Source organism: Lethenteron reissneri, chromosome 11, assembly GCF_015708825.2.
Source record: "Lethenteron reissneri isolate LAM-NWPU_2019-01 chromosome 11, ASM1570882v1, whole genome shotgun sequence".
Lineage (NCBI taxonomy): Eukaryota > Metazoa > Chordata > Hyperoartia > Petromyzontiformes > Petromyzontidae > Lethenteron > Lethenteron reissneri.
Genome location: NC_083789.1, coordinates 10,027,246 through 10,132,859, shown reverse-complemented (window position 1 = coordinate 10,132,859; position 105,614 = coordinate 10,027,246). Strand labels below are relative to the sequence as shown.

The window sequence follows — 105,614 nt, the reverse complement described above, 5'->3', positions numbered from 1 at the left end:
TGACGGAGGTCGGCAGTCACGCCGCTGCATGCGCGCACGTTTGATTTGCCGTGCGGTTGTGTGACGACGAAAAAGGCATTTTGGGGATTGGGGGAAGCCCTTCTTTTATCAGCGTCCTGCATCGTGTGGCATCGACGTTAACGGCTTGACACCCCTCCTGCTCGCTTAACGAATGGCTGCGTTGGCAGCGGGGTGTGCAGACAGGTGTGGAATGCAACTCGACACTTTCAGCGTTAGTGCTGCACTCGCAGCAAAGGTGAAAAAGCAGAACAAAAATAAAATGTAGAAAGGCGTTGGTGGAGGTGTGAACGCCATGATCAGCTTTGGCCGTGCTGACTTGACCAGGCAAGCTAAGATGGGATGATGTTTTGGGAATGGCTACTCTTTAAAAAGGGCCATTGCTTGAAGTGTTAGTCTACTTTTCTTTTCTCGTTCAATTTATCCCTTCTACAGTAATTGATCGCAATGTTCTTTTTCCCCAATCCCATGGCAACTGCATCCTTGTCCATGCAGATTTGATTCTTAAGCACACTCCTTCTCAACCGACAGCGGGCGGTGCATTTGAGCCCCCTGTTGGTGACCGTGCGTTGTCGGTTGTCTCTGGTTTGTGATAAACCCTCGTGAAATATTACAGGACACACTGTGCGATGGGCATATTCAATTCCCACTTTGACGGCCGCTCCCGTCCATAGCAGGGTTGGGGAACCCGTGACTTCATTTTTATCCGACTCAAAAGATATTTATCAGAATTTGCATCTTGGTCGTCAGTTAATTTCGGAACTGACGCGACACCGACACACTGTTGGTGATCGCAGAGCGGGTTGCGGGCCTCGTATTGGTGCATTTCGGTGAAGGTGGGGCCTCGCTATTTCTCAAGTTGCCACAGGTAAAACGCGAACGTACATTAACGCACGTGGTTTGCGTGTGTTTGCCTGCCAAAGGGAATTTTGAAGTCCTGTTCGGCACCCTCGATAAGGAAACGGTTTCCCTCCCCACCCCTACTCTGTACAAGATTTGGTTGCAGTGTGGCAGGCCCCATGGCAATGCCATCGCTGTAACGGCAGACGTCATTGTGGTTATTAACTCAATTCCGTGTTCCTGCATGTTGGAAGCTCCTACATCTGGCATTTCTAGGATATGTTCTAAATGAGTAAGTAGACTTTTAACTTAACACCACTGGCTGAAAATTTCGATGCCCATTGTATTCTTCCTCTTGTTGTTTCCGCGTGATCGTTGTCTTTCAGATACTTAGAATCACTTGCCACAATCATCGTGCCCAACATTACAAAACGTAGCCAAGGAAAGTCTGTATTATGCTGTAAAATACCAAAGTCCGTTGAGTTTGTTGGCAGACTTTGCGGTCAGTCCAGCGGTCGGAAGCGGTGTATTAAATGCCAAGGTTGTGACCTTTCACATTTTTATAATGAACATTTACTTATTCTTTCAAATGGGAATTCTAACCGTCGCTACCTTTGTTACCCAAGTGCCCTTCACAAAAAGTGTGGATCTCTCTTTCCTTCCCCTGGTGGCTCTTGCCAAAAGTTAGGTGGAATTCTCGTGCCGTTATTCGACGAAGAAATAATTTTTAATTCGAAATAAATGTTTTCTCTTGAAAATTAATTGTTAAAGTACATGCGTTGCAATCAAAATGATTCCTTTCTAACACCAGCTTCCACTAAAATACGTCTTTCATGCGAGAAAATATTATTTTAAGGGATTATGTGACCTTTGCATCAAAAAGCTTTACTGGAATTCGACATTTTCTTTTCACTTACGATATCTTTTTTTTGCAACTGGTCACATAGTCGTGGTTATTCGCATTCACATTTTGTTTAGGAAACCTCGCTGCTAATGAGACCCCAATGGTCTTAAACCAGTACCGAGAGTGCTCGATTAAACAAACGCTGCTGGTTAATGTTGGTCTGGAAAGCCGCTGGCCGAGTTCTGTCCATATCTGTTCATATCTGCTACCCACAATGCCCCTCGCCACAATGCAGATATTGAGTTGGCATAAAAACGTGAACAATTCGACTGACAAACGGTTCACGTAATTGTAGAAATCAATTAACTTTAAGAGTAAATGCGCATTGAAACTTTATCGGATTACACATTGGGTATGTAGGTAGCCGGCCACGGAACTCGCGTTGCCCCCAGAATGTCGCTAAATTCCGTCTCGTACCGTACTCACGCAACGGCAAGTTTCGCGAGCTTAGCGCCCGTTTCCATTGCGCTCTTGCGTCCGGGCGGGCACCGCTCACCTGCGCATACACGCACACGCGCCTGCAGTGGAAACAGCTTATGACAATCCGACTATTTCTAGGTGGCCTGTGTTTGTACAGAAAGCTCGCCACAAAGTCTGCCACGTGGTCGCGTAGCTACCCTTGATCCCCAACCCCCCACCGCCGCCAGCCGGGTACGCGTGCGTCGTCCTTGTCGTTTACTTGTTCGAGACACCCGCGCACACCGAGTTGGAACGCTTAAACCGTGAGAGCAACGAGATGAGATTTGTCTTTTTTTACGAAACGGGAATCTATCCACGAGCGAGAGAAATCCTAGTGCGTCAAGTGCCTGAAAAGTTTGCTGAGGGACCAGCTGGGCTCACTCGGTGTGGGTGCTGTGTGCCTAATTATGGGTGTGTGTCCCCGCCCCCCCCCCCCCCTCCGGAGCCAGTGGCCTGAAAATTGATTATCGGTACCACCGGGGGAGTCAGGGGGGGGGGGGCCGCGTATGCCACCAATGATTGTTGTTGACGCATGTTATCGCTGGTTCAGAAATACATATGGATAGCAAGGTCGGGTCGCGCTTGCGTCTCATGAGAAAATGTCACAAAAGGATACCACGGCGTGCTCAGCAGAGAGAATACTGCACAGACGTCACGGCGCGCAACGGGTGTGCTCACAAACGGGCGAGAGGCAACAACTCCCATCTTGCCTCTTGCATGCATGTCATGTGACCACTACATTGCGTCTACAGTTCCATGCAGGGGCATGCGCGTGAGCAGCGGGGGGTGCGCGTTGCGATGTTCGATTCGCGTCCAGGCGGCAAACGCTTTCTCCCGTTGCGATTGTGTGTGGGGGTTTCCTCGTGGCTTTCAGAAAGTGGCCGGTTTTGAGCATATCGTTTTGGAACGCAAGAAGCGAACGCGATTATGAACTGTCTGACATGTGAGAACAAATGGGAAGTGTGTCTGAAATGGAAGGTTTTTTTGCTGATGGTGGACACTGCCCATCCATGGTGGACAGTACTGTACTGGCAGCATTTGCCACCCCAGGTGGTACAGAACAAAAACCTCCTTTCGTGACCCTTCTACATTTGTCCGTGGAATACTTTCTCCTACCCAGCACGTGCTCCCAACAGCAGCAGAAGCGTCACCCTGTGTTGTCTCGTCGCGGGCCCCATTCCCTGCCGTCTGTTGTCTTTGCTGTCTGCTGCTGTTGTTCACCACCGCCTGTCCCGTCTTGCCTGTCCTCCTCCACCCTGGATCATGAATGCTGCTTTTTCCCCATTTGCCTTAAGAGAAGCACCTACTTCCCACACACACACACGGGGCACTTTTTTTGGCGGTCGTCGATTTTGTAAGAATATCGTAACGGCGCGCGAACTGGGTTGGCACAGGGAGATTTTTGTTTTGTTATTCTGACCGGAGAGTTTCGTTTGTCTCGGCGGAAATCGTTGAAAAGCGTTCTGGCAACGGCCCCGATTGCTGCTTGGGTTGGTGAAGAGAGGGATAAAAACACAAGTGAACTTTGTTTTGCAAGAATAATGGTACTAATACAGTTATGCAATTATATTTAGGAAATAATAAAGTTGAACCATCGTTAGTGATTACAGATTTTTAACAAATGTACGTGAAGTTCTCAGAATCCCCGTAGCCGGACGATGTTGTTGCCGACAGATCGACGTTACTGAACTCGAAACTTCTCCCGAGACTTAATCCTCGATTCGCGTGCCATTTCTTATAATAACAATAATAATGATGATCTCACAATCGCTACGTTTATATGGCGGTTGCTTAAATGCCTCTGCAATCCAAAGCACCTTATATCACATTTCATCTCAACCATTCGATGGGTACCCCCCCCGCCCCCGTGCCAGCTATCCATGTGCGGCACAAGGAGACGGAGCACCAACCGACAAGCGGGTACTCGTCACACTTCCACAATTAGGTTTACAAAACACAAATGTTTAAAAAGTTTAAATGTCCCTTTGCCAGCCTGTGAATCGCGCCCACGTGATTTTGACACATTCACTCGTCGGCGCACAAAACGACCTCGCGGGTTTCCTCCACCGGGACTGCCCATGTCAACTTGCAGCTGAACGCCCAGGATGGGTGATGCAAAGTTCCCTCTTCGGGATGTGCTGGTGGTTGGTTGGTGGTTGTGGTTGTTGATGAGTACGGCCCTGTCCGTCTGCCTGTCGTGTCTGTTGCGTGCGTCTTGTCGGCACGCAGGGCAGCGGTCGCGTTTGTGCGCGATGTTGAGGTCTGCCGTGTTGGTTGGTGACTGCGTAAAAGGGGGTCTGGCTTCGGTTCGAGGGTTCAATCCGCCAGTTTTTGTATGACTTGGTGCTTTTATAAAGGACTTTGTTAAACCTGTGGTTCGTACGTTGCTCTGTGCTTTTTACTGAACACACTGTTTTCGTGTTTTTGTTCTTCTCCTTTGTTTTGTTTATCCACCCCATGTTTTTTGGGATGGGAGTTTCAGGTTTTGTGAATTAAAAACGGTATCCAACGCTGACCCAACCCGGCTTGCGATGTCGTGAGTTTCTGTAGCGCGAGTGTTAGAAACAACAACAACAACAAATAGCGTGAGTTGCATGGCACGATGTGTGTGCCTCGGTGGGGTTCATCATGGCTGGGGTCACTGCACTGAGCTGCCAGCCCTGCTTATTGAGAGCCCAGGGTTCGAATCCAGGTGTCGGGCTGTACTGGTGAAGATTAGAAAAAAAAACACGCAAGTGAGGTGCTCCGATTAGGTGCGGGGTTGGTGGGAGGGGCTGTTCACAATATCTGGACCACAAAAAACTTAAGCTATCACCCCACTAATGAGGTCGTGGGTTTTGAATCCGGGTTGGAGTTACCTGCGATGAAACTGTATCCTCATATGTAAGCAGTTGATTGTCAGCCCGGTGACCACTGATTGAGCAAAATCGACACGTTACTTGGCATTGTTACTTTAATTCGGCATGTTCCCAGCTGTCAAGGTGAATGCTGCTGTACTCGGCTGCCATGCAAATGAACCGCGTCTGAACAGCGGGCCGCGCGAGAATGTTTCACACCTACCTCGTGCAGTTACGACGAGGCTCACGAGGAAGATGACGTTGTCAACGTGAAGTCTGTTCTACCGTTGACGCGTGGTCGCGACGTGGATTGGATACAACGCGATGAATGTGTCGGGAGAACACTTTAAACAAAAAACACGAATGTGAATTGTATATAACGCGATTGAGTGAACAGAATTAAGTCGCGCGAGTCGGACTAAGCGGTCGCACGGCTGCTTCGGCGTGGCATCACAACAAGGCAGTGGGATGCTGCTGGATGCTTCGAGATGCTACCCACGCGCCTCAGTCTTTGTTCAGCCTGCGTACACATCTCGCGAGTTATCATGGACTGTGTTTTTACCCGATACAACTATAACGCGATTTTCCCATAACGCAGTGTGCTTCAACAACGCGACTAGCGCGTTTATAGGAGAACCAAACGTTGTACAGCATGATTTAATTGTACTTAAATTAATCATTCCCCCTTTCAATGGAACCAAGTTCGCGTTTCATTTATAACGCGTCGAACGGCGATGACCGAGGAGCATCAACCATCACGTGAGCTCCGCTCATCCTCGCAGAGGCTTTTAGGCTGGACAGCGAACAAAGACGGCCCCACCGCATTGCGCGCTTTCAGGTGCGCCTCTGCGGCCGTCTGGAATGCTCTCCGATATTAGGAAGCCACTCAAGCCATGCACTTTTAAATAGTCTGGATTGAAAACTCATTTATTTAGAACAGCTTTTTGTGTTTAGTTTGTTCTCCTTCCACCGCACCTCCAGTTAGCACGGTTGGCTACGCACGGTGCGAAATAAGTTCAACATGCATACAAATTACAAACCATTTCGATTTAAAGCTTTCGTGACTGCAGGAATTCATCTTCTTGGTTCTTTCGGTAAAGTCACGTAGAAGGGAAGTAAAATAATAAAAATAAAACATAATAAAATAAAATAATTCTCTTTTTTAATCGGAAACAGGGTAATGCTTGAATGGGTGACTCAGCCGTGCATGGCTGCTATGTTCGGCATTTGAGAGGCTGCATAGGGCAGTGAAGCAGAATCTCATTGTCCTCCTTTGCTCCAGGGCCAACGACACACGGACCTTAACTGGCATGGATGGACCTACGGCCAAATAACCCCCACGTGCCGCACAGCGTGGAGGGAGGCCCTCATCCAGCAGTGGATATGACAAAAAAGGGGGGGCTGCACGTGTACGGTAAAGGAGTGATTTTTTTTTCTCTTCTGATTTATATCTGAGGAAGTTGGTTACAGGGAGGTAATAGGGAAATGGGATGACAGTGGTGGAATTGACGGTTCGTTTAAGTAGAGAATATGTCAGATAAGGGGAAGACGCCTTTTGAACTTGGATATGACTTGTAAAATAAATAATGTACCGAAGCTCTGTATAAATGGGCGCTTCAGCAGTAACTACTTAAACCGGTTTCGACTGGTATGGCAAGCGGAGACTGGGTATGCTCGTTAAATAGTTAATAAAATGGACCGCGCTACATCAACACAACTCATCACGGAGGCGTCAAAAGTGTTCCCCCCCCCCCGCACTGGCTCGGCTCTGGATGTGCCAATGGAGAACGGATAATTTGAGCACACTGATGACGAAACATCATCAGCACTCTAAAGCCTTTCGGGGAGGGTCCTGTTACAAGTGGGGGTGTTTGACAAATTAGTTTGGTGTTTTAAAGAGCACGTAAGGACATCCCTCGATATTAGGAACAGATATGTTCATGAAAAGCCTCCAAAACGAAATCCCGCATCATCACGATCCGTGGGCGTGGGTAGATAGCCCGTGGATGTCCACTGCACAGTTTCACAATTGTTTCCACTCTCTTCTGGCTCGTGCCAATATGATCAAGTAGTGCCGCATCTTAATGGAACCAATCATGACGTCAAGCCATTTTTTCCGAACGTATTCCCTCGATAATCGAAAAATAAAGTTCCTTTAAAATGTTGTTTCTTCCAAGCACAAGTATGTACACGATTTGCCGTATACGGAGGGATGAACGGTGGTTTTACTTAATGCGGGAGGTTGAAACCAGAGACCCGGACAAAGCGCACCGCGCATACGAGGAGATAAACACTCAAAATGTGCACGACACAGGCCTCACGCACCCACTTGCTGGACTGCCATATCCCAGCACCACCTCGTCGCTTTAGCGCTCCACTCGCTCTCCCGCCGAGACAGTCCTGAACATCTGTGTGAAAAAAAAAAATTCGTAGCTCATCGGATTCCTCCTGCAGTCCGCACTCTCCACATTAGCTCAACCTCGCCTGTACACAACACTCGCTAACACTGACGGCGCTGACGGAGATACCCAACGACTATCATCCGTAGCCAGAGGTCGCAAACGGGTTTTGATTCCTTACCCGTACCCGGCCGCACCAGGGTCGCAAATGGGTACCCGTACCCGTACTCGGCCCGGTATAGGTAGCCGTATCCTACCCGTACCCTACCCGAAATCAGTGACAAACAGTTACTCACCAGTGACTCACGGCCTACCCGTACCCGTACCCGGCCGGGTACGGGTAGCCGGGTATCGGGTAGGGTACGGGTATCAGGTACCCGATTGCGACCTCTGTCCGTAGCGCAATATCCAGCGGAGACGTTTAGCAACGACGGCGACGAGACGAATCCACTCCCAGAACCGGCAGCCTCGAGCTCCCCGCTCTCGGCTCCTTTTATGCTCCCAGCGCCGCCCTGGCTCCGCCCTGACCGCGCCTCCCTTCTCGAACCTGCCAGCAGGTTCCAGGGACCCTCCAGATGGGGTCCTCCGTGACCCTTGCCCGAGTTCCTCCTCTGCCAACACACACCGTGCTCACCCTCACTGGTGTGTGTACAATTCTATGGGTCTTTCGGTAAAGCCACGTAGAGAGACAAATAATACAAATATCTCGACGTTTCAATCGCAACAAAAGCAATCGTCTTCAGGTGAGAGAGAGAGAGAACGCTGCCGAGACGAGGTTTTATTTTTATTATTTTTATATCTACGTGGCTTTACCGAAAGACCCATAGAATATGTATTCATGCAGTCACGAAAGCTTTAAGTCAAGGTGTTTGTGCTCTGTCTGTCCACCACAGTTGCCGCTTCTGTCCACCAGCCGGCGCTATGACACTACATGTTTACCGCTGTCGAGGTGCCATACCCTGGCTTGCCAGGAGACGGCGGTACAGCAACTTAGGACTCCACCTGTTCAATCTGGATCGGATGGAGCCGGGGTCGGCATGCGGACTCGCTTGAGGGCTGCTTCGTGACGTGACTTCATCAAGGACCGACGTCGCATAGCCACCACCACGACCACAGTGCATTGCGCCTCTTGAAATGTTGAGTTCATTTTCCGAATTCGAAATGGCCGTTTCCGTTAGTTTGTTTGCTGACCCCCGTGGTAGAGTGTTACCCAATGGCACGCGTGCATGCTCCAGTTTTCTTCCCACGCGCGTGTAAGCAATCGCTTTTAATTGGCTGATAACGCCTCAACATACGTAGAGGACCGCAGAGCTTGGAGAATTGTCGGTATCGCCGGCTCCGAACCACCGCGTGGCTGCTGCTGCCGCTGCTGAATTCCTCACTTCTCGTCCGTGGTCCCTACTCCTGGCGCCTCTGGGTCATCCTCACCCTCTGGGTACCTGCACTCACGCACGTGGCGTGCGCGAGTGTAAAGCCACGGGGAAAAAACTCAAGCAAAGTTGCCAAAAGAAAAAGGCAAAATGCCCCCCCCCCGCACGCATTCCTCTCGCTCGGACGTTGAGATGGAAGGGAGTGCGAGGCGCGGGGCTGTGGGGACTGCACCCTGGGGGTTAGAGGAGGGGGGGGGGGTCTGATGGGGTTGCACCATCGAGCTTTGGGGGGGAGGGGCGGGGGGGTTCCTGGTGGCCAGTGACGTCCCCGGAGCTTGGTTCGGTTGAAAGGATTTGAGTAAACAGAGTCCCGGATAGACGGATCTGCAATGTGTGTGATCAGCGCGCGCGTGTGTGTGTGTGTTGTGTGTACGTGTTGAGTGTGTGTGTGTTGAGTGTGTGTTGTGTGTACGTGTTGAGTGTGTTGTGTGTGTGTACGTGTTGAGTGTGTTGTGTGTGTGTACGTGTTGAGTGTGTTGTGTGTGTTGTGTGTGTGTACGTGTTGAGTGTGTGTGTGTTGAGTGTGTGTTGTGTGTACGTGTTGAGTGTGTGTGTGTTGTGTGTTGTGTGTACCGTGTTGAGTGTGTTGGTGTGTGTGACGTGTTGAGTGTGTTGTGTGTGTGTACGTGTTGAGGTGTTGTGTGTTGAGTGTGTGTTGTGTGTACGTGATTGAGTGTGTGGTGTGTGTACGTGTTGACGTGTGTTGTGTGTGTGTACGTGTTGAGTGTGTTGTGTGTGTGGTACGTGTTGAGTGTGTTGGTGTGTGTGTGGTGTGTACGTGTTGAGTTGGTTGTGGGTGTGTACGTGTTGAGTGTGTTGTGTGTGTGTCACGTGGTTGAGTGTGTGTGGGTTGAGTGTGGGTTAGTGTGTACGTGTTGCGTGGTGTTGTGTGTGTGTACGTGTTGAGTGTGTTGTGTGTGTGATCGTGGTGAAGTGTGTTGTGTGTGTGTGTGGTGTACGTGTGAGGTGTGTGTGTGTGTACGTGTTGAGTGTGTGTGTGTTGAGTGTGTGTTGTGTGTACGTGTTGAGTGTGTTGTGTGTGTGTACGTGTTGAGTGTGTTGTGTGTGTGTGTTGTGTGTACGTGTTGAGTGTGTTGTGTGTGTGTACGTGTTGAGTGTGTTGTGTGTGTGTACGTGTTGAGTGTGTTGTGTGTGTGTGTTGTGTGTACGTGTTGAGTGTGTTGTGTGTGTATGTGTGTACGTGTTGAGTATGTTGTGTGTACGTGTTGAGTGTGTTGTGTGTGTACGTGTGTACGTGTTGAGTGTGTTGTGTGTACGTGTCCGGCAAAACAACCCCCTACCTCCTCGCGGTGCCGGTTGGGCAACACTGTCGTGGACAGCGCTGTGGGGCGAGGGCCAATGCCGATTGGCCTCTCACCTTATGGCGTCTGCGACCACCACAGTGGCTAAACGGGGGCTCTGAATGGGTGCGAGGGGCCGGTAACCCCTCCACCCTCAATTCATTACCACTAAACTACGAATGAAACATAAATTTGTAACAAATAAGCTTGTGCCGGAGGCCCCGGGGGGACAGGCTTCTATGACGTCTCCTGGTCAAACCACAATTGGCGGAGCCAGGAGATTGAATCTTCACCCTAGGGGCTCCTCCAGAAACAACGAAAAACCACTACGGATGGCCACGTGGAATGTTCGAACGCTCACTGCGGAGGAGAGGCTGTCACTCCTTTGTCGGGAGCTGGACCGGTACCGCCTGGATCCTTGTGGCATTCAGGAGGTCCGGTGGACCGGTTCTGGCTCCTGCCACCATGAGGGGTGGACAGTCCTCCAGTCGGGGCAGAAGACTGCCAAACAACAGGGTGTGGCTCTTCTTCTGAGCAAAAGAATGAAGGGGGCGTGGGAGTGTGGCGGTGAGGTGTGGGAAGCTGTAAGCCCCAGGATACTTTGGGCTCGCCTGCCCATCAACCGGAGGCGAGGAGTGGTGGTCGTGGTTACTTATGCCCCCACCGAAGACGAACATACGTGGAGGGATGCAGGCAAAGCCGATGAGTCAGATGCCTTCTATGACCTCCTGTCACAGGTGCTGGCTAAAGTGGCTACTCGGGACAGAGTCATCTTGTTGGGTGACTTCAATTTCTGAGTTGGTCATGATGCTGGCACCTGGTTTGGAGTGATTGGAAGGCATGGGCCAGATCAGCTCAATAACAACGGTAGGAGGCTGCTAGAGTTTTGTGCAGCCCATGGGCTTGTAATTACCAACACGCTCTTCCGGCATCGGCGCATCCACACAACATCATGGATGCATGCCGGGTCCAAGCAAAAACATCTGCTGGACTACACAGTGACGGACCAGTGGATGCGAGCCCATGTCCTTGACACCAGGACCTACCGTAGAGCTGATCTGTCCTCTGACCATCGACTAGTCATCTGGAAGATGCGCCTGCAATTCTTCCACTCCGGGTGTACACCCAGGACCCCATTCCAACCAAAAGTGACCTGGTCTCAGTTAGCTGATGAAAGTTGCAAACGAGAATTTCATCATCGCTTGCAGCTGGGGTTGGCATCGTCCCCCACTCCTCCTGATGCCGAGGGTAAATGGGTGAGGTTTAGGATTGTGACTCATGTAGCTGCAATGGCTGCTTTGGGTACGCGGTCCAGACCTCCCCAGAAACCCTGGCTGACAGAGGAGGTGTTCAGGTTAGTTGAGAAAAAGCGACAGGCCCTCTCTCATCGGCTACAGCATCCCACGTCAGAGAATGAGGAGGTTTACCGCAGCCTTCGCTCGGAGGTTCGGAGAGCCGTAAGGCGCTGCAAGGATGGGTGGTGGTCGCGGGTTGCTGAGGAGATAGAGTCTGCCTCAGTGGCCCGCGATCACAAATCACTATTTAACTCCATCAAAAAAGTAACCTGCAGCGCCACACCTATTACCATCATTAGCGGACAAAACGGTGATCCAATCTCCGACCCCCAGGAACAGGTTTGCAGATTTGCTGAGCATTTATGTGAGGTCCTGGGGGAGGGGAAATCCCTCAGCCTGGAAAACAACGTGGGACAAAGTGGGGATGACCCTGCTGAGGTTGACGTGCCTCAAATATTGGAAGAGGAAGTCACCCCCTGTGAGTGGCTGGCTGAGGTGCCATCCGTTGAGGAAGTACTGAAGGCGATCCGGAGTCTGAGACCAGGAAAGGCACCGGGCAGAGATGATCTCCCAAGCGAAATGCTGAGGGAGGGTGGCGTTTGTGCACAGACTGCCCTATATGACATCATAACAACAGTCTGGACCACTGGACGGGTTCCGCAGGATTGGAAGGATGCCCTGGTGGTCCCCCTCTTTAAGAAGGGGGACCGCACAGACTGTAACAACTACAGGGGCATCTCACTCCTCAGTGTGCCGGGAAAGGTTCTGGCAAGGATTATTTAACATCGCCTTGCTAGGCACGCTGAGGAGAGGCTTGCGAAGCCCCAATGCGGTTTCAGGAAAGGGCGGTCCTGCACAGATGCCATATTTTCTGTCCGTCTGCTACAGCAGAGGTGTAGGGAATTCCAACAAGACCTACATCTCTGCTTTATTGACCTAGTCAAGGCCTATGATACCATCAGTAGGCCTGGGCTCTGGGTTGTTCTTCGTGCTTTCGGAGTCCCTGACCCTCTGCTCACGATCATTAAGGACCTCCATGATGGTGAGCGGGCTCGGGTAAAACTACGTGGCCGGGAGTCAGAGCCTTTCCCTGTACACCTTGGGGTGCGACAGGGATGTCCTCTGGCTCCCACATTATTTAACATTTATTTTGATCGCGTAGTTTGTGAAGCCTTCAATAGCTGTACCGGGGGAATTTCCATTTGGTACAGATATAATGGGAGGCTGATCGACGCCCGGGTGCGATCAAGGGATGGCTCCCTATTGGTCAACCACGTTATGTATGCCGATGATTTTGTAATAGCTGCTCATTCAGAAGAGGGGTTGGAGACGCTGCTGCTGAGACTGGAGAGTGCCACTAAGAGGTGGGGCCTTACCACCAGCCCCACCAAAACTAAGCACCTGCCTGGGTATTTTGTACCATCGGACACTCCACCCCGACAACTCCCAATCGGTGATGGGGCAGTAGTGGAGAGAGTGGAGAGTTTCCCATACCTGGGCAGTGTGCTTATGACCGGCTCCAGTTTAACAGCAGAGGTCTCACTCCGAATCAGTCGAGCGACAATATCTTTTCATCGGTTGCGTAACGCTGTGTGGAAGCTACCTGGTCTGTCGCTCCGCACGAAGCTTCAGGTCTTCTCGGCCACAGTCATTCCCTCCCTTCTCTACGCTTGCGAAACGTGGACCCCCCTAATGGAGCATCTTCGCCGGTTGGAAATATTTAGGCTGGCCTGCCTACGATCCATCCTGGATTTAACCAGGCTGGATTGTGTGAGGAGCTCACAAATCCTTGAAAGATCTGGGCAAAGTCCCATCGGTGAGCTCCTCCGGCAGGCAAGGCTGCGCTGACTGGGTCATGTAGCCCGCATGCCCAGCCACCGCATGCCTAAACAGCTTTTGTTCGGCCGGATCGAGGGGGCTAAATGGGCGCGGCACGGGCTAGAGAATAGATGGAGTGATGTGGTACAGGAGGACGTGGAGCTGAGTGGACTTGCCGATGACTGGTACCAGCGGTGTCAAGATCGGCCTCTGTTGAGGAGGTTCGTGAAGGACGCTACTGGACAGTTGGAGGCAGTCGCCCTACAACAACAACGGAGGGTGGAGGAGCGACGCTCACAACAACGAGCGGAGGGCCGGGTGACTAAAGCACAGCAAGTTGGCACAGTAGGGGGCACAGGTGGTGCATCAGCCAGTCATCTCAGTCATCTCGGTCAGTCGACCGGTGGCACCTGCTGGGTCTGCCCCGTGACCTCCTGCCAGCGGGCGTTCGACACTTCACGTGGCCTCAAGGTGCACATGGCCTGGCACAAGCGTCGTGGTGACGTCACCATCACTTAGTGGCGAATGGCGGTTGTTGTTGTGTGTGTGTATGTGGGGGGTGGTAGTGTAGGGGTTAGCGCGCTGCGCTGCGCTATGAACCTGGCGACCCGGGTTCGATTCCCGCTCACGGCCAACACCAGTGACGATTATTTGAACCGGTCCTGGGCCTCCCCTAGGTCGACTCAGCCTGAAATGAGTACCTGGTGCGGTGTGTAAGCCTCGCCACTGGGGAGACAAAGGCGGTCGGGCGTGGTTCTGGCCACACACCCCCTCGTGTACCTTTCCGGCCTTCATAGGTGCTCGCTAACAGCACTTGCCCCTACAGTCTGTTCAGGCTATACGGGGGGTCTTTCTGTGTGTGTGTATATGTGTGCAAATGTCATGAAAAAAAATGTTAAACAGGGGGGGACAATTGACACCGACAGCAAATGTTGCTGGTAAGCCACGCGTTGGCCCTTGGAATGTGTCACGTTCCTTTGTAGCGCCCGTGATAAGAGGGGGGGGGGGGGTGGGGGGTTGGGTGATGGGAGGCCACTCGTGTATATTGTGTGCAAATGTCATGAAAAAAAAAAGTTAAACAGGGGGGACAATTGACACCGACAGCAAATGTTGCTGGTAAGCCACGCGTTGGCCCTTGGAATGTGTCACGTTCCTTTGTAGCGCCCGTGATAAGAGGTGGGGGGAGATGTTGGGTGATGGGAGGCCACTCGCTTCACGGTTCGCTGCGTACGGTGCGAAAAAAGTCCAACGTACATGACCGACGACGATTTTAGTTTTTCCATCTGGTACGCGTGGGTCGAGAAGGCGTGGAGAGTCGTAACAGACGAGCCACAGCGACCCCCCCCCCCCATCTCTCACTCATCGCCCTTCGCCACGGGCGTGGATTGCTGCTCACTGACGATGGGCCACAGGAATGTTCCCGACGAGATGGTTTCGCATTGAATGCAAATGTGGAAGGAAATAGTCGCGGATCTGTGCATGCGTAAATTCGTGTGGGTGGGTGGGTGAGCGAGTGAATTCATGTCTGCGTCAAGAATGATCTGAACTGGTCCTGAGCATCTCCTTGGTCGACTGAGAACCCGGTGCGGTGTGTAAACATCGCCAACCACCGGGGAGTCAAAGGCGGTCGGGCGTGGTGCTGGCCACCCACCCCCTCGTGTTCCTTTCCGGCCTTCATAGGTGCTCGCTAACAGCACTTGCCCCTACAGTCTGTTGATGCTATATGGAGCGTGTCTGTGGGTTCAGGGAGTGGTGGTGCCGTGGTTAGCGCGCTGCGCTACGAATCCAGCGACCCGAGTGCCTGGTGCGGTGTGTGAACATCGCCACTGGGGAGACAAAGGCGGCCGGGCGTGGTGCTCGCCACCCAACCTCTCGCGTGCCGTGCCGACCTTCATAGGAGGTCGCTAACAGCACTTGCCCCAACATTCTGTCGAGGCTATTCTTGGGATCTTTGTTTTTCGTGTCCCGTCATCGTTAAGTCACTCGTTTCAGTCTAAATATCTGCCTCGGCGTTTGTGCTTTAACTTAATTTATCGTCGTCGTCAACCTCCCCACTGTTTTTTGTTTCATGAACCCACAATTGTGTCCGTGTGTGTGGTGTGTGCGTGGTGTGTGCTTGTGTGTGTGGTGTGTGTGGTGTGTGGTCTGTGTGTGTGGTGTGTGTGGTGTGTGCGTGTGTGGTGTGTGTGTGTGGTGTGTGTGTGTGGTGTGTGCGTGTGTGTGGTGTGTGCATGTGTGTGGGGTGTGTGGTGTGTTCGTGTGCGGTGTGTGTGTGGTGTGTGCGTGTGTGTGGTGTGTGTGTGTCCGTGTCCCTACTACACGATCATGACTTATGTTGGTGGCTCCAAAAGTAGCTCTCGATGCGTCTGTATCTTTGTGTCACTGTCTCCCTTCGTGTTTGTTATCATCATCAGCAGCAGCAATCATCAGCAGCATCATTTCTTCATTATGTCCCTAACATTGTCTGTGTGTGTCTGTCTATCCGTCTCTGTGTCTCTCTTCGTGTTTATCAGCAATTATGATCGCCAGCATCAGCAACAACATCATCATCATCACTTATATATGAGCCACGAACATTGCCTGCCTCACTGACACGTGCAGCTAACCTCCTCTGACGCCTCTTGCTCTCATATTATATTTTAAAGTTTTTTTTTAATTCGCGCTTATTTAGTTGACTGCCGTTAAACACTTAGTTTATTAGTTGTGCGATATTACCCCCTTCCTCTACGCGTTCTCTACAAATATTGATATCGTTGCGTCTGTGCACATTTATTTTTTTTGCTGTGCTCACGCACCACAGATCTCCCCTTGCCTTTTGCAAAATAGTCGGGGGAAACTGCCAGAACGCGATCGTCCGTGCAGCAAAGCAAATAAACTCCGCCTCCGCGTGCCTCACATCCGTGTCTTTGCTGCCTCTCTCGGTATTTGCCAACGTTACCATCACGTGCATCGTCATAGGCACTACCATCATGACGATGGTGACGATCACCGTCATCTATTTTTCATGCGGCATATTTTTATTTGCCTAGCAAATCGACCCGCGGCGCGCCGCTCCAGGTGTATTTGTGTTTGCGCGCAGCGAAGGTAAAACCGTGACGGCGACAATGAGGGCACAAAGACTCCCACCGCGCACTCGCTGGGTTCACTGCCCTCATTTCCATTGCCTAATAACAGCCTCATCCTCCTTTTCATCTTCATCATCCTCATCTCATTATTTCATCCTCATCATCCTCACCACAAAGGCGCAAAATCATCCCCCAAGCGGTCCTCTGTGTAGGAATACCTTATTGACCAATTCATGAGTGTTTATACATGCGGGAAGAAACCGGAGCGCCCGGAGAAAAACCTCACGCGTGCGAGGGGGCAACGCTGTATCCCCGTAAAGACGGAACAGGTGGAGTCTGTACCGCCTTCTCCTGGCGAGCCACCATCTCGACGTCCACGCCATCTGTGTGTGACCCACCAACCCTCGCGGACGCATTCACACACGGTGCCGGATGTACAGGCGTGCCACAGGCGTGGCTGTGTTGATGATCATGACGATGATTGTAGATTTGGTGATGATTGTTAAGTTGGTGGTGGTGATGCTGATTGTGAACATAATGACGATGACAACGAAGATGAGTATGGAACTGCTGCTGCTGCTGATTGTTTCGTTCAAACACGTTTAGAGTTAGTAACAATTTAAATTCTACCCACATACCAATTACAAATGTCAAGAAAAGAATGCATTCATGCGGTGAATAGTAACTCTTCATCGAATCCGCACGCCCTCTTCCCGGGGCCTTACAATAACCCGATACACTATGAGATCTCTTTTACCAGTGGCAAAATATAGTCGTAGGTTTTTACCCTTTTAAACTGGCACAAAACTGACACCCTTATTCAAGGAATCATATTCTTGGTTCTTTCGGTAAAGTCACGTAGAAGGGAAGTAATAAAATATTTTTTTATTATTTTATTACTTCCCTTCTACGTGACTTTACCGAAAGAACCAAGAAGATGAATCCCTGCAGTCACGAAAGCTTTAAATCAAGGAATCATGTTTGCAATAGCCACAACACAAGTAGTCAAAAAAGCAAACAAAAAGAAGCAACTCTGATAATGATAAGGACAGTGCATATTATTATCATTATCAGAGTTGCTTCTTTTTGTTTGCTTTTTTGACTACTTGTGTTGTGGTTATTGCAAACATGATGCCTTGAATAAAGGTGTCAGTTTTGTGCCAGTTTAAAAAGGTAAAAACCTACGACAATAACCCGATACATCACTCATCACATCGGCCATCATCACACGGCACTCGCATATCAGCTTACAACCGCTGAGCACAAACCCTCCTCTTGTGAAGCCTTACAAAGTCCACCCATGGTTCGATGCGACTATGGGAGAGGTGAGATGGTGAGGGGCTGGGGAGAAGGAGAGGGGGGGGGAAGGTGGATGCAGAGAGTGATCTTGTACCCTGATCTCAACGCCCCTCCCCTCGACCTCCCCCCCCCCTTCCTCCGCCCCGCGTCACCCAGCTCGAGCAGTGTTCGTGATGTGGGATGCGGGACATTTCACTAAACCCAAAGTGGGTGATGGGGCTGATACGACATCATTCCAGGCCCGCTGGGCAGTGGTCAGGGCCACTGTTTTGCGTATTCATTCGCCCGCTGGTCTGTCGTCTAAAATTACAAATAAAGCCTGCGGTTTGTCCTTTGGATGACCTCGTCCCCGCCATATGAACGCGGAGTGTTCACCACCGTCTCAGGGCTGGAGACAGGACACCGTCGCTCAGAAACCCCTGACCGTGATAATCAATGGGTCTAATTCAGAGTCCGTAATTTCAAGCTGATAATCCCATTATGATCCAATCACATGGAATATGGCCCAATCCCATCAGACCTCTAAAGCTCAGCAGGTTTGATCCAGTATAGTGCTTGGATAGGCGACCGCCATGCATGTGACATGTGTCGTAGCGTGCTGCTGTGTTGTGCTGTACTTTCATGCTCTTCTACTCCTGGCCAATACCAACTGACATTGAGCCGCAGTGGTGAAGTATGGTCAAAGAAGACCCCACGACCCGCGCGACGTGCGGATATTCTCATCCAGTAGTGGATTGAGAAAAAGAGGCTGTACATGTTGCATAGCATGGTCATAAAAGTAATTACACAAAACAATAAAATAATAATAACGTCACCATGGAACCTTAAACCTGTTTCGGAATTTTACTGTGGTCTCTTAATTTGTTCCATGCTTACCCACCTCTGGGACACCAATAAAAAAACAACTCTAAACAATGGAATTCACATTAAGTCTGACGTGTACTATTTTAAAGATGCGTCTCGTGTACGCATTGAGACACTGATACGAGCAGGGGAAATGTCAAAGTCCACTTACAACAAGTTAAATTGAAAGCCGTTTGGACATCCCGTCCAGTAAAAGTGTTAAAGTTTTTTTACGAGCGCAAAGAACGCCAGGACCGTCATTGCTGTGCCCAGTTTCTCCCGAGCGCCACAGCCACCCCTCCTGCTCCTCCTGCCCCTCTCTCCACCCAGGGACCCAGTCACCGTCACTGCCACTCTCACCCCCTGCTCCTCCACCCAGGGACCCAGGCACCGCCACTGCCTCTCTCACCCTCCTCCTCCTGCCCCTCTCTCCACCCAGGGACCCAGGCACCGCCACTGCCACTCTCACCCTCCTCCTCCTGCCCCTCTCTCTACCTAGGGACCCAGGCACCGTCACTGGCACTCTCACCCCCCTCCTGCCCCTCTCTCTACCCAGGGACCCAGGCACCGTCACTGCCACTCTCACCCCCCTCCTGCCCCTCTCTCTACCCAGGGACCCAGGCACCGTCACTGCCACTCTCACCCCCCTCCTGCCCGTCTCTCCACCCAGGGACCCAGGCACCGCCACTCCCAGGCGCCGATTCTCCGTGGCAGTCCCTGCGTCGCCGCCTGGAACGCGCCCATCGTGCACCCTGCTTGACAGTCACAGTGGCAGCAGTGGAGTTCAACCTCCGATGACTTTTCAGGAGCACTTTAAGCACTCTCCCACCCACCCCCACCCCACTGGACTTTCGATCGTCAAACACTGAGCTCAGCGCCTCCGCGCTGCACAATTCCTGTCATCTATGTATGTGCGTTGAACTTCTTTTGCACCGTACGGAGCCAAACGTGCGCGTTATAATATCATTATAATTAGTAGTAATACTATCCCCACCATAATTCACTCTCCTCGCCCCCCCCCCCCTCACCAATCCGGACTGACCATTGTGGTAAAGTATGGTCAGTCAACCTCCTTGACACAACAGGGCATGGTGAGGTCCGGTTCGCATGCCACCCGTTGGCATGTGGTTAGAACCAACGTGGGCCCAACGTTCTATGCCTAGCGGGGAGGCCCTCATCCAGCAGCGGATTGACGTCGCATCGCCGTGACACGCGGTGGGTGGGAATCGAATTCACGACCTCTGTCCGTCCGCCCGTCCGCCCCTTCTCAACGGCGAAGTAGCAAGAAGCAGTCACCCCAGCGGGGCCCTCTGGTCGTGGCCAGCAAGGCGGCCCTACTCACGACGGTCGTGGCCAGCAAGGCGGCCCTACTCACGACGGTCGTGGCCAGCAAGGCGGCCCTACCCACGACAGTCGTGGCCAGCAAGGCGGCCCTACTCACGACGGTCGTGGCCAGCAGTGCGGCCCTACTCACGACGGTCGTGGCCAGCAAGGCGGCCCTACTCACGACGGTCGTGGCCAGCAAGGCGGCCCTACTCACGACGGTGGCATCTCAGCCGCTGGCTGAACACGCTGCTGCTGCTGCTGTTGTCGCCACGCACGAGAATGGAACAACGGTGTAAGTGGCGTTGTCCTTGTAGAGCTGTGGTTATTCGCAACCTTTGTCGGCAACTGGAACCACCACCCCCCCCTCCCCCTTGTTGAATTTTGTTTCAACCGAGTTCGCTCATTACGCGTGGCGTTATTTGTTGACGCTCGCTGGTTGCTCTCGGCAAAACCGCGTTGTTTACGGCCAATGGGTTTGGAAGGGTATTTTAAATCGTTCTGGGCTACCAAATGGATTCAAAATGTTAGCGTAGTCGTTTCGCATCGGCAGATTCGTACGCGATTATTCACCGATGACTCTCACCGACGACATAATTTCACACATTTTGAGCCGACTCTCTGAGTGGCATTATTAGGTTGGATGTCTTTGTATTGACGGATTGAATGTCCTTCTCGCTCAGTCACCGATGCTGCGACATACTAGTCACCGATGCATTGACATACTTCAGCTCGTACATCGACATGCTAATCTCTCACAATACAATAGCTACTTCCACAGCCTCAGGGAGGCCATCTCTAGCCCGCCCTCTTATCCTGAGGCTGCAACCATCTCTATATAAGACCTCGTGTTTCAGTATCTTTCTCTCTCTCACCTGAAGACGAGTGCTTGTGTTGCGATCGAAACGTCGTGATCTATTAATTCTCTACCCACGTGACTTTACCGAAAGACCCAAAGAGGATGGATTCCTACAGTCACGAAAGCTTCAAATCAAGATTTATAAATCACATCACGTGACCCTCCCCCCCACCACCCCCCAGGGGGATTCCGCGTGCCACCCCGGTTGAAAGCCCCCCCCCCCCGCTTCAGTCGAGTGGCGCTGTCTCAGCATTGCAGCGAGGACATTCCAAGCGGCGTCCCTGGTTGGGCCCCTCGGTTCACATTCTTCCTCTCGTCATCACCACCCCCACCACCACCCCCACCACCCCCCCAGGTGATTTCAGGGCGGAGTCGAGTGGCCGCCAACATAGTTTCTAACCGTTCGGAGGAAGCTGAGCAGATCCGAGCACGCGGTTGCTTTGTTGTTACCGTACAAGGGAGAGACTCTGTGTGGTGGGCGGTGGGGGTGAGGGCGTGGGGGATTCACAGGTGTTATAGGCTTGCAGATGCAATGATTAGCGCAGCTGGACTTGCTCGTTCTGTTCCATCGCCTGGCGCGGAAGTTGACACCACGGGCAAGGTTAATTTCAGTTTTTCAGTTTTTTCATGTTTTCATTTGTTTGGTGTTGCCCTGTGAGCCATTCGGCTCTTGAATCGGGTGCAACCGCAACAAGCAAAAAACATGAACAAGAAAACACCTTAAAGTGACTATGTGCAAACAGAAAATCCAAGAAAAGACAGCAAAATATTCCAGAAAAAGCACCGTACACCAACGCTGTGTGCAAAAATCCCTGTGGGATGCAAGTCAAACAACAACAACCACAAGACAACTTAGATTAAGGCCATCGGTCTAACTCTGTACTACAACAAACAAACATGGCCACACCAAAAAACTTTTAGAAATCAACAAAAATAATGCCATAAAAGCAATGTAACAGTGATGTTAAATGTCCACCCCGCACCCCAACGCCTCTGCCCCATCCACTACCTGGTATCGTGTAGGCCCATGCCTGCGAGAGTGATGGTAGTACACCAATTCATTCATGACTAGAGTATTAAACATGTACCCTTCGCATGGCTAAGTGCATGGGCTTCCTGCTGGTACTATGGCGATTGCTCGGTTTGTACTGAAGTGAAACAGACCCCAAGTCCGAACATTGGCCCGGCGTATTGCATTAAAATACAAACTGGCCTGATAACTTGATTTGAAGCTTTCGTGACTGCAGGAATTACTCTTTGGTTCTTTCGGTAAAGTCACGTAGAAAGAAAATAAATTAAAGACACACAGGCAACATGTGTATCTCTCTCTGTGTGTCTCTCTGTGTGTGTCTCTGTGTTGTCTCTCTCTGTCTCTCTCTGTGTGTCTTTGCGTTGTCCCTCTCTGTGTGTCTCTGTGTTGTCTCTCTCTCTGTGTCTCTCTCTGTGTGTCTCTCTGTGTGTCTCTCTGTGTCTCTCTCTTTCTGTGTCTCTCTCTGTGTGTCTCTCTGTGTGTCTCTGTGTTGTCTCTCTCTCTGCTTGTGTGTCTGTCTGTATGTCTCCGTATCTGTGTTTTGTCTCTCTCTCAATTTAAGTTCTACCTGATGACGATTGCTTGTGTTGCAATCGAAACGTCGTATTCTATTATTTAATTCATTTTCTTTCTACTCGCCTGATAACGTCATCAGCCCGCTGGTGCACCGCTTCAGTGTTACATCCTCGTGTGTGAGCGCGATGGGTTTCGCCGGAATTCCTCCCACGCGAAGTCAAAATGCCTAAGAGTGGAATTGTCTCGAACACTCCCAACGTGAGAGGGCACTCCTGACAAAAAACAAGTTCCATAATACGGGTCATTTTTTTTCTTGGGTTAGATCGCGTAAATATATAAATGTGTCGTTTTTAAACCCGCCGTCATCCGACACGGCCAACAGGAAATGCGAATTCGTTACTAGCACACCGCTAACCGGTGTGTTGGAGAGCAAATCCACAGCATTTACAATCTGAGTACGACGTTTCGCTATACGTCGATGGGGGTTACATGCGAGCAGACAGTCACAGGTACTGCTATTTTCGTGCACACAAACCACCGGATGTACACGAACAAGGTGCATGCATAATGTCCGTCGATTACCATATGAATAGCCCTCCCGGTAATGGATACCCATTGTCATGTATTTGCCTTCATTGACCCCCCCCCCCCCCCACTTCTGGCCTTCGCATAAGAAGGGCTCACAAGTGACGTTATCACATCATTCCCTTTATTTAGGGAATGAAACATGAGGTTTTCTCCACAAATCTGGCTGCGGGTTGGTGGAACACGCAGAGATTTTGTGAAATTCCCAAAACCTCGCTTCGGGGAGGCGAGGGTTGGTGGCCAGCAGATGGCAGTGGAGCAAACGGGAGCCCGTCTGCTCTGGTTAAATCATTACAATTGTTCCGTGCTGGCTAAAAATAGGTGTTGAACCTTCAACACGAAGGGTCAAGCGGGGTCAATGAAACGTTCCTGGCGCGGCTGCACCGCTCGGCGGGTGCTGTGGACGTACTGGTCCCCGCCATAGGAACGTCGACATTGCACCGATGGCTCAGAGCTGAATAGGGCGGTGATACGTGTGAAATTGCACTGCCCAAGCGCCGTGTATACCATATAGTGATGGTAATAGTTTTAGTCAAGGAGAAGAAGGGGGTTTAGAAGTGCAGTACAACAATGGATTTTTGCTGCACTGGCCTGCGTAGGGTCCGAGAACTGACGAGATCGGGAATGTTCTGGAAACGGATTAAAAAATAATAATAAAATAATTTTCCCACCCAGGAAAGCCCCACTGCGTGACCGTGTGCGTGGGGAGCGGTGGCGCAGTGGTGAGCGCGCTCAGCTTGCAAAACCCAGCGACCCGGATTCCATTCCCGCTCACGGCCACCCACCAGGGACGCTTGTGAAGGCCGTGACGGCCTTCACAGGTGCTCGCGAACAGCACTTGCCCCAACAGTGTGTTAATGCTATACGGGGGATCTTTGTATTTGTCATGGTTCACGCACTGCGCTCCGAGCCCGGCCAACCGGGTGGGTGGCCAGCACTACGTCCGGTCGCCTTTGTCTTCCCACTGCTGTTTACACACCGCACCAGGTAGTCATTTATGGCTTAGTCGACCTAGGGGAGGCCCAGGACCGGTTCAGATAATCCGTCACTGGCGCTGGTGACCGTGAGCGGGCGAATCGAACTCGGGTTGAAGGGGGTTCACAGCGCGCACGGCCCCGCTAACCGCTGCGCCTCCACTCCCTAGACAGACAGGCAACACGCGCACACACAGACAAAGATCCCCCGTGTAGCCTTAACAGACTGTAGGGGAAAGAGCTGTTAGCGAGCACCTATAAAGGCCGGCACGGCACACGAGGGGGTGGGTGGCCAACACCACGCCCGGCCGCCTTTGTCTCCCCAGTGGCGATGTTTACACACCGCACAAAGTGCTCATTTGAGGTTGAGTCGACCTAGGGGAGGCCCAGGACCGGTTCAGATAATCCGTCGCTGGGGTTAACCATGAGCGGCGAATCGAACTCGGCTCGCCGGGTTTCGTAGCGCAACGTAGCGCTAACCGCTACACTACCGCTTCTCACACGCACACACACGCGCGCACACACACAAACACACGCGCACACACAAACACACACACACGCGCACACACACACACACACCCACACAAACACACACACACGCACGCACAAACACACACGCACAAACACACACGCACAGACACACAAGCACACACCCACACACGGGCACTAACACACACGCACACTGTATATGTAAAACCGCTCGAGTGACGCGCGAGGTTCGCCCCGATGACGACGCCGCCGGGGGGATCCCCTTAAAGGGTCGCTCCTCTGCGCAGCGCACACGCGAGCGTCTGCGGTGCTGTGCGCGCTCTCCAGCCGGAACAAGTCTCCCTCTTCTCTCTCTCATCTCTCTTCTCATCTCTTCTCTCTCTTCTCTCTTATCTCTCTCTCCGACTCTGTCTCGCCCGCCTCTCTCGCTGTGTCGCACGCAGCCTGCACCGTCGACTTTCCGCAAGGCTCGACGTCGCCGTGCCCCTCCGCTCGTGCCGAGTGGTTCACCGACGCGCAGCAGCGATCTCAGCGCACCCGTGCGTCTCGCTGCGGAACCGTAGACCCGCCCGCCTAGCTCTCATCAGCAGCAGCATCAGCAGCAGCATCATCAGCAACATCATCATCATCAGCAGCAGCATCATCATCAGCATCATCAGCATCATCATCAGCAGCACCATCAGCAGCATCATCATCAGCAGCAGCATCATCATCAGCAGCAGCAGCATCATCAGCAGCAGCAGCATCATCAGCAACATCATCATCAGCAGCAGCAGCATCATCATCAGCATCATCATCAGCAGCATCATCATCAGCAGCAGCAGCAGCATCATCATCATCAGCAGCAGCAGCAGCATCAGCAGCAGCATCATCAGCAGCATCAGCAGCAGCATCATCAGCATCGGCAGCAGCTCTACTGGTGTCAATATCGGCATCAGCACCTCGTAGCAGCGGAGTCATCGGGAGGTTGCACGCTTGAATTTGGAGCAGGTGACTGGGAGACGTGAACTACCAAACATATTTCACGCACGGTAGAGACGCATCATTGTCGGCAGCATTATCGACAGCAGCCACCGTCACATCAATTCTATCAAGTAGATGTCGTCTACTCAACACAGAAACTGACGTGTCATCATCAGGAGCAGCAGAATCACGTAGATTGCTATATTATCGTCATTATCATCAGCATCATCACCACCAGTTGCAGGATCGAGTACTGTCACTTGCATCATCGTCAGCATCCTCATCAGCAGCAGCAGCATCGAGTGCTGTATATTGCATCATCATCAGCAGCAACATCATCATCGTCAGCATCCTCATCAGCAGCAGCATCGAGTACTGTATATTGCATCATCATCAGCAGCAGCAGCATCATCATCATCAGCAGCGCGGCACGGACTCCAGTTCGCTCCGCTCGCCCCAGGTCGCAAGAAGCGCTGCCACCGCGGAATGGCTGTGCGGCCGGGATGGAGACGAGGTCTGTGAGCGCGCGCTCGGAGGCGGCGGAGGAGGAGGAGAAAGAGGCGAAAGAAGAAGTGGAGGAAGAGGTGGAGGTGGTGGAGGAGGAGGAGGAGGAAGAGGAGGAAATCACGAGGTCTAGGGGAGACCACGCCATGGGGGTCCGTCCAAGCGAAACCGGCGGATCCCCCGGGGTGGACTCCACCCACGGCGGCAGCGGCAGTCAGATGGAGGAGGGGGGAGGAGGAGACCTGAATCTCGAGTCGAACCCGACCCCTGACATTTGCGGTGGCGGCGGTGGCGGAGTGAGTGTCTTAGCGGACATCGCCGGAGCACGTGAGACCGGCAGGCGGCAGAGCGTCGACCGCGTGGCAGGGCAGCCACCGGCCATCGGCAGCGGCACCTCGGACGCGCGGAACACCCTCGGCCTGGATCGGTTGTGCACGACGGAGAATGGATCCGGGCAGGAGGCAACGGCGCCATCGGAAGAGGTGAGCATGATCACCAGCAGCAGCAGCAGCACCAGCAGCAGCAGCAGGATCAAAGTCCATCGCCACCAAGCTAGCCCCGGATCCGTCTCGCGGTGCAAGAAGAAGATCAAGGAGGATCGCCATCCGCAGACGGCCACCGCCACAAGCACGGACGAGGGGGGGGTCGCCTCCCGGGAGGAGATGAACGGTGGGTCGGGACCCCTCCCGGTGGTCACGGTGACCGAGCACGAGAGCGACCACCTTGAGCCGGACTCGAACGAGGCGGCGAGTTCGTCGGACGCGGCCGTCGGATTCGCGGCTGCGGCGGAGACGCGCGGATTGAGTCCCGCGGACGTGGCCGCGAGCCGGTCCCCGTCTCCGCAGCGCGTCCACTCGGCGTCCTCCTCCGACGGACTTGTGTCCTCGTCGTGCGAGGAGTCCGAGGGAGGAGGAGGAGGAGGTCAAGAGTGGCCGGGTGCTGAAGGACAGGGCCAGAGGAAGGCGGCCAATGGAGAGTCGAACAAGCGACCCACGGTGAGGAGGGATTTTGGTGTGCTTCGTGTGCGCGTGGACGAATTCTTATTTTGTGTCTGCTGGGATTCTTTGTACGAGGCCGTGCGTGGCCAAACGTGCTCATCGGAGATGCGACTCGGGCTCAGATGAGTAATGCGTTTCTGGTGCGCTGTGTGACCATCGCCACTGGGGAGACAAAGGCGGCCGGGCGTGGTGTTGGCCACCCAGCCACCTATTCGTGTGCCGCAGTGCCGGCCTTCATAGGTGCTCGCTAACAGCACTTGCTCCAAGCGTATGATGTTAAGGCTATACGGGGTATCTTTGTCTTCGTTGCTATTTCACGCGACGTGTTTGAACCGGTTCTACGTCTCCCCCTAGGTCAACTCAACCTTAAATACGTTACCTGGCGCGGTGTGTAAACATCGACGCTTGTGGGACAAATGCGGCCCGGTTTGGCGTCTGCCAGCCACCTCCTCGTGTGCCACAGTGCCGGCCCTCACAGGTGCTGCTGCTACTCGCGAACAGCACTTGCCCCTACAGCCGGTGTTAGGCTTTGCGGGGTGGGTCTGGGGGATCTTTGTCTTTATCTAAATTCCACGTGGCCGAGCCGCAGCCATTGCCTGTTGCTTCTGGAGAATCCAGCAACAACAGCGGCGCAGTCGGCTCGGTTAACCCGAATGAACGAAGTCACCACGCGGTTCTGCTGTGCCTACCGATACCACACAGACCAGCGTGGTGAAGTGTGCTTCAGATAACCCCCATCCAGCATTGGCATCCAGCAGTGGATTGACAACATACCTTGTTAGCTGGCCCTGGCCCGTGACCTTTTTTTTCGTGTGCCAGCGAGCCTTTGACGACATTTCCACGTGGCCCCAAAAAAGGGGCAACCTAGCCTGGCACGAGAGCTGTTGTGACGTCACCGGCACGCGTTGGCGAATGGCGGCTGTTGTTGTGTTTTGGGAGTAGTGGCGCAGTGGTTAGCGCACCGCGTTACGCGACAACGCCCAGTCCAAGTGCGCTGCCCAGCCACGGCTAACATCTCAGCGGCGGATGATGATGATAACTGAACCGGTCCGTGGCCTCCCCTAGGGCGACTCAGCCATAAATGAGTACAGTACCTGGTTACGGTGCGCAGATATCAGCAATGGGGAGACAAAGGCGGCCGGGGGTTGGTTCGCAAGGCGTGTTTCTCGCACGGCTGATCTATCGGCCATCGCTAACAGGACTTTCCCGAACAGTGTTTAAGCCTACACGGGGGATCTTTGTACACGTGTGTGCATGTATATGTGTGTGTGTGCATCTCCTTTGTTGGCACAGCGTCATTGATGGACATTCCACATTCATATGGCAGGGGATACGTCTTCCCTGCAGCGTCTATTGACCACCACATTGCGTCGTGGCCTTTGTATGTTGAACTTCTTTCGCACCGTACGTAGCCAACCTTGCTAATCGGAGGCGCGGGGAGAAGGACAACAAACCAACACACAAAAAGCAATTGGTCAAGAAGTGAGTTTTCAATCTATCACGGTGGTTCTTGACCTTCGGGGTCCACGCATCCCATGGGGGTGCGAGATGCCCTTTCAGAGAACCTAGGGGGGGGGCAGTGTGCAGACTTCAGTAAAGAACCACACTGATCTATGAGATGACAGCACAGCAAGTGGGTACGTGCAACCTTGATGAGCAATGTCCCCTCGAATGCACCGGTGGGTTTTCTCCGGGCATTTTGGTTTCACCCCCCACCCCCCGCCGCACACGTGGCTCCAATTACCAAATCTTCCCTTGTTAAATAAATAATATTATTAACATCATAATTATTATTATTTGAACGTCATTATCGGTCCACGATCCACCCACTGCTGGATGGAGGCCTCAAGATACACGTGGTACGGACCCCGCACTTTTAAGGGCCCCGCGCTAAACGCTTTCAAGCTATCAATTTCGGTTCAGTGAATCTGCACTTGCTCTATTACTACAGTACTATACCGCCTTCGACTTTTATGAGCGATTGGGTGTTTAAGGTTAGCGATTTGTGGTATTATCTGGCTGTATAGCAAATGCAAAAATACAATTACCCTACTATGCAAGTTACAAATTTGCGTTTTAATATTTACGTGGTTTTTTGTTGTTGGTATTTAGTGCCCCTTTATAACAAAATATGCTACAGGCCCCGCACTAGCTTAATCCGGCACTGGGTGGACGGACGTCCTTCTTGAGCGTCGTGTTTTTTCCCTCCCTTTGACCGGCACTCCGTGGCTAGTCTCGACCACCGTTGCAGCAGTTGCGTTCGTTGACAACTTCAACAATAATACTACTACTAATAATTGCAGTCACGTGCACGTCTGCACTTGAAACGACGCTATTGGCTTTTCTCTGCGTGGTATCACAGTCGGCTATATTTGCGGAATACACCACGCCGCCGTTGACCCTGGCCATTGACCGAGCAACCCAACGTTCCTACCAGCTCCCTCCGCAGGAGGAATGTGTTATTTTACATCGGAGGAATCCGATGAGCCGCGAAGCTCCGTTCTTCACAGAGGTTCAGTCGGGGGCGGGCAAGAACTTTCCAACAACAAACAGTGCGAAAATACGACAGCAGTGCAAAGTACAAGACAGTTAAAACAAATCACCCAAACACACACAGTAGAACCCCGCTTAACGACGGTGATTGGTTCCATGAATTGGGTCGTTAAGTGATTTGGTCGTTGAGCGAGTATCGGAGATGCACGTTAAAGGCTTTATTTGTTCCGATAGCATTATTACCCATAAAACGTACTTTATAATGTTTAAACAATGGATATTAATATATAAAGATCCTCACAACATTATAAACACATACTATTAACAGAAACGCGGTTAATTGATGCATTAATTAATATTTACTGTACCGACAACAGCCCAACGTTAACAGGGGAATGGTCGGTTGGCGAACACATTGGGCTCTATGGAGGTCCGTCGTTACTATACACTACACTGTACACTACTATACACTACACTATACACTGCACTAAAATACACTACACTATACACTACACTATACACTACACTACTATACACTACACTATACACTACACTATACACTACACTATACACTACACTACTATACACTACACTATACTATACACTATACACTACACTATACACTACACTACTATACACTACACTATACACTACACTATACACTACACTACTACACTACACTATACACTACACTATACACTACACTACTATACACTACACTACACTACTATACACTACACTATACACTATACACTACACTATACTATACACTATACACTACACTATACACTACACTACTATACACTACACTATACACTACACTATACACTACTACACTACACTATACACTACACTACTATACACTACACTACTATACACTACACTATACACTACACTACTATACACTACACTACTATACACTACACTACTATACACTACACTATACACTACACTACTATACACTACACTACTATACACTACACTATACACTACTATACACTACACTACTATACACTACACTATACACTACTATACACTACACTACTATACACTACACTACTATACACTACACTACTATACACTACACTATACACTACACTACTATACACTACACTACTATACACTACACTATACGCTACACTACTATACACTACACTACTATACACTACACTACTATACACTACACTACTATACACTACATTACTATACACTACACTACTATACACTACACTATACACTACACTACTATACACTATACACTACACTAGACTACACACTACACTACTATACACTACACTATACACTACACTACTATACACTAGACTACACACTACACTACTATACACTACACTATGCACTACACTACTATACACTACACTACTATACACTACACTGTACACTATACACTACACTACTATACACTACACTATGCACTATACTACTATACACTACACTATGCACTATACTTCTATACACTACACTACTATACACTACACTGCACACTACACTGCTATACACTACACTGTACACTACACTACTATACACTACACTATACACTACTATACACTACACTACTATACACTACACTACTATACACTACACTATACACTACTATACACTACACTATACACTATTATACACTGCACTACTATACACTACATTATACACTTGACTACTATACACTATACTACTATGCACTACAGTACTATATACTATACACTACACTATACACCACACTGCTATACACTACACTATATACTACACTACTATACACTACACTTTACACTACCCTACTATACACTACACTACTATACACTACACTACTATACACTACACTACTATACACTACACTGTACACTACACTACTACACACTACGCTGTACACTACACTACTATACACTACGCTGTACACTACACTACTACACACTACACTACTATACACTACACTATACTACTATACACTACACTATACACTACACTATACACTACACTACTACACACTACACTACTATACACTACACTATACACTACGCTATACACTACACTATACACTACACTACTACACACTACACTACTATACACTACACTATACACTACACTATACTACTATACACTACGCTATACACTACACATTGGGCTCTATGGAGGCCCGTCGTTAAGCGATTAGTCGGTAATAAGGGTGGTAATTAAGAGGAGTTCTACCATTCTTTGGGTTTTTCGGTAAAGTCACGTAGATAGGTTCAAAGAAAATAACAAAAAACATTTATTATATATGTTATGTTTTGTTATTTTTTGTTATTTTCCTTGAACCTATCTACGTGACATTACCGAAAGACCCAAAGAATATGAATTCCTGCAGTCACGAAAGCTTCAAGTCAGGGGTTCTATTGTACAAATAAAACTAAACCATCCCCACCCTACCAGACAAAGCCCATTCAACACCACCAACAACAACAGCCACAATAGGAAATTAATTTACAAAGAGCAGCAGCACCTCCAAAACTATAACAGCCCCGGGCTGACGATCAAACTTAGATTGGCCCTGCACCAACGCAAGATCGTTGTTCATCATATCACTTATGTTTTGTTTTGCTCATTGCTGCTACTGTTGTTGGGTTGGCAGTGGTGCCCAAAGCGAAATTAACAACAACACTCAACAACATATTCGTCGTTGTTAACTGCGCCCTTAAAAGGAAACACCCTCGACGATTGGTGACGTTTCGGGGGATGGATCTTCTGCACATACGTCGCCTTTAATTACCAAATGTACCTGCACGAGCTACAGGTGTAAGGGGATCTAAGTTAAAAGCTCCTTGGGTTACCGTTGTTAATCCACTGCTGGATGAGGGCCTCTAGTGGCCATGCAGGTCGTGGGCGGTTATTTGACCATACTTCACCATGCTGGTCAGTGTGGACTGTGAAACAGAGGGGCGTAGACGTCAAAGCACAAGTGCAATACACCAATGTGAGAAACGAAATCTTGATGTATCCTGGAGAAATCCGACGAGCTATGAAGCGCTTTTTCCACAGATGTTCCGGTAGGGGCAACGGGGTCAGAAACTTACAGCAACAAGCAATACAACACGATTGGTCTGCAAAGTATAGGAAATATCGAGAAACATTTAAATAGAAATAAAGTATAAAGTTCAAATAGCACAAGTACATCTATTCCCAAGCATAGGCACTGAACTGCCCTCTGCTGCCCACAACGTAGCCCCACAGCAGCAGCAGCAGCAGCCGCAGCCTATAGCACCTGTTATCCGTGGTGGTGGATGCCCCCATCCAATCACTACTCGAGGCTCAAAGTCCCTGCTTAGCTTCGGTGACCTTGCTCGCAGGAGCACCCCCCTGAAGCTGGTCTCAGGAAGGCCGGAGGACCCGGAAAAAAATCCACGCGACCACGGGGGAGAGAGACACCGCACACTCCAAATATACAGCAGCAGGCGTCAGGGGTCGGGATCGAAGCCACAACCTCCTGCGTACCAGGCGAGGTAGTTAACATCTCCTAGCCACCGTGATGATGATGAGCAAGAGAGACACCGCACACTCCAAATATACAGCAGCAGGCGTCAGGGGTCGGGATCGAAGCCACAACCTCCTGCATACTAGGCGATTAACAGCTCCTCGCCACCGTGATGATGATGAGCGAGAGAGACACGCAAAATCCAAATATACAGCAGGCGTCAGGGGTCAGGATCGAAGCCAAGGCCTCCTGTAGACCTGGCGAGGTAGTTAACATCTCCTAGCCACCGTGATGATGATGAGCGAGAGAGACACGCAAACTCCAAATATACAGCAGCAGGCGTCAGGGGTCGGGATCGAAGCCACAACCTCCTGCGTACCAGGCGATTAACAGCTCCTAGCCACCGTGATGATGATGAGCGAGAGAGACACGCAGACTCCAAATATACAGAAGCAGGCGTCAGGGGTCGGGATCGAAGCCACAACCTCCTGCGTACCAGGCGAGGTAGTTAACATCTCCTAGCCACCGTGATGATGATGAGCGAGAGAGACACGCATACTCCAAATATACAGCAGCAGGCGTCAGGGGTCGGGATCGAAGCCAAGGCCTCCTGTAGACCTGGCGAGGTAGTTAACATCTCCTGGCCACCGTGGCGAGATTGTTGTTCTTTTTGACGAAACATAGCGGGGGGACAAGTTTCACGACGAGATCGCCTCTGGCCGCACATGGGCGGGTGGATGAACGCCCTCGGAGCGAGCCCCATCGGAGAGGCGGCATCGCGGTGGTGGTCTTTTGTACGGATCTCAAGACAAATTCTAGAACATTCTCAGGTCAAACTATGCAAGAGCTCTGTCATGAGACCCTTTTTTTCTGCAAATGTCAAAGCATAGATTTTAATTGCTCAAACCGAGATATGAATACTTTGATACCTTTTGGCGTTCTCTGGTCCAACACTGGTGGTGAGACAAGGCCACAAAAAAGGATGTCTCCGGTGTAGGCCAATCAGTTTGAAAGACAATGCATATGATTAATTATACGAGCACGTTTTTTTTTGTTGCATGTTCACCACAAGTATGTGCGTTTAATGCAGACTGGATTCCTTGCAAAAGGTATCCATTCGGTGTATGAACAGCTGTTTTTTATTGCCAGTCTGCATCAGCAGTAGACCACGCTTTCCCACCTGATGACGGACGCTTGTGTTGTGCCCGAAACGTCAGCGATTGAATTTAGTTGTTTTAATTTATTTTATTAATTTTTTTACCTACGTGACTTTACCGAAAAAAACAAAGAGTAGGCTTCCACCTCTTCTTATCGCTGCATATGCGCAAAAAAGCGTCGCTCTTCATTGCAAGCCACTGGAAGCTCCTCCGGGTGGCCTTTCGTGCGACCGCTGGCTTGCACCCCATCATCATCATCGTGCTGCTGTCAATCCCCCCTCCTCACCACCACCACCAATGGCTTCAAATGCGTGGCGGTCCTCACGCTCATGATTTCTTATCGTCGAAAGTGCCCCCACCCCCACACACACACCCAGCCTCTTAAAATTCGTGAAGAATACCACGCTCAACTATTACACACACCCACGCAACAGCACCCCGTTGTGGCGAGTGGCGGGGGGGGACGAAAATAAAGTGGGGGGTGGGGGGGGGGTTGAGACGTTTGCGCTTGAGAGAAGTGATAGGGGGTGAGTGGCGTGGGTGGTGGTGGTGAGTAGAAGTGACGGGGGCGGGGGTAGGCTAAGCTGAGGGGGGGGGGGGTAAATCCGCACCCCCCCCCTCCACGGGTCCCGCTCTGCGGTTCCTCTTATCGGAACCCCCTTATCGGGGTCCCCCCCCTCCTCCACCCCCACTCGGATTTTTCCACTGGGCGCGCGCTTATCTGGAGTCGAAAGGCGAGAGAGCAGCACGCGCAGCGGAGGCCCGGGCTGATGCACAAACAGCAGCAGCAGCAGTCGCAGCAGGGAGTGTAGCAGCAGTAGCAGCAGTAGCAGCTGTTGTAGCAGCAGGGAGTGTAGCAGCAGTAGCAGCAGGGAGTGTAGCAGCAGAGAGTGTAGCAGCAGTAGCAGCTGTTGTAGCAGCAGGGAGTGTAGCAGCAGTAGCAGCAGGAAGTATAGCGGCTGTTGTAGCAGCAGGGAGTGTAGCAGCAGTCGCAGCAGGGAGTGTAGCAGCAGAGTGTAGCAGCAATAGCAGCTGTTGTAGCAGCAGGGAGTGTAGCAGGAGTAGCAGCAGGGAGTGCAGCAGGAGTAGCAGCAGGAAGCATAGCGGCTGTTGTAGCAGCAGCAGTAGCAGGGAGTGTAGCAGCTGTTGTAGCAGCAGCAGTAGCAGGGAGTGTAGCAGCTGTTGTAGCAGCAGCAGGGAGTGTAGCAGCTGTAGCAGCAGGGAGTGCAGCAGCATCAGAGAGTATATCAGCAGTTGTAGCAACAGGGAGTGTGGCAGCTGTCGTAGCAGGGGGTGTAGCAGCAGAAGCAGCAGTAGCAACAGGGAGCATAGCGGTTGTTGTAGCAGCAGTAGCAGCAGAGAGTATAGTAGCTGTAGTAGCAGCAGGGAGTGTTGCAGCAGTAGCAGCAGGGAGTGATGCAGTTGTTGTAGCAGCAGTAGCAGCAGGGAGTGATGCAGTTGTTGTAGCAGCAGTAGCAGCAGAGAGTATAGTAGCTGTAGTAGCAGCAGGGAGTGTTGCAGCAGTAGCAGCAGGGAGTGATGCAGTTGTTGTAGCAGCAGTAGCAGCAGGGAGTGATGCAGTTGTTGTAGCAGCAGTAGCAGCAGAGAGTATAGTAGCTGTAGTAGCAGCAGGGAGTGTTGCAGCAGTAGCAGCAGGGAGTGATGCAGTTGTTGTAGCAGCAGTAGCAGCAGGGAGTGATGCAGTTGTTGTAGCAGCAATAGCAGCAGGGAGTGTAGTGGCTGTTGCAGCATCAGTAGCTTCCCTGATAACAGCAACAATGATTGTTCTTAGTAGGAGCAGTGACAGCAGCAGTATCAGTATCAGTAGCAGCAAGCAGCAAGGGTACCTTAGCAGCCGTTGACTTTCACCATAGCAATAGCAGCAGTGCGTAACCACCTGCGCCACCGCTCCATCCTGATGGAGATGGATTGGGGATGATGACGATGAGCGATGGATGAGAGTGATAATGATGATGGAGGACGCAAATATTTGCCCAGTGTCGCATGCACCAGCGGTGGTCAATCACTTTAAAGAGAAAGTTTAAACCCAAACAAAGGCTCTAATGCGCGTCTGTTTGCTTTAACGGCCCTCCTGCGTGCGCCTGCATATAGGTGCGCTGTGTAAACATCGCCACGGGAGACAAAGGCGGCCGGGGGTGGTGTTGGCCACTTAACCTCTCGATGTCCCACCGTGCCGACCTTAATAGGCGTTCGCAAACAACACCTACGCCCTAAACTCGACGGTGAGCCCGTGGAGGTGTACATACCCTGACCCTAACCCTGGCCTGAACTTTGACCCTAACCCTGACCTGAACCCTGACCCTAAGCCTGAACTGAACTCTGACCCTAACCCTGGCCTGAACCCTGACCCTAACCTGAACCCTGACCCTAAGCCTGAACTGAACTCTGACCCTAACCCTGGCCTGAACTCTGACCCTAACCCTGACCTGAACCCTGACCCTAACCCTGGCCTGAACTCTGACCCTAACCCTGACCTGAACCCTGACCCTAGCCCTGGCCTGAACTCTGACCCTAACCCTGGCCTGAACCCTGACCCTAACCTGAACCCTGACCCTAAGCCTGAACTGAACTCTGACCCTAACCCTGGCCTGAACTCTGACCCTAACCCTGACCTGAACACTGACCCTAACCCTGGCCTGAACTCTGACCCTAACCCTGACCTGAACTCTGACCCTAACCCTGGCCTGAACCCTGACCCTGACCTGAACCCTGACCCTAAGCCTGACCTGCCGTTATGCTGAACTCAGCGGTAACCCCTTTAGACGTGGCAGTAACTGGGCTTGGCGGTTCAACACTAAACCAACTAAAACTATTTGTGTTTTTATTTGACCCGGTGAGGCCCAGTGAGCAGCACAGCTCTTTGTCAGACGCGACGTGGCCACAAACGCGAGCTCGACGAAGTGGCGGCTTATCACGTGGACATTGATAGCAGGCACGTACTCCGAAGGCACTTTGATTATAAATGTGGAGGACGAAAACCGGAGGACCCGGAGAAAAATCCACGCTACCACGGGGAGAGAGAGATAGGCATGTAAACTACAAATATACAGCAGCAGGCGTCAGGGTCAGGATCCGAACCCACAATCAGGCGAGGTAGTTAACATCTCCTCTCCACCGTGGTGATGATGATGAGAGAGAGAGACGCAGACTCCAAATATACATTAGCAGGCGCCTGGGTCAGGATCCGAACCCACAATCTCCTGCACACCAGGCGAGGTAGTTAACATCTCCTAGCCACCGTGATGATGATTAGAGAGAGAGAGAGACTCAAACTCCAATTATACAGCAGCAGCAGGAGTCAGGGTCGGGGTCCGAACCCACGACCTCCTGCACACCAGGCGAGGTAGTTAACATCTCCCATCAGCCACCGCGGCGTCGGATCGTAGCTGCAGTTGGCTGTGACGCTGTGCGAGCTGCCAGGGGAAACCCTCGGCCACGCGAGACGGAAACCGCCGCTTGAAAAACAGGAAACGCTGCCAGCGAGAGATGGCAGCGTCCTCCCCCTCCCACTCTTCCTCCCTCCTCCTCCTCGTGCCCCCTGGGCTCAGACTCTGGGGGTTCGAGTCCAGCACTGGGTACACGGGGAGGGGGGGGGGGCACGCTCACCCGGCCACCAACAACCCATTGGCGATTATCTGAACCAGTCCTGGGCATCCCCTCCTAGGTCGACTCAGCCTCGAATGAGTACCTTGTGTGGTTTGTGACATCGCCGCTGGGGAGACAAAGGCGGCCGGGCGTTGTGCTGTCCACCCACCCCCCTCGTGTGCTCGCTAACAGATCTTGCCTCAACAGCCTGCTTAGGCTATACGGGGGATCTTTGTCTTTGTATGTACATGTGCCATCCTAAAGTGCACCTAGCCTGGCACACGCATTGTGGTGACTATCACCACCGTACACTGTCTATGCATGTGTACAGCCAGTCTGTCAATCCACTGCTCGATGAGGTCTCTTCCCGCATGCCGTGCAATTCGCGGGGTTTGACTATACTTCACCACGCTGGTTATTAAATGGGTAGTTCTAGATTTGAAGCTTTCGTGACTGCAAGGATTCATACTCTTAGGTTTTTTCGGTAAAGTCACGTAGGTAAAAATGAATAAATAAGAAATTTTCTTTAAATAATAATAGAAATAAAATAAGAAATCACGACGTTTCGGAGGCAACACAAGCTTCCTTCATCAGGTGTAAAAAGGCACAGCAAATAACTGTAGTGGGAGTTATTTGTGATGGGACATTATTATATAGGGTAAGAGGAGGGGGGAGGAGCCAAGGAGGATGGGGACCCCCCACCCTGCACCCGTCCTCCTTGGCTCCTCCCCCCTCCTCTTACCCTATATAATAATGTCCCATCACAAATAACTCCCACTACAGTTATTTTGCTGTGCCTTTTTACACCTGATGAAGGAAGCTTGTGTTGCCTCCGAAACGTCGTGATTATTATTTTATTTATATTATTTCTATTATTTATTTATTTTTACCTACGTGACTTTACCGAAAAAACCTAAGAGTATTACATGGGTAGGTTGAAGAGGGGGGGGGGGGGAAACGCCGGACCAGTTCAGAGATGTCACTCACCACTGAAGTTGCCCGTAGCCGAAAGTTGAACTCTGCTAGCTGGGTTCATGGCCAAGTGTGCCAACCACTGCCCCACTGCATTACCCGGGCATGTTTTGGCTGTACGTACCAATGCACGTTTATGCGGTCTTCGTTTTGTGCATCTGATTTCTGTGTTCAAGCGTGTTTCCTGGTTCCCTGTATTTTCATACATGTAAGCAAAATGTATGCATGCAAAACACACTGTGCACGCTCGAGTAGGTACATGACACACAAAGCCACGTGCAGCTGCCATGCGTACAGATGTGGGCTTATGCATATACACGCAAATGTAGGCATGCTTTCTTTCCGACGTGTGACCGTCCGTACGCTTCCGCATGTATATATTCCCACGTATGCACATGTCCATCTGCACGTGCGCCTATGCATGGTTGAAACAAATGTAGGCAAAACTGCAGTCTGTCTCCAACGTAAGAATAATGAAAACATGAGTCCTATCAGCCTCCTGTTGTTGGAGTCTGGCACCGATTTCGACCTCGGCCTGGCTCTCATCAGCAGCAGGCAGCGTCGTCATCTTCACGTTTCGTTAAAACTCAATGCCAGCTGTTATTGGCATGGGCACTCCATATACATTGTGGGGTTCCCCACCCCAACTCAACGCAAACAAAGAGCAGTGCCGCACACGTAGACTCACAGGCGCGCGTCGCCGTTTTGCATCGTCGATGCAATCAATCAGAACTTTGTCTTTCCAAATATCATGGTTTTATTATATCGGCCTGTGTGTGTGTGGTATCCCTGTGTGTGTGAATAGGCCCACGTATATGGGGAGCCGTAGTGTAGTGGTGAGCGCGCTGCGCTGCGAACCTGGCGACCCGAGTTCGATTCCCGCTTACGGCCAACATTAATGATGATTTTCTAAACCGGTCCTGGGCCTCCCCTAGGTCGATTCAGTCGCAAATGAGTATCCGGTGCGGTGTGTAAACATCGCCACTAGGGAGACAAAAGCGGCTGGGCGTGGTGCTGGCCATCCACCCCCTCGTGTGCCGTTCTGGCCTACATAGCTGCTCCGCTAACAGCACTTGCCCCAACATTCTGTTAAGACTGTACGGGGGATCTTGCCTTGTACATGTATCCCGGTGTGTGCACTTGTATATGAATGTATCCCTGTGGGGAGCGGTGGCACGGCGGTTAGCATTCTGTACAAACTAATTTTTTTTAATTTACCAGGTAAGGCCCACTGAGCTATGGAGCTTTGTTCAGACGCGACCTGGTTATCACAAGTGAGAGCTCAACGAAAGTGACTTATCACGTGGCTATTTATATTAGCAGCCAAATACTCTAAACGCGTGTTTATCACGAACATGCGAACCCGGCGACCCGAGATCAATTCCCGCTTCACGACCAACACCAGTGACAGTCATCTGAACGGGTTCAGGGCTTCCCCTAACTCGACCCAGCCTCAAATGAGTATTTGGTACAGTAAGTAAACATCGCCACTAAAGAGAGACAAAGGCGGCCGGGCGTGGTGCTGGCCACCCACCCCCTCGTGTACCGTTCCGGCTTTGTCTTCGCACGAATCGCCATGCGCACGTGCCCTGTCGCCGTGTCCTAGAGTGGTCACAATGAAGGGGTCATCCTTTAATTTCCGCTGGCTTTTTTTTTGCGCAATCAATCACTAAGCGAGTCGTGACCAATTCCCACCACCCCTCCCCCCCACTCTCTCCCCTTCCACCCCAACCCCCCTCCTTCGACTCCCTTGGGAAACCCCAAGTCACGCAGTAGCCCCTGGAGAGGATCTAAAGGTCCCCCCCTCCCTTGCCATGTCAACAACCCCCCCCTCCTCTCTGTTGCTGAGCAGCGCGACCTTGACGCGCAGGAGTGGAGGGTGTTCGAAGCGCGCTGCGCGGATTATTGCTGCTGCTTCTACTGCTGCAAAGCGGGCGGCGTGATGGGGGGGGGGTTAAGATCGTGAGGGTAATCTTTTATTGAACTCGGATATGGGGGAGGGGAGCGGTGGCGCAATGGTTAGCGCATTGCGTTGCGCTCTGAGCTCGGCGACGCGAGTTCGATTCCCCCAGCCACGGCTCACGGCGTCGGTGGCGACTGATTGTTGTTGGATCGGTCCTGGCCAACCTCTTCGCCAACCCGGTAACCGACCAGCGTGGTGAAGTATGGTTAAACAGCCCTTACCCCCCATGACTAACAAGGACGTGGTCGAGAAGCACTCATCCAGCAGTGGATTAACAAAGACCGGTTTGGAACTGCTTGGGGTGTCACTCGCCACTGGTGATGTTGTTAGCACTGGGCGTTAGTCGAACTCAGGTTGGCGGGCTCTTTGCGCGTCGTTGATTCATGTTTGCAATGTCACAGAGTCGAGTGAATTGTCAGAATCAACGGCGATTGCAATCCGCAGCAGCTCCACGCGGTGTTTGGTGTCACCGGTGGTGGTGGTGGTGTGAAATATCATGGAACCTCAGCAGATCGACGTTAACCAACAACAGGGGGTTGTGTGCTCTCCGTGCGGCTATCGTCTGCACGTGTTATTGATCACACATGGTCATATCGATGCAGCTTCAATGTATTTTATCGACCCCCCCCCGTCCCCCACTGTGCGGGTGGGTCGATGATGGGTCGAGATTTAAACGTCTCACGCACGACCTCACCTCGCGCTGCTGATGCGTCACCACCAACAGTTAACAAATTAATTTAAATTAAATTTTCAAAAATACAACTCTCATCACGCAGTCTAAAGTATGACTCGAAGAGCGACTTAATTTTAAATTTAAATTTTGTATTTTTTTGAAAGGGTGAAGCAAATCTGTTCCGCTAATTCAGAAAAGGGAAATGTCGATTACACGGTGTGATCCATTTATAGATGCCCCACCGAAATGTCCGAGATGCGTTAAAGAGGCGGTCACGAAGGGGGCAACGGGGAGGGGTGGGACAGGCGTGACGATGACGTCGGCTCGGGAGGAGTTCCATCCAGCAGTGGATTGAACAAGACCGACGACGATGAATTCATTTTTTTTATGTATTTAAAAGCCTCGTAGGTAAAAAATAAAATTAAAATGAATAAAAGTAAAATAAAAAATCACGACGTTTCGGAGGCAACACAAGCTTCCGTCTTCAGGTGGAACCGTCACAGCACGATTGCTTGATACAGCAATTAATTTTAATTAAATTTTTTACTTACGTGACTTTACCGAAAACAACTAAGAGTATGAATCCTTGCAGTCACGAAAGCTTCAAATGTAGAATTTAAAAGCCTCCCCCCCACACCAAATGCATGTTGAACTTCTTTCGCACCGTACGTAGCCAACCGCGCTAATCGGGGGTGCAGGAGAAGGACGTCAAACTAAACACACCAAACAGCGGTTCTAAAGAAATGAGTTTTCAATGTTAGACGATTTAAAAGTTGCGTAGCATTACGTCTGTTCACGCTCTGCTCTGTTGTAAGACTACACCGTGGTGAGATGTTAACCCCCTCGCCTGGTATACAGGAGGTCGTGGGTTCGATTCCAACCCTGACGCCTGCTGCTGTATATTTAGAGTCTGCGTCTCTCTCTCTCTCATCATCATCACGCTGGCTAGGAGATGTTAACTACCTCGCCTGGTATGCAGGAGGTCGTGGGTTAGGACCCCGACCCTGACGCCTGCTGTATATTTGTAGTTTGCGTCTCTCTCTCTCATCATCATCACGGTGGCTAGGAGATGTTGACTATCTCGCCCGGTATGCAGGAGGTCGTGGGTTCGGATCCCGACCCCTGACGCCTGCTGTTGTATATTTGGAGTCTGCGGTGTCTCTCTTTCCCCTCCACGTTTCGAATCAACATCACGCGTTTAGAGTGTTTGGCTGCTATGAATGTCCACGTGACAAACTACATCCGTTGAGCTCTCATTTGTGGCCAGGTCGTTTCTGAAATAGAGCGACACATCTCAGCGGGCCTTACCTGGTCAAATAAAAAAAAATAGTTTAGCTTTCACAACACTCGGTCTGCTCTTGAGAAGTGGGAGAGGCTCATTAGAAATCAGTGGGGTATCTAAATATGGGTCATTGTGTATGTTTTCTCTTGTCGATGAGCCGCTTTACAACACCACTGCAGTCACATAAAACAAGCAGTGAGATTGGTTTGACGGTCCAGCACTCACTGATTCACTCTTGTCACTCACTAAATCGGCGGTCAGTCACCTACTTATCGCTCTTTTATCGCTACTACCATGGTTAGTACTGTCCCCTGTGTGTTCAACCACCACCACCATCGACACTGCAAGTCAAAACAACACACCCACTCAATAACTCAACAACCCGGTCACCTATTCACTCATACCCCATCATCCACTCACACACTCACCTATCTTCTAACCCACTCACTCAACAACAATAACCGCCATTCGCCACGAAGTGGCGGTGACGTCATCTCGGCGATTGTGCCAGGCTATATGTGCACATTATTGCCACGTGAAGTGTCAAACGTCCGCTGGCAGGTCACGGGATAAACCCAGGTGCCATGGGTTACCCACCCACTTACCCACCCACCCACTCACCCCCCACTCACCCCACTCACTCAATCGCCAACTCACTCACCCACTCACTCACCCACCCACTCACCCACTCACTCACCCCACTGACCCCACCCACTCACCCCACCAACTCACCCCCCCCCCCCACTCACCCCACCCATTCACCCACCCACTCACCCACCCACTCACCCCGCCACTCACTCAATCGCCAACTCACTCACCCACTCACCCCACACACTCACTCACCCACTCACTCACTCACCCACTCACTCACTCACCCACCCACTCACCCACCCACTCACCCCACCCACTCACTCAATCGCCAACTCACTCACTCACTCACCGACCCACTCACCCACCCACTCACCCACTCACCCACCCACTCACCCCACCAACTCACTAACCCACCCACCCACTCACTCACCCACCCACTCACCCCCCACTCACCACACTGACCCCACCCACTCACCCACCAACTCACTCACTCACCCACTCACTCACCCACCCACTCACCCACCCACTCACCCACTCACCCACCCACTCACCCACCCACTCACCCCCCACTCACCCACTCACTCACCCACCCACTCACCCACTCACCCCACTCACTCACCCACCCACTCACCCCCCCACTCACCACACTGACCCCACCCACCCACTCACCCACGCACTCACCCACCCACTCACCACACTGCAGGTCACAACATTCCTCTGCGTGCGTCTTCCCTCCCACTGCTCCACGTTGGAATTCCCTCCTGCCATCGTCTCTTTTCCCCACGTTCTTAGAATAATCGTGCTCACTTCAATAAACGTGCTATACTTTTGTCTGTTTTACTTTCAACGGTGCTGTTTGTTGCCGCCCGTTTAGCGTTGCAGGCTTGTGCTCAGCAACTGTTATTATGATAATATAAACAACGCAAAGTAAAATATAACCTGGGGCAGGACTCAAACTTGTAAAGAAAACCTTGAAAGGTGATAGTTCCCCGTGTGGATATAAATCAATCCACTGCTGGATGAAGGCCTCCCCAAGCCACTATCATCACCTTTCACGATCCTGCGATGCAATCATCTATTTGGATATCCACATAATTTTTTTAAAATTCTGCTCTGACAATGAACAAAACATATTGAGATATCGACTCTATTGGCTAAATCGTGGGACAGTGAAATGCTCTTCGTGTGTCGATAAAAAGGTCACGTTTTGGGATCTCAGAAGTAGATCTGTGATAGATGATTCCATGGTTCGTTCTCTAATACGGGGCGATGGGAAGCCAATCGTATACTTGCTTAAAACCAAATGAGGGTTATTTGAGGCTAGCCGTGTCCTTGACGAGGAGATCGCTAAGCAGCCAATGCTACTCCTTCACGTATCATCCGTCTCTTCACGTGCAAAAGAAAAGCCGCCTCGTTCACACCCCATCAGTGGCACAGCCTTCTGGAAACGCGCAGTTTCAGCGGCATTGATTCAGTACAAGAAAAACCCTGGACCGGTGTCGACATTCAGTGTTTAGTCAGGCTCGCTTGAATATATTCTGGTGAACTGCCAGATCTTTATTGGCAATGACTCTCTCTCTGTGTTAGATATGGGTCCTGGTTCGATGCCAAATTGGCTCGCGCGATGATACGTAACTCAAAACGATCGGAAGCGTTGTTGGCTTGGCTTGGGTGGAATATAAATAAACCCGAGACCAGCGGACAAATATACGTCTCCCTTCATTTACCAAGGCAGGTCAGGGTCACGAATGATTGGACGGTTTAATGTGATGTATAGTGGCTATGGTTAGGAGTTATGGTGAGGGGCTGCATTGTCTTTATGGTGCTGCTTGACCACGGCGCTGCGGCTCTTGAAGGAACTGCTGCTTCGTGACGTTATTCACGTTGCACTGCGGCTCTTGAAATGTTGAGTCTTTTTTTTTACACCGAATTTTTTTTAAATAACGGCTCTTCTTATTCTTATTTTGGCTGCCGACACCTGAGCTAGACCAAAGTTAAGTCAGTAGCTTGGGCTGTTATGCGTTTCGTTCAGAAGTTTACAAAGTGGGAACTATACAGCGTTTAAAAAAAAAATTCGACTCGGCCAGTAGTAGCTGTAGTAGTTATATTAATTGAATAATAGTTAATTTATTTATCCAGGAAAGTCACACAGAATCGTATGCCACTTCATTGTTTTATTTTATTTCAAGATTAATGATGAGTGTTCATTATTATTATACAGCTGTGAGGAAACGGGAGCACCCAGAGAAAAAAACCCATGCAAGGGGGCAACGCTTTATCCCCGTCCAGATGAAAACCAGATGGCCAAGATTAGTCCGCACGTTTCCCTCCCGTCCCGCCACCTTCTCGCGGCGAGCCAGGCGACGGGCACCTCCACGACGCCCGCTCACGGGTAGAGAGAAGGGAGCTCCACATCAACATGTGCACGGCGATCCACCCAACCCCCTCGCTGACGCTGCTGCTGCCTCCGCGTTGCTGGAGGATCGCAGGCACCAGCCACGTGCAGCAGTATCAGAAGCCGCCCGGTATCAGTCCTGTCCGCTGTGGTTGAGTTGCGGGGCGAAGCTGTTGCCGATGCCACGAGGTGACGCGCGCTTTCTGCCGCCGTTCGTGGTTGTTACGAAACGCAGCGCGCGTTTGCGGGGATTAAACTAAAACTACCGAACTATTCTTTATTTCGCCAGGTAAGGCACACTGAGCTCTATAGATTCTGCGGGGAATCTTGAGGCCGTTCGAGCATTATCCAGATGGCGCATAGGCAATCATTCATGGTGATGCATTCTCTGTTAATCGTATATACGCGTTGTATACGATTCGCGGGACTTGTAGACAAGACGTTAAACTTTTTTTTGTTTTGGCAGGTAAGGCCCACTGAGCTATGTAGCGCTTTTTTTTAAAGTGATCTGGTTGTCACAATTCATAGCTCAACGAAGTGGCGGCTTCATCATCACGTGGAAATGTAAAGCAGCCAAATACTCCGGACGCGTGATGTTGATTCTAAACGTGGACGGGAAAAACCGGTGGACCCGGAGAAAAATCCACGCGATCACGGGGAGAGAGAGAGACGCAAACTCCACATATACAGCAGACGTCGGGATCCGGATCGAACCGACGACCTCCTACACACCAGGGGAGGGAGTTCACGTCTCGCCGCCGCGGTGCTCCAGCAGTGAACGCAGCAGCAGAAGCAACAGCAGCAGAAGCAGTCTCAGCAGTAGCGGCAGAAGCAGTAGCGGCAGAAGCAGTCGCAGCAGTAGCGGCAGTAGCGGCAGCAGCAGAAGCGGCAGCAGCAGCAGCGGAAGCAGTAGCAGCATTTGCAGCAGAAGCAGCAGCAGAAGCAGTAGCGGCAGAAGCAGCAGAAGTAGCAGCACTAGTAGCAGCAGTAGAAGCAGCAGCAGCAGAAACAGCAGCAGCAGTAGCAGCAGCAGTAGCAGCAGCAGCGGAAGCAGTAGCAGCAGCAGAAGCAGTAGCAGCATTTGCAGCAGAAGCAGCAGCAGAAGCAGTAGCGGCAGAAGCAGCAGAAGTAGCAGCACTAGTAGCAGCAGTAGAAGCAGCAGCAGCAGAAACAGCAGCAGCAGTAGCAGCAGCAGTAGCAGCAGCAGCGGAAGCAGTAGCAGCAGCAGAAGCAGTAGCAGCATTTGCAGCAGAAGCAGCAGCAGAAGCAGTAGCGGCAGAAGCAGCAGAAGTAGCAGCACTAGTAGCAGCAGTAGAAGCAGCAGCAGCAGAAACAGCAGCAGCAGTAGCAGCAGCAGTAGCAGCAGCGGAAGCAGTAGCAGCAGCAGAAGCAGTAGCAGCATTTGCAGCAGAAGCAGTAGCGGCAGAAGCAGCAGAAGGAGCAGCAGTAGTAGCAGCAGTAGAAGCAGCAGCAGCAGCAGCAGAAACAGCAGCAGCAGTAGCAGCATAAGCAGCAGCAGTAGCAGCAGCAGTAGCAGCAGTAGCAGCAGCAGCAGAAACAGCAGCAGCAGTAGCAGCATAAGCAGCAGCAGTAGCAGCAGTAACAGCAGCAGTAGCAGCAGCAAGAACAGCGAGTTTGCCTTTCTGTTCAAAAGCAGTTACCGAGCGCAGGGCCCAAAGGCCCAAGACGTCAAGCGGCCCGGAACAAACAGCACCATCAGCGTTGCCATAGATCACGAGTCAACAGCCACGCTTCTAGCAATGAGCAAGGTTGTTGTGGGTTAAGTGTGCCTGCGTGCATGCGCGTTTGCTAACAGCACTTGCCCCTACAGTCTGTTCAAGGCTATACGGGGGATCTTTGTCTTTATCTTTGTCGGTGTGGGGAGTGGTAGTGTTGTGGTTAGCGCACTGCCCTAGGAACCCGGTGACCCGAATTTGATTTCTGCTCACGGCTGACATCGTTGGAGAATATGTGAACCGGTCCTGGGCTGCCCCAATGTCGACTCAGCCTCAAATGAGTACATGGTGTGGCGTGCAAATATCGGCACCGGGGATTCAAAGGCAGTCGGGGATGGTGCTGGCCACTCACCCCCTTTGTGTGGTGTGCCAGGCTTAATTGGTGCTCTCTAACGGGCACTTGCCCCTAACAGCCTGTTAGAGGCTATACGGGGGATCTTTGTCTTTATGGACTTGTGCACTGCGCTCCGAACCTGGCTCTCCGAGTTCGATTCCCGCGCCGTGGCTCGTGAGCCGGCTCAGCCAGTCACGAACCCTTCCGATAAAACGCGGTCGTCTAATTTTGACAGACTCATCCCCGCCAGAGTAACGTGGAATGTCCTCCCGCCGGCTCAGGCTTGTAGACCAGCAAGACGAGCGCTCTCTTCAATGCCCGTGAGAGAGCAGGCAATCGTCTGGGCTCCGTGCGAGCGAGAGAAATCGACGTCGAACAGACGAGGAGGCATCATCCCGGCCCGTTGACCGCTCTCTCTCTTTCCCCTCCTCCGCGGGGAGGATGTTGACGCCCTTGATGGCGATGACTTTCAATCAAAGCACGCAGCGGTGTGGCGTTTGTGCCACGTTTGTTTGCGATGATGATGAAGCTGTAGTTATTGCCGATGACTTCGAATCAAAGTGGCTGCGGAGGCAATTGCTGCCGCGGCAATGAAACTGTCAAAAGTCTCTTTCCCCGATGGTGGAGTGGGAGCGTGAGGTTGTCCAATGTCACAAAGTGCCGAGCTACTCGGTTCACTGGCGGTTGTGTTGTTGTCGTTTTGGATTTCACCGAAGCCAAACTTTTAATCATGAAAAAAAAACGTAACACAGCGAGAGCTGTTGTGGCTTCTGTGCGGTGTAAACAGAGCACCGCTTTGTGCCTCGTCTCAGAGAGGCTCTTTTGTAAATCTCGGGCTCGTGTCACTCTCCTTACTTTATCTATTTAGTTTAATATATAATTGTTATTTTTTTTAAACTATCATTCTCCCTCTTTGTCGAGTTCGCGAACGAGACGGAGCGATTCTTTTGTGCACTGCGCATGACTTAACTCTTCATCCAAACTTAGAAAAGCGTTGGGACAAGCGATCTCATTCATCACGAAGCGTTTTTGCCCTTTCATTCAGAAACTGTGTGGACGTTTCGGGCGATCGACCTACTTCTTCAGAGCAGAGCGGGAGTGTTGGCAGCTGCGCTCCTGGAACGCATTCAAAACTCTTCCACGCTCTTTACTTAAACGCAGCTCAGTGATTTCATCATTGAATTAGCACTCCCCACCCCCACCCACTCCCACAACCACTCAGCATATTTAAGAGCAATTCAAATGCGAATGTAGGTCATTGTTTCGTATGATCATTTAGTTTAGTTTACTTGATATCTTTAATGCTTTGCATCTTGATAATTGTTTTTTTACCCTTTTATCTGCCAACAAAACTGACTCCTTTTTTTACAACGAGTCATGTTATCATATTTTGCTACTGGCAAAGGAGGTTCCCATGGTGCTTTGCTACTTGTTTATTAACCCTTGCTGCCGTGTCCTGTTGCTGGCCGGGTGACCCCTGAACCAGAGCCGCGTAGCTCAATAGCTTATTTACTCTGATAATAAACTTCTGATTCTGACCACAGCGCCCCCCACACCCCCCCGCCCCCCCCCCCCACGATCGCACGGTGTCCGACGTTTCATCTCCACGCGCTGGCCGGGAGCTTTCTCAATCTAACGGCAAAATGTCCCCGAGAAAATTGTTGCGCGCCTTGCGAAAGGCGATCGCGCGTGCAGGTCGCGCGGTGGCTTGACACCGCTTGACACCGCGAGCCCTTTCACGCGTGACTTTTGCACGGTCAGAGCAGACCAGACACGCACGACGGACAATGCGTGTCGATGCTACACTGTGAGTGGACGTCAGGCAGCCCACGGAGCCACAGAGCCACGTTACAGTCTCCTCCTCCTCTTCCTCTTCGGCAAGCACGTGCAGGACAACAACCAGTCCGCCTGGCTTCACGGCCGGAGACGGTCGATGTGCGGCCACGGTCTCCGAACGCCCACGCGCGTGTGTCTGTGTGGCACCCTCGCTGGCGCTGCGTGCACACGCACGAAGTGCCGGATGAAGCTAGTGCAGGGCCTGTAGCACATGTTGTTATAAAGGGACCCTACGTTCAACATAAAATGCCTAAATATTAAAACACGATTTTTTTTTACTTGCATAGTAAAGTAATTGTTTTTTTCATTCGCCGTACAGCCAGATAATACCAATCGCTAACCTCAAACACCCAAGTTGAAGGCGGTATAGTACTATAGCAATAGAGCAAGTGCAGAATCACTGAACCGGAATTGATAGCTTGAAAGCGTTTATCGCGGGGCCCTTGAAAGTGCGTGGCCCGTAGCTACATGTGTAGCGACTTGTGCTGCTGGGAGAATCTGGCAATGATGCGGCGTAAAAAACAGGGTAAACAACAGGGTCAAACAACACGGTAAACAACAGGGTAAACAACAGGGTAAACAACAGGGCCGGCGGTCGTCTGCCTTCGTTGACTCCCGAGGGAGAAAGCTCGGTGGCTCAGAAAAGCAAAAACGATTCGCGTCTTCCTTCCTGTCCCACGCCCCAACCCCGGTCTTGGGTTAAAACTGAAAATTGCCATGGGATGAGCACGGGTTGGCTAAGTACGGCGTGAAAGAAGTTCAACATGAGTGCACAACGGTGCCCGCACTGACTCGCCATTAGGTTTAGGGTTCAGGCAGCGCTGTCAAAACACCGTGACAACCGTGACGATGTGGCACGTGTAGAGACGCGCCGCCTCGCAATCCACTGCTGGATGAGGGCCTCCCACCGCCCCTCCCCCACAGCCGTGCGTAGCCATGCGGGCAGTGATGGTTATACGACCATATTCTACCTCGCTGCTTAGTGCGGGGATTAGGGGGGGGGCACGATCCAGGCTCAAGCCTGCTTAGCTTGCGCGGTCTGAAGGGGGTGGGGGGGTCAGTCGGGTGCATTTGGCAATTTTCTAATAAAGGTGCGATGACAAGTCTTGAAACGTATATTGACAAAAAAAAAATGTGAAACCCGTTGACGCTTCAGTGCCGCATGAATAAATAAGGGACACAAAGGAGGAAACGTGACCGTGAGCTCAGGCGGGGCGGATGACATCGCGATCGCATTTTAATAACCGCGGGATGGAACGCGTCCAACAAAGAGGAGGAGTACCTCCACCGCGGAGATGGAGTGATGAGATCGGCTCGCGTGCAGCAACAGCAGCCGCAGCCGGTGGTTTGAACTGATGATGATGATGGATGGTGGGGAGGCGTTCATCCAGCAGTGGATTGATCATGACTAATGATGATGGTGGTGGGGAGGCGTTCATCCAGCAGTGGATTGATCATGGATGATGATGATGGATGGTGATGATTATATTTACTCGGCGCACGTTAGTGTGCGTCTCTGCGTGAGCGCGTGCCTCGTCTACACTTGGCCTCAAAGTGCACCTAGCCTGGCACAAGCGCTGTGATGACCACACCATCACTTCGTGAGTGATTGGCGGCTGTTGTGTGCACGTGATCAAGTGAGGCGTGGTGGTGGTGCCGTGGTTCTCCATGGCTCTCTTATGTCAGTCTGTGGGTCTCGACGTGAGTTCGAGTCGTTATGCAGTTCGTTATGTACGGCGAAGCGTCTCTACGTGAATCTATGGGTCCATGCGAGTCTGTGGGTCTCTATGTAAATCTCTGGGTCTCTGTGTGAGTCTTCGGGTCTCTGCGTCAGTCAGTCTATGGGTCTCTGTGTGAGTCTACGGGTCTCTGCGTCAGTCAGTATATGGGTCTCTGTGTGAGTCTATGGCTCTCTGTGTGAGTCTACGGGTCTCTGTGTGAGTCTACGGGTCTCTGCGTCAGTCAGTATATGGGTCTCTGTGTGAGTCTATGGCTCTCTGTGTGAGTCTATGGGTCTCTGTGTGAGTCTACGGGTCTTGCGTCAGTCAGTATATGGGTCTCTGTGTGAGTCTATGGCTCTCTGCGTGAGTCTACGGGTCTCTTCGTCAGTCTATGGGTCTCTGTGTGAGTCTATGGGTCTCTGTGTGAGTCTATGGGTCTCTGTGTGAGTCTATGGGTCTCTGTGTGAGTCTATGGGTCTCTGCGTCAGTCTATGGGTCTCTGTTTAAGTCTATGGCTCTCTGTGTGAGTCTATGGGTCTCTGTGTGAGTCTATGGGTCTCTGTGTGAGTCTATGGGTCTCTGTGTGAGTCTATGGGTCTCTGCATCAGTCGATGGGTCTCTGTGTGAGTCTATGGGTCTCTGTGTGAATCTATGGCTCTCTGTGAGAATCTATGGCTTTCTGTGTAAGTCTATGGGTCTCTGCGTCAGTATATGGGTCTCTACATCAGTCTATGGGACTCTGTGTAAGTCTATGGCTCTCTGTGTGAGTCTATGGCTCTCTGTGTAAGTCTATTGGTCTCTGTTTAAGTCTATGGGTCTCTGTGTGAGTCTATGGCTCTCTGTGTGAGTCTATGGCTCTCTGTGTAAGTTTATGGGTCTCTGTGTAAGTCTTTGGGTCTCTGTGTGAGTCTATGGCTCTCTGTGTGAGTCTATGGGTCTCTGTGTAAGTCTATGGCTCTCTGTGTAAGTCTATGGCTCTCTGTGTGAGTCTACGGGTCTCTGTGTAAGTCTATGGGTCTCTGTGTGAGTCTATGGGTCTCTGCATCAGTCTATGGGTCTCTGTGTGAGTCTATGGGTCTCTGTGTGAGTGGCCACTGGCAGGGCGTGGATTTCGCCAACGACCCTCACCAGCTCACACGTCATTCCCCCCGAGACTGGGACGCCCAGTGGGGCTTGTCAACAGCTCCACCTGGAGCCAGGGACCGCCACTCCTAGCCCCGGGCTAGGGTTGAGTTGAGAAAGTCAGAGGCGAGGATTGTTTTTAAATTCATATTCAAATCGCTGAGAGCTGCCCGTGATATATTTCCCTGTGGTGAGTCACAGGGTACACACAAAGACAAAGATCCCACCGTGTAGCCTTTAACAGACTGTTGGGGCAAGTGCTGTTAGCGAGCACCTATGAAGGCCGGAACGGTGCACGAGGGGCTGGGTGGCCAGCACCACACCCGACCGCCTTTGTCTTCACGAGTGGCGATGTTTACACATCGCACCAGGTACTCATTTAAGGCTGAGTTCAGATAATCGTCACCGGTGTTGGCCGTGAGCGGGAATCGATCCCGGGTCGCCGGGTTTATAGCGCGGCGCGCTAACCACTACACTACCGCTCCCCACGCGCACACACAGGCCGGTACACACACCTCTACACACACACACCTCTACACATACACACACACACACCTCTACACACACACACCTCTACACACACACACACACCTCTACACACACACACCTCTACACACACACACCTCTACACACACACACCTCTACACACACACACCTCTACACACACACACCTCTACACACACACAGACGCCGCCTCTGTGTATCGGACACGGCTAGCCCAATCGTGAGGGCTGCCCGTGGCCTTCGAGGCCCAGGGGGACAAAACCGAGTCGTCGGCCGCGTGTGGGCCCTGTGCGTGTGGGCCCCGTGCGCCGCTCTCGCAGGCCCCCCGCAGCACGGCGCAGAGCGGCCTCGGAAGGCGCCACGCGGCACCGGGGAGTCAGAGTCGGCCCGTCGGGGTGGGGTGGGTAGGGGGGAGGGCGGGTGTTTCCGTGTGGCAATTTGCGAATGTGCTTTTTGTTGTTCAAATTTGGCAACAAATAAAATGTTGAACCGAGACGCCGGGGCACCTCCGGCCGACTGGAACGAAGCCAACGACGCGAGGTGGACCGGCGTACGGCTTGCATGGTTAGCCAGGGCGGCCACGGGGTTAGAACCGCGAGGCCTCTCTCCTTATTTTTAGGTTTTTTCGGTAAAGTCACGTAGGTAAAAAATTAAAATGAATAAAATAAAATAAAATAAAAATCATGACGTTTCGGAGGCAACACAAGCTTCCGTCTTCAGGTGGAACCGTCACAGTACGATAGCTGTATCAAGTATTAGTTGAATATAGTTTAATATACAATTGCTACTTTTTGTTTCACTATCATTCTCCTCTTTGTCGAGTTCGGAACGAGACGGAGCGATTGTTTTGTGCACGGCGCATGATTTCGCTGCAGCAAAGGCGGAAAATTCGCGAAGGCTCGGCCACTTCACTGCCTGCTCCCCTCCGCATTTCCACTCAGTTTGTATCTTCTTAGAAGCCTAATTTGATCACGTGGCACGAAGACAGATTGACACCTCTGCACTTGAAAACTGCTTTTCACGTGTAGTTTGTTGCCCTTCCCCCGCACCTCCGATTAGCACGGTTGGCTACGTACGGCGCGAAAGAAGTTCAACATAGTTACATGCATACGACACGTGTTGTTGGTGTCGCGCCGTCACGAGATGGAGAATCAACCCGCAGGGGCAGTGTGCGTCTTCGCGTTGGAGAATGCCCCGCGGAAGCGGACATTAAAGAGCTACCGCTGAGCACGTGCGCCTTCAAGGGAGCTCTGTTGCACACAGCAGAGGGCAGCGCTCTCTCCACCCGCCTCGCCGCCCAGAGTGACGTCCGTCACGTGACAGCGAACGCGATATTGAATTCTCACAGCTGGAATTGAGGCGAATTCAGTTTTTAACCGAATTTAAATGGGATAAAAACAAATGTGGCTCGCGACCCACGTGTCCTTTGTACGTGATCGTCCCTCCGTCCCTCCGTCCAGCCCAGCACACGTTATTTTTGTCTTCATATAAAAAAACACGATGGTGTTTTTGACGATGGGCTTTCACGTTATTTGCGTGCGGGTAAGTGCAGCGGCCTCAGCGACGTGGATAAGAGGTAACTTGAAGAGACTTCCGAAGCAGTTCTGTAGCATTCCTTCCGCGGGCCGTTCTCGATCTAACACGTGCTAATCGGTGGGCTGATGACTGCGGGAGCTCTGGATGGAGTTTGATGATTAAGAGGATCACGCGCTTGTCCCTGGCGTATCCCAATAACCACGCGTGTCTCCCCGTGTGTCTCCCCGCGTGTCTCCCCGTGTGTCTCCCCATACCTTCCCCTGCACACCCCTCCCCCAAACACAACCTCTCCCTCCTCACCCTCCTCACCCTCTCCCTCCTCACCCTCCTCACCCAAACACTCTGACACACCCTCACCGTGGACATCTTCCTCCCACACTCTCTCCCGCACTGTCTCACACTCCCACACACTCTTCCACACTCTCTCACCTCTTCCGCACTCTCTCACCCCTCCCACACACCGTGCCCCCCCCCCTCCCCACCCCCCCTCGGTGCAGCACAAGGCATGGAAGAGGATCCAGAGCATCATGCACCGCACGCCGTTCATCGTGGCTCTGAAGAAGCGCTACCCCTGGATCCAGCTGTCTGGCCACGCAGGTGAGAGGGACACAGAAAGAGAGAGAGAGACACAGAGAGAGACACACAGAGAGAGACAGAGAGAGAGAGGCCAACACCACGCCCGGTTAGGTGTTTACACACCTAACCAGGTACTCGTTTGAGGCTGAGTTGACCGCACGTTTAATCACCCGCAAACACGTGACAGAGCAGTAACAAATGATGATGATGGGTCAGAACCGCGGTCATTAACGGAAAAAATATGGAACACAAACTGCAGAGGGCCCTAATAAGCACGCAGTTTTACTGACATCGCCAACCAAACTGCTGTATCAAGGAAAGTGAGGCTTGCGCAGGACGGGTCGCATGTTGAACTCCTCTTGCATCGTACGTAGCCAACCGTGCTAAATCGAAGGTGTGGTGGGAAGGCAAACAGAGTGACGGCCGATGTTCAAGAGCAATAACGGAGTGGCAGCCAAGGAATGGAACGCGTGCGAGAAGATGAGATGGAAACGTGTAACCAGATTCATCACCGGATCGTTAAAGTTGGCGGCGGTGGCTTCGGGAGGCCTTCATCCAGCAATGGGTTGATCGTGGCTTTATGATGATGATTTAATATTAATTTCAACTTGTAGCGTGCGCGTGCAGTATTAGCTCACTCTAGGAGAGAGAGGACGACTCAGAGGCGCGAGGAACCACAGACGAGCTGAGAAGGCAGCCACGCGACTAGCCGGTGCTAGCAACAATGTCCCCGAGCTCTGCAGTCCTCTACATATCAACGTATTATCGGCATATTAATGGGTGCATACAAAGTGGGAGGAAACCCACGCCATGCGCGAGGGGGCAACACTCTATCCCCGTACAGATGGAAGCGGATGCGAGATTAGTCTACGCCTTGCTGTGTACGGCAGCTGGACGCCTACCCGCCGGCAGTGGAGTTCTTCAACATCTCTTGCGGAGATCTACCAACCCCAGCTGCTGCCTCCACAGTGCTGGAGGGTCGCAGGCGGCCACTAAAACTTAAACTAAAACTGAACTAAAACTATGTTATTTGACCAGGTAGGGCCCACCGAGCTTATCATGTGGAAATGTGCAGCAGCCACATATCCTTACCGCGTGACGTTGATTCTAAATGTGGCGGGAAAACCCGGAGGCGACCCTAGAAAAAAATCCACGCGACCGCGGGGAGCGAGAGAGAGAGAGAAAAAGAGTACATGCAAACGACAAACATGCAGCAGGCGTCAGCGTCGGGATCGAACCCACGAGCTCCTGCATACCAGGCGAGGGAGTTAACATCTCGCCACGTTTAGGGCACCCACCACCTCCTTCTGGCCACAGTGAATGACGACGACGACGACGACGATGATGAGGATGTTGCTTTGGTGGCACGCAGGGAACTTCAAGACGGGGGAGCAGCAGGGCGTGGTCCTGAAGCGCTTCTGCGAGGGGGAGCAGCGCTGCCTGCGCTTGCTCATGGGCGACGCGCTGCGCCCGTTCGTGCCCGCCTACCTGGGCGAGATGGAGAACGACGGCGTGCGCTACGTGCAGATGGAGGATCTGCTCACCGACTTTCACGCGCCCTGCATCATGGACTGCAAGATGGGAGTGAGGTCCGTGCGTGCGTGTGCGGATAAGTGTGTGCGTGTGCGGATAAGTGTGTGCGTGTGCGGATAAGTGTGTGTGTGTGCGGATAAGTGTGTGTGCGTGTGCGGATAAGTGTGTGTGTGTGCGGATAAGTGTGTGTGTGTGCGGATAAGTGTGTGTGTGTGCGGATAAGTGTGTGTGTGTGCGGATAAGTGTGTGCGTGTGCGGATAAGTGTGTGCGTGTGCGGATAAGTGTGTGCGTGTGCGGATAAGTGTGTGCGTGTGCGGATAAGTGTGTGCGTGTGCGGATAAGTGTGTGTGTGTGCGGATAAGTGTGTGCGTGTGCGGATAAGTGTGTGTGTGTGCGGATAAGTGTGTGTGTGTGCGGATAAGTGTGTGTGTGTGCGGATAAGTGTGTGTGTGTGCGGATAAGTGTGTGTGTGTGCGGATAAGTGTGTGTGTGTGCGGATAAGTGTGTGCGTGTGCGGATAAGTGTGTGCGTGTGCGGATAAGTGTGTGCGTGTGCGGATAAGTGTGTGCGTGTGCGGATAAGTGTGTGTGTGTGCGGATAAGTGTGTGCGTGTGCGGATAAGTGTGTGTGTGTGCGGATAAGTGTGTGTGTGTGCGGATAAGTGTGTGTGTGCGGATAAGTGTGGTGTGCGGATAAGTGTGTGTGTGTGCGGATAAGTGTGTGTGTGTGCGGATAAGTGTGTGTGTGTGCGGATAAGTGTGTGCGTGTGCGGATAAGTGTGTGGTGTGCGGATAAGTGTGTGCGTGTGCGGATAAGTGTGTGCGTGTGCGGATAAGTGTGTGCGTGTGCGGATAAGTGTGTGCGTGTGCGGATAAGTGTGTGTGTGTGCGGATAAGTGTGTGCGTGTGCGGATAAGTGTGTGCGTGTGCGGATAAGTGTGTGCGTGTGCGGATAAGTGTGTGCGTGTGCGGATAAGTGTGTGCGTGTGCGGATAAGTGTGTGCGTGTGCGGATAAGTGTGTGTGTGTGCGGATAAGTGTGTGTGTGTGCGGATAAGTGTGTGCGTGTGCGGATAAGTGTGTGCGTGTGCGGATAAGTGTGTGCGTGTGCGGATAAGTGTGTGCGTGTGCGGATAAGTGTGTGCGTGTGCGGATAAGTGTGTGTGTGTGTGCGGATAAGTGTGTGCGTGTGCGGATAAGTGTGTGCGTGTGCGGATAAGTGTGTGCGTGTGCGGATAAGTGTGTGCGTGTGCGGATAAGTGTGTGTGTGTGCGGATAAGTGTGTGTGTGTGCGGATAAGTGTGTGCGTGTGCGGATAAGTGTGTGTGTGTGCGGATAAGTGTGTGTGTGTGCGGATAAGTGTGTGCGTGTGCGGATAAGTGTGTGTGTGTGCGGATAAGTGTGTGCGTGTGCGGATAAGTGTGTGCGTGTGCGGATAAGTGTGTGCGTGTGCGGATAAGTGTGTGTGTGTGCGGATAAGTGTGTGCGTGTGCGGATAAGTGTGTGCGTGTGCGGATAAGTGTGTGCGTGTGCGGATAAGTGTGTGCGTGTGCGGATAAGTGTGTGCGTGTGCGGATAAGTGTGTGCGTGTGCGGATCGGTGTGTGTGTGTGTGTGTGCCGTTCCGGTCTTAATACGTGCTTGCTAACAGCACTTGGCCCAACAGCCTGTGAAGGCTATACGGGGGATCTTTGTCTTGTGTGTGTGGTGGGTGGCGGTAGTGTAGCGGTTAGAGCGCTGCGGTACAAACCAGGCCGCTCGAGTTGGATGCCCGCTCATGGTCAACACCAGCGACGATTATCTGAACCGGTCCTGGGCCTGGCCTAGGTCGACTCAGCATCAAATGAGTACTGGTGCAGTGTGTACTCAACACCACTGGGGAGACAAAGGCGGTCAGGCGTGGTGCTGGCCAACCACCCAATTCGTGTGCCGTGGTGGCCTTCATAGGTACACGTTAACAGCACTTGCCAAAACCATCTGTTAAGGTTATACGGGGGATCTTTGTCTTTGTTTTGTGTGTGTGTGTGTGTATGGAATGGTGTGCTAATACTTTGCACAACATCATTAGCACTGTCCATCAGCACTCCATCCATCATCAGCAGCCCATCCATCGTCAGCAGCCCGTCCATCATCATCATCATCAGCAGGCCACACCACGACAGAGCTGGGCGCCACGATTTCAGCACCGCGTTGCGCTGAACAGCGACCCACCCACTCACTCCCCGCGTGGCGACGCGACGCATCGTCAAGGGGGAGAAACCTCTTTGCCCTTCCTCAACCCTCTTGCCTCTCCACCCCAACTCCCACCGCAGGACCTACCTGGAGGAGGAGCTGGCACGAGCTCGGGAGAAGCCGCGGCTGCGCAAGGACATGTACCAGAAGATGGTGGCGGTGGAGCCCGGAGCGCCCACCGTGGAGGAGCACACCCAGCGCGCCGTCACCAAGCCGCGCTACATGCAGTGGCGCGAGACCATCAGCTCGTCCGCCACGCTCGGCTTCAGGATCGAGGGCATCAAGGTGCGTGGTGATCAGGTGATGATGATAATGGTGGTGGTGACGACGGTGGTGGTGGTGGTGTGCTGGTGGTGGTGATGGTGGTGACGACGGTGGTGGTGGTGATGATGATGGTGGTGACGACGGTGGTGGTGGTGATAATGATGATGATGGTGACGACGGTGGTGGTGGTGATTGAAGAAGTTGCCGGTGATAATAATGATGCCATTATTATCAAAGGGTGGTGTAGCAGTGGTTCAGCGGTTGGCACGCTGCGCTACGAACCCGGTGACCCGAGTTCGATTCCCGCTCACGGCCACCAACACTGGTGATGATTATCTGAACCGGTCCTCCGCCACATATAGGTCGACTCAGCCACAAATGAGTACCCAGTGCGGTGTGTAAACATCGCCGCTAAGGGAGACAAAGGCGGCCTGCATGGCGTTGGCCACCCACCCCCTTGTGTGCCGTGCCGGCCTTCATAGGTGCTACTCACTAACAGTACTTGCCCTAATATTCTGCTCAAGCTATAGGGGGAGATCTTTGTCTTTTCTTTGGTGGTGATGATGGCGATGATGGTGTGGGCAGTGATGCGGCCCGGCAGTCAGGATAATGATGTCAACTCGTAACTCTGCGCCACCATCACCGCCGCACACAGTATTCACTCTTCGCTCTCGTGGACAAAGAGCAGCTGGCGCCAACAATTTCCCAAGCTCTGCAGTCCTCTATATATATGTGAAGGTGTTGTCAGCCAATTAATGAAGCTTATCATGTCGGAGAAAGCCGGAACACCCAGGGAAATCCCACGCTTTTCGAGTGGGAAACACTCGATCCCATACGGGTGGAACAGGTGGAGTCAACGTTGTTGCTGTGCTGCCTTCTTCTGACGAAACAGCCTCCTCGACGCCCACTCATGGGGGAAGGGAGTTTCACCACAGCGAGGGTTGGTGGTGATCCGCCAACCCTCGCTGCTGCCGGATCACAGGCGGCAGTCACGTGCGGCAACGTAGCAATCATCACCCAGATATGGGTGGGGGGGGTCAGTCAAGGTCACATGCTGGCTCTCTACACCTTCAATCTGTCTGCGGGAATCTCCCGGCTGTTGTTGTTGTTGCACTGCGCAAGCTGTGCGGAGTTTGAGCCTGGTTACGGGGTAGCTTAGCAGTTGAATGGCGTGGTTGGCATCAGCACTGGTGGAAGGAATTAAATGTGCGCCCGCCCTCATCCCTTCCCTGTCCCAGTGGGGACCGCCCTTTGTAGCCCAGCCCGTGGGCCCCTCTGGCCCGTGGCCCCCTCTGGCCCGTAGGCCCCTCAATCCCGTGGTGTCCCGGTGCAGGGCCACCGGACTGCATCGCTGCTAGCTGCCTGAGGCCTCTACTTCTCTTCTCAACGCCGGTGCAGACCCAGAGCTTGCTCTCGATTCCAGGTCGCTCGGCACTTTCAATGCTCACCGTGCTCAAAGCATCTCCCTCGGGGCCAACCCCCTCCTCCCTCCCCTCCCCGTGACCTCCGCATGAACCCTGCAAGCAGGGGTCACGCAGGGGTCACCACATCCCTCTCACGCGAGTGGGATGTGGAGGGAACTGTGTCGGTTCTTACACTCCATAGAGCCACACACGTGGGTGTGTGTGTGCGTGTGTCTGTGTTTTTATTCGTCTCTTCATTTGCCCAATTTTATTCCAATCCATGTCCGTTTGGGACGCTCAGCGCCCTGGCATATTCATCACGGAGCGAGCGGTGCCATCGCAGTTAGAGGAGGACCCTGGAATGAGATATGTTCGTCGCACTGGCAGTAAAGCAGACACATGATCATTCTCGGAGTTGGAATATTTTGATGAATTGAGTGAAACGTGCGTGTGTGTCGACTGTAACGAGTAGCTGGTGCGGTGTGTAAACATCGCCACTCGGGTGACAACGGAAGCCACGCGTGGTGCTGGCCACCCACCCCCTCGTGTGCCGTGCTGGCATTGATATGTGCTCACTTAACAGCACTTGCCCCAACAGTCTGTTAAGGATACACGGGTGATCTTTATCTTTGGTGCCCGTGGGGGCGCCACGTGGCGAGATGTTCCTGTAAATATCTCTCCTGCTATGCAGGAGGTCGTGGGTTCGATCCCAACCCTGACGCCTGCTGTATATTCGGAGTTTGCATGTTCTCCCTGTGGTCGTGTGGATGTTTCTCCGGGTCCTCCGGTTTTTCCCTCCACATTTAGAAACGTGCGTTTAGAGTGTTTCGCTGCTATATATTTCCACGTGAAAAGTCTCTTCTTCATTGAGCTATCATTTGTGGCCAGGTCGCTTCTGAAAATAGCTATATAGCTCAGTGGGCCTTACCTGGTAAAATAAAATAAATAGTTTATCGTTTAGTTTTTATTCATAGATCTCCACCAGAAATTCAACACAGCGAACCCACTGCATCACACTGGAGACTTACCTAGGCAGTGACTGCTCGTACAAAGTCCACATCACCCAACAAGCGTGTACACACGGCGTCTTGAGAGACAGTAATCAATAATACGGACATGACTCCAAGGTGCGAGTGACGCCGTCCAAATATAACACTCGCGAAACTTAAAACGGCCACGTCGACACAAGCAAAACCTGATCACAATCCCATCATAACGGCGAGACAAAAAAAACCTCCCAAATATATGCCGAACAACTAAAATAAATGAACTCTGGTCGAGGCCAGCTGAGGTTCAGAAAGCCCGGTGGGGGTGTGTGTGTGCAGTAGTAGTCGTAGCACGCTCCTAATCGACCGTGACCAGAAGCATCTGAGTTATTGCAACCACCACGTTGCACTTGTAAACTTAATCTCCGGCGCGATGCTGTGTGTTGGCTTCGGGTGCGCGGGGGTGGGGTGGGCCTGGAGGGTGGGGGGGCGGTGGGAGTTGGGGTGTGTAGCGGGGGAGGGAGGTGGGAGAGATATGAGGCCACGGGGTTCCACGTTTGTGGTCACACAGTGGAAAATACCACGGGGGGGGCGGTGGTGGCGGGGGGGTGAAGGAGGGGGCTGCTTGACGGAAGAGGGGGAGGGTGCCCGGCCAGGCAATCGTTTGTGGGTGGTGGTGGGAGGAGCGGTGGCGCAGCGGTTAGCGCGCTGCGAACCCGGCTACGCGCAACGAGTTCGATTCTCGTTTTACGGCCACCAAGAACCCCGTGATGATTTTCTTGAACCGGTTATGGGCCTCCCCTAGGTCGAATCAGCCTCAAACGAGGACAGCACCTGGTGGTGTTGTGTAAACATCGCCGCTGGGGAGACAAAGGCGGCCGGGTGCGGTGCTGGCCACCCACCGGAATTCATAGGTGCTGCTCGCTAACAGCACTTGTCCCTACAGTCTGCTAAGGCTGTACGAGGCGAGGGAGAACTTTGTCTTTGGTGGTGGTTCGAGAAAAGAGCAACAGCGACGGTTGTGCCTTTCATGCCGTGACGTCAGTAATTTCCCCTTTTTGAAAATAAATAAGGAAATGCGTTTCAAATTTAAATGGCCAAACGGGCTCGGTTGGTGGTGATGTTTGTTTTTGTGTGTGCGTCTTGTTGATGATGATGATGACATTCGTGGTGTGGTTTACTTTCCTTACGTGTGTTTATCATTTGGGGGGGGAAAATGTAAAGTGCGCGCGCGTGAGTATTTTAAGAACGTTTAAGTGCTTGCAATTGAGCGGGGTGTTTTTTTGTTTCAGACGTCACATTCTTTAGCAGCAAGAAGCGGAGTTGTTCCACTTTAGAGTGTGCGGATTGTGATGTTTGTGTTCGTTAGGTCTTGGCGCGCGTGTGCATTGCACGTCTGTCGGCTCAGCCTTAAATGTGGAAACCTGGTGCGGTGTGTAAACATCGCCACTGGGGAGACAAAGGCGGCCGGTCATCCCCCCCCCCCCCCCCGTGTGCCGTGCCGGCCTTCATAGGTGCTCGCTAACAGCACTCGCCACAAGAGCCACTTATGCCTATACGGGGGATCTTTGTCTGTATACGTGTACGTGTGCAGGTGCGTGCATACATTTGCGTGCGTGCATGCTTGTACTGTGCGCGTCCTTGTGTGTTCACGCGCGTGTTCATGTGTTGTGTTCACGTGTTGTGTTCAAGTGGGTGTGTTCATGTGCACAGTCAAGCGTGTGTGTGTGTTCATGCGCGTGTTGTGTTCATGCGAGTGTTCATGTGATTTCGAATTCACGCGTTCAAGCGCGTGCTCACGTGCGTGTTCACGCGTTGTTGTTCATCAGAAAAGCGACGGCTTCCTCAAGCAGGACTTCAAGAAAACGAGAACCCGCGAGCAGGTGATGGATGTCCTTGATGACTTCATAGGAAAGAATGTGAACATTCAGGTGAGCTGGCTGTCTGTTGAACTTCCTTCGCACAGATGTCTGGTGACCACCCAATAAATTGACCCCTGACAACCCCCCCCCCCCCCATTAAATATTAATTTATGTTAAAAATAATTATTCATTAAATGATGGGGGGGGTGGTCACAAGACATCTGGACCACCTTGAAGCATTCAACGATGGACGTTACTGCACTGCCCCCTGCTGGGCACCAGTTGTAAGGGCGGCAGAGCTGCAGTGCCGCACAATCAATTGTTGCATGTTCCCATCGTCTATAGGGTAACGCTGACCGCATTCGATAGGCGGGTAAGATAACAGACCCACGACCAGCGCAGGCTGGGAGAGACCCTGATCCAGCAGTAGATTGACACAAGGTGCTGTACAAGTACTGCACACAGTTATAATTCCTACTCTTAGTTCTTTCGGTAAAGTCACGTAGGTAAAATTAATAAAAATAAAACAATAAAAATCAGGTGAAGACGGAAGCTTGTGTTGCCTCCGAAACGTCGTGATTTTTATTGTTTTATTTTTATTAATTTTACCTACGTGACTTTACCGAAAGAACTAAGAGTATGAATCCTTGCAGTCACGAAAGCTTTAAATCAAAAAGTTATAATTCCTATTGAGCGGACTTGCTGCTGCAGTGTCCCTGAGTGTATGTGTCCTGGCGCTGTGTGGATCTCAACAGAGATGGCCTAGCGGTTCGTGCGCTTGCACGACAAACCCGGCGGCCCGAGTTCGATTCCCTCCCACGGCCGCTAACAGCCGGTGACGAATATCGGAATCGGTCCTATGCCTCCCCCTGGTCGACTCGGCCTTAATCGAGTACCTGGTGCGGTGTGTAAACATCGCCACTGGGGAGACAAAGGCGGTCGGGCGTGGTACTCGCCACCCACCCCCTCGTGTGCAGTGCCAGCCTTCATTGCTGCTCGCTAACAGCACTTGCCCCTACAGTCTGTGAAGGCTCTACCGGGGATCTTTGTCTTTGTTCGTGCGTGTGTTCTCACGGTCTGCTTGTGTCTTCAGATCCGATACCTCGCCCGGCTGAAGGCAATGAAGGCCACGCTGGAAGACTCCCCTTTCTTCCAAACGCACGAGGTGAGCGAGCGAGCGAGCGAATTGTGGAGCCGAGGAAGAGGATTTTTATGTATTTATCTACGACACCTTTTTAATACTTTTTGGTTTTTTCGGTAAAGTCACGTAGGTTAAAAGAAAACAAATAAATTAAATCACGACGTTTCGGAGGAAACACAAGCCATTCCGTCTTCAGGTGAAACCGTCACAGCAAAATTACTTGATACAGCAATTTTGTGTGTGCGTGTGTGCGTGTCCGTGCGCGTCTGTGTGTGTGCGTGCATGCGGCTCCAGTTTATCAGCAGAGGTCTCACTCCGAATCAGTCGAGCGGCAATATATTTTCATCGGTTGCGTAACGCTGTGTGGAAGCTACCTGGTCTGTCGCTCCGCACGAAGCTTCAGGTCTTCTCGGCCACGGTCATTCCCTCCCTTCTCTACGCTTGCGAGACGTGGACCCCCCTGGTGGAGCATCTTCGCCGGTTGGAAACATTTAGGCTGGCCTGCCTACGATTCATCCTGAGTTTAACCAGGCTGGATTGTGTGAGGAGCTCACAAATCCTTGAAAGATCTGGGCAAAGTCCCATCAGTGAGCTCCTCCGGCAGGCAAGGCTGCGTTGGCTGGGTCATGTAGCCCGCATGCCCAGCCACCGCATGCCTAAACAGCTTTTGTTCGGCCGGATCGAGGGGGCTAGACGGGCGCGGCACGGGCTGGAGAAGAGATGGAGTGATGTGGTACAGGAGGACGTGGAGCTGAGTGGACTTGCCGATGACTGGTACCAGCGGTGTCAAGATCGGCCTCAGTGGAGGAGGCTCGTGAAGGACGCTACTGGGCAGTTGGAGGCAGTCGCCCTCCAACAACAACGGAGGGCGGAGGAGCGACGCTCACAACAACGAGCGGAGCGCCGGGTGGCTAAAGCACAGCAAGTTGGCACAGTAGGGGGCACAGGTGGTGCATCAGCCAGTCATCTCGGTCATCTCGGTCAGTCGACCCGTGGCACCTGGGTCTGCCCCGTGACCTCCTGCCAGCGGGCGTTCGACACTTCACGTGGCCTCAAGGTGCACTTGGCCTGGCACAAGCATCGTGGTGACGTCACCGCCACTTAGTGGCGAATGGCGGTTGTTGTTGTTGTGCGCGTGTGTGCGTGTGTGTATGTGCGTGCGTGTGTGCGTGTGTGTGTGTGTGCGTGTGTGGGGAGCGGGAGTGTAGGGGTCAGCGCGCTGCGCTACGAACCCGGCGACCCGAGTTCGATTGACGCTCACGGCCAACAACCAGTGACGATTGTCTGAACCGGTCCTGCGCCTCCACTAGGTGGGCTCAGCCTCAAATTAGCACCTGGTGCGGTACTCCGCCGCTGGGGAGACAAAGGCGGCGGGGCGTGGTGCTGGCCACCCACCCCCACGCGTGCCACAGCGCCGGCCCCCACCGGCGCTACTCGCGAACAACACGTGACCCCAGCCGCCTGTTAAGGCGACATTGTGTCCCGCGCGCGTGTCCCAGGTGATCGGCAGCTCGCTGCTCTTCGTGCACGACGGGTGCGGCCGCGCCGGCGTGTGGATGATCGACTTTGGCAAGACGACGCCGCTGCCCGCGGGCCAGACCCTGAGCCACCGCGACGCGTGGAGCGAGGGCAACCGGGAGGACGGCTACCTGTGGGGGCTCGACCAGATCATATCGGCGCTGGAGGGGCTCGCCGAGCGGTACGCCGCGGCCAGGGGCCCCCACAGACCGGCGAGGGACGCCGCTCACGGCCGCGACGGTGGCGTTGGTGGTGACGGCGGTGGTGGTGACGGCGGTGGTGATGGTGGATGTTCCGTTGCGCCGAGCTGCGTGTCGGCAGAGCCGCCCTCGGCAGTGTCGCTCGCACCGGACTGCGGAGTGTAGCGGCGTGTGTCGCGGGTGTGCACGCGCGCGCACATAGACACAAGGACAAAGAGCACCCGTATAGCCTGAACAGACTTGTTGGGGCAAGTGCAGTTAGTGAGCACCTATGAAGGCCGGCACTGTGGCACACGAGGGGGTGGGTGGCCAGCACCACTCCCGGTCGCCCTTTATTCTCCCCAGTGGCGATGTTCACACACCGCACCAGGTACTCATTTGTGGCTGAGTCGACCTCGGGGAGGCCCAGGACCGGTTCAGATAATCGTCACCGGTGTTGGCTGTGAGCGGGAATCGAACTCGGGCCACTGGGTTTGTAGCGCAGCTAGCTGACCTCTACACTACCGCTCCCCTTTAGTACGTGCGTACAAACACATACGTGTTGCTGCGTGCCCGAACACACGACCCCTCTATAGCCGGAGGGAGACTGTTGGGGATAGGGCTGTTTGCTGGTCCTGCACACGAGGGACTGGCATGGCATGCGCCACGACCAGCCGCCTTTGTCTCCCCCAGTGCTGATGATTTTTTTTTTTTACATATCGCACCAGGTACTAATTCAAGGCTGTGCCGACCGAAGGGAAGGCCCAGGATTGGGTTCAGATAGTCACCACTGATGTCGGCCGTGAGCGGGAGTCACCGGGTTCGTCACGCGGTGCGCTAACCACAGACGCACGCGGCGAACACACAGAGACAAAGATCCCCTGTGTAGCCTGGACAGACTGTTGGGGCAAGTGCTGTTAGCGAGCAGCTGTGAAGGCCAGCAGCTGTGAAGGCCGGCATGGCACACGAGGCGTTAGTGTGGCCAGCACCACGCACGGCAGCCTTTGTCTCCCGAGTGCTGATGTTTACACACCGCGCCAGGTACTCATTTAAGGCTGAGTCCACCTAAGGGAAGGCCCAGGACCGGGTTCAAATATTCTTCCGGATTCGTTGCGCAGTGCGCTAACTACTGCGCCACCACTCCGCGCTTATGACGCACTCATGGATTACACGAACACATAGTTTATGTGCGCGCGCATACACGCGTATACATACACACGCTTATGTACTTAAATACATACACACGCGGCTTCATATTTTCAAAAACTAAAAGTTTTTTTTCAAATGATAGCCCAACGAAGTGGCTTGTCACGTGGACATTTATAGCAGCCAGATACTCTAAAGGCGTGTTGTTGATTCTAAATATGGGGGGGGGGGGGGGGGGAACCGGAGGACTCGGGGAAAAATCCACATGACCACGGGGAGAGAGACATTCAAACTCCAGGGTCGAGATCGAACCCAGGACCTCCTGTATACCAGGTGAAGTAGTTAACATCTCCCCATCGTGGCGCCCCATTTTCCGGCTGCTACTAGTCACAGACACACAGTACTGGATGTGGTGTGCCGGGAACACAAATTTAAACTGTGATCATTCGTCGACATTAGGCACGGAACGATTTTGTTTTGATTCGATTATTTGTCTCATCCGTAGTATCTTGTTTCGTTTGTCTCGTTTGTATTGTCTCGTTTGTATTGTCTGTCTCGTTTGTATTGTCTCGTTTGTATTGTCTCGTTTGTATTGTCTGTCCCGTTTGTATTGTCTCGTTTATATTGTCTCGTTTGTATTGTCTGTCTCGTTTGTATTGTCTGTCCCGTTTGTATTGTCTCGTTTCTATTGTCTCGTTTGTATTGTCTCGTTTGTATTGTCTCGTTTGCCTTGTCCGTCTCGTTTGTATTGTCTGTCTCGTTTGGATTGTCTGTCCCGTTTGTATTGTCTCTCTCGTTTGTATTGTCTCGTTTGTATTGTCTCGTTTCTATTGTCTCGTTTCTATTGTCTCGTTTGTATTGTCCGTCTCGTTTGTATTGTCTTGTTTGTATTATCTCGTTTGTATTGTTTCTCTTGTTTGTTCCATCACTGTAAATGTAACACTGAACAGTTACATGTTACTCATTTGCATTCGTGGGAAATCATCGATCTCACGCGCACTACGATACGCCCGTCGCGGTGGGCGTAGCCCTCTATTAGAATCGATTAATTGTAATCGACTATTCATCGATCGTAATCGTCACAGGCCAACTAATAACGTCACGGGGTGGACTTGGTGGGGGGGAGGGGGGGTGGACTGCGGTTGTTTTTTTCTTTCATATTTAATGTGACTTTTTAAAGACTAATATAATAATTATGCGGGGCAAATGTTTTAACGTTTTTTAAAATATTTCTCTGTGGTGTGGCGTTCGAGGTACCAAAAAGCACAACCGGCTCTTGCAGACGCGAGCGGTGGAAATCACGGCTTGAATTCAGACGGAGCCGTACGGGGCTCAGTTCCAGAAAATATGTCCCTTCTCACCCCCCCCCCATCCTCCACGAGGGGCTGGGGGGTTGGGGCAGGTGCAGGAAAATGTTCCCATGAGAAATTAAGAACCCGAGTCGGAACGATTCTTATCGTCGATTTTTTGTTGTTGCTGTTTAATTTTAAACTTCGTTGTCTCAAGCGGCTGGCTGCAGGGTTACACGCGAACCGATCACGCACAGCGGAATACGAATCGGCGATAATAAAACACAAACACCGCCACTTCGTGCCGGTGATGCTGCTGTTGTTACAGCGATGGCAGTGGTGCACAACTGACTATAACAACACTATCATAGAGGGTTTTTTTTGGGTTACATCGCGTAAATATATAAATGTGTCGTTAAAACCCGCCACCACCCGACACAGCCAACTAGTAAGGCTCGTCACGTAAACAGAACGTGGCCAATTCGTCACTAGTGCAGCACTAACCGGTGTGTTGGAGAGCCAAGGCACAACATTTACAATCTGAGTACGACGTTTGTAGACGTGGTATGCCGTCTTCATAGTACGTGCTATGAAGAAGGCCCATTGCCTGAAACGTCGCCTATTCTATAACAATGTAAAGCCACAAAGTGTTGACACGCGTTGAGTGCTGCTGGCATTGTTAACTTAAACTATAAAAAAAAATTGTATTATACCAGGAAATTTATAGCAGCCAGATACTCTGAATGAAAGTTTCTTAATGTGGAGGGGAAAACCGGAGAACCCGGAGAAAAATCCACGTGACCACGGGGAGAACATGCAAACTCCAAATATACAGCATGCGTCAGGGTCGTGGATCGAACCCATAACATCCCGGATAGCAAGCAAGGAATGTATCATCTCGCCTGTGTGCCAATGCCAACGCTGCTGCGGCAGTAGCAGCATCACCACCGGGGGAAATTGTTTTAATTTTGGCAATAATCACGCGCGATCGCATTCATAAACGGGGCTTCGACGTAGCATCCTTAAAAGCCACGACCCAGTAAGCTTGCCACGTTGGGCCACTTGGTTGGATCAACGTTGGGCCAACGTTCCGTGTTTACTGAGGAGGCACGTTGGCTTCGCGGAGTCGCGAAAGTGACGAGACAAGAGCCGTTTGCGTCTTTTTGTGTGAGTGTGTGTGTGGCGTATTCCTAACCGGTTTGAGCTGCAAGGGAACCATGATGATGTAACTATGACGTGTATCATAATGCTCGCTTTTAATTGCACAAATATAATGCAAACTTGGGTCGTTTTATTGTATTATACGGGGGGGGGGGTGGTTCTAGCCGCGTGTATAGTTGTATCCATACGTCAGTGAGTAGTGGTACTAAAAAAAGCGGTAGTTAACCTTGAAACGTGAAGCACACCGATCGGTGTAATGGTACGATCTGACAGCTGGGGGGTGGATGTCTCGTACACGAAGTGGTGGATTGTTTCATTAATTGTGTAGGGTGAGTTACGTTTCAGAAATCACTAAAGTTGTTTTTGTCCGTTATTGAGAGTTTATTCATATGAGGTCGTTATTGTCTGCATTGACAATTACGGCAAGAGGTTATTTAACGGTATCTACGCAATGATAATAATACAACACAATATAATTTGGATTTCGGATGAATATATTAATATTAATAAAGGTATATCAAACCCAATAGAAGAAACTGAACCCAGAAAACGTAGCTACCAGCCGTTGAATACAGCCACCTGGAGAGGATTATCAGACATTATGAATAATAATCAGAAAATAAATTAATATTTGTCAATCACACTGTGACCTTAAAAGAAACACAATACAACAGGTGACGTTTCGGGCGATGGCCCCTGCTTCAGTACACATAAGTGGACGGATCATTGCCCAAAAATGTCGCCTTTAATATATGCATTATTCGAAGACATCGTTTATATTGGCCAACGCGGAATCACCGAACGAATGAGTTTCATTATCAAGGAGTAATAGGGTCGGCAGCGTGGACGTTGAGGAAAATCGACGCGTCGATAGCACATAACGTATTGTTGATAGCGATCAGCAGGGGGAGGAAGGGGAGGAGGAGGAGGTTGTGATGGGTGGGACACGTGCGTGGTGGGACAGAGCAAGTTACAGAGACAGGCATTGGAACGTGACGCCAGGGGCTCGTGGTTATCTCCGCAGATGCCGAGAACGTATCTATGCGTCCTTTTTTGGCAGTATCAAAATGGTGGAAAAAAATATATAACAAAAAGGCTTTACCCTTTCTGGCAATTAAACCGGAGGTGTTAAGATGTTCAAGCACCGCTTAAGATACCAGGCCGTAGTATCCAAGAGGCACATCAGGACCTGTAGGTACTGTGCCTAGGGCGTACGAAAACTAAAGGGCTTACGAAAAAAGTTGCCCATGGTTTTTTTTTGGTTTGTATGATAAACAAAAATGTAACCGAGATATCTTCTTGAATAAATATATTTATATAGCAAGTGTATATTCCTAAGAGGCAGAATCACGTCAATCTTTTTGTTTCTCATAAGGTGAGAGGAAATTAACCCCGGAGATGAACTTTTCAAGAGTTTTGTTCATTGAAAAATTTTCAATAACACCTTAAAATTGTGTTTTTCGCACAATCAAGCGGAGTAGTCACAGCGGCGGTAGTAGTAATACGGGGCAGCAGTAGTAGCTGTAAAACGTGATCACCGAAGGCCTACGAAACAGAAGTGCCCAGGGCCTACAAGAACAATAATCCAGCCCTGCCGAGATATCCATTGCAAGGCATCGGAGTCTGCACAGATGTAATCGCTCAACCCGAACGATTGGAAACTTTGATAACTTTCATTGACTTTGCACCGTTCGCCTTTTGGCGTTCTCTGATCTAACGCTGCTAGTGAGACAAGGCCGTTGAAGAAGGCTGTCTCTGGGGTAAGCCAATCAGTTTCAAAGACAATGCATACATTATCACAGATTTATTTTGTTTGCATGTTTTGCCACAAGTGTGTGTGGTTCATGCAGACTTGGTGCCTTCCAATGGGTATATAAATGGTGCATGGACATTTAAAAAGCCCGTTTCATTGCCAAGAAGGGTAAATAAAAACTTCTCGTTTCCATCAAGCCTATAACACCTGTTATGCAGTGATGGTCGCTTCATCCAGTCCACTACCCAGGCTCAGCCATGCTTGGTGTGCGAGATGCTGACGAGGTCGGTAGGGTGAATTCTGGGTAATGTTCGGTGATAGGCGATCCGCGCAACTTCCACCGGGAGGGAAGGATTCTCATAACACTAAGGCGTTTGAATCAATACTGATAGCTGTTGCTTGCAATTACTCTTTTTTTTTTCTTAAGACTATAGCGGAGTCGTCGGCTGTAAGATTACGTGCTTTTGTCTTGTACAGATGTAGGGTGACTTAGTTGTGGTACTGTGTGACAGCGACTTGGGGTGAAGCAGCAAACTGCATAGCAGTTGGATTTTATTGTTTTAAATTAAAGTTCATGATGTGGAAACTTATCGAAGTGTGGAGTGCGGTGTTTATTATTCTTCTCCTTCTGTGCGAGTCGACGAGCCCGTTCGGGAATCTCGCAGGGCGCGTGCGTCGAGAACGGCCCCGCTGAAGCGGATCTCGGAGAGCTACCTCTGAGGTGCCATCGAAGTGACCTCTGGTGTCGCAAAGCAGGGGACGGAACTTTCACAGCCGGCCTGCCTGCCACGGAGAGCAATGTTCGTCGCACGACAGTCAAACCGATATCTTTTTTTATCCTTAGAGGAGCTGGAATTTTTGGCAAATAAATTAAATACAGGTTTCCCTCGCTTAATGCGCTTGGAGATGCATTCCAAGAAAAGGGCGCAACAAAGCAAAACCACACGAGGAGACAGCTCCCTTTGCCTAGTAGCGCACACAAAGACAAAGATCCCCTGTATAGCCTGAACAGACTGTAGGGGCAAGTGCTGTTTGCGAACACTTATGAAGGCCGGCACGGCACACGAGGGGGTGGGTGGCCAGCACCACGCCCGAACGGCTTTGTCTCCCTAGTGGCGATGTTTACACACCGCACCAGGTACTCGTTTGAGGCCCAAGACCGGTTCAGATAATCATCACTGGTGTTGGCCGGGAGCGGGAATCGAACTCGGGTCGCCGGGTTCGTAGCGCTAAAAGTTAGATGCTGATGATGCGTGAGAAGGAGGACACGTGGAAGAGAGGAGGAAGGGGTGGATGACGACGATGGTGATGAGGTGGAGGGAGGGAGGATGGATGGGGACGAGGAGCGGTGGAGGAGACGTCGAGACGCAGGGGGGAGAGTGGGTGCCAGAGAGTTCGCGAGATGTCACGTGGCGACACATGGAGGAACCTCCGGGCGCATCGTCTCCAGGAGCGGAGGATGGAAGCCTCGCACCCCCCGCCCCCTGGGGGCCTCGCACCCCCCGCCCCGGTCCTGGAGCCACCAGGGAAGAGGTCGCAACCGGGTACCCGATACCCGTACCCTACCCGATACCCGGCTACCCGTACCCGGCCGGGTACGGGTACCCGTTTGCGACCCTGGTGCGGCCGGGTACGGGTAGACCGTGAGTCACTGGTGAGTCACCGTTTGTCACTCATTTCCCAACGTCTTGTCTCTTCTCACAATTCAAGTTCCTAGAATTAACCCACCCGCGCCTGCAATATGGCTTCATCCCAGGGGTCGCAATCGGGTACCCGATACCCGTACCCTACCCGTACCCGGCCGGGTATGGGTAGGGTACGGGTACCCGTTTGCGACCCTGGTGCGGCCGGCTACGGGTAAGGAATCAAAACCCGTTTGCGACCTCTGCACCAGGGTAGGGGGTTGAGGTGAGGCTACGTGAGCCAGCAGTACTCACCCAGGTCGGACGAGTCCCATGTGGTCCTACACACTTTATCCGAGAACCATGTGTGGTCCTACATACAGTAAAACCTTGGATTGCGAGTAACTTGGTCTGCGAGCGTTTTGCAAGACGAGCACATTTTTAAAATAAATATTAATTTGATAAACGAGCGAGGTCTTGCAATACGAGTAAGTACGTGTATACGCTTTGTCTGCCGAGCGTCACGTGATCACAACTGATATACGAGTGCTTTGATATACGAGTGCTTTGGATTACAAACACGTTTCCGGAACGAATTATGCTCGCAATCCAAGGTTTTACTGTAATTTATCTAAGTTACATGTGGCACTACACACTTAAACCAAGAACCATGTGGTCCTACAGTCACCCTTTATCCGAGTGTGATGCGTTAGAAGTGTCTCCTGAGTCCTACTAAAAAACAAATGTGTTCAAACATTTTTTTCTTCTTGGTTCTTTCGGTAAAGTCACGTAGAAGGGAAATAATAAAGTAATAAAAATAAAACATAATATATTATTTTATTATATGATTTTATTTCATTATGTTTTATTTTTATTATTTTATTATTTCCCTTCTACGTGACTTTGCCGAAAGAACCAAGAAGATGAATCCCTGCAGTCACGAAAGCTTTAAATCGATGTTCAAACATTGTTTGGTTAAAATAAAAACTCGTCATTTCGCGTTGCTGCTCCACGTTGCGGGAATCTCCATTGCCGCTCATCTCGAGATTGGTTCCCTCCAATCACTCCCCCTCTTTGTCTTCCTGTTACACCAACACACACGGAGTTTTCTTGCACGTACACCTAACTTTGTGTTCCTGGCGCCTCTTGCCCAACGCACGTCTTTGTTTCGATTCGCGTGTGATTATGTCACTGTTACACTCAACTATAGAGCTTGCATCTTGAATGAGAGCTTTCGTGACTGCAGGAATTCATATTCTTTGGGACTTTCGGTAAAGTCACGTAGATAGGTTCAAAGAAAAGAACAAAAACACTACAACACAAGCGGTCGTCATCAGGAAAAAAAGGGTTTCAATGACGTCGTAGTTTTTTGTTATTTTCTTTGAACCTATCTACGTGACTTTACCGAAAGACCCGAAGAATATAGAGCTTATTTCCACCTGTGCCTACCAGTTTTTTTTTATTTCTCGTGTGTTTCATTTACGACCGTCAAAATACCTCGTCGTTTATTTGGGTAATACTCCTGAAGCACCGCGCCGTAACTTATTCTCTGCCTTTAATTTTCTTGCCGCTGCTGCCGCCGCTGCATTCACGGAACGCCACAGATCTCCGTTGCAAGATAGCCGGGCCAGGCTGGCCAAACGGGCCACACCGTCCGTGTAATCCGCACCTCCGATTAGCACGGTCGGCTACGTACGGTGCGAAAGAATGTCAACATGCGCAAATACATCCCGCGAGGCAAATCAAAATAAACGTCAACTTGAGCCTCGAAGTACGTAATCAACCAGGCTATGCGTTAATTGTGTGTTGACCGACTCTCTGTGTTGTATTACATTTCGATATTTTGCTAGGTTATTGAATTTTAGTTTGTCCTTCTGATTTTCAGACTTGCTTGCCGTGTCATCGCACTTGCAGAACCTTGTTTTTGGACCACTCATTGATATGCAAATGTTTTCTCTAACCCCCTCCCTCTCTCTGCCTCCTCCCCCCTCTGTCTATTTAAGGCCACCCCACAGAGATGATCACCCCCTCTCTGGTTCCTGTGTTGCTCCCTCTATGTATCTTGGTGATATCTGTCTGCTAATATGTCTGTCTATAGTTTTCTGGTTAGATTTTATGTCGCTATTTCATTATACCTGATGATGATTGCTTGTGTTGCAATCGAAACGTCGTATGCTATTATTTAATTTAATTTATTATTTTATCTTTAGACGTGACTTAACCGAAAGAACCAAATAATCATTTACTGCAGTCACGAAAGTTCTAAAATTAAGATTGAGCCTCGCCGTCACGCGGCTGCGTGGGGTTGTCGCGGCTCTGCTTCCGCTTGCTGCTGCTGCGTCGCCCTCTGAGTTGTGAATCCCAGTGGTCATACAAAGAATATGAATCCTTGCAGTCACGAAAGCTTCAACATCTAGCATTCCAGGGTTAAATTTCGATTTAAAGCTTTCGTGACTGCAGGGATTCATCTTCTTGGTTCTTTCGGTAAAGTCACGTAGAATGGAAATAATAAAATAATAAAAATAAAAGATAATTAAATAATTCTCACGACGTTTCATTCAGACTCTGTCTCCTCGACAGACCTGTTCTCCACCTGAGGACGGCTACTTGCGTTGTGGCCGAAACGTCGTGAGAATTATTTTATTATGTTTTATTTTTATTATTTTATTATTACCATTCTACGTGACTTTACCGAAAGAACCAAGAGGATATTCCAGGGTTGTTGTGGCGCTGCGTGGTAATGACAACAATAATGCATTTTATTTAGACAGCGCTCTTCCCCACGCTCAAAGCACTGCACGGTAGAAAAAAAAATATTTACATACACACAAAAATAATCTATGATTTTTGAAAAAAAAACAATGGCATATGTATGACAAATTGAAGGCACCCCAATGGATTCTCTCTTGTCTCCGGTTGTGGTCAACATTTTAATGGAAAAATTTCAGACGGACGCCATCCAGGCATTCACTCTACGCCCGTCACGTGGATGACACGTTTGTCATCTGGCCACATGGCCGACCGGCTCTGGAACAATTCCTCAACCACATCAATTCCATACACCCAGCAATCAAATTCACCATGGAGGTAGAAAAGGATGGCATGCTACCCTTCTTGGATGTCTTAATCAAAAAGAGACCAGATGGCTCAATGAGCCACTGTCTACAGGAAAGTAACCCATACTGACGCCTACCTATAACCTGATTCCCACTACCATCCATCCCAGAAGAATTCCCTCATCAAAACGCAACACCATAGAGCTCAATGTATCTCGGACCATGAACACCTTGCCAGTGAACTGAAACACGTACACCAGGCTCTCAAGGCGAATGGATATTCTGACTACACAATCCGCTAAGCCATCACCCCAACCGCGAGGAAGGAGCCATCTGAAGATCCAATCAAAACCATCACCTTACCTTACAAGGATAACCAGAAAGATTTCAGCTTGTGTTACGATCGAAAGTTTGTGGGGAATAATAGCCATTTTCTATACTTTTAAGGCAGAAACAATAAATAAATAACACTTAGTACCCAGTAACAAAAATTGTGTTACATAATTATCAAAGTATATTTGTTTGCATTTTACCATAAGTATGTGTGGTTAATACAGACTCGATGCCTTGTAATAGGTATCTAGTTAATGTTTGAACATCTTAAAAACCTCCCGTATTTATGCCATAAAAGCCTTTTTAAAATTCATTAAATATATTGGTACTGGCCAAAGGGTCGAGTATAATCGGACGTTGTACCTGAATTTCGTTCGCTTCTTAAGTTGGCATCAGAGAAACTTTACCAAATGCGACTCGTGCATGTGCTTGTGTTTTAATTATCATTTTAAAACCGAATTCTCCACCAAAATGTCATCACGAGGCTCTGCTCCTATGTTTTTTTTTATAAACGGAGGACATTGTTGAAGAGTATTGATTATTATTCCGTTATTATTACTGCGCGTCTTTACGCAGGTGACAGATGTGTGCAAGAAAGGTGCCACGTGTTTAAGGGAAAATGAAATTGACTTGACTCACCAAGTCTCAAGACTCGTTTTCAGGAGGGCCCTGCCGAGTTTTTGCAGTAGGGGGCGATGTTGCTGCTGCTGCTGTGTATTCAGCACCATAGGTTGATTGAAATGAGTACCTGGTGCGATGTGTAAACATCGCCGCTAGGGACAGGGCGTGGTGCTGGCCAACCCATTCCCTCGTGCGCCGTGGCGGCCTTCATAGGTGCTCGCTAACAGCACTTGCCCCTGCAGTCTGTTCAGGCTATATGAGGATCTTTGTCTTTTTGTGTGTACGTATATTTGTCTTTATCTAAGCACAATCGAGTGATTTTCAGGCATTGTTAAAATTCAGTTTTGGGTTGTTTGTTTTTGCCAATACCAGTTCCATTGTGTGTGCTGCAGTTGTTTTGTTTATCTGTGGAGAGGAAACGGGAGAACCACAAGTAAACCCATGCAGAACAGAGGGGGAGACTTAAAGCTTTTGTGACTGTAATAATTAATATTCTTTGGGTCTTTCGGTAAAGTCACGTAGATAGGTTCAAAGAAAATAACAAAATAAACAAAAAACTATGGCGTTATGATCGCAACACAAGCGGAAGTCATCAGGAAAAAGGGGGTGACGACTGCTTGTGTTGCGATCGAAAAGTTTTTGTTTGTTATTTTCTTTGAACCTATCTACGTGACTTTACCGAAACCCCCAAAGAATACGCATTTCACTTTATTCCATTTCTCGAAATCAGCTAAAGCCTCCCGCAAAACTCGCAACTTTTGCGCGGCCACCCCACTCGGAATCCCTCCCCTCTCCTCTCCGCCCATTCTGGAAACAGACGCTGCCACGTGCAGCAGCGTCGACGCCGACAATGGCGAGATGTTAACTCCCTTGCCTGGTATGCAGGAGCGCTTGGGTTCGATCCCGACCCTGACGCCTGCTGCAGTATATTTGGAGTTTGTGGTGTCTCTCTCCCCGTGGTCACGTGGATTTTTCCCCCGGTGCTTTTTTTTTCGTAAGTTGGCTGCTATAAACGTCTACACGATAAGCCACTTTGTTGAGCACTCATTTGTGGCAAGTTCGCGTCTGTAAAAAGCTGTATAGATCAGTGGGCCTTACCTGGTAAAATAAAAAAAATAGTTTAACGATAGGACCAATGCCTAAGAGAGAGGGTCCCTTCCCACAAACATCCGGGCAGTTCACCAGCATCGGTTTAAGCAAGATCTGGCTCTGCTAATAAGACACTCAATGTCGACATGGGTCCATGCGGCGTTTGCTTTCGATTAAACCAATGCTGCTGAAATGATTCAATCACAGCAGGCCGTATGACCGATAGGGGGGATGTATAAACAAAGATACAAACATCTACAGTCTATACATATTATGTAGAGGTAGGCAGAAGACGTGAAGTCTTGCATATCCGTAGCGTTCAGCCTCGAGTGACTTCATGCGGGTCTGACATTGCCGCTTGTTATCCCGAGCACCCAAAACGTGGGGGCAATGCTTCGCTGCCTTCAGCAGAGGGCGCGGATGGACCACCCGCCAAGCCAAATACACGAGCCTCCTTTCCATGGCTGTCCCTCAACATGCATAACACAGGCACGGGATATGTGTTTAAAAAGTGAGCGTTGTTTTTTGTTTGTTTCCATAACTCATCATTATTGTACAGCGATGCGTAGAGCCGGGAAACCTGCAGCGTCCTCGCGGTGACATCGGCATTTCGGCAGCATTGGCGTCAAGCCACGCCCGTCTCTGCCGATGAGACACTGCGTGTCGAAACCGCTCCAGAGTGTTGCTTTGTCTTGAATGAATGCTGCTGAAATGATGCACTCCCGCAAGAACGCGCTAATAGGTTGTGTAAGAAATACATAGAAATATATTTTTTTATTATGCGCAGACGGATATGTGAAGGAGGCATTTGTCTAAGAGATCTTTGCTGTTCGTGCAATGCGTGGAAAATGTCCCGAAATCGCTGTAGAATTTGTAACGCGCACAGAGTCCAATTATAGGCTCACAGAGCCCAAGCTCTGCGATCCTATAATTGGTATGTGTGTCCACCTCGGAGTGGCACGGAGGTGCAGTGGTTACACTCGTGCCTCACAGCAACAACAAGGTCCTGGGTTTGATTTCCCACTCGGGCACCGATCTGTTGTGGAGTTTATATGTTCTGCCCCTGTTCTGCATGGGTTTCCTCCCAACGCGAAAAACCATGTATACTGTTAAGCAGTGCATAGGGTTGATGAAATAGAGTAGGCGTACTTACGTGCCCGCACTTAATTTGTGTTTCGATTATTTACTTTCATAAAAAAAATCTGGCCACGTCTCGCACCCCCAGAGAGGGCATTTAGGGGTTGCGGGCACTCCAATTTAAGAAGCACAAGTCTCGTGCATTTGGCTGCCATAAATTTCCACGTGCTAAGTCACTTCGTCGACATATCATTTGTGCGAGCTGGGTCGATTCTGAAACATAGCTAAATAGCTCAGTGGGGCTTTACCTGGCAAAATAAAAAAAGTAGTTTAACGTCTTGTCAACGAGTGACATGAATTGTATACAACGCGTAGACCGAATAACAGAGCAGACATCCATAATCAACGTTTTTGGGTTAGATCGCGTTATTTATAAATGTGTCGTAACCTTCCACCACCCGACACGGCCATTCTGGCGAATTGGCCGATGATGCTGGATGCAATTACCAGCGAAACGTCGTACGACTCAAAAATTGTAAATGTTGTGGTTTCACGCTTCAACACACCGGTGGGCTAAAGTAGTGAACTATTTGTTTTTTGTCAACGTGACACTTTTTTGCTGATTGGCCGTGTCGGGTGGTGGAGGGTTACGACATATTAATAAATAACGCGATCTAACCCAAAAACGTTGATTATAAATAATATTGGTCGCGAAAGCCGACGTGTTAAACAGAGCACACATCACCACTCATCATGGCTTATGCCCCTGAGTTCAAGAGTTATCGAAAACTAGGCAGGGTTTGAGCCGCCTGGATAGTGCTCGGACGGACCAAAGACAAAGATTCCCCGTCTAGCCTGAACCGACTTTTGGAGCAAGTGCTGTTAGCGAGCACCTATAAAGGCCGGCACGGCACACGAGGTAAGTGTGTGGCCAGTACCACGCCCGATCGCCTTGGTCTCCACGAGTGGCGATGTTCACACATCGCACCAGGTACTCATTTGATGCTGAGTCGCCCTAGGGGAGGCGCAAGACCGGTTCAGATGATCGCCACTGTTGTTGGCCGTGAGCGGGAATCGAACTCGGGTTGCCGGGTTCTTAGCGCACCACCACCATCACGCATTTATTAACGACTGTCATAGGCTGCTGAAACAGCAGCGTCCATACAGCGAGATCAATTGTTGCATTGTACTTCCATGCTACCGTTACCAACCCTCAACGTCCAGCGTGGTGAAGTGTGGTCACTTAACCCCTTCCCACTACCACTCACGGAGGTGGGAAGGGTGGGGGGGAGGCGGTGGACGCAACTCATCCAGCAGTGGATTGGCAAAGGGCTGCACTTAAACAATGACCGCTGATATGCGTTGACGAGTGTGCCGCTTTGGTTCCTAGGCGGGGTCACGTGCTCTGGCAATACAATTGCCGCCCCTTGTTCGTACCGACAAGCCATGAGCATGAACTCACGCACACAAATGCATTGACAAAGACCCCCCGTATAGCCTTTAACAGTCTGTTGGGGCAAGTGCTGTTCGCGAGTCGCACCCACGAAGGCGGGAGCGGCGCGCACGACTGAGGTGGGTGTGTTGTCAGGAGCACGCCCGCGGCCGCCTTTGTCTCCCCAGTGCTGATGATTAGCCACCGCACCAGGGTACTGCCGCTCACTTCAGGTGGCGGCAGTGGTAACTGCACTGCATACTGCTGTAATGACGACTTGACACACTTCTCTTGAGATGGCACTTGTATTGAAGACACGTTCCCTTGACGTCAGGCGGAGACCCCCACTGCAACAGCCCCGAGTCTCCCGCGCATCTCCCTTTTATACCAACCGAGGCCACGCCCCCCTTCTCGATCATTCTCGCTGACTCTGGACGCTCGCTCCACCGGCAGATTCCACCGGCCTCTTCCATCACCTGACCACGCTCCCTTCTCGAACATTCCTGTGGCCACCAGTCCCTTCGCACTCACATCTGACTCCCCTGTCATTACCTCCCGTGGCCACCAGTCCCTTCGCACTCACAACTGACTCCCCTGTCATTACCTCCCGTAGCCACCAGTCCCTTCACACTCACAACTGACTCCCCTGTCATTACCTCCCGTGGCCACCAGTCCCTTCGCACTCACAACTGACTCCCCTGTCATTACCTCCCGTGGCCACCAATCCCTTCGCACTCACAACTGACTCCCTGTCATTACCTCCCGTGGCCACCAGTCCCTTCGCACTCACAACTGACTCCCCTGTTATTACCTCCCGTGGCCACTAGTCCCTTCGCACTCACAACTGACTCCCTGTCATTACCTCCCGTGGCCACCAGTCCCTTCGCACTCACAACTGACTCCCCCTGTCATTACCTCCCGTGGCCACCAGTCCCTTCGCACTCACAACTGACTCCCCTGTTATTACCTCCCGTGGCCACTAGTCCCGTCGCACTCACAACTGACTCCCCTGTCATTACCTCCCGTGGCCACCAGTCCCTTCGCACTCACAACTGACTCCCCTGTTATTACCTCCCGTGGCCACTAGTCCACTCACACCGCGTGCGGGCTCTAGTGTCATTACACTACTACTACACACCTAGAGACCCCGGCTATCTGAGTTCGATTCCCGGCCACGGCTAAAATACAGTCAGTGGCGAGTTTTATCCGAACCGGTCCGGGGCCTCCCCATTGGTCGACTCGGCCTCTATAAACGAGTCGCTGGCTCGGTGCGTGAAGATCAGCACGAGGGAGACAAAAGCGGTCAGGTGTGCTTCCTGGCCAGACCACGGGCCTGGTAACTCTCTTCCGCGTACACAGGCGTGTGTACGTGCATGTTGAACTTCTTTCGCGCCGTACGTATCAAACCGTTCTAATCGGAGGTGCAGGGGAAGGACGACAAACTAATCACAAAATAAGTAAAATTAAAGAAAAACTTTTTTAAAAACACGCTTTTATGAAGTGTACTAGTAATGGCAGAACTCCACGACTCCAGGAAGTGGCCCTGAAGCTTGCCATAACGTAAGGGACCGTGGGCAATTACAGCCAACGTCAGTTGACCGTGGACAATTAGACCCAAGCCGAAACATAACAGATACAAAATATTGTTTAAAAATATTTATTTTAGTTTTTATGATAGAATATAGTTTTGTCATCAGTATGACATAAGTATACCAAGTTTGCAGTCGATGCCACATTGAGAAGTGGGTTAAAATTGAGTTACAAGATTTGAGGATACAAAGACAACAACAGACCGAGTGAGCTAAAATAAAGCGTGTAAAAAGCAATTTTAATAAGTGAACTTTCAATCGGGGTGATTAAAAAAGTGCAATAGCTCCAGTGGCTTCCTCATATCGGAAGGAGGAGCGTTCCAGACGGCCGCAGAAGGCGCATCTAAGAGGGCACGCATCAGTGACCGCGTTCGTTCAACGTTGAGTCGTTGGTCGCACGTGCTAAACATTTCTCGAGGCCCTTATCGAAGCGCGTGCACTCGGCCCCAGGAATTGACACGCCCGAGGTCAATTGGGCTCGGGGTGGGACAAGGACACAATGAGGGCCACGGAGGGGCGGGTGTCACGGGGGGTGGGGTGGAGGTGGGGTGGAGGTGTTCGCTGCATCTCCGCAGCTCCGATTTATTTTTCACTTAGCCAGGTACCAATTTACAGCTGAGTCCACCAAAAGGCAGCAGCTCCCCCCCTTACCACCTCCCAGACCCGGTTCGAATTCTGTGTGTTACATAACATCAGGCGGACCCCACGTGGCTACTACAGCAGTGGCTTGGATCGTGACCAGAGGTCGCAAACGGGTTTTGATTCCTTACCGTACCCGTACCCGGCCGCACCAGGGTCGCAAACAGGTACCCGTACCCGGCCGTACCCGTACCCGGCCGGGTACGGGTAGGGTACGGGTATCGGGTACCTGATTGCGACCTCTGGGATGAAGCCATGTTGCAGGCGCGGGTGGGTTGATTCTAGGAACTTGAATTGTGAGAAGAGACAAGACGTTGGGAAATGAGTGACAGACGGTTACTCACCAGTGACTCACGGCTTACCCGTACCCGTACCCGGCCGCACCAGGGTCGGTGGGGTCACACGCGCACACACAGACGAAGACAAAGATCTCCCGCATGGGCAAAGTGGCGTTATGAAGGCCCGAACAGCGCATGGGCAGCGTCTGCTGTGGCCAGATTCCAGCCCGGCCGCCTTTGTGTTCCTCCCAAAGCGCGATGTGTACACACACCCGCACGAGATACACATTTAAGGCTGAGTCGATCTGGGGGGGGGGGGGGTGGCGAGGCCCACGACCGATGGTTGTTTCCCCGATTCAGATACTCGGGGCGTCTCTGATGGCTGAGGTCACGCCGGGTTTATAGTTGGGTGATTAGGATGCGGGAGGAGGGGGATCTTTGCCCTCGAACACGCGTACACACACGAATAGAGACGCACACAGAAAAACAGAGACAAAGATCCACCGTAAAGCCTTCAAACTGATTTGTGTTAGCGAGCACCTATGAAGGCCGGTACGGTACACGAGGAGGTGGATGGCCAGCACCACGCCCGATCGCCTTTGTCTCCCCGGTGGCGATGTTTACACACCGCACCAGGTACTCATTGGAGGCTGAGTCGACCTAGGGGAAGCCCAGGACCGGTTCAGACAATCGTCACCGGTGTTGGCCGTGAGCGGGAATCGAACTCGGGTCGCCGGGTTCGTAGCGCAGCGCTGACCGCTGCGACACCGCTGCACACGCACACATCTGTAGACATACACACACATACGCGCGTGCTGTCACGCACACTTGCATAGCAGGCATTCCACGTGTTTACAGTGCGTGTTAATGGTATAATTCCTTCTGATGATCCCAGGCATTTGGAGCATCCTGCAGAGTGCACGGTACAGTAGGTCACGTAAACAGACATCTACTGAAGGCTGCCAGATGGCCGAACGGTTCATACTGGCTGCGTCGGAGACGCCCAGACGGCACCGCTGAAATTCAGGATTCCAAGGTTCAATCACTGGAGGCAACCAACGGACGTTCTTCGAGTTAGTCTCAGTTGTTTCATAATGACCGTGCCAAGGATGCGGGAGACTTCCATCGATGCCAATCGTGGGTTCCACTCCGTGTTTTTTTGTTTTTTGAGCCGTGCCAACCACGATGAACTCGACTTTGAGTTCGCGAATAGTGAATGGTGAGTGGTCGTCAATCACCGCTCGCAGAAAAACCGTCCCCGGGTTCATCGCGGGGCAGTCGCTTCTCCCTGCTGCGCCACAGCCCTGGCGAGTGAAGGCCATGTGGATGGAGATCAGTGACAGACTGGAACAAAAACAAAAATCGTCCCAGACATTTGTAAACACACCGGGCAAAATTTCGGGCTCTGGTGCGTGAGCTGGATTCGCGATGTGACGAAGCATCGTCGCGATTTAGCCGTGCGATCTCTCACTGGCCCATTTGGGCTGGTCCAAAAACACAAACACAAATGGGCCGCGGTGATAAATAATCTTTGGGGCTGCCGAATATGGTAACTGAAAACTAACTGAGACCGTAAATAAACAATGAAGCGTAATAACATATTTTTTAAAATATTAAAAAATGTAGAAACATTTTTTTTTACCCTGATCACATTAGCAATTTCCCCACACAGATCGGACCACCAAATAAACAATGAAGCGTAATAACATATTTACATATTTAAAAAAATGCATATACATATTTTTTTCTTACCCTGATCACATTCGCAATTTCCCCACACAGATCGGGCCACCGACCCTCGGAATGGACCGGCCCACCGAGCACGTGATCCTTATGGCGGTTCCCCGAGGTACCAAATAATACTAAATGGCCGAGGCAATTAAATATTTTATTTCCTAACTCCGCGACTGGGGTACCAATCAATCCGAAATCGATGCTACTCCACGATGTCGAAACGCAGCGAGGTCGATTGTGCTGAAACCCTGAACGCACCGTAGTGGCGGTGCATCGTGTACAGCTCGTCGAGATGAGTCGATTGCCGCGTCGCCGACCATCAACAGACTAAAAACGACTGCATCACGGACATTATGCAACCCCGGGGGTCCCGCCATGAGGTTAATTTGCCCTGTGGACTGCTGCCCCCATGGTCAGTCCCGGGCCTGATGGAGATCATGGGCAGCTCCGTGTAAAGTGCCCTCGCTTTGTAAACTCGCATCGCTTTGTTGCTGCAGACGCCTTCACGCGCACCACGTCTCGGCAAGCTACGGGCGACCCGAGCCCTGGTTCGTCTGCTTGGATGAGCGACCACCGTGTAAACAATGCAAGGCGGTCCTAGCAGCAAACTCGATTGTTGTACCGTACTTCTTTGCTCTCCGCCGTCCCCAAACTCACACTGGCCAGCGTGATGGGGAGGCCCTCATCCAGCAGTGCATTGACGAGGGCTTGGATTCAAACAAAACTGACACCATTGTTTCAGCTGCCGCACCTGGAGATCGAACCCAACTGGCGACCTTCTGGATCACAAGTCCGGTGTGCTCACCATTGCATCACTGTGGCGGCAGTGCAATTATGCTAATAAATTCCTGATTATTATAATGTATTATTATCATTATCATCATTATTACTACGACGGCGTTGTGATTATGATCCGTCCTGTTATTTCCGATTCTACAACAAACGAACAAAAAAAACTACTTTCCGAGCACGGACGCGATCTGATCCTGCAACTCGCACGCGCAGTGACGGTGACGACATCAGTAATCGCAAACCGCATGACCCCGAATCTCGGGGAAGATTAAATAAGCCTGGGGGCCTGCGGCGCCTGGCAAGAACGCGTGGCAGCGAGATGCAATTTGGCGTTCAGGAACAGAGACGGTCGCGATTTGGTGGAACGCGTGTAACGTGATGGAAGGGGGGATAGGGCAAGCGACTTGTAGGTTGGGAATTCGACGTTGACAGGCAGGCGTTGTGAATGCAATCGGTAAGAGGAGGTTGTTGTGATGGGTGGGACGAGTGTGCAGGATGGAGGATGTGGTTTAGCATCTTGGAGATTGGGAAGAGGAGGTTGTGAAGGGTGGGACGCGCGTGAAGGGAGGTGGAGGAGGAGGGTTTGGTGATCCAGACCAGCAGTGGAGTGGCACCCAGAGGTCGGTGACAAAGGGGAAGAGAAGACCTAAAACCAGGCGGCGGTGGTGGTGGCGATGAAACTATAAGTGCAGACGGTCGAGGTTGGGGCGTTGACTGTGCAACAACTGAGTGGTCTGGCAGAAGGAAGGCAGCGATGGCGAATGGTGGTGGTGGTTGTACCAACGTCATCGACCACGAATGCTTCTTGACCGTCAGCTCAGCGATCTTCCGATGTACGAGTTCAAACTCCTGAACTCACTCGGCCGCGAGGTGGTCGTGACGGTCAGATGGCGGTGCAGCAAGGAGATTCAAGAACCTCACATTCTGTATATAGGCGACCTGTAAGAGAGCGTTAGGGGGCCATCCATTTAGTTGGGACGCAAACAATCAGTCAACATTTGACCCCTCCCCTCCCTCCCTGTACGCACGCGGACTTTTTACCCTCCACCTGCGTACGTACGCTTGATGCACCCCCACCTTCCCCCCAATTCTATAGAGCGGCCGATATTTAATCCACGCAGAAACGATCAAGGATTAACAATATTAACGTTCACCATTGGAACCTCCTTTGCCAGTAGCAAAATATGATAATTGCTTTATTTTACCTTCTTATATGGCAAGAAAACTGACACCTTTTTGGCGTCATCTGGTCCAACACCATGTGAGACTAGGCACTAAGAAAAGCTCTCTCGGGTGTGGACCAATCAATTTCAAGGACAGTGCATACATTATCAGAGTTGTGTTTTGTGTTTGCATTCCGACCGCAGGTATTGTGGTCAATGCAAACATGACTCCTTGTAAAAAGGTGTCAATTTTGTTGCCAGATAAATGGGTAAAGAAACCAATTATAATATGAACGTGTTTAAGCAAACAGTCCACCGCCGGACTATCTAACTAATTTGAAGGCCAATGTAGACAAATAATTATCGAGGCTTCACCCCCCCCCCCGTTTCCTATGCGTACATTGTCAGTAGACCCCCCCCCATACGCAAGCGTACGCATTTGGGTGAACCCCCCCTCCCCGCTCCATGCGTACGCACTAAATGAATGGCCCTTTAGCTCGCGTGCGTTGGGGCGTTTTCTCCGGCTCTGCAATCTCCCTCGACGCCGCCGAGCGCGGAGATGACGCGCCGTGTCTATAAACAAGGAAGACAAAAGGGAATTTGAAATCGGAAGTGGTTTGACTCGAGATAGAAACCGTATCGCTCGCCCGGGGGAGCGATGGACGTTCTTGTAAAGTCGCGATGGGACCACGCGACTCCGTCGAGGAAGGGAGCGGTGGCGCGGTGGGTTAGCGCGGCACTGCGCTACGATCACGCTCCCCCCAACCCTCCTCCCAGACCTAAGTTCGATTCCCGGCAATGGTTAACCTAAACCACGCCTTCGTGTAGCACTTGCCCCAAAAATGCTGCGAAGGCTGCACCAAGCTTCTCCCCGTGTAGCCCCCAGGCTATGATGACGGACGCTTGTGTTGCGCCCGAAACGTCGTGATTTATTTTATTTTATGCCCACGTGACTTTACCGAAAGAACCAAAGAGTATGGAGCGCTCTTCCACAACATATCAGGATCTCTGAGTCTGTGGATTTTGTTTTACTTCCTTAAACACTATTTATATGTTCCCGAATATTTAACGTTTTGCTCATTGAGTAAATGATTCTTAAAATGTATGTATAATATTATTTTTATGCTGAGTGTCTGCTGCTTATATGTCCTATAAAGCGCTCGCTTTGAGATCCTTGATGAAAAGCGCTATATAAATGTATTTAATATTATACCTCGGGGTGTGTGCTAACACCTGGCCAAACAAGCCCACATGGCCCGCATGGCTTAGGGAGGAGGGCACACTGTATAGGGTGGTCCAAAAGTCTGAACCCATAGGCTCGTTATGAAGGGTTGCCCAAAAGTCAGGACACAAATGGTTATTATATTGGGTGGCCCAAAACTTAGGACACGTAGAGTTGTTATACCGGGTGGTCTAAAATTCAGGACCAACAGGGTTTGTACAAAGTGGCCCAAAATTCAGGAGACATCGTTTTCTTAAACAGGGTGACCCAGAACGCCAGAACACATCGGGTTGTTACACAGGGTGGTTAAAAAAACTGCGTTGTTATACACAGTGGGGACACATAGGTTTGTAATACAGGCTGGCCCAAAACTCAGAACACAGAGGGTTGTTATACAGGCTGGCCCAAAACTCAGGACCCACAGGGTTTATACAGCGTGGCTCAAAAGTCAGGACACATATTTTGTTATACAGGCTGGCCCAAAATTCAGGACACGTGAGTTTGTTAAACAGGGTGGTCTTAAAGTAAGGACACATAAAGTTTTTATATAGGGTGACCCAAATGTCCAGACACACAGGTTTATTTCATTATTTTAACACTGCCCTTAAATTATTTTGTTTGTTTGTTCTTTAAGTGAGTATTTATCTCTTATTATCAGAATAAAATTTTTTTTTTATTTGTCCTGTGGGGGTCACCACAAAATCAGTCGTTAATCAAAACTCGACCAAGATCCCCGAATGGATTGAGACAAAACATACAAAATTAGAAAGTCCTCAATTCATTTCTTAAAGATAATTCATACATCATGCATGGACGCTAATGGAAGTCAGTTTTAACATTTGTAGAAATAGAATAGTCCCCTCTTCTTGGTTCTTTCGGTAAAGTCACGTAGAAGGGAAGTAATAAAATAATAAAAACTAAACATAATAAAATAAAATAATATAAATATTAAATTGTATTATTAAATAATATAAAAAATGTTTATTTTTTATTTTTTATTTTATTACTTCCCTTCTACGTGACTTTACCGAAAAATAATAGAATTATTTTATTTTATTATTAAATAATATAATTATTTTATTTTATTATGTTTTATTTTTATTATTTTATTACTTCCCTTCTACGTGACTTTACCGAAAGAACCAATAAGATGAATTCCTGCAGTCACGAAAGCTTTAAATAGAATAGTCCCGTCATTTATTTTCTTCAAATTTTCTTGCTGTGGATTTCACACCTGATGATGATTGCTTGTGTTGCAGTCGAAACGTCGTGATAATTTTTATTGTTTTATATTTGTATTATTTTATTATTTCCCTTCTACGTGACTTTACCGAAAGAAACAAGAATATAGCCACATATGTCCTGACTTTTTTGGCGATCCTGTATATTTACGGTCTTGCCCTCTATGAATGGCTTTCACGCGACCTATCCAGCCACCAGAGTCCACTAAAGTCACCTGAATGCAGCGTATTTACAAAGCACTGTAACGTCAAGTAATTATTATGTAATTATTATAACTTTTTTTTCATTCACGGACTCGCAATCAATGGGAAGGTTTGTGAGTTCAAATCATGGCTTGCCTGGTTGACTCAGCCAATAATCATCCCTCCGAGGTCGATAAAGTTGAGTACCATTTTTTGCGCGGAAGTCAACGGCGGGTTGTGTAATGGGTAGTGCTCGTCCTTGGCATCGGAATGTCACATTTCCAGCACTGGCTCTGCAGGGCTGTGAACACTCTCGGAGATTACTCCCAATGCTTCATTTTTTGAGCAGGAAATCACTTCGACTTTTGAAATGTATCATCATCATCATTATTTATTACGTACTATTATTATCGCCGCAGCAGAGACCGGCTCTGGGTCTCGCCACGCCGCCTGTGGATTGCAGATAAAGTAGCGGTCGCCTCGGGATGCGGATGTTTCTCACTGCGTGGACCGTGTTTGTTTGGCGTTGCCTTGACAGCCACTTTACTCGTTGCCAAAATTTAAACAAATACGTTTAACTTTTCCGAACGTTGAAAACTATTTTCTATACATTCCAAAAAAAAATTGCGCCTCCACTTCCCCCCCCCCCCAGCCCCTCCCCCATCCCTCCGCGGAGTGGCCAAATAAAGAAACATCTGTCACCATTCTTCATTGGACACGTTTGTAAGCTACCTTGCGTGCCACTTTTAATCAGTGTGTTCTTACCTGGCAGCGAGCGTGCGGTTCACCAACGTGGCCATTTGCGTAACGTGCATACCAGAGTCTGCAAAGAGCCCTTAATTAGACGCACACTGGAGAGAGACGTCTGCGTGCTGGGAACTGGCTGAGAGACGCGAAGAGAAGCGCGTGTGTTAGAGGACATACGCTGGTGAACGGCAACGTTCGGACCGCGTTAACACGAGCGGGCTTGGGGCAGGGCGCGTCAGGGCCGATGGAAGGAGCGACGGCCGACGATCAAGAAGCGTAACGCATCTTCTTGGTTCTTTCGGTAAAGTCACGTAGAAGGGAAGTAATGAAATAATAATAATAAAACATAATAAAAATATATAATAAAATATTATTTTATTATGTTTTATTTGTATTATTTTATTATTTCTCTTCTACGTGACTTTACCGAAAGATATATAATAAAATATTATTATATTATATTATTTAGTAAAAAAAAACATTATTTTATTATTTCCCTTCTACGTGACTTTACCGAAAGATATATATATATAATGAAATGTAATTTTATTATATTATTTTATTATGTTTTATTATTTTATTATTTTATTATTTCCCTTCTACGTGACTTTACCGAAAGGACCAAGAAGATGAATCCCTGCAGTCACGAAAGCTTTAAATCGAAATTTAAGCGTAACGCAGTTGGAGGACAGCAATGGCATGGAATTAAAAACTCAATACATGCAAACTATACTGTATATATATGTTTTTTTTTATTTTACCAGGTAATGCCCACTGAATTGTAGAGCTCTATTTCAGAAGCGACCTGGCCACGAATGGCAGCTCAACGAAGTGGCGGCTTCTCACGTGGAATATTATAGCAGCCACGTACTCTGTGAACGCGTGTTGATTCTAAATGTGGAGGGAAAAGCCGGAGAAAGATCCACGCGACCACGGGGAGAGAGGCACGCAAACTCCAAATATGCAAGCGTCAGGCTCGAGATCGAACCCACGACCTCCTGTATACCAGGCGATGTAGCTAACATCTCCTAGCCACCGTGGCGGTCGCTGCAGCTGATTAATACATTTGTTTGAGAGAACCTTATAGCAAGGAGATGGAGCGATTAAATCACGTGCGATGTGGTGGTGGTGGCGGCGGCGACTTGGGCAGACCTCATTCTACGCAGCAGTGGATTGACCATGGGTGATGTCGTTTGCACCGAGGTTCATATCGCAGTGCAATGCAGGCATCACCGCTGCCACAAAGACTCCTTGTACGGGGGTAGAGAGACTCTTGCAGAAATGCCCAGGGAGATGGGGATGTTTGGCGAATTCAATATGCATGAGAGTTTGGATTCGTATATCGGGAGACACCGGTAAACCCAGAGAAAAAAAAAACCCCACCACGCTGTGTAACGAGTGGCTACCACTCAGCACTAGGCCTCGGCAAGGTAAGGTAATTTACCCTTTTTACCGGGTAAAAGGGTAAAGGTAAAGGTGTCGAAATGCCAAGGGGTAAGGTAAAGGGTAGGGTAAAGGTAGCTTGGAAGAATTACCCGGTAGGGTAAAGGTAGCGCCCAGTATTACCTGGTAAATACGGTGCCTTGTGTACCGCTAAATGCTCCGTGGCGCAGTCCGTGGCTTCTATTTAATAAATAATATTTAAAAAAACTATTTTTAAACACGCTTTTATGAAATGTACTAGTAATGGCAGAACTCCACGACTCCAGGAAGTGGCCCCAAAGCTTGCTATAACGTAAGGGACCGTGGCCAATTACAGCCAACGTCAGTTGAGCGTGGACAATTAGATCCAAGCCGATACATGACATATAAAAAATAATGTTTACAAATATATATTTTTTATTTTTTATGATAGAATATAGTCTTGTCATCAGTATTACATAAGTATACCAAGTTTGCAGTCGATACCACATTGGGAAGTGGGTTAAAATTGAGTTACAATATTTGAGGATACAACAAAAACGACAACAACAGACAGAGTGAGTTCAAAGAACGCGTGCAAAATTGGAATTCTATATGTATAAAAAGCTCTACCTAGCATTTACCTGTTATAAACCTTGTTCATGTGTAGTAGTACCCCAGTAATTACCCTGTAATCGGGTCATTAGTATGGGGCAAGGGTTAAAGGTAGGGTAAAGGTCGGCTCGTTGCTTTTTACCTTACCTTGCAGAGGCCTACTCAGCACTGCCCATCTTCTGGCTACGTCACAGCCCCCACGCCTACAGCACCTGGCAAGCCCCGGGTGGGATGGCGTTTCGTCCGCGTGCATCCACGCAGCGGTGGCAACCCCCGAAGGCCGAGACGAGGGCCCACCGCACCCCAACTGCTTTGTCCACATCTGACCCGAGGCAGTGCCTGGATTAAGTTAGTGCGGGGCCTGTAGCATTTTGTTATAAAGGGGCCCTAAATAAAAAATAAAAAATATTCAAAAATATACATTTTTAACTTGCACTGTAAAGTAATTGTATTTTTTCATTTTCTCTACAGCCAGATAATACGACCAATCGATAACCTCAAACACCCAGTCGTTCATAAAAGTTGAAGGCAGTATAGTACTATAGTAATAGAGTAAGTGCAGAATCGCTGAACCGGAATTGATATTCTAGATTTGAAGCTTTCGTGACTGCAAGGATTCATATTCTTAAGTAAAATAAAATAAAAATCACGACGTTTCGGAGGCAACACAAGTCTCCGTCATCAGGTGGGACCGTCACAGCCAGATTTGCTGCATCAAGCTGTGACGGTCCCACCTGATGACGGAGACTTGTGTTGCCTCCGAAACGTCGTGATTTTTATTTTATTTTACTTTTATTAATTTTAATGTTTTACCTACGTGACTTTACGGAATTGATATCTTGAAAGCATTTAGCGCGGAGCCCTTAAAAGTGCGGGGCCCGTAGCTACTACACGTGTAGCGACTTGTGCTACCAGGATAATCCAGGAAATGACCCGAGGAGGTTGCGCAACGACGAAAGGTCAACGGCGCCTTCGGCTTTGTGACGAGCACCGTCCGCCAAAGTCCCCCACGTGGTGACACACGTCGTCCGCCCTGGACACCTGCGACAAAGAGCTTCACGGCTCATTGGATTCCTCCTGCAGCCTAAATAGAGATTCTGATTCTGATGAGCAAGCGGCTTGCAAACGTCGAGTCCGTCTCTCCTGCCTCGCGACCGCTTGCAGAGGCAGTTGCGCGCGCAACTCGGCTGTGTGCAATTCGGTTGCGAGCGACCAAGTTGCGCAACCTCCTCGCGACCGGTTGCAGAGACGCCCGCTTCGTAGGCGATTCACGTGCGTGCAACCGAGTTGCGTGCAACGGATCGCTCGGGTACGGACCCGGATTAATAACGGCCGAATGTCGGTGCAGACCGCGTTATTGACACGCGTACCTACGAAAGTGAACGCACGTGCCCTTTAATTAAAAGCATGCGGCTTTACGCCTGGACCCAGGTGCGCCGAGAGAGTGGTGGTGAAAATGGTCCCAGGTGTGTCCAAGCGCCCGTGACGGGTCACCCGGAGTGCGCTCCGATCGCTTCAGATCTCGGAAGCTCAGCAAGGGATTTGAGCCTGGATCAGGGTGCACGCTTTGCTTCGGTGACTTCGGTGCCACGAGAAGGTTTGCTGTCCGGCTACGTGGTGCGCTGCATCAGAAGGGGCGGTGCAGCGATATCGACCGTTGTACTCTACTTCTGCGCTCCCACGTCTACGTTCCCCCGCCTTCGCCAACGGCCGCGTTGATCCGCGTGGCGAGGTGTGCTCACGTCATTGCGCTACGTAAGATGTCAAAGTTACATGTTGCAGCCCTATTCCTGTCGTGGTTATTTTTTTTGTGGGCGAATGCACCTCTTTAATTTCCATCGAAACACGTCCGGGCGAAACCCAAACGGGCGTAGCCGCTCATTCTCCAGGGCGGTCGTGGATGCGGCTTAGGCCGATTCGACAGGACGTGCGTGTGTTCGTGAATCCATCTGTGCGGTGTCCACTCGTGAGCGCAGTGGGTTTTCTCCAGGTTCTCCGGTTTCCTCCCACGCCAAACAAAATTTCTTAGTAACAAAAAAAAACCCGCAATGAATTGGGCCAAACATCCCAATGTAACAGGACCCTCCTGAATACTACAACAGCAACAACAACAAAAACAACAACAACAACGATTTCGATTTAAAGCTTTCGTGACTGCAGGGATTCATCTTCTTGGTTATTTCGGTAAAGTCACGTAGAAGGGAAGTAATAAAATAATAAAAATAAAACATAATAAAATAAAATAATTCTCACGACGTTTCGGCTACAACGCAAACAGCCGTCTTCAGGTGAAGAAAGGTGAAGAAAGACGGCTGCTTGCGTTGTAGCCGAAACGTCGTGAGAATTATTTTATTTTATTATGTTTTATTTTTATTATTTTATTAATTCCCTTCTACGTGACTTTACCGAAAGAACCAAGAAAACAAAAACGATGTCGTGAGATTCGGCGAGGCTTTGCCGGGTAAAATACGAGGCTCGGCTTGGGGCATCTGTGAAAAAACAGCTTTATAGCTCATCGGATTCCTCCAGTATGAATACATCTTCTGATGAGGGTGCAGGCTGTGTCATTTGGGGTCGGGGTGTGTGGGGGGGGGGGTGACCACGTGGTTGATCTTTCCTGTCGACACAAACCGCGGGCCACGTGGCCCCCGGCGGTAAACACAGATTTACGTCGATCATCAGAGGGGTAAACGGGCAAGCACCACCTCGTAGCCCCCATGCCTAAACCAGTAGCACCTGCACTCACAGCAGTCGTTTATGCAGCAGCTGCATGCAAGCCGCGTGCTGTCGGAGGGGGAGAAGGAATGGGAGGAGGGAGAGCGTGGTTCTGGGGTGTGGCTGGGTGGGGGAGTGTAGTCGCGAGCAAGTGTGGAAAGTACAGATTTAGCAAAATATCTATTTATTTATTTACACGATGGGGGTGTGGTGGCTCCGCGCGCCTGCGATCCCGCCACCGGGCTTTGGAGGCAAGGGTTGTCGTTGTTGTGTAACTCTCCAAATAGCTGTGGCTGTGCTGTGCCCGGCAGGTGGTGAGGTCTACTAACACCGCAAACTTCATTTCTGTGCACCTGCCGGTAACTTGGCTCCCAAGCACCTCCGCGTGATGTTTTGTCTACACGTGTCAGTGTTGGTAATGGGAGGGAAGTATTCGCTTACCAGTGCGTCGCGACGAGGGAGAGATATGATGACCTTCGCCAGAGAACGTGGGGTTTGTGTTTTGTTTTAACTTTTTATTGTTGTTGTTGTTGCTTAAACTTGGCGCCTGCACTCACTCGAGTCAATTTCTTTTGCTCCATCTCCTTAGTGGTGGTCCCCATCTGGGACGCGTGGCGTTCCTTGGCTGCCGCACCGTGATCATTCGTGAGCATCGACCATCAACCCTGAGAGCGACTTGCCCTGCCGAAGCGCCACCCTCACCAATAGTCAATGTCGTGACATTGACTGCCGAGTGTTCTCTAATCGCACGTGTTCCTCTTTCCCGTGTGTCAATGTCACTTTTGTTAAGCGTGTTGTTTTGTTGTTGATGCTAATTTCCATTCTCAGAAGTAGATTATAATCAGACTGTTATTTAGTAATTCAAATAAATAAATGTATCTTTGACACAACCGATCGGCCCCACGCACGGCCATCCATCCGGGAGTGAATACTTTCAACACAATTGATTCAGCACAAGCAACACTCGAATAGGCCGGTTCTCGAACACACGTTGTAGTTCTGTGATGTCCCCTTACACGGACCGACGATAGTACGATCGGGATACAAGTTGGGGAGCAAGACAAACATATAAAAATATGAGTTACAAAAGACCATATAAATATTTTTTGGTTTAGAAACACACGCTCTTGTTTGCACCCACAACTTAAAGGAGACCACGTGCGACTTCAGCGCGGGTCCCTGAGCGCGCCGGCTGATGCTGTGGTCTAGAGCCAACCCCGACCCCGCTACCCGATTCGTGTTGCGTTTAAACAAATTACGAAAAAAAAATCCCCGTGCCTCTGAAGTTCGCGTTTGATCTCAGAAGGAATCTGCGCCACGAGCTATGAAACAGCGGCGCTCCAGATATAAAAACATTTTTTGAGTTAACCCCGAGTCCATGGTTAAATTCTTCAAGCACGGCTGTGTGTGATGGAGAGTGGAGGGGGGGGCACCTTTCATGCCGTGGCCATCCATCTCGCTCTTGCGATGTCGCAATCCATCTCGCTCCTACACATGAACTGGTTTCATCGCTCCGTCTCCTCGGCGGAGGGGGTTCTCCCGGGCGTGTTTTCCTACGTTGGCTGCTCCTCCATCACAATCGCTACAACTCTAAACCATCACGCAAACTCATAAACCATCACGCAAACTCATAAATTATCACGCAAACTCATAAGCCATCACGCAAACTCATAAACCATCTTGCAAACTCATAAACCATTACGCAAACTCATAAACCATCACGCAAACTCATAAACCATCACGCAAATTCATAAACCATCACGCAAACTCATAAACCATCTCGCAAATTCATAAATCATCACGCAAACTCATAAATCATCAGGCACACTTCGGTCATTGAACAAAGACGATAACTGAATCGCTTTCCGATGCGCTTCTGTGGCCGTCTGGAACGCTCTCCCGTCCGATGGTAGCAGAGCACTGGCTCTGGGCAACTTTAAAGAATCTAGATTAAAACCGCATTTTTTTGGAACTGCTTTTATTGTGTTTTAATTTGTTATTATTATTCCCCGCTGAGTACAGTTGGTTACGTACGGTGCGAAAAAGGTTCAATATACATACACCAACATACATACAGTGCTCTCACTTCCCCAACCACCAAAAGACAAAGATCTCCCGTACAGTCTTAACAGACTTTTGAGGTAAGTTCTGTTAGCGAGTACCTATGCAGGCTGGCAAGGAGGTGGGTGGCCAGCACCACGCCCGGCCGATTTTATCTCCCAAAGTGACGATGTTGGCACACTGCACCAGGTACGTATTTGAGGCTGAGTCGACCTAGATGAAGCCCAGAACCAGTTCGGGAATCGAACTCGGGTCGCCGGATTCGTAGCGCTAACTGCTAACCTAGGGGCCGTCCATAAATGACGTCACGCACCTGGGGGGGGGGGGGTCAGACATTTGTGACGATGTGTGACGAGGGGGGGTGCGTTTGAGAAATGTGACGTCACATCAAAATGCGCAACTTTAAATAAATATAGACAACACGTTCTACTCAATTAAATAGACGTTTTAATAAATGTTTTCTCCTGCAACATCAGAGTGCAGGGCCACATTAAATACGCACTACAATGACAATAGTTTAAAGCGATTTGAAGCACGTTAATTTTTTTGGGGGGGAGGGGGCAGAGCTTTGTGACGTCATATTTGAGAGAGGGGGGTCTGACTTTTTGTGACGCCGTGTGACGAAGGGGGGGGGGGGGGGGTCAAAAATCGTCCAAAATCGCGTGACGTCATTTATGGACGGCCCCCTACCGCTTCCATAGAAGCAGATGAAAACCCGTCCAAGGAAAAATCCGCACAGATGGGTCATGATGCCCCGGTAGCGACCTGCCGCAGGTTCAGACTTTGCCGGGAGGGCACAACGCATTGCGACCACGACCCTCGTCAATTTGCGTTGCCTCGGCCACTGTTAGGTGGTTGATGTTTCTGTGTTTGCTCTTCTCCCCACCCCACCCCAGGCCCTCTATTTCTCTCGCACTCCCCAGCTCCTTCAAACATATTTTGTTAGGTTATGTAACGCATCTGCGATCTGTCTAAGTTAGGTTACTGTTATTGTTGCTGCTGCTGCTTCTGATGCCCGCGGTGTTTATTCTGCAGTAGCCTCGTCGACTGGGGAGTCGCTTCGTAGACTCACGGACACCAAACTGCATCGCTCTTTCGGCCGATAGTAGTCCCCCAACGTGAGCGACTTTTCAAAAGTGCACCGAGGGAAGAGATACTTTTTTTCAAAGTGCACCCATAAAAGAGATGTTTTTCAAGGTGTACCCAAGTCGGACAGACTTTTCGTAGTGCGACTCAGTTGAACAGACTTTTCAAAGTGCACCCAAGAAAGGGATGTTTTTCAATGTGTACCCAAGTCGAGTGTACCCATGGGTACGTAGCTCTCAGACGTGTTTTCAGATTGTACAATGTGCTGATGTACGACGTTTTTCCCCAGATGCCGTAAGCGTTTTCAGGAACTGAAATCATCAGTTTCCCTTTACCGCAATTGAACCTTATGGCGGGACCCCGGGGTCCCATAAGCCCCCGGCTCTCGCATAAACATTATATTATAATGTAAATATTATAATATAATGTAAACAAAAACTTTGTTCTTTTTCACCCAATGGGTTTGAAGGATGGTGGCAAGTGTTGTCTTGTTAAACTACGCCTTTAAAACTGAAAACTACTTACCTGCAATACCTCTATTTAAATACACTATCGAAAAAAATATTTACACCCCTCTGTCAATCATCGTGTTTCTCAGTGTGGATTAGTGAACACACTTTGTAAATTGTACATAAACAATAGTACGCGTAGTCTTGAAGCTTTCGTGACTGCAAGGATTCATATTCTTAGGTTTTTTCGGTAAAGTCACGTAGGTAAAACATCAAAATATTTTATTTTTATTAATTTTGATGTTTTACCTACGTGACTTTACCGAAAAAACCTAAGAATAGTACGCGTTTTCAATGCGCTGTTCATATTGTAACAAGCGTTTATACCAGAATAGTGGGTCGCCGCTCCTTTTATCCGCATTGATACGAGCGGTATGTGTGGACTATGGCTAAACCGCAAAAAAACCTATCTGCACAGATGCATACGGACAAGAGAAGTATTATCAAACAGGAGGAATTAACGGTGCAACGCATCTCATCTGTTTAATATCTGCATGTAATAGGATTGTCATCGATTGATCCTGGCTGCAGACATTGGTAGGTCACAAATAATAATGAAGACAAGAGAGCAGTTTCACTCTATTATGCATCCCGTGATGACAAATAAAGGGCTTAAGTCGTGTAGGCAGTCTGATCAGCTTTAGATAAGACTCATGATCCTGCCCATACCCGAGCATGGAGTGCAGCATTCGCTTGTTCAGCTCTTCTGCGCATTCGTCCTCGCTGCTGCTGCTGCCGCTTGGACACGACACGATAACAGAATGATCCGCGCCAGGCGTTTATGTGCACGGTGGGACGGAGTCGCCAAAAATAAATAAATACATAGATATATGCATTTATTATTAGAGTTGAAGTTTTTGTGACTGCAGGGATCCATACTCTTTGGTTCTTTCGGTAAAGTCACGTAGGTAGAAAATAAAATAAATTAAATCACGACGTTTCGATTGCTTGTGTTGATTGCTTGTGTTGCAATCGAAACGTGATTTCATTCATTTTATTTTATACCTACGTGACTTTACCGAAAGAACCAAGAAGAGTACATTTCTTATTATTTTGACTTCCATTTATTCGGGACCCCGGGGTCCCGTTATAAGGTTCAATTACGCAGCATTATTTGCTGCTACCCTCTGGAGACCCCCCCCCCTCCGCCTTCCTGCAATGGTATTTGGCCTACTCTTACACACTGAACAGACGTCCTTGAAGAGGTGGGGAGTACCCACACTTTACCCCACCCACACGCAAGCAGTTGTGAACCCTTAGGGGCGTGGCCCAATTTAAGACAACTTGTACATTTGTTCAGCAGCCGCGCCGGGAGATAATATAGCACCGTCGTAAAGACACCTAAAAAAATGTCTCGACACTTGGTGAGTCTTTCACGGACCCACTATCTCTCTCTCTTATCTCGAGCCCGCAAACTGGATTGGATGACTTTTTTGGGATGCACTTTGGGAAAGAGCAGGGAGGGACGGGTTCACATTCCTACGGAAATGAGCGGAGATGAAACACGGGGGAGATGGACAGAGCCCAACATTTATTCTGCGGGCTATAATTCATTTTATTTCTGCAAACTTTGCTTCCCTAATGAGTTGTCCAGGCAGTGATGGTGAAACATTCTGCGGGTATGGGAAGGGTCGGAGAGGGGGGGGGGGTGCAGGGGAATAGAACCCGAGCAAAGGATTTGCGATGAGAAACTGTGGGTGTTGACTTTCATTCATGATGGATGTTATATTTTGTGCTGATGATGATGAAATATCTCGCCCGTTTTAAGCAGAAACAAATGTAGGGATGTGTGTGTGAGTGTGGAGGCAACGGCCATTCACTTCCTCTCGCCCCCCACTTTCCCCCACCCCACGTTAACAATTCCACTACCAATTTCGGCTCTTCGATTGCGGAATCGATTTTGTTTGCGCCGTTGCAATGGCATGGCTGCGGAGTTATTAGTTTAGCTTTAGTTTCGTTGGGTTAGTTCAGGGGTCAGCATGCCGTGCATTCTGGACTGTTTCGTGATGTGATTTATTAAGGACCACCACCGTCTCGTATTCACCACGCAGTGCATTGTGGCTCTTGAAATATAGATTGTTTTTTTACCCATTAAACAAAAACATCGTATTGTTGTTTTGGTTGTCAACCCCCCGGTATTGTTGAACCCAGTGCTGGATTAAGCTAGTGCGGGGCCTGTAGCATTATGTTGTTATGAAGGGGCCATAAATAAATAAAACACATACATTTTGATTTAAAGCTTTCGTGACTGCAGGGATTGATATTATTGGTTCTTTCGGTAAAGTCACGTAGAAGGAAATAAAAAAATAAAACAAATTATTTATCTAAAAAAAAAGTTACTATTTTTTAAATAATAAAACTATTAATATGTTTAATAATAAATATATCCATTATCTTATTATTTCCCTTCTACGTGACTTTACCGAAAGAACCAAGAATATGAAACACATACATATTAAACCACAAATGTTTTACTTGCATAGTAAAGTAATTGTATTTTTTTCCTTTGCTATACAGCCAGGTAAGACGACAAATCGCTCACCTTAAACACCCAGTCGTTCATAAAAGTTGAAGGTGGTATAGTACTATAGTAATAGAGCACGTGCAGAATCACTGAACCGGAATTGATAGCTTGAAAGCGTTTAGCGCGGGGCCCTTGAAAGTGCGGGGCCTGCAGCAAATGTAGCTACTTTCGCTGCTCGGATAATTAATCTGGCACTGGTTGAACCAGCTGAGTGCTCAATGGACCAGGCCGAGGTCTCATTTGCAAGCGTGCCCTGTCGTTCTCCTGTACTCCTCCTGTCCTCGTCTGTCAGTAGGGAGGCGATGATTGCTGTAATCGCTGCTGAATAGGTTACCACTGAGCGGGTGTACAATAAACGTGAACTGTAAAAACGTACATGCACAACCATGTGTGCGTATGTGTTTTTTGTGTGTGTGTGTCAATGCACTGCTGGATGAGGGCCTCCCCTACGCCGTGTGGGTGGTGGAGGTCGAGGCGGGCGGGGGCAGGGGGTGTTATTTGACCATGCTCAGTACGGATTAGCGAAGGCGGGCAAGCTCAGACGTGGGGAAATTGAATTGTGCAGCGCTATCCTCTGCTGTAATGAACATATCCACCGCAGCAGTCATCCTCTAGCAACCTGTTAAACGCATGGCTGTGTTCACCCATCCAACCGTTAATCCAGGCTTAGCCCTGCATGGCCTCCGATATTTTGTATGTATGTGTATGTGTGTTTAAATTCATCTTCTTGGTTCTTTCGGTAAAGTCACGTAGAAGGGAAGTAATCAAATAAAAAAAATAAAACATAATAACATATATTATATTATTTTATTTTATTATTATGTTTTATTTTTATTACATTACATTATTTTATTATGTTTTATTTTTATTATTTTATTACTTTCCTTCTACGTGACTTTACCGAAAGAACCAAGAAGATAAATCCCGGCAGTCACGAAAGCTTGAAATCGAAATGTGTTGAAATTCTTTCGCGCCGTACGTATCCAACCGTGCTAATCGGAGGTGCACGGGGGCTGGGGGGGGGGGTGTGGGGGGAAGGACAACAAACTAAACACACGTTTTAAATCGACCGCAATTCCGGGTGAATCTCTGCTCGTTGGCGGATAGGAGATCAGCTTTAGTTGATGCAGAATTGTCGCACGCCAGCTGTTCAGGGATCGCGGTTTGCCTCGTGCGGTCCGAGATGGCCCCACTCGCACGGAGGCTGCCGCCGCTCGCTGCGTCTCTCTCCTGGTCGATTTTAACACGAAGCCCCCCTGCCCCACCCCCCCCCCCCCTGCTATAGCTTCACGTTTTTTGGCCAATGTCCATTTCCAAAAAAATTAATCTACAAAACATTTCCGATGTCTCCGTAGGCAGCCATATGTATTTATCATTTCCAGCCATTTCGGTCAATCCACTGCTGGATCAAGGCCTCTTCCACCACGCCGTGTCAATCACGGTACGTTATGAACTCTGCTTACCGAGTTCGACTCCTGGCCCCGCAGTAACGCCACGGTGGTGAGATGTTAACTATCTCGCCTGGTATACAGGAGGTCGTGGTTTGGATCCCGACCCTGACGCCTGCTGTGCATTTGGAGTTTTCACGTTCTCCCCGTCGTCGTGTGGATTTCTCGCCGGGGCCTCCAGTTTTCCCTTTACATGTAGAAGCATGAGTTTAAAGCGTTTGGCTGCTGTGCATTTCCACATGTTAAACCACTTCGTTGAGCTATCATTTGCGGCCAGCTCGCTTCTGAAAAAAATATCTATATAACTCAGTGGGCCTTACCTTGTAAAATATTAAAAAAAAATTAGTTTTAAAGAGTTTCGTTTAGTGGTGAGCGACATCCGAATCATTCCAGGTGCTCGCGTGCCACCTTTACCAACTCGCGCTGACCAGCTTGGTGAAGTATGGCCGAACAAAACCTCTGGTGACCCAACACGACGGTGGACAATGGGTCTTCATCCAGCAGTCGATTGATCAACTGTCTGCGAAGCAACTTCACTTGCCCGTGCGTGGGTTAGGGGCTCGTTCTGACCTCAACGGGGACCATGGCGCTGATGATGAGCGATGTACCGACCCGTGGTGATGTTTGAAACGAGGTGAAATTATAAATAAACGAGTGGATAAAAAAACCGTGGCCGACAATGTCCATCACGCTAATCTTGTGGGATTTTATTTGTTTTTAGATATTTCTGAGCTTTAGAACTCTCTTCCCTTTCCTGTAATTGTTGAGTTGACAGTTGGGGAATACTTCTGTTATAATTTAAGAAAATTTAGGAAACAGGTGGAGATCGAGCAGGGGGTGAGCGGGGGATGTGGGGTGGACGGGGGGGGGCTGCTTGACTTACACCGTGCATTAACCGTGACATTTCACGTGAATGTTCTCATTGCTGGCACGCCGATCAATAATCATGCCTACTTACGTAACACCATAAACAATGCGTCACTCGCTCCCACGCCCGCGATGTTCTCTATCAGGAATCGTCTGTGACGAACGGAGATGGCTGTGGGTGGCTTTGACTTTCGAGGACGTCAGCAGCAGTGAGCTGGCACCGCTGAGCTCCAGGGCTCGAATGCGTCACTGTCTTTTTTTTTAAAGTGATCTCAGAAGTAGTTATGTGACATCTGCTTCCGCGGACCGCTCTCTAACACAGCGGTGGGGGGTCGCAGTTCTTTGCGAGAGATCCGAGTGACATTTGCCGTTCCATGGCGAGACGCCTTTTGGTACAATCGACGAATACATTTTGTCGAAATATACAAATGTGTGTGTGTGTGTGTATCTTGTAAGTCCATGACGCACACGGCCACACATCGCGTCATTATTCTTTCCTTCCGAAAACGAATCGCGGGATGTGGGATCGGAGCTCGAGCCGTGAGTCCCACGCGACCACTCAACTTTAATTACCCCCTAACCCCCCCTCGCCTTCTGCCCCCTCCCCTCCGCCATCTGCCCCCCTCACCCTTCTGTGCCCCCCCCCCCCCCCCAACTCTCTAATCCCAATCCTCCGTGGGAACTGTGCCGCCGAATGCGTGCACATGGAAGTGTCGCGTTAGGGCTGCATAACGACCACAATGCGCACCCAATAAACCGCGTTGTGGCAATCACTACGTCTGTTCAATGCACGTGATGCGTGTGTCTGTGTGTGTACGGCCGTTAGTTAACCCACTGCTGGATGATGATGATGGTTTCCGCATACCGTGCAAGCCGTGATGTTAGCCGTGGTGCGGCAATCGAACTCGGCTCAGCGCGAGTCGGCAGCGTACAGTGCCTCTGACCACTGCTCAAAGCCGCAGTCGGCACTTCCCAACGATTTCACACCAAAAAATCAAACTTACAAATCCCCTAAAACCCAACCGTTGCGAAACTCACCGCAACCACCTCACCAACAACACCCCCGTGAGCTGGGTGTGTCGTTTCAAAAGGGCATCGTCGTCGTCGTCGTTGTCATAATCTGGTAGATTAGTGTAGAGCAGGGGTCGGCAACCTACGGCTCCGGAGCCGCATGCGCTCTTTACGGGCTGCTTCTTGACGAGGAGTACGTATGTACTCAGATGCATTGCGGCTCTTGAAATACTGAATTTTGTACCGAATTGGAAAGAAATGGCTCTTCTTGTTATTTTGGTTGCCGACCCCTGGTGTAGAGACAAAAAAAGTTTGGCTGGCTGGATGGCTGTCGGAGGGAGGCAGGGACGAAGAGAGGAACGTGCGGGCTGATAATTTTAATAAAATTTAAAACAACAAAACAACAACAATGACAACATCACGCCGTCGCCCAGGAGACGGCTCGTTGAAATTGCTGACGTGTGGAGTGGTGCCAGGTGGATGTATTACGACATTGCAGGATCGTCAGTGGTCTTCATCCAGCAGTGGATTGACCATGGCTGTTGACGATGCTGATGCAAATACATTGTATTTGTACAATCGAATTGGCTAGGAGAAATTGGGCTGCGTTGACCGCCTGGCTTTGCCAGCTTGTTTTGTTTTGGTTTGTTACGTGAACGCCGCTTGATGCGTGGTGTGCCCTGTGGGGAGCGGTGGTGCAGCGGTTAGCACGCTGCGCATAAAAACCCGGCTACTCGAGTTTGATTCCTCCCCATGGCTAGCAACACCGGTGACGATTATCTGAACCGGTCCTTGGCATTTCCTCGGTCGACTCGGCCTCAAATGAGTACCTGGTGCGATGTGTGAACATCGCCACTCGGGAGACAAAGGCGGCTGGGCGTGGTGCTGGTCCCCCCACCCCCTCGTGTGCCGTACCGGCCTTAATAGGTGCTCGCTAACAGCACTTGCCCCAACAGTCTATTTGTCTATACGGGGAATCTTTGTCTTTGCTGTTGTGTAAGATCGCACCGTGCGAACCGTTGCCGAGACACGCGGCTCGGTTTTTAGGATCTAAGAGAAGACAAAGACGCAGCGAGAGAGGCTTTCTTTCAGGCGCTCCTAGAGTTGATGAAACTTTTCCCAAGCGTATCCCGACTGCGTGGCTGTCGAGGTGAAACACTCCGTTCAGGTCTCACAGAGCTCGCAGCAACAGCAGCAGCAGCAGCGGCACACGGTCGCGTGCTTAGATAACGACCCACTGAAGCGGATTTCACAGAACTACCTCCGAATTCCCTTCAGGTGACGTCTATTCCACGCGGCACGGAGCAGTGCTTTCCCATCCGCCCTGCGACTGAGAATAACGACCGTTGAATGACCGTTAAACCGATATTTAACATTCTGAGAAA

The 105,614-nt window shown here is 50.4% G+C and overlaps 1 protein-coding gene across 1 annotated transcript; it reads left to right on the top strand.

Annotated features, from left to right (window-relative positions):
• The first annotated feature begins 25,863 nt into the window (after window positions 1–25,863).
• LOC133341437 (inositol-trisphosphate 3-kinase A-like) lies at window positions 25,864–67,188 on the top strand. The gene is made up of 7 exons (XM_061550074.1): window positions 25,864–26,746; window positions 54,631–54,730; window positions 56,082–56,298; window positions 58,553–58,757; window positions 62,955–63,056; window positions 64,081–64,152; window positions 65,628–67,188. Exons 1-7 carry the CDS (start codon window positions 25,898–25,900, stop codon window positions 66,009–66,011), a joined length of 1,929 nt encoding a protein of 642 aa, XP_061406058.1. The 5' UTR covers window positions 25,864–25,897; the 3' UTR covers window positions 66,012–67,188.
• Window positions 67,189–105,614: the final 38,426 nt, after the last annotated feature.

What these genes read in the sequence shown, in the direction of transcription:
- LOC133341437 (XM_061550074.1), top strand. Translation starts at nt 25,898, where the DNA reads ATGGGGGTCCGTCCAAGCGAAACCGGCGGATCCCCCGGGGTGGACTCC. An exon ending in CCAGCTGTCTGGCCACGCAG is followed by an intron (nt 54,731 to 56,081) that starts GTGAGAGGGACA and finishes GGTGGCACGCAG; the next exon opens with GGAACTTCAAGACGGGGGAG. An exon ending in GACTGCAAGATGGGAGTGAG is followed by an intron (nt 56,299 to 58,552) that starts GTCCGTGCGTGC and finishes CTCCCACCGCAG; the next exon opens with GACCTACCTGGAGGAGGAGC.